Source organism: Ixodes scapularis, unplaced genomic scaffold (genome assembly GCF_016920785.2).
Source record: "Ixodes scapularis isolate PalLabHiFi unplaced genomic scaffold, ASM1692078v2 PGA_scaffold8__174_contigs__length_109621045, whole genome shotgun sequence".
NCBI lineage: Eukaryota > Metazoa > Arthropoda > Arachnida > Ixodida > Ixodidae > Ixodes > Ixodes scapularis.
In genome coordinates, this window is record NW_024609883.1 from 96,846,112 (window position 1) to 96,964,428 (window position 118,317).

General features: G+C 45.5%; 1 protein-coding gene, 1 long non-coding RNA gene and 2 other non-coding genes across 4 annotated transcripts; all 4 read left to right on the plus strand.

Moving 5' to 3' along the window:
* Positions 1-539: 539 nt before the first annotated feature.
* Positions 540-68,381, plus strand: LOC120841451 (ATP-binding cassette sub-family C member 2). Its single transcript, XM_042286713.1, has 23 exons — positions 540-660; positions 3,437-3,507; positions 4,844-4,954; positions 11,783-11,911; positions 24,515-24,677; positions 25,172-25,429; positions 26,687-26,890; positions 27,759-27,905; positions 31,918-32,014; positions 33,407-33,609; positions 35,781-35,957; positions 37,161-37,328; positions 39,174-39,358; positions 40,414-40,489; positions 40,575-40,782; positions 42,358-42,668; positions 45,539-45,874; positions 49,343-49,444; positions 51,484-51,657; positions 62,604-62,762; positions 64,705-64,871; positions 66,266-66,460; positions 67,977-68,381. The coding sequence occupies exons 1-23, from the start codon at positions 592-594 to the stop codon at positions 68,101-68,103; spliced, it is 3,837 nt and encodes a 1,278-aa protein (XP_042142647.1). The 5' UTR covers positions 540-591; the 3' UTR covers positions 68,104-68,381.
* Positions 37,658-37,730, plus strand: Trnas-gga. The gene has a single exon. It is a non-coding gene; the product is annotated as a tRNA-Ser (tRNA).
* Positions 43,327-43,408, plus strand: Trnac-aca. Its single transcript has one exon. It is a non-coding gene; the product is annotated as a tRNA-Cys (tRNA).
* Positions 68,382-88,982: 20,601 nt separating the features above from the next.
* On the plus strand, positions 88,983-89,607 carry LOC120841452. The gene is made up of 3 exons (XR_005715754.3): positions 88,983-89,123; positions 89,222-89,476; positions 89,574-89,607. It is a non-coding gene; the product is annotated as an uncharacterized LOC120841452 (long non-coding RNA).
* The last annotated feature ends 28,710 nt before the right edge of the window (positions 89,608-118,317 follow it).

Sequence of the window (118,317 nt, forward strand, 5' to 3'; positions counted from 1 at the left end):
TGTGGCCAACGTGACCGTAAATCTCTCTGGCAATTGGTGCGCGTGACATGTCACGTGTGAGATGGATGGTTGATTGTAGAAGGATTCCTTGCAGGCTTGCGCGCGCTCCGTCCGGTATGTTTTACCAGACCGAAGGCTAGACGAAGGCTAGCTACGGTCACGTGATGTGGTCACGTTGGCCTGATAAGTGAGGAGAGTAAGGAGGAAAATGAGAAAGAGGCGAGGCGTCAAGGGAGCATGGCTTGTGGAGGCTACGCGGCTGGCGTCATGCATTCTCCTACCCTTCTATCCTCCCTAGGTTTGTAGCCCCAAATCTAGGGTGCGGCCGTGAAAGCAGGTAGAGAGTGACGTGGAAACCTGCTGAAAATATCCAACATCGTCAACAGTCTGGGATGGGAGTAGGGGGGGGGGGGATAAGTATGTACCCCCATGGAAAAAGTTCTGCGGACGCCCATGCGCACAGGCCTTCTCTTCCGGGTGGTATCGAGCTAACCCGGTCATTCTTCTCACGTATACTTTCAGGATGCCATTGTATGGTCCACGCCGCTCGAGGACTCGCAGGTCGTCGTAATCACGGCCGTGGCTGTCCTGATGTGCGGATGTTTCCTGGGTGCCGGGCTCCAAGACACCGTCCTCAGGAGGTCGTCCAAGTCGCGCAAGGTGACGTACCCCCCCCCCCCTACACACACACAGTTAGCCGCGGTCACGCTATGCTATGGTAGGTACACATCACACAAAAGGCAGTCGGCCGACACCGTCTGGGGCTTGTTTCTTACGTGTATCCTGCCACACTGGTCATAGTAAAAAAACAACCTTCTGCAGACGTGTTTCAAGCACTGCAGACGTGTTTCAAGCATACTTATGTAAAAGCAAACACGCTTGGAACAGGCTTTAGGCGTGTCCGCTGAAAAGGCTGAACGCAAGTTCGTCTGCTTCTTTTGCAGAGGTTGTGGTGACGTCAGCAAGACGCCGAGCTTTGATTGGCTCTGATCGAAGGATAGTGGGTACACCTCAAAGCAAGCTGCCTTATACCCACTATCCTTCAATCAGAGCCACTCAGAGCTCGGAGTTCTGACGTCACCACAACCCATGCAAAAGTAGCAGACGAACTTGTGCTCTGCATTCTGTAATGATGAGTGCAGGGAACACCGTGTCTGCTGTATGATGCACGAGCAATGGGACTGCGGCTTAAAGGGCTACTGCAACGATTGTAATGTGGAAGGAATGATCACTTTGCGTGTTTTATATTGTTTATCTAAACACAATAAAAAAAGACGCTTCACTTGGCCGCGGGAAAATGCTATTCCGTTGCGTAATCGCGAAGGAAACAAATATTTATTTGCCGATCTGTAGCCGGGTGTGGCGGTTACGGCAGTTACGGTGACACGTCTTCTGGGGCTCATGCAGAAGTCAGCAAAACCTGTCCTCCTCCCCCCCTCGCGGCAAAAATCGCCGTCAGCCCTGTGGAGAACCGTCTTTTCTGTCGATCGCTCGCCGCGACATTCGACGCTGATAATTCTTGAAAAGTTGACAATCGCGGAGCAGGCGGCTGGGGTTTCCGAAGAGAGAACCCAACGAGAGCCGGAGTGGTTCCCCAAGGTGCGTCACTCGAAAGACGACGTGGGAATCGAAAGTCACTTTGACCTTCGAGTTTTTTTTTGTTTAAATTTTAATATAAAACTAGCGCGCGAGAGAAAGTACGGTATTCTGTTCTTCGTTTCGTACGTGACAAAACTTTCTTCCCGCAGTTAATTGAACGAAGACCGAAAATCGTTGCAGCGCTTCTTTAAGGTAGGATATACACTGCGTAGAGTAGAGTGCGGAACACAGTGGTGCTTGCAGTGTACCTTAGACGTAGGGTACACAGCGGGACGCCATTGCGCGAAACTAACATCGGCGTTTTTTGGCTTTTGAGTTCCAAAGCGGTATTGGCGGGCTCCAAAAGAGTTAACGCTCATGTCAGTACTTTCAATGAGTTCTATGAGAACGGCAGGGAGGGGTTTCAGTTGTCCCGCCTTCAGCGCGAGCTTTCTACCTTTGATAACGCCTCGGGGTCTCGTGATCCTCGATCGTGCAATAGCAAGCGCAACATTAAACGTAAAAAAAAAAAGTTTTAATGTTATTTTATTTTGTTTTATTTTTTCTTCTGTCATGTCAGATGACGAAGTAGGTACCTGAAAAAAATGCGTAAATTGGTACGATGCGTCCAAGTTGCTAGTCATATGATGAAAAAAAAAACACTTCCGGTTTACTGCTTAACTGAACTTAGATTAAAGATCGTGTTTGCGGGGACACTAACACCACCCCAAAGTTTTTTGTTATTTTTTGGCCAGGCGATTTAATCTGGTGTCAGGAGGATACCCAATCAATATTTTGCTACAGAGTCACGTATATTTGTAATAAATCCATCAAATTCAACTGCTCGAAACCGAAACCGACACACGAGCACGGAAGCTCATGGCCGGAAGTCGTGTTGCAACACCCGACCGCGTTTTTTCCCCCGCTTTTCTGGCGTGCGAAGCAGACGATGACGATGACAAAGGGGACTTTTAGCAAACCGAAACTGTGTTGCGCGTACCGCACTACCGGAACATTTGAAGCATGCTTTTAAGCGCGCGCCCGGGTGACGCCGTAACCGCGGGGCGCGCGCTTAAAAGCATGCTTCAAAGGCTCCGGTAGTCCGGTACGCGGAATACGGTAACGGTTCGCTTAAAGTCCCTCCTTTGCGTATACCGTTTGTCGTGCGACTATTTCGCATTTATATCCCTTCCGGTCAATGTTCTCCGTTTGAAGATCAATTGGCCGGTGCAACGAACGACAGTTCCGAAGTAGCGTCCCCACGTCCATCGCAACGTTGATCCGTCGTGCGCGGCCATCGCGTCGTCCAGCCCTCGGTGCGCCGCCATATTGGGAGTGACATGTGCATGTACTTCCTCTGATCTGTGCGACATCCTTTTTCCGACCAGCGTATTTGCAGCTTTTTGGAGGTCACAAAAATAAAGTTAATATTCTTTTCTATTTTTAATATTGAATGTGGGGCTTGATGACACACGGCTTTTAATATATGTGGCACACACAGTTTAAGTGCGACGTGACCATGGATAAAAGAGTGAGCGCGACTGAAAAAGCTCAATCCTCTACCAGCTGTTTTCGGGCGAAAGCAAAACGTATTTCGAGCCGCAAACTGTGTTTTGGGTAGCTGGACTCATATAGGTCACGTTCAGATAAATACCTCGGCGACTGCAAATACCCTGTCACTGTCTCTTTAATGATGTACGCAGCTGCTCCACTAAATTTATGTATGTATATAAACTCTGACTGGGGGAAAACTGAATTTTTTTCGCACAGAGAATGGAGGCATTTCTCGACGCCTGCATAGATTACAATCACCATGCACATTTCTTTTTTGCGTACTGTAGTGTGTTTCTTGTTGCAGGCCAAGTTTCTGGACCGCGATGAAGACAACATGTCGACCTTCGCTAGACTCTGCTGTGTGCTTCTCATACCGTAAGTACTTCGAAATTCCAATATACACAGTGGGACCTGCTGTTATAGCCAAATTTCCCGCTCCAAGGGACAGAACAGTTTAGGCAGGTTCGGAGCCTGCCTTATGTATGTCCGTTCACAACGGACGCTTTTGAAAATAGAGTGCCATCGAACTGCTGCGCCAATTCTCATAGTCCGTCATTGTTTGGGCACGTAATCGCAGGCTTCGTGCCAAAGAAATGGCGACCACCAATGTTGCTTGATAAACTTTTGAAAAGTACCTATTGCCATAAATAAATATTTTTTTTTAAACGGTGGCCATACCATAATTCTTTGCGCCACTTTTTAATTGCTGTTCATTAACGCGACCTTGCAAGCTAACTTCACGTCCCAGTTGTGGGAATTCGTCACCAGGTATGAATGATCAGGAAAGTGTAGACAGGTTGTGATGAGTGATTAGTGCTGAAGTGAAGGACGAGTCCGAGAACTCACGTAGGACTATACACAAGAGGCTGTCTTTGGAGACCATTTCAACTTCTCCGAGGAACTAAAGGAATTAAAAAAGAAAGTCAACAGCAAGGCACGAATTTGGCGAAGTTGTTTGTGGCGTGAACTTTGACGACAAACAGCGAGAAACACAAAAGGAGGACCAAATGTGAGGGCCAAGACATATACACAGCGTCGTGTGTCTCTCCCTACTTTAATAAATGCTTATATTTTTGGAGATGTTGGCTACTTTATTTGTGGGTGCCTCATTACTAATGTTGTCTTCCTGTCCTCTTGTTTTTTTTGTTTTTTTTTTTCAGTTTGTCGTCAAAGAAGTGATATACGGGCAAGCAATGACAAAACGGATGGGAAAACACAAAAATTAAGGATATGAAAAAAAAAGAAGACGAAAGTAGCGTTGATTGACAATTTTCGTTTGCCGACTGGTGAATTAAGCATGGTTTCTATATTTAGCCCCATTTTACGGAGAATTCAATTTTATGAAACTTTAAGGTCGCCCGGAGCCGCAGTTATTGGACTCGATCTCGAGTTCGAACGTCCGCCCGGGCGAACGTGTGCCCTACCAAACTCTATGGCTGCGCTCGTGTGCAATCGTTTGATGGGAAGACCTGCCCAAAGTTAACCTTTTTGACTACCAGTCGCGCTGATGAGCAGCCGTTAGAGACGTCCCCTTTTCAGTACTAGCCTGGGGCTATCTGTTCCTATTATTTTAAATCTCGAGCATCACATTCTCGGCGCTCTATATATTCCTCGCATGCGCCCTTGGCGATGCTTTCCTGCATGCGGTATAGTGTTAAGAATTTCCCATACTTCTCATCTACCAAATCGCTCTCTGTGGACACATTTTCAGGCTTTTTAAGGTCACCATAAAGGGAGGCAAACCGTCGGACGAATACCTGCCTCGACATCGTGGTACCCTGCGCTGCCGAGACATCGTAGACAGACTGCACTCGTTATTGAGGTAAAAAAACACATAAAACTCTTTCATATTCATACGCATGCAAGCAAGAAGTTTTCCAGTCGTACTAAACCGGAGTCACGTTGGTCCTACACGGTACAAAAGAACAAATAGAAAGAAAACGCGGTGTTTGTTGCTGACAGGATGACGAACATATCTGCTGAAGTGCATGGAGCACGTTCTAAGCATGTTTGCTTTATGCATGATTCGAGCATGGCTTCAGACAGTTTTTGTACCACCAATGTTACGGGACCATCGTACAAAAATACACGCCTTAAATAGTGTCTTGTATACTGTGTTTTCTAGGAGGTATTAGCGGTGTGACCACGGTCCTGGGGAGTTTTGGGATAAGAAGCACCCAAGCGCTTTGCGTGTACCCACTGGGCAGTCATGTTTGCTTCGACCCGTGATACATGCCATCTTATGCAGAATTTCCGCAACCGTGAAACGTCCTGCCGTCCGCGATCATTGAATCCGATCACGAGCTCGAGTCTCCGAGTGCCCTAATGCACTCTGACGCGGAGCTCGTGCCCAATATCGTTCGGTATAATTCGACGGCCTTCCCAAAGTTACCTTTTTCGCCCTCAGCCGCGCTTACGAGCAGCCGACCGAGTTGCCTCCTCTTCGCTGCCTTAAAGGAGCGATGCAACAATTTTTGTACTTTGCGCAAATACCGCTTAAAACGGATCCCTAACGTTAATGACCTATGAAACACGCGTTCGTTCTTCACCCCACGCAATAGAAGTCTCAGAAAAACATTTAAGAAAATCGAGCAGCGTTCACCCCCTCAACTCACAGCCAGAACAAGCGGCCACGGGATCTGGAGCTGATTATATGCCGCCAGTGTTGATCATAGCCACGCGCTGGGGTTGGCAAAGCGCAGGACACGCGCTGAGTTCCACACATTGTTATGGCTCGGCTATTGTCGTCGTTGCAGCGATTGGACACGGGTCACTACCCGAATGCTTCTCGAGCTAGCAATTATCACGAGCCCAAGTCGAGTGCCCACGCAATGCTTGGGTCCAATCTATGAACCGCATTCAAATATCGTCACTTGGGTGTATACTGCGATCCCCACGTTACGTCATCAAATTTTGCAAAGGACAGATTGAATGAAAATGATCGCTTTTGTCCTTGTAATTACACCGCAACAAAGGAGTTTCTTCGCCAGTGGCGTTGCGTGTGGGTATCCTTGAGTCCCAGGTGTGCCAGTAAGCTCGTGTAGAGAGAAAAACATTCCAATTGAATATCGTTGCCAAGGTCCTTTAAGTCTATATATCTATATATAAAAAATAGCGTCATCAGCACTGCGCAAGCGCCGAACCCAAACTGCTTTTTTTTTTTTGTTTTTTCGTTTTGAGAGCGCATTCGCGTGTTTATTCGGAAATATCGTGGGCACTTTCAAACTTGACCCGAAACGCTTGCCGTTGTTCTCACGAGGCGCTAAAAGTTGTGAGAGGGCCGAAGCCAAGACAAGCCGCGTTCTAATCCGGTGCCATGTGTGGAATACAGAGCGAAAATGAAGGTGAAAAGGAGATTTCCTATATCGCTCTCTACTCATTGTCTTTCTATGAGCGCGCCGTGACGTCAGAGCTGACGTCACAATTGATACTATGGAGCGCGCCGTGACGTCAGTGCTGATAGCTCTGACGTCACGGCACGCTCTGGCATCCTCCTTTCCTTCAGCTTCCCTCTGTAAAGCCGGCTCCACACTCTAAGAAATGCCTGCGCGTCTACTTACCGGCAAAACATTCGAAGAGCCAATTTTTGCGATCTACAAAATGAGCTCAGCGATTGATGAGACGGAACATCCGTTGAGACCTCAAAACTAAGTCTGCGCTGTGGCATTACGCAATGCAAAGCGTCATGCTTGCATTGCGTAAAGCCACAGAGCAGACCTCATTTTTAGGTCTAAACGGATGTTCCGGCTCATCATTCGCTGAGATCATTTTGTAGATCACAGAGATTGTCTCTTTGAGTGTTTTGCCGCTAAGTAGACGCGCAGGCATTTCTTTGAGTGCCAGAAGCGCGGCCGCCGTGACCGCGACGTCCATGGCGGCGTCCTCGCAACTGGGATGTTAGATGCAAGACAACATTGCACTCCTATGGGACGTCCGCGCTACACGCTATTTTGAACATCCAGCAAGGTCGACAGTGATCCTCAGCAACCTGTTGCAAAATCTTCTCGGCACGAGACCTCTGTTACCGAGACCAAAGTTAATCACACAGAAGAAACGACAACTGTGAACCTTCTTAACGCTGAACCCGGTAGCAGAAAAATCTCCATTGCATCTGGAATCCCAATTTATCCAAACTATGTAAAGCCCCGGGCTCAAGTCTCCCGAATTCAGAAAAAAACGTGAAAAAAAAAAATTCTATATTTATTAACGCTCTAAGACCATTCCAATATTTACAACTCCTCAGCCCACTCACTTGGCCACTTTCTGAGGCGACAAGCATGCGCGTGCTGGTCGGAGGAGATCGCACGTTGGGCTGAGGGGTTGTAAGTATGGAAATGATGCACAGACAAAACAAAAATGGCGGGGAGGTTATCTTTTTGGTGTCGGGGTGATTGATGAGTTAACATTCCTGTTCTTCGACTCCTGTCTTTTGTTCACGGAAGCATTGCTCCTCTTGGCAGGGGACTTAGAATCAAACCCCGGTCCCATGTCTAAGGCTGAAACTGAACAGTTGGGAAAAATTGAAAGCATACTCTTAGAATTGCAGTCTGGACAAGCAACTGTTTTGGCAAAGCTAACAGGCATAGAAAAAAGGCAAGCTGATCTTGAGATTAAGATTGATGGCGTAATTTCAAAGACAAAGGTACTAGAAAGACGCGTGGCACATGTTGAAGAAAGTGAGTTTAAAGTTGAAGCCAAATTAGACGACCTTGAAAATAGAAGTCGACGATCAAACTTGGTATTTTTTGGTGTTCCCGACAACTCCAGAAAAGAGACATGAGAAGAATCTGAGAAACTAATAAGGGACATCTGTAAAGAAACGTTATCTATCGACAATGTTGAGATCGAAAGAGCCCACCGCGTGGGAGCATTTAAAGATGAAAAAAATCGGCCTATCGTTGCGCATTTGCTGGCTGGAAAGCCAGAGAAAATGTGAGGCGAAATGCATTTAGGTTTAAAAATACCCCAATTAGCGTCTCGGAAGACTTCAGTCCCCTAGTTCAAGAAAAACGGCGGCAACTCTGGAACTACGCAAAAGAGAAAAAGCAAAATAAAGAAAACCGGGTCTATTTGAACTATGATAAGTTAGTAATAAATGGGCAGACGTTTATCTGGGACAGCGACACGTGTCAACCAGTCCTGCGTCGTCCGACTAATTCCGAGATCGTAGCAGAATGATGACACCTACCTCCTATCAACAGACCAAGCAAAGATGACATTGTTGATATGCCAGAGAAACCTACGGTTCCGGTTGTGAACTGCCGTAGCATCATGAATAAAGTTGATGAGCTTGCATCTTTAATAATGACTTTGAATCCACAGATTGTTATGGGGACCGAATCTTGGTTGGCCGATACGGTCTCTGACACTGAGGCTTTTCCGCCGGGATTTACGGTATATCGTAAAGACAGACATCGACACGGAGGAGGAGTCTTTTTGCTGGTTTCGTCTTGGTGGAGTAGCTGTGCAGTTACATTTGAGAATGACTCTGAGTCGGTGTGGTGTCGCGTTCGTTTTCCCAAAGGGAACACTGTGGTGTTTGGAACTATCTACCGTCCGCCAGACGGAAATGAAACAAGCATTTCTTTAATCTCAGATATGTTATCAGTGATACCAGACACCGTCTTTCTGGGAGGCGATTTTAATTTGCCAGACTTTTCGTGGTTAACTGGGACGACGGCAGGAAACAAATCGCGTGTTTATTCTATGTTCACAGAATTGATAGATACATTTGGTCTGATTCAATATGTCATGGAGCCGACTCGACTGACGGTAGTTTTAGATCTCGTCTTATGCAATGACACAGATATCGTTTCTGGCGCCCAGGTGTACCCTGGAATAAGTGATCACGATGTTGTTACTGAGTTGAATGTATCAGGCGTATCTGAACAGAAACAAGAGCCACGCAGAGTACTCATCTAATTTTGACGCCATCAATAATGCATTACAGACATATTTTTAACTTTTTCATGTTTATCTGAGTCTTGTACAACAGAGGAGATTTGGAGTTTGTTTCGCAATAAAATATTGGAGTTAGTTGGGGCTTTTGTACCTTCAAGAACTTTGCGGCAAAGGCGTAAACAAAAACCTTGGTTTAATGCCGAAATACGGAAACTACTGGGGAAAGCAAGGCGGGCTACAAAAAACGTTGTAAAGATAACTCTGTCCTTAATTTGCAAGGATTAAAATATATTAATAATCAATTAAAAGTAACAATGAAGTTAGCTAAGCAGACATTTTTTACCAGGCTAAACTGCGATCTCAAACGTAACCCAAAGGTATTCTGGAAATATGTGAAGACATGCAGGAAAGACGATATTTCTATCCCAGTTCTTAATGTTGACGGCCAAATGTTAAAAGAAAATGTGGAGAAGGCAGAATGCTTCAATTTCTACTTTAAATCGGTATTTTCTCCGGGACTCTCTGGGTATGTGGTGGAGTCACCGAATAGTTGTTTTACTGGCATGATGGCGGATATTGATATTGATGTTCATGGTATTGCCTCCCTTCCCTAGTAAAAAAAATCATTTGTATGAGAAATTTCTTGTGTTCAATAAACACATATGAATCATACAAGAGATATAAGAACATATAAGAACCATATAAGAATTACATGAGAACTATATCAGAATTATATAAGACATATAAGAACCCCAGAAGAAACTTATAAGAAACTTCCCAACACTTTCGTATATGGTGCTTGTATGTTCTCATATATCTTATATAGTTCTTATATAGCTCTTATATGGTTCTTACAAGGTTCTTATATGTTCTTATATATCTTGTATGATTCATATGTGTTTATTGGACACAGAACTTTCTCATACAAATGAGAATTTTCAATAGGGTTTTGCGCGGCCTAGATCAGTCAAAGGCTGCTGGCCCAGGTGGTATATCACCTGTTATTCTCATTAAGTGTTCCGAGATTGTATGACAGTACTTGTCAATTATATTTAAAACGATACTTGAGACAGGGTTGGTCCCAATAGATTGGAAAACGGCGAATGTGATTCCTGTTTTTAAATCCGTAGATAAGAAACTTGTAGAAAATTATAGGCCTATATCACGAACGTCAGTTTGCTCTAAGCTTTTTGAGCATATTTTATATAGTGCAATGTTCAAATATCTTGATAGCTTTAACTTTTTTACTCCATCCCAGCATGGCTTTCGGAGTGGATTTTCATGCAACACGCAGTTAGCAGAGTTTCAGCATTAACTATTAAAAGCAAATGACAAAAATACGCAAGTAGACACAGTCTTTCTAGATTTCAGCAAAGCTATCGACACGGTACCACACAACCTTCTACTGGTAAAACTAGCCTCTTTAAATATTAATAGTAAGGTACTAAATTGCATACGAAATTACTTAAGTGACCGTGAGCAATGTGTTGTCTTACTGGAAGTAAATCCTTAGTCGTTTCCGTGACTTCAGGGGTCCCCCAGGGTAGTGTTCTTGGACCGTTACTGTTTTTAATTTACGTTAACGACATTGTACAAAATATTCAGTCGACAATAAAACTTTTTGCTGATGATTCCGTTATTTACAGGGAAATAAATTCGACGAGAGACATCGAGATCCTACAGAGCGATCTAGATAAGGTAGCTTACTGGTGTATCCAATGGAACATGAGCCTAAATATTGGAAAATGTAACCTTGTTAATTTTGCTAGAAACGTCTCTAAATTTCTTACAAGTTATACTATCAAAAACCTGACAATCGGTAATGTCTCTGAATGTAAATATCTTGGCGTTTATTTTCACCAATCACTTAAATGGAATAAACATATTGACTACACAATTAATAAGGCCAGTAAAATGTTGTCTTTTATCCGTAGAAATTTCAAACACGCGTCCCGAGACGTAAAAGAAACTCTTTACTTCTTGCACGTAAAATCAATGCTTGATTATGCATGCGTTATATGGGACCCCTACCAGCAGTATCTGATCGATAGATTAGAGAAACTTCAAAATCAAGCAGCGCGATTTGTTAGTAACAACTACGATCCATACGCTAGTAGGACAGAGGTTAAAACCATGCTGGGATGGGAGCCCTTGAGCATTCGAAGGCAAAAATTAAGATTGAAGTTTTTCCATCGCATTTATTATAATAATACTGGTATTAATAAGAATGAGTATCTTTTGGGGCCAACGTATGTTTCAGCTAGGTGTGATAACTCTAGAAAAGTTCTTGAATATTCCTATAAAACAAACAGCTTCTGCAATTCTTTTTTTGTAAAGACAATTAGAGAGTGGAACTTGCTGCCTGATGATGTGGTGAGCACCTTGGACAACAGTGTATTTTTTTCTCGGCTGTATATATAATCTGCGTGGACAAGTGATCACTTTGTGTTTTTATGTATGGGTGTTATTTCCTGCCCCTCCTACAATAATGCCCTCGAGGCGATGTAGGTACTCTGTAAATAAAATAAAAAAAATAGTCCCGCCTGTAGCGCGAGCGTTCTACCATTGAAAACATTTCAGTGTCACGAGCGTGCACGCGCAATCAAATCACCTGGACAGGCAACGAGCGCGTGACAGAGGCCGGACATCCGAGAGACATTCCCCGCCTTTCTCATTCTGCCAGTGACCATAGATTTCCTGCCTTTTAACGAACCCGTTTGAGACCAAAACCAACCTGAATTTCGTGCAGCAAGAACGTCCGGCGCCGGCTCGACTTCACGGTGGCCCTGCTGCGTGTCTTGTGGATGGACGCCTTCCGGGTCATCCTCTGCACCCTGGCCTACTTCGCCTGCCTGTTCGTCAAGGTGCCGCTGCTGGAGTGAGTCCCGTTTGAAATGTGCCAGTATGGCTTTAATTCAACTGCGAAATTCTGGTTGGCACACCGAAACGCGTTTTGCGCTTTCCACCTCTGCCCGCCTCCTTCTTTACTATATCCTCTCCACTGTTCCGCATGCCCCAACGTGACTCCCGTCGGAGATTAGGGGTAGGGGACACTAAGAGGACTATTCTCACCTGCTGAAAGCAAATGCTGTACTTGGTCCTTTAAATGGATTATGAAATTAGTTTTGGGCTGGAATAAATGATTTTTATTGGAATTTTACTAGTCGCTTATTGCTTGGTGGAATAAAAGAGAAGTTGTACACAAGGATAGAGATAGAGAGCCAAAGGTCTGCCTATCGGAACGAAATTTCGAAAATGTGGCGGACTAATATGTAGCGGACAAGATGGCTGGGTGGACCGCCGCAGTAGATCAACATTTTCGACGATTCCATCGAACGTAATTGTCCGACGTAATCATCAACTTTCCAGTAAATCTTGGAAAGTTCGAGCCGGTCTTATAAAATTCTGGCAGAACCGAAAAAAAACCAGACTTAGAGCTGTCCTTAAATATATAAAAAAATCTTTCATGAAATAAATATTTATCAATTTATGTTGACAGATAGCGCAGCCCACACTGATCTGTCCGCTAGACTGCTACTCGGAAACCACAACCCTGGTCTGCTTTTACCGTGTCGTCTTCCACTAAGTATTTGTGTCACGCACATATTTCATGAAGGTTAGAATATCCCACGACCGTGTCCTCTTACCTTCAACATAGGCCGCGATAGACGCGGATTTTTTGTCCGACACTGAAATAGACACCGAGAGACACCGAATTTCCAAGGGGAAAATCCCCCCCCCCCCTCTCAAAACTCGCCCCCCTCCGTAACTTGAAGAAAATTAAACTCCGAAAATACGGAACTCTGTATATAGCATAGTGCGCATTGGTTTAGCTTGGAACCCTTTTTTAAGGTATAGGCAAGTCTGGCACACAACCCTCGACTTTCAGTTTTACCATATAGGGGCTGATTGCATTTCAATGTGTCCAACGAGATGAAATGTTTCGCCGGTGAAAATATCTAATAGCGGACGCATTGTCTCGATTCATATACTATTCTCTCGGTTTTGAGCTGGACGGACATTTTGACTCGATGGACCTTTTGTATCGTGGGATGTCTTGACCTGGTGGAACATTTTGACTTGACGGACATTTTGTCTTTTTGTGCAATTTGTCTTGATAGACGTTTTGTCATTCTTGGGCATTTTGTGTTGATGGGCATTATGACACGCGTAATGTATTGTGTGGCATGTTGGGCGTTCTGACTTGACGAACATTTTGTCTGAACATTTTCTCTCGATCGAAGGGTTGACTCAATTTATATTTTGTCTCTTTGGACATTTCGTACAGTAGGACGCTTTGACCCAGTGAACGTAGGTATCTACCAAATTATTACCACATATCTTATCATTCGCTCATTTATTCTACCGCCGTCCGCTTTTTGTAGTCTTTTCTTCTGTTTTATTTGTCGTCTTTTTTTTTTACATCTCAAGTCACTTCACTTCTCTGAACTTGAGAAGTTACCCCTTCTTGGACTGAAAAACGTTTCCAATTGAAGCTGTCTCCATCGTCTCGTTGGGGCCCAGATACAAAATCTTCTCCACTATACCCTACGGCCCACAGAAATTCGCACAAGACTCAGGGTTCCTTTTCGCACAAGAACAAGCTCGTAAGGTTTTGTATTGAGCTGTTATGGGGTCTTCTATTAAAATTTTGCTTTATGGTATTTCGGTACCTTTGTTTTTCAGCGTCTGTTTTTGGTGCTTCCTTGAGTAGTAATTGCTCTGTTAAACTCAGCTTGAGATCGACCGGTGGAAAGGAAACCTATCCTGCGGCCACAAAAGTCGGGCTACATCCCATGACTTTGTTTATTATCTATTATGGTGAAACGCAGCCGTTTCAAGGCAGCACTTCCAGCCTCGATAAAAACATAGGGATATACTGACGTATTGCTTGATCTCTCGAATCGCTCGCTGGGCCAAACCGTTGGCTGCTGGATGATACGGGGCAAGGACTTGAGCGAGATACCTTGTTGTCGTGCCCACTGCTCGAGCTTCTTGATTCGGAAGGCTGGTTCATTCTCAGAATTTGTATCCTTAACTTCAACATTTCGCGGTGTGGAAGAGATATTACGTTGTTCGCGTCTACTCTCCCTATTCTGGCGGCCACCATTCTAGTGCCTTAATCGATGCAGAGAAGAAAGGCTTACGTCTTTCTGACTTCCTCACACTTTTTTTTCAACTCTGCGAAATCCAACTAAGCCATTTCAAAAGGCTCTTCAAGTGTCACTCCGTCTTTGGCTTGCTTGAACGTAGCCCTGTGAAATTGACATTTGTGACAAGACTGACTGTATTGATTTGAATCCTGCTTCATTTTTGGCCAATTGAACCTCTTGATGAGCTTTTTGTAGGTTTGCCAGAAGCGATCATGTCCCCCTGATTTTGGGCTGTCATGGTTTTTTTGTACAATGGTAAGAATCATTGAAGGAAGGACTTGGAACATGTCAGCGGTAAATGACAAATGTTCAGTGCCTTTTATAGCTTTGCTTGGTTTACTTTTTTATGGTAGTCGACCTTAAGGGGAACAAGATGTTTTGATAGATGGTCTGCGTCCCCTATTGAAAATTCCATCAAGCTACGTAATTTGGGACACTGACTGCCAGTCAGCAGCCTTGGTGGAACGTGATGGACCATCAGACGTCATCTGATGGTCCATCAGATGACGTCTCACTGCCACTGCCAGGGGAATTTCATCAACAAGGGCAGCATTTATATAAGAGTAAAGCTATACGCACTCATAAATATCGCCAAATGCCTCGATAAAACAAAAAGTTCGAGAAAAAAAAAAAAAAAGCAGCACCACCGCGCATCGAACCCGCGACCACATGCGTACGAATCGGACACCCTAACCGCTATGCTACGCCCCTTTTTTTTTTTTTTCAAAGCAGTTGTTTATTTACATGTTAAAACATAAGTAGCAAGAATGAAGGAAATGAGGTATATACATATGTTAGAGCAGAAAAAGAACGTTACATATGTTAGACATTGCATTAAATGACCCAGGTGCAAAGTAAATCAGTTAAAGGCTACAACATTGTTAAAGAGTATAGTAAACTCGCCTCTGAATGTAGATTACACTCAAAGATGTTAAAAGTGTATTAGAGTGAGGCATATGCGAAGGCGACGGATAGTCTTCCTGAGGCATGAAAATTTAGTGCTACCTTCTGACCTTTCACCAGAGTGTCTCTCAGATCTTTTTCTATTTCTACTGGTTCTAAAATTCTAATAGTCCACTCCAATTTGCTAGCAAAGTGTCGCCACGCAGGTTTAGGGTTGAGTGTGCACTCTGTCATGTCTATTCTTGACCGCCATAGCGAATGTAGGCCTAAAACCATGATTATCTCAGTCAGGTCAGTCAGCGTCCTTTGGTCGTGCCGCCGTAGGAATTTCAAGGTACACCAACTAATTTGCAAGTCCAGATCAAAGAAAGACTGTAGTTCGGCCCAAAATATTTCTGCATTGGAACAAAAAATAAACACATGCTCGAGTGTTTCTTCTTTACCACATAAATCACAATTGTGTGACCATGGCACGAAGAAACCCTTGGCCTGCTGCCACACTTTGACGGGAAGCACTTCCGTGTGGAACTTGAAAAAGAAGTCTTTCGATGATGTGGCGACGGGCAAACGTTTTAGACGATTAAATACGTCATTGTCGGTTGGCTGGTTTTTCAAGGGTCTGTAAAGCGGAGGAGTTGCTTACGGTTGCTTTTCAGAAGAAAGTCCCACGAAAAAGTGTTTTGCAGCAGGCGGATTGACTGGGCGATTTCTTTGTAAAAGAAAAGCACTCGAGAAAAGGGTGTAGGGGTAGCAGTGGTGACTTGCCATGCCATAAGTTGCGACGCACCGAGGTGGTGAAATGCAGACAGTATGAAGGGGTCTTGCTGATCTCGGAAGAAGAGGAAACGATGAATGACGAGCTTTAGGCCGACATTGATGAGACCTAAGCCTCCTTTTGCAAGACTTAGAAAGAGGTTTTGACGTCGCATTCGTTCCATGGACGATTTCCATATAAAAACAGCCCAGGAACGCTGAACTTTGTCTGCCGTGGCAGTGGAGAAGGGCATCACTTGCGCAGAATAGAGGATGGCTGGATATGATATGGCGTTGCACAGGTAGCTTCTTGTAAAAAAAGAAATGTGCCGGGATTTCCATGGAAATAGCTTCGCTCCTTGTGCTCCGATGCGTTTCTTCCATAAGGACGCCGCACCTCCACGAAGGTCTAAGTTGGTCCCCAAGTAGGTCGTCACTGATTCTGACCACTGAATACCCATAAACTTAGAAGGTCTGGTTCCCCAGTCTCCGAGCCAGGCACCGCAAGACTTTTTTCGATTCAAAGAAGAACCGGAGTATTTGCTATAGCTCTCTACAAGCTCAAGAGCAATCTGCACTTCTTTCTTAGATGAGCATACAAAGGTAATGTCATCGGCATATGCCAGAAACTTCAGGACGTGTTCGGAAAATTGGAATCCAGCGATCGAAGTATTGTGAAGTACAGTGCGGCAGAGTGGTTCTAAATATAACGAAAACAGAAGGGGCGAAAGCGGGCAGCCCTGCCGTACTGATCTGCGCACAAAAATAGAGGTTCCTACATTCCTATTGATGACGAGTTTCATTGTGATGTCCGTGTAAATTATCGAAATCCATTTCTCAATGTAATCTCCCAGTTCACAGTGTCGTATAAGGGAAAATAGAAACTTCCGGTCGACTCTGTCGAATGCTTTACTTAGGTCTAGCTGAAGCGCAGCTAGGTGTGCATAACCTTGTTCAGCAGCTTCGCACATGATGCGCATCCGGTGAAGGTTGTGTGTGATGGAACGACCTTTGAAGCCGTAGCTCTGGTGGTCTCCAACGATATGACGAAGTCCTATCTCGAGTCGTCGTGCCAGTATTCTTGTAAGAATTTTATAATCCGTACAAAGTAAGCTGATGGGACGAAAATCGGATACTTCTGGTGCTCCCTCATTAGGGGGTTTTTTGGGTATTAATACTACGTGACTTTTCCTCATTGACGGTGGCAGGAGCTCTCGTTTTCTGATGTCTTCAAATACGTGCACGAGAGAAGCGCCAACAATATCCGCAAATGTTTTATAAAATTCAGCACCAATGCCATCAGGACCAGGACTCTTGTTTGTAGGGAGCTCTTTTATCACTCGCTGTATCTCTCTCGGTGTTATGGGAGAGTTTATAATTTCTCTCGCTTCTTCTGGAACCTTAGGGAGTAAGGAGAGCACCTTCTCTGGAATATCCGACAAGGTTTCCGTCCTTGCAAATAGGTCTCCATAAAAGCTTTCAAACGCAGCGCATATATCTGATTGTGTAGATGCTATTGAGTCTTTATGATGAACCGCGGTGATAACATTACGCTTGCGTCGTAGTCTTTCGAATGTGTGAAAAACTTTAGATGGCTGTTCCTCGTGTTCTAGTGTCAGCTCTCGACTTCGAATGAGCGCTCCCCAGTGTCGCTGTTCAATAAGCTGTTGCAATTGTTTTTTTATGTTCTTAATATCTTCGATAAATACGCCTGGGCGTCGTTCTTCTTCAGTGACGAGGGATCGTAAAGCATTTACGAGAGCTAGTTCTTTGGCCTTTTTTCGTGCACTCTCTACAGAGCTTCGGATGACCGCTTGCACTTTCACATAAGATTTGAACGCTTCCCATTTGCAAGCGTCGATTGGCTCACTTTCGGCTAGAACGGTTAGCTCTTTACGAATTTGTTCGCGAAATACCTCATCTTCCAAAATTGTGTTGTTCATCTTCCAAGATTCAATTCCTGAACTACGTGTGGAGCGATCCGTCTGTCTTTTAAACGAGATGGACACTAGCGCATGGTCTGAGAGGTGAGTGGGATTCGCAGTATATTGAATCTTGTCACTGGGGATTTCACCTGAGATGTAAATTCTATCAAGCCGCGCATGAGAAGCACCTTGCCAATGGGTGAATTTGGGATCAAAACATTTTACGTCTTCTGTCGCGTCCTTGAGGTCGAAGTCATGAAGAATGTTTTTCAACTCCACTATGCTTCCATCACTTTTCCATCCAGAAATTGTGCAATCGTTCCGCGACAGTACGCAATTAAAGTCCCCCGCTAAGATAACTTTACTTGGGGTGTCTAAAGTTAAACGTAAGCTTTTGAAAAACGTTAAACGATCCGAAGAGTTGTTTGGTGCGTAGATGGAAACTATTCTGACTAATTCTTCGCCAACCAAAACGTCTATGGCAGCTGTGCGACCATCTGCTGCTAGCTCACAGTCAACGAAACTGCAGTGGCGTGAGGCTTTTCGCAGAAAGATAGCGGTCCCAGCACTTAGGCCAGAGGATGGAGCGTGATAACAATAATATGTATCCTGGAAGTAGGTGACAAGATCAATTTCTTGCTCTCTAGTTGAGATTTTGGTTTCCTGTAGACATATTATATCAATTTTGTGTTGATAAAGAATCTCTTTTAGCCATACCTTACGGCGTTGACTTATAAGGCTGGCTACGTTAAAAGTCCCGATTGTAAAAGCACCATAAGGATCGTCATTCATTGAACGTATTAGGTGATGGAGCAAAGTGAAGCGTCTCTTACTGACTCTTCGGGTCCTCGTGGCCGGACAGGATGGAATCCTGATCGGTGATGGGAGATTTGGGAGATAGAGATTTTGTTCTCCTCTTCCTTCTCCTCTTTGACTCTGCCCGCTCCCATTGAGATGTTGAGGCAGGATCTGTGGTGCACAGAATTTCGTCTCCCTTTCTTTTCCCGAGCATTTCTTTGTCGCTGGTTTCGTCCATTTCGGATGCCTCTTCCTCTGGTTGCATTGACTCTTCAGCTTGGTCTTCAGGAACGAGAGCACTGAAAGAGTTGGTGATGACAATATTGCTCACTGTCTCCTTCGTTGCAGAGCATGACGACGCCGACCTGTCTACGCACTTCTCAGTCCGTGAGGCTGCCTCGACGTAGGCTGTCCTCTTCCTTCTCCTCTTTGACTCTGCCCGCTCCCATTGAGATGTTGAGGCAGGATCTGTGGTGCACAGAATTTCGTCTCCCTTTCTTTTCCCGAGCATTTCTTTGTCGCTGGTTTCGTCCATTTCGGATGCCTCTTCCTCTGGTTGCATTGACTCTTCAGCTTGGTCTTCAGGAACGAGAGCACTGAAAGAGTTGGTGATGACAATATTGCTCACTGTCTCCTTCGTTGCAGAGCATGACGACGCCGACCTGTCTACGCACTTCTCAGTCCGTGAGGCTGCCTCGACGTAGGCTGTCCTGTGAGCGGTGCTGACTTCTGCCGAAACCTCTGTTTGTGCTGTTTCTTCTGCGTCCATCAAGTAGTCTGCAGGAATCTGGAGAGATGCAGTCGTTCGGTTGGCGTACGTTGGGACACAGTCTTCGAGATCATGGCCGAATTTTCGACATGCGCTACACCAGGGAGCACGGCACTGGCCTCGGACGTGTCCGACTTGCCTGCATCGCAGACATTGCGGTGCTCTGCCAGGCACGGAGACAAGGACGGTTGTTCCTAAAATCCTGAGCTGATGCGGCAAGCTGTCCGCAGTCACACCTTCGTTCAATTCAATTGATAGTATTCTTGTGGTCGTTTCCACATCCTCGAAGCCGGAGTAGTGCCACTTGTCTCGAACGATGCTTTTTATTTTTCCAAACGTAGAGAACGCGCTGGCCACGTTTGCATCTGGGACGGTAGTTGGAACCCAGTGCACCTTCATGGACAGCGCAGTCTTGCTCCCGTCTATTATCAAACATGTTTTGTTCTTTACATGGATCTCTCGGAGCTGCAGCAGTCTTTCTTTTTCCTTGGCAGAACGCACTGTGAGCAGCCACACATGATTGTACTGGTAGGCCCCAAGCGAAGCTAGCTCATTTGGGTTGATGATTTTCTTCAAAGCAGGACCGAAATCGTCGATGCGGTATGGCCGGGCTGATGGGTCCCCATGAAGAATCAGTGAATTTTCGAGCAGCTTACCGTTGGGAAGGGGTGGCAGTAAAATCTTGTATTCCGTTGTACTTGGTGCAGAGGGGGCAGAAGCAGAAATAGTTTCAGAATATTCCCGGCTAGGCTTAGCCGTTGAGATTTCCTTTACGGAGCCCATTTCCAACGCGGCCATTCAGCTCGTCGTCTTCTTCGAACTCCCCCGCTATGCTACGCCCCGTTGGAGAAACTTGATTTGACTATTCGTTTTATACAAAATGCTTTGGCTGCAAATGCAGTTAAGCCGTCAGCATGTTATGCAAAGCACTCGTACATCACTCGCCGTACTTCAGTTCTACTCACCTGCCATGTAGAGTACTTTCGCGTCGTAGAACGATCCTTTTGTTCGCGCATCACCGGCCCAGTAGACCTGGTACACCCTGTCGTCTTCAACTACACCGCTCAAGTCCCTTACATCGTCGGAACTCACAACAGGCTGGGTCTTGTCGAGTAGAAATTCTACTAAAACATAAGACATTGTAGAGCCCGGGCAGGATCGACAGGTTAAAGCAAGCGGGCAAACAAACCGAGTCGGGAGCGATCGTTCATGAAAGCTCGGCGAAGCCTCTGTGGGCGAAGCGAAGTCGGCGAAGTGCGAAGTGTCGTGTTCGGCGCTTCCGCGGCCTTCTGATCAAGGTTGTCGGTCGGTTGCGTGTCATATCGTATTCATAGATTTGACGAAATAGTGGTATCCTAACGAACTTTACGTCCTTTGACCGTACGTCTGTCTGCAAGTCAAAGCTTTCTGACGTACAGTCAGAGACAATCGATGTACAGTCAGAATCACCACCAAGACATCCTGATGGCATTTCGCGGCGGCCGACTGCCACCAGGAAACCATCAGAAAGCCGACAAGCGGGGTCTGACTGGAGTTTGACTGTCGGTCAGAGTAACTTGTTGGCCAATCAGACATGCTTGACGTACAGTCAGGCACAGTCAGCGGTCCACTAGAAAACATTGACTGCCAAGCAGGGTTACATTGATGGATTTTTCCTTCGGGTCGGTCAACGAGGTATCAAGAAGATTTAAAATGTCGAACTAAATCTGCTGAAGCTCGTTGATCACCTCTCGAGCCGGCTTTTGGGTTGCATCAAGTAAAGAAGGCATGTCCGAGCTTGGTGGTTTGTGAGCGGCTTGCAAGAACGTCTTCCAAATATGAGCGAAATAGCCCGACAGCCTTCAAATTTACCAGTGATTTTTCAGTTGCCGTGTAATCTAATTCGGACTTGCTGAGCGTATATAGCTGAAGTAGCCCACCACACGAAGTTGTGCATGAGAGCGGTCTTTCGAATTGAGCTGGAAGAGCAGTTCTCCTGTTGAATGATGTGAGGATCAGCGTTAGCTCGTACGGGAGCGTGTCTGGCAAATTGAGGATTGGGTCTGATGAAATGGCCGGCTTGAACCATGTCACGGGATGCTTGCTCATACTCCTCCGTCCAGTCAAAATTCGCGCCCTTCTGTGTGATTCTTGATACATTTTTCTTCAAAGCGGAGTCATTCAATAAACGTTCGAAAGTGTCCGGCAAGACTATAAGGAGCACACGGAAAGAATGTACGTCATTTGGCTTAACCACTTGTGAAATGCGTGTCACAGACTCTTCCTTTGTACTCTTTGTAGTGACTGCAAATATGCGGCCGAGAAATAGCTCCTGGGGCAGAATGAACTCGCTCTTCTCAAAATTAATTTTTAGTTTTGTGGAGCTAAATGTTGTCAAGGCTTGTAATATATCCTGTTGGGGTTCCATCTCTGTTTCGGAATAAACGATGATGTCGTGTGGACGTTTCTCAAAACTCCAAGGTACAGACTTAAGACCTGCTTCATCATAGTCTGAAACCACGCGGGAGAGGTCTTCCAGCTGAAGAGGAGGCGGTTGTACTTATACAGCTCCAAAGGGGATGTAAACGCTGTGTATATTTTGGTTACTTCTTGGAGAGAAACCTGTCAATATCCCTTGAAGAAATTAATCCATGAAAAGTGACGGCACCCTCCTGTTTTATCCATGACGGTTTAGATTCGTGGCATGAAGAACCGAGTTAGAACCGTCTGCTTGTTTAAAGCACGGTAGTCCGGTGCAGTTTCTGAAGGCTTCATCTTTGGGTGCAATGGTGGTAGGTGACGTAAACATAGACACAGAAGGTCGGATGATGTCCACATAAAGCATGTTTTGACGCTCCTGTTTCAGCCAAGCCTTCTTTCTGGTCGTGTTGCAGGGATATTTCGCATTACTGTCTTGTCACTGATATTAAAGGGCACCGTGAGTTCTGTAGAAGCTGGAGGGTAGGGGCCAACGCCGGACAATCCGCCTTTTTTCAAATATGTGCTGCCATTAAGACACGTAACTGGTTTCGAGGCTGTTCGACACCCAAAACGTCCGCTACAACCTGTTTGCCCATTGAGCCGCTCTAACCTAGAAACGGCTCCCCAAACTTCGCATCTGTCCTCATCGTAGGTTGTCTTCGGTCCCGAAGTTGATACAAAGAAACCATCTTCTCTTTCTGCTCGGCCCGAAGGAAGAGAGAGAGAGGGTACCGAATTCATTTACTCTTAAGCCGATGTTTTCCAAAAGGTCCATTCAGGATGCAACTTAGGAATATCATCAGCGGAAGTAATAAGCTCTAACGGAGCGCCTATGTGCTTGTCGGCAGCAGATCTGTGATCGGCCGTTTTCTCGACTGTGACTTGATTGTCCCAGGAGATGTTCATTTTCAACCGTTTTATGACTTGCTGGGATAGTAGAAACAGTCTACTCCACTAATAACCATACCCACAATTTCAATACTTGGACCCTCGAACGTTAACTGTTGTTCATTCTTCATATAATTTTTTTTGCCGTCATAACTCTGACTTTGAATTTGCTTGTCCATATAGTTTCTCGACAGTATAGTTTCTCAGAGTGTTTGTTTGGCCCTTTTTAATTATTGATAATGAAGCGCCGCTATCGACTAGGGCACGCGCCTCACGTCCATTAATATCAATGGTGATCTGTAAGAGGCTTGAAGACAAGTACACAGTCTTATTTTGTATCTTTGGGTGAAAATAAAAACCCTCTTTTATTCGTTTTATTTTTTTTATTTTTGTTTTTCGGAACCTTGCTGTTGCTTCTCGACATCCGTAAAGTATGCCGCCTGGTTCCGGTTGAGGTTATAGTCTGGCGTAAAGTTCCATGACTGTTCCTGCGGAAGCCATTCTTGACGCTGTCGCTCAATGTCGTATGCTGTGTTACTTCGCGGGGTTGAATATTTAAACACCGCCTACACTGCACCGCCTATGAGGCTGGAGTTAGCCTCATAGGCGTTGCAGCTCGAGGGAGGAAGTTTCTCTCCACGCTGTTGCTGGAGATGTCTTGGAGGTTCTGAATCAAGTGTTACACCGATGTGAGATTGCAAGCTTGCACTTGCTTCTGAATTTCGCGTGGAAGTCCATGAAATATCAGGGATACCGCCGCCGACTCCGGTACTTTGGGTACGGGAAGTTGAAGCAGGCTTCGCTGCTCACAAAATACTCAAGGAGCAAGCCAGTTTTGAACTTGTAAAAGATGGCTCGATCCCATCGGTTTTGTTGAGTTGCTCTCGAAGTGGGCGAGGAAACTTGCCTTCCAATCACTTCAGCTTGCGTTCAGCTGATCCAGAAGGCGAATTTCGTATCACCTCTTTGCGATGTCGGTCAAGAAGATATGCGCATGTTCTCGGTGCTGTCTTGTTTGAACTTTTAGACTTTTTTTTTATAGGAGGCGTATTCATAAAAGCCAATCCATCCTTCTGGAATTGACGAATGACCATCAAGCAGGTCTGAGTTTACCATCTCAAAGCAACAATGGCTCGCATCAGCTCATTTCGCTGTATTATTTTGCTCTTTTTTTTATTATTTGCAGGGCTCATCGCGTGTTTGAGGTCTCATCGGATACTCTCCGGCATGGCCATAGCACCATATCTCCAATAATTGAATGTTGTTTACCTTCACGAATCTTGAGTTAAGAAGTTCCACGGTCGACTTCTTCGCCTTATGTTTGACCAGCTGGACCAAGTGTGTCGTGCTGACGAGTCGCGAAAAATCCGTCATGATATCGTCATCAGCATTGTAGCTCGAAAACACTAGTTCTTCGTGAGAACTGGGATCTATGTGAAAAGTTACCCATATTTTATTGATCCTGTCGGCTGCGCAAAATCTGTTGAAGTCTACAAATTATTACAAAATATCTTAATTATTCACTCGATTATTCTACTTCCTTTTTCGTTATCGTGGTCTTTTTCTTTCTTTTGGTTTCTTGGTCGTGTTTGTCCGTTCGAGTCACTTCAGCCTTATCGAACATTTTGTTTCGGTGGACATTTTGCCACGCGTATCGCGTGACCTATTGAACATTTTGTCTCTTCGGAAAGTTTCACTCGATGCGCATTTTGACATTTTATCTCTTTGGACATTTTGTCTCCCTGGAAGCTTTGATTCGGCGGACATTTAGTTTTTTTGCAAATTTTGACAACAAGCGCAAGCCTATACGTGAGTGCCCCGCGCTTTTCCAGGCAGGTGATTGACAGCTGCGACGACACAGAGCGGATCGTGTCGGCCTTCTTATTCCTGGTGGCAAGCGGCGCGGAATGCCTGCTCAGCGCTTACCAGAACGAGCTGTCCGCCATCTGCGGCTGCCGTTTGCGCGCTGTTCTGCAGGGATCCATATTTAAGAAGGTGAGGCCCGAAGGGTGACCAGCTGGTGTATACACGCGAGGGCATACTCTAAGACCTCTGGAGCGTCTGCTTTCCCGCAAGGCCTTTGGGGCGCTAAATTCCGTCTCAACGTAAACCCGCGGTCATACAGCTAATTTATGATACAAAATACAGCCTGTGGACACTGTCTGAGACATATTACTTTCTTGCACGAGGTCCAGTTAAATTAATAATGATAAAAAAAAAAATGTCTTCGGAGATGTTCGAAACGTGCATATCTATGAAGAAATCATGCATAAAACATGTTTACGGCGCTTAAAACATGCTTGAGGCAAAACGTGCTCGAGGCAGGTAACGATGTCCTCGTGGGTCTGCAAAGAACACCCTGTCTCGTGTATGATGTACGAGCACAGCTTAACTGCGGCCCTATAGAGTGACGGCGAGCCAGACACGTCTCGCAGTCGTTGACCTCTCTCGGGCAACATGGTGTTTGACGTCCTCTTTCAACTTTGCAGATGACGCTGCTGTCCCCCTCTGCGAGAGCGGCCATCTCGACGGGTCAGGTGCTGTCCATACTCGGTGTGGACTGCTACCAGCTCGCCATGAGCATCTTCAATTTCCCGTACCCGGTCTGCGGCCTTCTGTGCATGCCAATCATGCTCTACCTGTTGGCGTGCAGAGTGGGCGCCGCAACACCCCTCTGCTGTGCCGGCTACCTGCTCTTCGTGTTTCTTCTTCCCATCCCGATATCGAGGATGCAGAATTTCCTCTGGGTAAGTGAACAAGGCTCGCCTACAGCGCCACATCTCTACTTTTTCTTTTATTAGTTTTGCGAAGCGATTGATTATGGGAAGTGGTCACTAGGGTTGTGCGAATAGTGCTTCGAACCGAATAGCGCTGCGTCATTCATAGCCTTGATAGTGTAAGGGAAAACTAAGACGACCGGTTCATCCAACGAGGCAGAAGCTAGGGATGACGCTGTGATATTCGATTCGAACCACTATTTACACAACTCAGTGAGTATGTTCCGTTTTACTTTGAGGTCGACCTCAGCCGACGAGCCAGTCAGGCAGCGCCAAAAGTGCGTCGCTACGACGCTCGTTGTTTTTTTTGGGGTGTGAAATATCATCGGCTGAACCAATCGCGCAATTAAGGAAGCGCAGTGTCATGGTTAATTCACTGTGCATGATTGGTTTGGTCGGTGAGTGCAAACACACAAAGACAATGAGGCCCGTGACGTTGTCTTTTGGCGCCGCTTGATTGGCTCTGTCGGGTTGTGGCGTCAGCTGCGGTAGGACCTGAAGTTAAGCGAAGTATAACGCCGAATCGTATGGTACCCCGAATCATCACCTCGCATTACGATAGCCAGCCGGCACCAGCCAGGCAGCGCCAGCAAAATGAGAGCCCACGGTTATACCATGTCTCGTTGTAACTTGGCAAAGGGTGGACGATAAGCCCAAATTGCGTGCCGACGGCTTCGATATGCGCTACGAATACGAGCGCAACGCGCACATATTGAAACATGACGCAGCGAAAAGTCTGATACTTCTTCGCAGTAAAAACGCACTCCGGTGTTACGCAGTCACGCTCCGATTGGCCGACCACGGCCTTAGCTTCCGCCGTACTGGCATGTTATGCGATCACAGCTTCCTGGCCCACCCAGTATTTCTCAAACTCCCCACAAGATCCGCTTCTCGTCGTTCGACGGGCCACTGTTTTTTTGGGGGGACGGCGGCTGTGGTTACTAGAGTTACACAGGTTCTGAAGAACTGCGTACCATTTTTAACACAATCAGTTTTGCCACCCATGCCTATGGGAATAGCTTAACGGAGTCCCGTCACGAAGACGCGTATGAATACCCGTCACAGAGAACCGTCCCTAAGAACTGTAACGTCACATGACACCGTGACGTCGGCATGGCACCATTATGACGTTGTCATGACGGTACGATGGTGTAGTATTATCACGTGGCGTCACAGTCGTTTGTGACGGTTTCTCGATTTCAGCACTCCATTTCCTTTTACTAATAGTTCCGCCAGATGAGAGCGCGCGACGAGCGCCTCAAGCAGACCTCGGACCTGCTGTCTTCCGTGCGCCTGGTCAAGATGTACGCCTGGGAAGACGCCTACAAGGACAAGCTGCTCCGTGCCAGAGACGTGGAGATGAAGCCGCTTTTCTGGGTCAACGTGCTAGATGGGCTGATAGACTCCATCTACAGCGCTTCCAGCTCTGTGGTACGTAACGCTCGTTCGACACGTCTATTAATGACCAGGCAATAGCAGACCTGTGCGTAACGCGTCAACCCATTTACTTTTTTCAGTAACGAAACAACGACCTAGTTACTTTTCAAAAGAAGTAACGAGTAACGAATAACGATATTTAGTTACTTCTGGAGAGGAACGTGTATGATACAAGTACCTAACCTAGTTCTCGCCCCGGCTCATGCATGTAATCGGCACAAGAAAAACCCTAGATAAACCATAAAAAGATGTGCACAAGCTTGGTCAGTATAGACCAGGGCTGTACAAATGACGGCTTCTGAGCCTCCTGCGGTTCTCCAAGAGCCCACGTAGAGCTTTCAAATTCCTGGTAAACTTACCCCTGCAGGATCAAAACAAAAGAGGTAAAAAAAGCAGCTTCCGTTTTGTCAACTTTGTGCCATCAGACGTACATCGGACAAGGTCACGGATCAAACAAACTCCCTAAAAGTGTGATTAGCTCGGATTCATCAACCATTTCAACGACGCGCCTCATAAGCACTTATTAACAATATGTTGCCTGCCTTTCATTGTTATGTTTTGTTTTGTGTCTTTTCTGGTTTATGTTTGCCTGCCTTACCCTTTATACGTGAACCCTGTCTGTATAGACAAATAGTTAAATAAACGCGCTTGAAGTCACGCTCTTCCTAGAGAATTCTATTCGTCGAATTAAAACACGCGCGCATACGCGAAGAAGTGAGGTACACGTGCCGTCCTCCTTGCCCTTTCACGCGCATGCGCAATGAAGAAGAATGCCATGCAAGGAACCGGGAAGTTGGCTTGAGTCCATCTGTGGAGTGTACGCTGCGATGAAGTTAATTAAATGCGATTTTGACATTCGCAGCTGATCATCATATTCTTCGGAACCTTGGCCATCTTCAACCCTGGAGTAATGCTCCCGTCTTCCGTCGTGTTCAGTTGCGTCTACATGATTTTTATAACGGATGTCCCCATGACGCAAACGTCCATGGCCTTGCGAGTGAGGAGTCAGGTAAGGGTTTAGCTTAATTGCGTCACAATCTTAAAGTAAAGAAAGCAAATATCTTAATCGTTGCGTAAATAAAAAAATATCTGGAACGAAGTTCTGGATCTCATTAGCGCTTAGATATTTCGCCATCGCCCTCGCATGGTTTCCACCCGTCACGTCACGGCCAGGATCTGCCTCGCTGTGATGTCGCGAGTTGTCATCCTGGCTACTTCCATTTTTTTCCACGACAAGTTTGATAGTGTGTGTAAAAAGCACGGCATAAACTAGGGGGCGTCGCGTTCTCAGACTAACACCTTCGAACTTGGCGATCAATCAATTCTCTTATGGCCATCGTTTGACCAATCGCGAAAAGCGGAACAAATATATCGGCGGTTTTTAGTCTCGCACATTGCTAATAGAGAGATTCCTCACGTTGTGGTGGCATTGCCGCCACACTATATGTAGTAAGCCGTAAATCAGTTATTGCCGTCACTGATAGATTGAGAACTATAGGGAAATTCTTCCGTTATCTGCCACTTTCTGGTGGATCGAGGGTCCACCAATGATGACGTCATGTGCAGGCCTTGCTTTCTATACTCGTTTTCATCTCAAGCACCATAGTAAAAAAAAAGTCCGGCTCGTCGCGGAGCCTTACGAATTTCCCCCTTTATGCGGAGAATTAAAATATATATCCAGGAGCATTTTAAATTAGATACATGATATCTTATCAAGACGTACACGCTTCAAACGCCGAAAAGCATCGTTTCTTCCACCGACAACCAACTCTTGTAGGAACTACTTCGCGCCGCGTATGAGCGATGCGCAAAACGTCCTTTTTTTGTTTTGTTTGGGGTGAAAACTAGTGTAAGGTTGTATTGGCTGGAGGTCGGATATACGAAAGATACGTCCCGCCGTACTTATCCTCCCAATGACTAGAGTTACAAAAAAAATTATATAAATGGACAATAAAACCCTTTTCAAAAGTCCGCGCCATCACCTGTCTGCCATTGCTTGACCGCGTGCTCTGAGCATGCACTGGACACTAGGGTTGCGACAGCGTTCGGCGTGGACTCAGATCCAGCAACGTTACTAAAACACTCAGTTGGGAAACTCGCCGTCGAAACCTGGGCCGCTGGCGTCCACCGAGACCGAGCTGAATGCGACAACAGCGCCACTCTTTTTCCTTTGTCTGTACTATGGTCACCTCGAGCTTTTTGCAAGCCTGTTTTTTGCGTAAAAACAAACGGAAAATACTCTTTTTGTATGAAATTTATTGGAGTTTAGTACCAAATGATGGGCGCGTGATGTTTTATCATCTTTAGTTCGCAAGGTTTTGCGGAACAATTAATATTGTTTTTATAAAACCATGCCTCAGCGGGCCTTTCAGATAGCGCGTCCCGACCTAGGTGCATTTTAACTTCAGTAGTTCAACGCGGCGCGTCCGCCGGGGAGACGGGGATTCACCCCTGTCAAAGCCAAAAATAGAAGTCACGTACAGTTTCTCGAGTGGCCGCTGCGGGAGAAATGGTGGCGTTGTGTTCGTCATTAGCTCGGTGCTCGGAGACAGATTGGGGCCATATTTTTAGGGCTGTCTCTATGGGAGTTTCCCAACTGAGTGTTTTAGTAACGTTGGATCCAGTCACACGCCACGTGTCCAAGCAATGGCGGCCGCCAATGTTGCTCGATGTACTTTTGAAAAAGAGCGTAGGTACACGACAGCTTGTCATCTAGTACTTACCAGGATCGCCCTGTTCGAAGCTAAATTCGTCAGAAAAGTAGCGTGTTGGCACCGAAGCGTCCAGTGTGTTAGTTAGAGGAATCAGCGGAAGCATCGTAGTCTTTAGTTTCTCTAACCTAAGTTCAGCACACAAAAAAAAGTGTTTTTCTAAACGTGTTAAACAGAAAGCTATATCATTTTTTTCTTATATTATGCACCATAGTTATTGTTGGAGAACGCGTCTCGGGTTCTTAAAAATATTGGCAGTGACCTTTATCTCCAATGTCAGATAATTCATAAAATGCAGTATTTAAGGTGCTAGCGTTTAAAAATGTTTAGTAAACATTGAACCGTCGTTTTGGGGTGTGAAGGAAACATTTTTTTTTTTTTTTTTTTCAATTGTTCCGGAACATTGAGCGGGAAAACTGGTTTCATAGGCCTCGTGGCTTCGATTTCCCCTTTTACTTTAGCGAGGAAACTGAATTGATGTTAGGTCTCTTGACGTCAGGTCAGGCGATATCAATTTCCCCGCCGACTTTGGCGGGAAAACTTATTTTGTGTATAGATAACGTGACGTCACGTCACGTGACATCAATTGATGTCATGTGTCCTAAACACCCATAATTCTTTTTCCGGGAAATTTGTTTTGCGAGAAAGGCACGTAAAAACGGACAAAATTGAGATATTCCGTTAAAAAAAGACTTCATGCTTTAAAGTAACGAAACGCACTGGCCTTTGTAAATCGGTCACAGCTGAAAAAAAAAAAAAAAAACAACGTATAGTATTATCTAACAAATATCTGCAGTAAAGGCAAAGGCCCGGGCGCGTGAACCTAGCTCAGCAGTGTGCTTTTGTTTGTACGAGAGCTGGTGCATCAGAGGCACTTTCAAGAGCCACGCGCTCGTGCACATGTCTTTGTCTCAACTGCGGATGTTTGCGAGAGGGGTGTATGTACCCACTGGCTGCATTTACATGGATGCGACAGTAGCGCGTCCAATCGAGATTTGACTGTTTTGATTCGTAGCAGTTCGGTAGAAGAGGAATAAGTGAAGAGTCAGACTGCGTGCGAATGGTCCCTGCTCGATTTGATGCGCCACGGTCGCCTCCAGGTAAAGGCAGCCGCTGACAGCATTAGAAACGCGGGGCGTATCGAGTTTCGAGCTTCTTATTAGCGCTCAGCGGCCAATGAAATTGTGGCAGAAACCGATAGTAAGCCAGAAGAACGAATCACAAAGCAAGACGCGTGAGCGCAATAAGTCATGAATGCTCAGTCTCTCCAGTGACTATGTGGAGCGCAAGATCGTCTGCATTTTGCGCGGGGGTTGCTGTTACATCGGAACGCTTTGATCGGCTCCGTATGGAAGGACAGTGGGTAGACCTCGAGGCAGCTGTAGTATTAAGATCTACCCACTATCCTTCCCATCACAGCCAATAAGAGATCGACGTTCTGACGTCACCGCAATCCGTACGCAAGTAGCAGACGAACTTGCCCGCCGTATAGCCATTGGCAACAATTCAGAAACGGAAATGAACTTGCGCCACTTGTTAGGCTAGAGGGCGCAAGCTGCCGCCCGTTACAAAGGGTATAGCCATTGCCACGCATCCATCCAACGAAAAAAAAAAAACGCAAACGTAATAGTCACGCCTTGCCTTTTGCTAAGCAGTCGCCGACTACACTCCTGCGTCGAACTAAGGCTCCCGTGAACTTTGTTTTTGCTCATATTGGGCATTAGTGTCGGTTGTCCGTTACCCCGTTTCACAAGCCGGACTGCGGCCAACGCTACGATTCGAAGCAGCCAATCAGGCATGCGTCAAAACTGCATCGTCAAAAGCGCTCTTTGTCTTTGTGAATGCGAACGCGGCGCGACTCCGCGCTTTGTTTATGCGTGAAATTGGTTTGGCCGTGGAGAGGGCAAACACCTAAAGACGACAGGCGCCGTGACGACGCTGCACTTTTGGTGCTGCTTTCTGACTGGCTCCGTCGGATCGGGCCTAATGCGAAGCGGAGTATAGATTTATTGTTTTCATGCTTATGCGGACAGCAAGTCGTCTGCTTCTTGCGCAAGGGTTACGGTGACGTCAGAACGATGCCGATCTCTGATTGGCTTCGATTGAAAGGATATAGTGGGTATACCTCAATGCTAGATGCCTTGAGGTCTACCCACTGCATATTTCCCTTCAATTAGCCATTAAGAGCTCGGAGTTCTGACATCATCGCAACCCGTGTGCAAGAAGCAGACGAACGAGAGCTCCGCGAATCCTTACCTGCTTCATAGTAAGAGGAACTGTACTGATTCTGTCGTGTCGTTCGTTTTGAAGACGTCTTTGTCGCTGAGGAGGATTGTGAAATTCTGCACCGAGGAAGAGAAAGAAGAGGACCAGGTCAGGTCAGAGGACATGATGCTAAAGCACAAAGGTATATTACGGTCGAGAGGCCGCTTTTGAAGCTCTTGGAGTTAGTGGCATCACATAATAATGCGCAAGGAAAGTTTATGTGTAAGCATCACCTACGTTAGATATTCCTAAGGTATCGAAGAAATAGTTTTCTGATTAAGAGGGGATTATGCGATTTCTCTCCAAGTGGGACATGCCAGTTAATCATGCCTAGAGCTGCAGCATGTACCATTTGCAACTCTAAAGTCGAACTAAAATTACTTTCTTCTTACCTGTAAGTTACGAATGTCTTCATTACTTTCATTGAATTTTTTGCAGAGTTAACTTAAGTTTTTTTCTTCATTTTTTTTTAATATGTAGAATTAAGACTATGAGATATTTCTAAGCACAGTTGGCAAAAGTCACCTATATTTTTGTGTCAAGGGACAATTTGATAATATGATGATGACAATGATGATGATGATGATGTTGATGATCAAGAATCAGTTTTATTTGGTATCCAAAAACGTCCATCCGGCCATTGGTGCTGACACACCCATAAGCTATAAAATATAAAAAAACGCACTACACCCAATACAACATAATGATTAAAACCAAATTATAGTAAAATAAAAACTCAAAAGGCGCATCTAGAAAAACAGGATGTGCATAATAAAAAGGCGTCAGTCGAACAGACACGCCCGGAGAGAAGTGAACCTACATCGACAATCAGCACAAAACTTAAGCTAAAATGAAGGTATGTATAAAAAGACGACTGTCGTAGTGTGGGCACACCTAGAGATTGTAAAACTCCCCTCCGAGAGCAAGCTAGGAGAGTCAATCAAGCCGTGCAGGGTCCCAGCCAAAAAACTGCAGATCCGTTTTCGCTCGATGCTAGTGCGGCATCTCGACGTCTCCATGAGTCCTGAATCAACCTCACCCTTTGGGCAGCCTACACCTTTATGTGCAAAAAGATGCCTGAAGAGTGTCTTATCACGTTCACGCTTTCTTGCGTCGCGCTTCGTGATTATCGCTCCGAACCCATAGATACGAGCTAATCAGGCAACAAGAACGCCGAAAGTGTAATCAGGAAGCAAGACGGGTGACACTGCTCGCACGTCACACTGAAGACGCGTGTTTGATGCAGACATGATGCGACAATCATCTGCAGACGAGGCTCAAGCCTGTTCGAACTATGAATTCCCTCTATACATATTTATGCTTTGAACACATCTGCAGACAAAGCGTATATGGCCAATGGTAGAGGACCGTTCTACAAGGAAGAAACATGGCTCAGACAGTGCCTGCACGCTGTCCCTTGTACGACGCATACCTTGCTATCGCACATTCATTGCATTTGACGAAACGTCCAAGTAAGGCAATTCTTTTTACCGATGTCCTGACCCACCACATGTTTTTATTTTCTTCAAAAAAGGAGAGGTGCTTCTTTCCAACTGTGATTTCACCTGGACCAAGCCCACGGCTGACAAAGGTGGCGTGGGGCTCGACGACGTGAGCCTCCACGTGAAGCCCGGGTCACTGGTCGGCGTGGTCGGGTTCGTGGGCAGCGGGAAGTCCTCCCTCCTCGCCGGCATCCTCGGGGACATGCACGTCACGAAGGGCAGCGTCACGTGCGCTGTAAGGGGACACATTCCTGTAGCGGATGACTTCCGGGAATTGCGCGCGCCTTGTGGAAAAAGCCGACATCGTGAAAACTACGACTCGGGGACTAACACCCCCGTGAAGATGGCAAACTAGATGTCCTTTCTACCGAATTACCTTACTTGATTGGCCAGTCGGCTCGCCATCTTGATCCCGAACGTCGTACGTGCACCAATCTCGGACGAGGGTGGCACGCGCTAGTTGTTCACTTAATGTCATTCGATGGAAATGGCTGTAATTTTCCTCCGTGGTAGGAGTTTGATGTATTCTAGCGGACCGTAGTATCATATAGACGATTGCAAACAGGACATTTGATGGCCACCATGCCTCTGCTCGCGCGGGCAAGTACATGTAATTGCAAGCTTGCCAAAGGTGTGCTTACGCGCATTCTGCATATGCTTGCACGCATGGGGTGCCAGTCGGTTGTCATGGTTGCAATTGTTTATAGACAATTGCAAGCAAGGCCACTGGTCGCCACCATGTCTCTGCTCGTACATACAAGCTCATGCAGTTTCAAGCTTGCCAAAGCCATGTTCACGCCCAAGCTACTCGCGCTCGCGCTCAATGGGGTACCAGCCGGGCGCCATGCTTGCAGTTGTCTATGCGCGTTTCCACTGTCTACGAAAATCACAGTCCATGCGTGCTAAATCACAGTCCAGCCAGGGCCCGTTTGCAATTACGGCGAGCCAGGAAGTCCGCGTGCGTAACGCACAAGCAAAGCAACGATCGCGCCCTCACACACGTTTATCGAAAGGTGCATACTCGGAAACAACTTTTTGTGGCATTTCGTAAGAAGTGAAAAGTGCGCGTGCATAGCTTTGGCGGGCGCTCAAATTGCAGAAGCGCACGTGCGCCCATTCCTTTGACTCATAGACATAGAAACTGGCCCGAAAGTGTATACCTTTTCCATGAGGTCGCACCCATCTTTAATGTCGTCACTTCTGGTATGCGGTAAAACTCTTTTTTATTTATCTCTCCACGCCGCTGGAAGGTGTTTACGAAAAATGCATGATTGTCACACAGTCTTGTTTTGCCTCACCTTGTCTCCTCAAGAACTACCAGAAAAAATACTTTTAGTACGAGTACATAGTAGGAAAATGCGCATCAAGTAAAGTACAAGTTACTTAAAGTACTTCCTAACAATTTCGTATACAATATATGCTATATAAAACTGCCTGCCGTCACTGATATAGATGAAAACGGTGCGACGTCTCTCTTCGATGCTCGGCCTCAGCGTAAGCGTTCGCGGCCTCCCGCCATGCCATATAGCCTCCTTTATACTCCCAAAGCCTGGCAGTTCAACGACGGAGCCATAGAGTGCCCGGTCGCAGATATGGAGCGCGAGGATCTGGTAGCACAGAGCATCAAAGAGCCATTTCTCGAGGAACCTGGACGTCAGCGCGCAGCTTTTGCAGCGGCGAGGACCCGAAACACACTTGTTCGCTCGGGAAAACTGTGTTTCGGCGCCTCGCCGCAGCGGGGCGCTAGTCACGTGGCTCTCTTCTCACCCGTTGTCTGCCGCGCCACCTTTTCATTTCGGCGGCCGCTTCTCGGTCCTGGCAATCTGCGAGGCTTTGTCAGTGTATAGGAGGCTATGGCCGTGCATTGACTGCGCGTGCTCGCTCGATGCTCGCGTGACGGCATAGTCACCGACAGGTCGAGAATGGCAGTGAGAAGCGTCAGTCGCACCGCCTCCAGCGCGAGCTTTTTTTTACCTTTCATAACGCTTCAGGGGGTCTCGTGAGCTTCGGGGGTGCAAGCGCGGCTAAAGCCCAATGAGAGGCAATTAGCGCGTGCTGGAGGCTTCCAAAAGTCACGCCCTGCCCCGCTCATCTAGTCAGTGACTATAGGCTGTTCTTTGTTTGGGGGGTGAGAGGAGGAGCAGAGGAAAGGAGGAACCAGGAGTGATATCCTGCCAGCTCCATGCTCACCGTGTAATGCATGTAACTACGACCACGAGATGTCGTCTGCACGTTCTAGATTGCTTCCGGATCCCCTTCCCTGATTATAATAGACAACTTAACAAGCGCAGAGCGTTCTCACTCCGCAGCCAACGTAACCGCGGCATTGGACACGTTTCTTAAGCTGTCAGTTATTCCGTAGCGCTGCTGGATACTTATTGACAAGAAACGTATGTTGCATTTCAGGGCCGTATAGCCTACGTGCCACAGATCGCCAACGTGCATAACATGAGCGTGCAGTGCAACATCCTCTACGGAAAGCGCATGCACCCCAAGAACTACAGCCGAGTGCTTGGCGCCTGTCAGCTTCACCAGGACGTGAACACATTTCCAGCGGGGGATCTCACCGAAGTGGGAGAAAAGGTTTGTACACTGAAAATACTGCTCGTGATGTTTTCTCGTTTGAGTCGATACCACCTGCCGTAACTGATTTACGCAGAGTTCAAGTTCGAAACGACATCCCAGGAGGAAGGAAAGACCTCTGTTGCCCTCTCGCATTTTTGAGCCTAGCCAAGTATAGTTCGAAAGTCACTTACTGTTGTGTTCTCGATTGATTTTTTTTTCTTGTTCTGCCTAATGTGCTACATGACCGAGTGCCTGCTTGATCCACATTTGTCTCAATTACTTTTTTTTTTTTTTTTTTTGGCTGTAGAATTTCGTCGACATGGAATTATTTAGAGCGTGTCCTATTTGATGTATTTTCTTTATTTACATCGAGCAGTCATTCGTTCGCTTTTGTTTGTTTGCATCGAGCATGCATTCGTTGTATTTACTTTCTTTACATCCAGCATGCATGTACATGTAGTTTTGCTGGTTGCCTGGCCCTATACACGCAAACAGGACGCGGCTTTTGTTGGCCAGCATTGTTGACTTTGTCATTTGTTACTTGATTAAAGTATTATTATTATTTCTCTTAAAAGCACAGGGCATGGTGCGTTTTGATTATCTTAATATCGCACTTCAGCCAATCAGATTGCTCACGCCTTGCGTTTCTTAAAGCACAAGAAACTGCACTTTTTTTTTGTCGAAAAAGGTAGTGCAAAAAAAAAAAAAAATAAACAATAAGTTTCGGTTAAACTATATCATTCAAAATTACTGTCTGCAGAAAGTGTCTGAGTCGTGTTACTTTTTAAAAAACCATTAAGGATGGCTCAGAGGCTCATGTGCTGAGCGGACACACGGTGGGCAGTTCGAGCCTGAACATCGTTGCAGTCGGTGCTTTTTCTTTTTTTTTGGAGCCAGTTGTCTAGAATTAAAAGACGACCACCGACTGCGACAATGTTCAGGCTGGATCTGTTTCCCGCGCCTCGACCATTTTCGAAGTAAACCTGCTTCGATCATGCTTGAGCGGTGTGACTTGCGGTTTTAATGATCGTCCTGACTCATAGAACGAGCTGTTGCATCCGGGAAGCGTTGTTCGAGCTTTTCTGGGACAACTAAAGTACCAAGTGGTTCGAATCGCCATGACGTGTTTGTAGAATTCAAGTGGGTACGCAAAGAGCGGAGTGACTGGTGTGCGCTCATAAAAGACTCGAGCGCGATTTTAGTACCCCGTCTCTGATGCAGGGTGAGACGTTGAGCGGCGGTCAGAAGCAGAGGATCAGCCTGGCGCGGGCGGCCTACAACCAGGCGGACGTCTACCTTCTTGACGACCCTTTGAGTGCTCTGGACGCGGTGGTTTCGAGGAAGGTGTTCAAGGAGGTGATCGGCAAGAACGGCATCCTCAGAAATAAGGTCCCATCACGTCCGTTTGTTTGTTTTGTCCACTATATATACATATTTGAGTTGAGGCCGAAAAAAAAGAAAAAGAAAAGATAGCGAAATAATCCTTAGAGAATGGGAACAAGAGGGACAAAGGACAAACACAAATCTCTGAACACAGCTAGGTGACTGGTGCGCGACCACCGAAAAAAATCCGCCTGGTTCAGGTATCGAACCTGGGAGCTCTCCCGGGTTCAAAACTCGATAAATTATAATCGTAACCTTAAAATGCCAACTTTCGCCCTTGTTGGTGTTAAACTGGTGGCAGCTGACAAAACCTGTCTCCTCTACTGACGTCTAACCCCTGGTTGGCTCAGTTGGTAGAGTGCTCCACTGGAAATGGAGAGGTCCCGGGTTCGATACCCGGACCAGGCGGATTTGTTTTTGGTCGAGCACCAGTCTCCTAGCTGGGTTTAAAGATTTGTGTTTGTCCATTGTTCCTCTTTTTCCCCTTCTCCAGAAATTATTTTCGACATTCTTGTCCAGCTTGCTTGCACCTTTGCATTTCATTGCATTATAATTTTAACCCCAAAAATAATATGCATCGGTCTGCTCTGGCTTTCGCATTGCAGACTTAAGCAAATTAAAAATAAATGAATAGGTTAGTCGACCAAAAAGAATAATCATTATTCTTTTTGGTCGACTAACCTATTCATTTATTTTTAATTTGCTTAAGTCTGCAATGCCAAAGCCAGAGCAGACCGATGCATATTATTTTTGGGGTTATGATTATATGAGTTTTGTGAAGGACAAAGGAAAAAAAAAAACAGACAGAAAAAAAAAAGAAAGAAACAGTGAAAAGTGCCATAAAGACTCAGAAACATTCAAAAAGATAATTCCGTAAAATCCTTATTGAACGCCCTCTCACGGTGGAGAGATGAAAGGGGAAAAGATGAGGTAGATTATCTTTTGGAGGGCGGCGTTTTTTTTAGGGTGGGTATTTTTTCGGGATTTTACGGTATTCTATACGGGACACGGTTTATCAACAAATAAAAAATACAGACTTTACTTTATTGGGTTACCACATTACATTTAGGCCGGGGTCACACTGCTCATACATCATACAAAAGACAGTTTGCGAACACAAGTCACCGCAATGTTCGTACTTCGAATGCCGCGTTCCCAAGTTTCCTCCTTGAACTCATTGCCAAGCGGCATTCGAAGCACGGATCTCGCGGCGACTCGCGTTCGAACTTGCATGCAGACTGCCTTTTGTAGGATGTATAGGCGGTGTGACCCCGGCGTTACGATGGCTTCACTAGGTTACAGATTTCTTGCGACTTGTCTAGTTTTAAGTGCGAGGTACGTGTGCCATCGCTGCGGCATCTGAAACGCGGTGCACTTGCCGACAGCAAGGCGACCCTGTTTCCGCGCCCTGCCTGTCGACACAGACGTTCTCTTGCCGTCTTCGACAGAAGCCCTACGGCCAACCGTCAAGATCGCGACATCCTACAGCATGACATGCCTATCCCTTCCGCTTGTTGCCACTTCGGGGTCATTTTTAATGTCAGTCGGAGACGCGTTCCGGGCATCGTACTTCCAACCTTTGGCAGCACTCCTATCTATGAATGGAGAGATGCAGGCTCACGGTTGAACCGTTGAAATTGGGCGGCAACTTGCGCCATCTTGCCAGTGTCTTTTTGGCGTCAGTTAACCTCTTCCTAGCGAGATAATATGCTAACGTGACACGTACGCATCCGCACGTTAGCACACATCAGCACACATTCGCACGCTAAGTGTGGACGTTCCCAGTTTCCAACAAAATATAAAAATCAGTACTTGAAACAAAGCGTTTCTGCTATATCTTTTTTTCTTCAGACGCGCATTATGGCGTGCAACCAGGGATCATTCTTGGATCAGATGGACAAGCTCGTGCTTGTTCACAACAGACGCGTCATTGTTTACGACACTCTGGCGGATCTGCTGAACGATCCCAGGGCTCCCGAAACACTTCGCCAGGGGGCTGTGACGAATGCCGCAGAGAAGAGCAAAAAGGAGTTTCCGTGAGTAGCTAGCGTAGCCCATCGTACGCTCACGCTTCTTGCTTTACGGATCGTCTCTCGATGTCCTTGTTGTCTGATGCCGTTGGCAGTAATTCACGCCAAAGCGGTGGCGCTGCTGTCGGCACTGCGCATACGCAGGTGCCTTAGGCGAATCTGGTTTCTGCTCACGCCCAGCGCCCCCACCAGGTGCGGCTGCAAACGCGGGCCCGTTTATAAACAGTGTTTTGTTTTATTTCGTGATGCACCGTGACCACGGAGGCGCAATAAAACTGGCTGCTCAGATCGGTCTCTTACAATGCGACAAGCGTGAATATCTTAAACCTAAAAATGTAAAAACACACAAAAAAAGCACTAAAAATTCGGAGGAAAGCTTTTTTTTCTTTCCCCTTCATAAATAAAAAAAATGTATAAAAACAAATATCCCCCTTAACATTTTCAAACGCACTTCAACACTCAAGAAAGAATGCAGGAATGAACTTGATGCATATATATGCGTCTCGTGAACTTGAAGTGTGCTCGCGCTGCCGAAGGCGGGACGAAGGCAAAGGGTTCGTGCTGGAGGCTGGCCATTCGAGAGAGACCACCCTGCTCGTCTTGTCCAGTCATACATTATTTACATTGTTATTCTAACGTATTTATTGACTGGAATCGATACATCGCAATCTTTTTGACAGGCACGATCTAATCGCGATGGGTGTTGGCGGAATCTCTCTGAGTCCCACTGTTCCCCCTCAGAGCGACAAAGAGAAACAACCGACGCCGAGGAGTCTAAAACAGGTGCAGCGTGCCGATGCCTTTGGCAGGCTTACGCTTTCTCGGTACTCGTATGATGAGCACGAGTAATTGCGAGGCTGCCAAGGTACCTTTGAGTGCATGCTGCACATTTTTGAGACTTAATTGTCGACGTGTCGATTGCTTTTCTCTTGCATTCTAATGGAACTCTGGCATAATCATTTGCCACGACGGAGCGAAATTAATCTGGGGAGCACTTTCTGAGAGAAAGTGCTTACCTGCTTTTGTTTGACGAATTGAAAAGCGATACTCTAATTTTCCAGTGGCCGCGACATGGAAAACAGCGGAGAGGGCGCGAATGGACGGACGACTGTCGACGAAGTGGCCGAATCTAAGAAGGTACTGTTACGCGAAACGACTCGTTAAATAGCGTGTGCAAAATGTACAAAGTTCTATGTTTCATTTTTTTTTTATGTAAGCGCAGAGTGCCTGGCAGCTCATACGTGCCTTGGCGAGAATGTCCGGACCTTGTATCGCCATCGGCTTGCTCGCTTTCCTGGCGAGCGCGGTGGCTCTCGCGTGGCAGCTCAACTTGATCAGAGCGTGGACCAGGGCTACGAGCAGCAGTGGGTCCACCGAAGCGCTGGGGCCGACTTGGATCTGGGTTCTCGCCGCAGTCTGCGTCACCGACGGTGTGACCTCTTTCGTGTTGGGCACGCGTGCTCGCCATAGATTTGTTCGTTGGTCTCACTCCCATTTTAGTCAGTGAATGGACAACCAAGATTATGGTCAGTGCACGGCTTCAAGGGCCTGGCCTTTCGTGTTCGCTCTTCTCATTGGTTCTTCCGCGTTGTTATCGGTTATTGCCGCTATCTGATTGGCTGTGGAGCGAGCAGAAAAACCTCGGGACTCTCCACACCCTCTTAAGTCGTAAATGACTATAGCACGCATGCGGAGATTGTATCCTAAATACTTGCTGGAGTTAAGGCAACTTATGTTTAGCAACCAACTTTACAAACTCCAGTGTGTCTACTTTTCCGCAAAGAAGTTGAGAGAGCCAATCGCTCCAATCTACGGAAGGAGCTCGGCCATTGACGAGGCTGGCCATACAGTTGGAGTTTAGAAATAAAAGCAGTCTATGCTCTGACAGTGAAGATTACTTAAACACGTGTTTCAGACTTACTCAATGTCAAGCGCAGGATGTTTTTATTTTCTTTGTGTTTTTTTTAAGCTTAGGCGTGCTTTAGCCTAGGCCCTAGGGGTTGGGAGGAGGTGTAGCTGACCTTATCTCTCTTTGTACATTTGTAGTTGCGTTTAATATTTAGACAGCAAATGTTTGTCACCCTTAATGGGTGTCTGGTGTCTTAGCCAGTGGGGTACTACGACTGCTAGCCTTGGGTCTTTAACGCGCATCAGGTTGTAGTGATTGCACGAATGCAGGCCGGCACGGTGCTCATCCTGATGGAAACGGGCAGGGATGAGGATCGATCCCGGGTGTGACCTGGGTTCGATCCCCACTGGGGCTGAATCACAGATCTGCTTCTGGGTGCGACCGACTGCATCGGAACCGCTTGTGACTGCTTAACAAGCGAGAGAACATACTTGCAATCTACCAGGGACCCCTGAACCACATCCGCCCCGCTAATAACTAGCTCGACTGAAGGTTTTACAGGCATGATTTATGGGAAATGGCCGCTTGTAACACCGTCACAAACATCTCAGGCATCGCATCGTAAGTGTGCAGGGTCCATGGTGAAAGAACGATGCGTCAAAAGGTACGCAGGTCGAAAGTGCTCCAAGCCTACCCAATAGATGGCGCCAGTGTGTATTATCGTCGTTAGTATGTCACAAGCGGTTCCAATGCAGTCGGTCGGATTGGGAACGTACATTTATGAACCAGCCTTCTTGATGGCGCAATGAGCAAGCCTTGTCATCTTCGTGGTTCTCAGTGAACGCCTCTGGTCTAGGGGATATGGGTGGCTGAGTGCGTTAACGTTCCGCAGTTCGGTGCACGTGGAGCAGAGGCTTGCTTGGCAGAACCCAGGGATCTTGTGATCAAACTCCACCCTTGCCCGTTTTGATATGGGTGAGCAACGTACCGGCGTGCGGTCGTGTACCCCTACTGCTTGGCGCACGTTGAAGACCCCAGGCAAGCGGTTGTATAATGCACTGGTTCTCATCTACAGCAGAGACACCAGACGCCCATTGAGGCTGACTACCTTCTTCCGGTCTAGACGTACACATCACACAATCTGCCTCTGTTCCAGTCATGTGCAGGGTCCTCGGAAGCATCCTCATGGCTGTGGCGATGCGGCGGCTCTCGGCCTCTCTGCACCGCGACATGCTGAGTCACGTCCTGTCGAGTCCCGTGCCTTTCTTTGGGTCCACGCCGAGGGGCCGCATAGTGAACCGGTTCTCGGTGGATCTGGACCACATAGACTCGCGGATGTACTTGAGCGGCAAGCAGTTCATCCAGAACTGTTTCCTCGCTGTCGCCAGGGTCATCGTCATCGGCACCCAGTCACCGTTCGTCTTGGCTGTCGCCGTCGTCTGCATTGTCGGCCTCGTCGCCCTCATCGTAAGTTTCACCAGCTCTGGTCCAACTTGACCTTGAGCCCGACTGAACTCAGACTGGCAATGTTTCTAATCAGCTGGATCCTCAACTGGTCTCGGTTGATTCTCACCTGTTCTCCAACTAAGAATAATCAGACCAGTTGATTCCAAGCAGGGGATGGTTACTCTCAGTGACTCTCAAATGGCCCCAGACGACCTCTCATTTGGTCTCAGTCTATATTTTTTTTATTTATTGCATACTACAGGCCAAATAAATGGTCCAGGCAGGAATGCCAGAAAGAAAAAAAAATACAACTTGTCCCCTAGGCTGGTCCGAGATGAACCGCTTATGTTCCCTATTGATTTGAGTGATCATTTCTACGTTGTACGTCAGACTACGCCATTCTAGTATAATCTTCAAAGAAGGCTTCGCACATACTCCGTCAGTAGAACCTTATTGTGCGTAGTAAGATTGGTGGCCTAAAAACGAAACATCTCCACGTGGTGAATGATGTTGATTGGGGCGAAGCTCTGGTTTTGCTGATGATACTGACTTTGTTCATAGGTAGCGCTGATGGTGCTGATTATTTTTTATTGCTCATAGGTAGTGCTGAGTTCCGGGTTGCGTTTGGTAACCCCAGCCCTTGAGTTAATACCACATCTCAGAGCCCCCTGCTCGTCCTGCAGTCGTGGCCGAGTGGTTAAGGCAATGAACTACAAATCCATTGGGGCCTCCCCGCACAGGTTCGAATCCTGTCGACTGCGCAAGCATGTTTTCTTTTTTTAAGAAGACATATAGGATGGCAATCGATGTAAGCACGGACGCCAGACAAGGCTAGACCCTAAGGAGCTACGCCCCTAAAAGAGTTTACTGCAGGTCCGTTGCATCAAGGCTGAGTCATAATTCTCTGGCAAAACGACCGCCGCTAGTCTGAGTTTTGGTCAAAGGCCTTCTCCTCAATGCGATAGAGTTTCACCCTTCCCCCCCTTTCTTTTTCTGGTTGTCCCGGTTTCCTCTTTTTTAAAGTATAGAGTGTGTCCTAACGGAAGCCTCTATATACACCAAGAATTTGTCTGCCCGTGCGGCTGCGCATACCAAAGGCGTGTCAACACGATGGTGACGTCACGTGACCACTTCGCCTGACGTCAGGTCATCCTGTTTAGGAGTCATATGCTGTAAAGGGGGCCAGGACCTGCGTCAAGCTGCTGTAGCAGCTTTTTGTCTTGGCCCTCAGTTTCAGTGATGAAACAAAATAAAGATTTATTATTATTATTATTATTATTATACGCCAATTAATAAGTATTACGTTCTTCTAAAACCTCAATCTCAACAAATGAAAGGGTATGGCTTTCTGAATGCCCCATTCCATTCATTAGAGGTAGGACTCTGTGTTTTTGGAGTTTATTTCTTGTAGAATTCGGAGAGTGTTTCTCCGAGTATATTTTTCGTTAAATATTCGGGGTTTATCGAAATCTGCCGTATTTGCCCGACTATAGTCTCCACCCGTTGTATAGACCGCAGAAACCGATTTCAGATGAAAAAAAGAAAAAAAGAAAAGATTTCCCCTAGACCCTTAGATTTCCTGCATAGGGAGCCTATATATGCAGGAACTTTACACAGCACGTTTTGACAAATGCGTGCTGTATTAGCTCACTAAAGAGCCTGTATTAGCATAAGTCAATTAATATACTCTGTTATTTATAAAAAAAAGTTTCACGCTTTGAAACAGAAAACGATCTAGAAAAATACAAAACCTTGTAAAGACTGCAGATATACATATTCTGCACGGGTACAAGTTCAACCGCTAAACATGCATAATCCCTGGACTGTTCACTAAAAAATACGGTATTTTTAATAATATTCGAATTCCCTGAAATTGAGTTTATTTTAGAGTGTTTTCAATTTTTACATTTAAAGAAAAATAAATCCGCGTACCATGAACCCTTTTCCTGAAGGAAGCTTGCCGAGCTAAAAGGCAAACCCCTTTTTGTCATTAATTAAAAATTAAAACAAAGAAAAACAAGTGGCATTTTTTTTTGGAGGCCACTAACCCTGTACTTTCATTAAGTTTATTTGTAAAAGACCGTTTTTTTTTTTTGTCGTTCTGACCTCGTCATTTTTAGTTCTTCGGATAAATCCGAAGTGAAAAAACATTTTCCGGCGATTGCTTTTCGCAGTTTTTCAGATGTGTTCGAAGTCACCGAACAATACTTAATATTAAAAAATGAAAATCGCTGCCATTATTTTTTTTGTAACGTGATAGGGTTATTAGAGCGCAGCTCTTAGGCGCCCGCTTCCGGCTTGAGCGGCGTCGGCGCCGTCGCCGTCGGCGTAACCAAGGTCACCCCAAGGTCACGTGACCCCCAGGACACGTGACCCCCAAGGTCACGTGACCCCTCTCAAGGTCACCCCAAGGTCACGCGACACCCAAGGTCACGTGACCCCTCCCAAGGTCACCCCAAGGCCACGTGACCCCAAAGTCACGTGATCCCTCCCAATGTCACGTGACCCCCAAGGTCTCGTGATCCCCGAGGTCACGTTACCCTTCGAGATCACGTGGCCCCCCTCCCCGAGGTCACGTGACCCCTCTCCCCCCGAGGTCAGGTGACCCCCCCGGACCATATTAAAGAATGAGGGGAGGAGGAGGAGAAGGAGGAGGAGAAGAAGGAGGAGGAGGAAGGGTCTACCCTCCCCTCAGTACCCTTCCCTCCTCTTCCTCAAGAGCTGCGCTCCAATTCGGCGTTACAGGGAGTTGTAAACGGCTTTCACTTTTTACACAATTCACATGATCTAACCATTCAGATGTTTGCCCAATATCCTCTTTGGATAAGTGTCAAAAAAAAACTCCGAAAACAACAATACAAACTTCTTTTTCTTTTTTTTTTTTTTCGTAGCGGCTGTCCCTGAAAGCGTCGCACGCCCCGAAGTTCCTCGAGGCCATCCACACGTCCAGGTTGCTGTCCCACGTCACGGAGACCATGGACGCGCTGAGCAGCATCCGGGCCTACGGGGTCCTGGACCGCTTCTGCGCCCACTTCTGCCGCCTGGTGGACGCCAACATGCGCGCTTACTGGGTCTTCTGCATGTTCTACCGCTTCGTGCGTCTGGGCACGTCCCTGTTCGGCGTCATCGTCGTCCTGTCCACGATGCTGTTCGCGGTTCTGCTCCAGCCGCCGGGCGTGGTACCGGACCCAAGCACAGTGGGACTCACCCTGAGCGCCGCGTCTTCGGTGAGACACGCGCGAGGGCGTAGACAGGGGCCTTTAAGCCGCGGCCATGTACGGCTCCCACATCGTGCAAAGGACACGCTGTCTTCGCGGCAGACACGATGAAAGAAGTATATCTGCTGGAACGCCTTAAAGGCCGACGACCAGTTCGCGCTTTCCAATTTTCTCTCGCTTCCTCCTCTCTCACCTTCTACCCTGTCCACCGTTGCCTGTATCCTCTTCCCCATGGTGAGGAGGAACTTCTACCTTGCACAAATTTTAGAGTCTGGTTGTCGCCCTTCAAGAAAGCTCGAAGCACGCGTTTGCTTTATTCTGTTTCGCAAATGTCTGAAGACAGTGAGGAGGATCTTCTGCCTTGCAGAATGTCGAGTCTGGTCGTCGGCTTAAGAAAGCTCGAAGCACACGTTTGCTTCATCATGCTTCGCACATGTCTGAAGACAGTTTCTTTTTATGACCGACGTGACAGGGCCGTCGAGGAACACGCTACTGACAGTGTCTGCAGACTGTCTTTTGCATGACGTATTAGCAGTGCGACCGGGACTTTAATGACCCGTAACAAAAATGGGCGATGTCTATTGAGTCTTACAAACGAAACACTTGCAAACAAAATTTGTTTCTTCGATTTCTGAGATGTTTTGCAAGGTGCGTAGCAGACCACAAATCAATCGTTTATAAAGCTTGGTTTACTTGACAGATACGCGGTTTCTACGTGACGTCATCGTACCATGCTGCTAGTCATTCTGTTTTTTGTTTTTTTTCATTTGTGCTTACCTAGAAAATTAGAATCAATGGTCCAAGACGTATGGTGCAGCAGGTGTACGCGCGCTCAGCAGTAGGGCCACTACAATGGCCTCTGAGGTCGCGTCAGTGCAAGCCATGCATAGACCTACACGCCGTTTACAAACAAGCCCGCGTTTGCCCACGCCAGGTGTAAGCACTGCGCGTGCGCAGAAACCAAATTCACGTGAAGTGAAGCGTCTGCGCATGCGCTAGGTTGTCGACAGCGCCACCGCAGCTGTGTGACGTCAGGGCCGCGTGTTGGTCTATAGGGGGTGTGGGGTATTCACGGGACGCCCATATTGTTGGACATTGTTCACATCGTATTCTCAGAACTAGCCCCCATTTACCGTCTTTCGAAGACAATCGTACTGATTGTGTGCGAGGGTCTTTGAACGAGTATCTTAGTGCGTTCCTCGCAGGCGGTAATGCCAAAGCAAGTATACCCGTGCGCTCGCGGGCCCTGAGCACCGATCAAAGCTGTGCACGCGCGGTGTTCGCTTATTGTGAAATGCCAGGAAAAGTTACCCCCGAGCATCGTTCTGAGCATGCGCTGCGAACAACGTCCAACGAAATGGCGTCCCGCGAACACGTGCTATAGGATGTGGGTAGCATTGCTTCTCTTCTGGTGGTTACTATCTGCCCTGTCCTCACTGTCAGGAGAGAAATAGCAGTGAGGTCTTTCAGCTGTCCCGCCTCTTGAGCATGCTTTTTACCTTCTGTGGCACTTCGACTCCTTTTGGGCTTTCTGCGCGCACGCGCATCCAAAACACGACGGTGGGCAACGACCCCGTTCCGGAGGCATTCGAAATAGACATCCTTGCAATTCTTGTTCTGTCTTGGACAGACAGACATGAGGTGAGAAAAAAAAAAGAATGGAACATAATGTGCCTCAGTCTGCTCCAGTGTTAGCAATGCAGACTTAATCCAATTGAAAATAAAAATATTCACAAGGTCTTTTATGTTATCCCTAAGACGACTTGAAGGCGAAAGCCCAACCTTAGTAAAAAAAATCATTTTTATGAGAAATTTCTCGTGTCCAATAAACAGATATGAATCATACAAGATATATAAGAACATATAAGAACACATAAGAATCATATAAGAATTATATGAGAACTATATAAGAATTATATAAGATATATAAGAACCCCATAAGAAACATATAAGAAACTTCCCACTAGTTTCTTTATGGTGTTTGTATGTTCTCATATATCTTATATAGTTCTTATACAGTTCTTATATGGTTCTTATACGGTTCTTATATATTCTTATATATCTTGTATGATTCATATGTGTTTATTGGACACCGAAATTTCTCATACAAAGGAGAATTTTCAATAGGGAAGTGCCGATCCTGGTGATAGCGAACCTCCGAAGACAGCGCTCTCTCTGAACACGCTCTTTTTGCGCCGTTAATCTCATGGCATGTCGCAGGCCCCCTCTTCACCGCTGCCCGAGTGAGAGTGTCCTTCTCTCACTCTGGGTTGCCGCCGCGCGCGCGCCTCCGCCGATTCTGTCACAAGTAACGCCATCTCGTGGTCCAGTAGCGAACCCTGGGTTTTTGTACCTTTCATGTCGCCGACGTGTTACCTTTCGTGCCGCCAATGTGTTTTCATACTTTTCGTGTCGTCGACGTGTTTTCGCTCAAGGACTTTGAAGGTCGACTGAACAATGAGGCATACTATATAAGGCTTTCGCCTTAATATGTATATAGCGAAACCGCCACCACTGGACCGGGCCCAGCCCGCTTATTGGCTTTTATTTGGTGCTAATTAAGTCCCACCTCCCTCTTCTCTCTGTCATATTTCGTGACTTACAGTGTGATTTGATATAGCTTGTGTTAAAGATTGATGGGATATTGTTGGTTTTCTTTATTTCTTTTCTTACCTTTTCTGACGTTAGAGAGGCTGCTGGTTGATTTTCCTTTTTTCGCTCGGTTTATTGTAAAAAATTTAGAAACAATTAGGTACCCCCCTCCCTTCCCTCTGGGAGAGTTGGCCTTCCACTTTCTCCTCCCTTTTCTTTATCATCCCTCTCTCCCAAGAAAAAAGGGAATATGGTTGTTTGGTTGCTCGAAATGTCGAAATAACAGTAGGATTCACTCCTACTGTTATTTCGACATTTCAAAAGGAACAACTTTTTCTTTCTCTTTTTTTCCCTCTCTTTTTCTCTTTTTTTTTCTGTTTTGCACGAACCGAAGTGAAAGCCAGTGGGGTCCCTGATAGTTGGTAGGGTTATTTTTTTTCTTACTTTTTGAGGTGGTTTATTTAGGAATCTATGATTACTTGATGTTAGACGATATCTGATTTATTGATTATAGCCGCTTTGAAATTCTCTCTATCTGGGACAGTAGGAACTATACATCTTTGTTCTATTTTAACGGCTGAATGGTACGCGGAACTAAGTATCAACAAGCAAAAACAACTCGCCTGGCCGTAATATGTATAGTTATTGATTGGACTCTTACGTGCCGTAAGAGCGATTCACGCATTTGCCTCGAGTCTGACCGTGTGCGGGGTTGCTATGGAAACAGCTCTGTTGGCTCCACAAAATGGGGTAAAAACCGGCTTTGGTTAAAGCCGACGCAGCTGTTGCCATAGCAACCGCGCACCCGATCGGACTCGACGAAAGTCTGCAAATCGGAGCTTTCCATGGTGCTCTTAATATTTTTTTGTGTCTTTTTTTCCTCAGATTCTTCAAGCAATGGCTATCATGTGCATAATGATGTTCACATCTCTCCAGACTGTGGTATCATTCGAGCGTTGCATCGAGTTCACCGAACTTCCTCAAGAAGTAAGCAGATATCCGCCTGAGCACTGAAAACAAAGTATTCTTAGATGCTTGAACTGTCACGCAACATAATGTTCGCTTTTTTCTTGTTACAAGCGTCGACAATGGGAAGTGACCGTCGTAGTGACTCATGTTAGTCAGTTCGTAAAATAAATAATTATGAATTCACATTTTCAAGCTCTAAGTTAGTAACCAAACGAGATTTGTTACTAATTACTAAACTGCTAATTTACAAGCCTGTCTCGATGGTGTAACTATTTGCACGCATTCATGCGTACTTATGAAAGACTGCAGTTTGCGCAACACTGTGTGATATTCTTTCTCGGAAACAGTTTTAAAAAATATATTTTTTTATTTCCCAGTTTTCTTGTACGTGTCGCCCTAACAAAAAAGAGAGATCGGTTGTTTTCCCTCTTGTTAGCTTAGCAAAAAAAAATTTTTTTTTCTTGGAAACTGTCTTAACAGTCATGTTCGTCCAAAAGGCACGGTTGAGACACCTTTCGTTTGGTGCATAAACCCCAACATAATGCTACACTGCACGGTTCCCACCCGCTACAAAGAGTCTATAAGTACACTTTTCTGCAGAGCACTGACGCGGCCACTCACGATGAAGAATGAAATGATCACAGCCAATAAACAAACTCAGAATACAATTTGAAAAAAAAAAAAGCGGTGTGCGCAGGGGCATTTAGCGTAAAGCTTCATTTGCTCAATAGGGAGTTTTAGGGAACCGTGTTAGCACATCCGATAAGGTATGATGGGCCCTCCGGTACGAACTGCGCATGCGCTACCACAGGAGGCTCGCATATGCGCAGTTCCGTATCGGAGGGCACACCGTACCGTATCGGATACACCAAAACGGTTCCCTAAGACTCCTTAATAGGGAGTTTTCGTAGGTCGTTTTCGCCGTCCCGCAAGGCCCTCCGCAACACGCTACGATAGCGGGAACTCCACAGTCAAGGCTATCGGCGCGCCGGCGCAGCAGCAACTTCTTCGTTGCGGAACGCTTAGCGGGGGGGGAGCGCGGTCTACGAAAACTCCCTAATGTCCCTGCTAGACATGTGCGGTACTCATTTTACAAGTAATCCATTATTCTTTTTAGTAATTTTGTAATCATTTAATTACAATTACTAGGAACGAATCGCAAGATTAATTTGATTAATTTTGGGGGTAAGTTTGTAATCTATCAACTACGTATGTTAGGAATTAATCGCGAGAGTAATTTGATTAATTTCGGAAGTACTAAAATCACTCGGAACAGTTACAATGTGTTTTTTTTTACTCTTTTTAATTACGCTTTTTTGTTTCTACAAGTCTCCTTCGAAAAAATGTTTTAACCTATTCTGCGTCAGGAGGATAGGGTTTATAAAAGTTTATATATTGAAAAGGTAAAAAGTTTCTAATTCGGTGGTTCTGATCCAATAATGGACAGTTCGGAAGACCCGTTTTCGAACCGGTAGAAAAATCGGTTGTTTTGAAAACCCGAAGTAACCGGAAAAATAACGGTTTCATTCTCAAGTAACGGTCAGTTACTTTTCTACTGAAATGATCGAGCAATAAATCTGACCTCTTCTTAACAGCGAGTAATTGAAAATTGGAATTAATTACCTTTTTTTTTTTTAACTTATACAAGACGAGTCCCTTCCCTATAATACTTCTAGGTCTAATGGGATTCTGAGCTGTGTCATTGGTCGGGATTCAGTTGTTTGGCGTGATCACCTGTCTCGTCATTCTACGGAAAAGTTACCTCGCAGACTAAAGTGCAAGCACTTTTGTATTTTTTTTTTTTTTTTGTCCTTGTATAGAATTTTCTTTTCGCTGCTTAGGGGGTTTTATGTTTGATCTGTCATGATCAGGTAGTTTTAGTACTCTGAGATTTTCATTTTGCCTGGCATGCTGGATGGTCCGGCTATGGAGTGTGTTGGGAGGGGGGGGGGGGGGAGTGTGTTGCCTTGTGAGGCATGCCAATGTCTTGTGGCGGCCCCCAGACAACTGTATTCCACGTGGTTGTCTGAAAAAAACTTTGATTTGATTTGAATCAGAGTGAAGTGGAACCCGGAGCGGAGAAGTACGACTTTAACCCGGACCTCCCGAAGGCAGCGGAGTGGCCACAAGAAGGCAAGGTGGAGTTTGTCTCGTACGCGACGTCGTACAAACCCGGAATTCTCCCGGACGTGCTCAAGGGCATCACCTTTACCGTGAACCCTAGTGAAAAGGTGAGAACCTGGGATTCAGAACATTATTCCCGTTTACACACTTGAATCGAGTTCTTGTGATGTCTAACGACGATAAAGCACACTGTCTCCCTGACCGTGAAACTGCATTTCACCCGAACAAAAGTTTTTGCCGGGAGGGGGGGGGGGGGGGGCGGGGGGGGGGGAAAGGAAGGGAAGAAGAAGAAGAAGGAGGGATGGGCATTGCGTCACTTTTTTAATGCCCAGTCACGTGCGAGTTTAATGGTTAACCCTCCGTGGCTTTTGAGGTATCTGCGAGATCAAATATACGTACTACTTGTGAGAAATTGTCGTCTATAAGTCATTGTCATTGTCTATTGTCCAAAGTCATTGTCTATTGTCAAAAGTGATTTCGAGCCATAAAAACAAAGAATGATGTGCGAAAAACATAGAATTTATACGAAATCGCGAAGTGTCTCAATGATGCTTGATAGATGGCGCCGGTATGTCCTTTCGTCGTTAAAAAGGTTGAGAGGTTTTAAGGCACACGATCGTAAGCACTCATAAGTATATCAACCAGCCTTAGCTCATGCAGGTTAAGTGTACCGCACTGGAGCCGCGAGCATCCACGAGAGTGCCGGATCGGGCAACACCCGAGCATGTCATTATCGCTTAACAGCCAATGGGAACGTGGCATTGGCAAATAAGAACAGCGAAAAACGCACCGCAAAGCAACAAGCGTTAACATAATAAATCACACGTTTATTAAATTATCGGCGACCATAGTTGGTTCAAAGGTGCGTCTTTTAAAATTTTTTATCCAAGGACAAGTGCTGGGGGTATTCCATAACCTTTTAAGTGCTCGGGATCTGGATTTGGTGTCCTTTGGAACAAAGTAACGATCATCCCATCTCCCTCTCACCTCTTCTCCTCTTTCTCCCCCTCACCTCTCTTTTGCACCTGCATCGAGATCGGCAGATAGCCCGCCTCTCAGGAACACCGCAGGGTAGATGGATCCTGGAGCAGGCAGCCCAGTTAAAAATAACCATTGGGTCCAATTAGTTATTGACAATTAGAACCAATGGGGAATCCTATCTGTGATTTCGGACTCCTAGTTAGAAAAAGTCAATTGGTTCCAATTAGTTGTCGACAATTAGAACTAATTGGGAATCCTATCTGTGATTTCGGACTCCTAGTTAGGAAAAGTCAATTGGTTCTAATTAGTTATCGACAATTAGAACCAATCGGGAATCCTATCTGTGATTTCGGACTCCTAGTTCGAAAAAGTCCATTGGTTCCAATTGTCAAAATCTAATTGAACATCACCAATTCGAACCAGTTCGGCATTGTCAATAGGATGCAACCAATTGGAAAAACCTTTTTCTGCTTTCGGACTCCCAATAGGAAAAAAGCAATTGGTCCAACTGTTCAAATCATATTGACAGATACGAATTGGGACAACTATTAGTGTTTGGATATCCCAAACTAGAAAAAGTTGCAACTTGATCTAAAGGTAGATAAATCACAACAGTCTTTATTTAACTTATTAGAAATAATTTCTTGCTTCTAGGCATCGTCGTTTCCTTCCAGGATAGCAGCTGCAGCTTCCCTAAAATAAAGGATAAATATGCATTAAATGACCTTATGGGACTATAAGTGTTTAAATCAAGCTTAGAAACATACTAAACATTTTTTTTTCGCTGCTAACAAATTAGTTGCAGTGGTATAAACCTGCAGGCCTTGCATTAAAAGGCAAACATCCCTGGGTGACTGAAACACATTGGTCAAAATTAGGAGATGAAGCTTTTGCCGAGACTGGGCTAAATTTGCATCTGGGATGGTTTAAGACTACTAAGTTTCCTATAAGCCTGTGAGACATATTCTCTGCTATAAGGAGAAAAAACAGTCAATTCAAAGGATCTCTGTAAAGCTGGCCAGTGCACCTGAAAAATGCTTTAAGTGTGCATGGGTGAAAGAATAAGTGTCTTTCGTATCTCGAAAAGAAATCATGCATTGGAGGCTGTGTTCCAAATCTTACTCGAATGAATCAGAGGCAACGCTGGATGCGGGTAGGTTTTTGAACTTACCCTGACTGAGACAGAGTAAATTTTGAAACATAGCTGCAAATAGTCCGCCGGATGAGATGCAAAATTTTCGGCAACTACTGTTATTTTATTAAGAAGTCATCAACTTCCGGAGGTAATGACCCGACATCACCGACCGACCGACCCCCCCACCCCACTTCCCACTCATCGAAAATTCCCCCAAAATTGCTTAATTTTGAATCCCAAAGCTTCAATTTTTGAAACTGTGCCCAGTCAGTGTTTTCAGCAATTCATAGTTTAGTTTTGAGATGCTTAAAACGCACTTAACTTTCCTCGCGGATACCCAACAACTTCCGAACTGATAGCTGCCCGGAAAATTTTCTTCTCTAAAGCTATACATTCACGCTCGTACCGTTCACTGAAGATCAAGCAACGAATGTCTAAGCAGATCTAACAATCCGAAATGAGTAAAGCTATACGCACTCCGGAGTGCGCTTCGCGCGGAAATGGCTATACGCACTCCTCCGAGAGATCATGCCGCTCGGGCCACCCTTTTCGAACGGCGCGTGAATCACTGGGGCGCTCGTTAACACAGCCCCCCGCCTGCGTTTACGCCGCTTCGCGGCGACAGTATCGGCTGCTAATTACTAAGCGTAACCAGTACACGCCGCTTCGCGGCGTCCAGCCGGCAATCCAAGCCCCGCTGTCCCCGATCGCACCTCCGGAAAGGGAGTCCGATACCATTTAGTTCTGCAAAGTTTCTCGACAACATTCGATTTTTTTTTTTTTTTTTTTATTTACTGTTCATTGCAAAAAAGGAAATGTCGTAAATATCGCCAAATGCCTCAACAAAACAAAATGTTTGAGAAAAAAAAAGAAAAAAAACGTAGGCCCACCGCAGATCGAACCCGCGTCCACTTGCGTATGAAGCGGACACCCCAACCACTACGCCATGGCACCGCTTAGGAAACTCGTTGTGTCAACTCTTTTTATACGAGAAAAGCGGAGTGCGTATAGCCATTTCCGTCCGAAGCGCACTCCGGAGTGCGTATAGCTTTACTCATCCGAAATCCCCAAACTGCAGCGCAGCAAGGACAAAGAAAATTTCTTACCTTGCTCCCATAAACGTTTGTTGCCAATCCTTCGCGCTGTAACAAGCTGGCAGGTCAAATGAAGTGATTATCACCGCACTATTGAGCACTCTGCAGCAGTAAAACACAAAATAACTTTCTTGAATCATTGCCATAACCATGCTACGAATGCCGTGCACGCCATCGGCGCCATGTGCTTCATGCTTCCACCGTCCTCGCGGCGCCATCTTTGCCGCTTAGTGTACACCGACGCTGCCGGCAATAGACTACTTCCATAAAGCCCTGCATGCAACACGGCGCGCGTTGCACTCTGGGAACTAGTTGGCCAGGGAGGAGAATGGCATGGTTTCGGTTTCGATCGACACGTCGACAAGAGATTGTTTTCTGGTCCCGAGAGCGTCATTTGTGGTCTCTAAACTAACCTAAATGGTCATACCTCGACGCTTTAGCACAATCCCGAGACGTATAGCTTGTCTTAACATATGCTTGTTGTATTTTTGTACTTGAGCTTTCCTGTTAGCGTTTCAATCGAGGTATGTGGACGAGCCAGTGCTGGGAGTCTCGACGCTGCGAAGCTCGGGTGCTCGGGGATCTTGCTTGTGTACGAATCAACAAGCTGTAGCAAACAATAAGTATGCATACATCGAGCTCGCGCCTTTACATTAGTGTTGTTGATTAGGAAGTTTGCTTCGTGCGTCCATAGACGAAATATTACTTTTTGTAATTACTGTTTTTCTTAATGTGCCTGAGTACGCGAGGTAAAACTCGGAGGTGCCATTGAAAACCTCAATTTTAACACACTTATCTCTTATCTGTACTGACCCGCAGCACTGCACGAAGTGAAGTCCCCACCCACTTCCATTCCACTAATATTCAAAATCGCGTATGCGCATAAAGTTATCCTGCAATCATATAAGCAAATTCGCGCATACAGGCCGTTTTAAGAATGCAAAAGTCGAGCACTTGTGTGAAGAATGTCGCACCGTTCGCCGGTAGTGCGTCAGACGGGCATGAACCCCTATGCGCACCGCATTGGGGTTATTGCATGCCCGTCCGGCGCACGGTGCGACATTCTTCAGACAAGTGCTCGAACGAATTCAAAGCGCATTTGACGGCTGCTAATGGCCATAATATTTGTTATGTGTTTGTTTTCTTCCTGTCTGAGTATGCCGAGATAATTTCAGACACACCATTCCCGGCACAGATCTCGGGCGTCAGTAAAAGCTCGTTCAAAAAGGCTTAGCGAGGAGTAGGGGACGCTTGTTAGGGCCTCCGTCGTAGCTAGCCGATCTCAGCGTTTGCGAAAAGTTAATCTTCTATCAGCATAAAATTCTAGTGGGAGAGATATGATGACACGAGGAAGGCATCATACTAACTTTTGTGCAGTAGTGAGGTCGAATTTATTGCGTTTCCTTAAACGTTCATGCGTAAACGCTGGCCTCAACTTTGATACCCTGTGAGGATGCGGACTGCTTTTCGCCCAATGAAGGAACGAGAAGCGGACGTTTGGCAAACAAAATGCGTGTAAGGCTCCAGACGAACAAATTTCGGTTGTAGTTCACTGGTACTTGACGGGATTACTGACATTGGGCTCAAAGACGCACTCGTGGGATGAGGTGACTAAGCCACGACTTCCTACGTTCGCATACGCACGCACAATATCCGGTGTTTCGGGAACCAAGGAAAGTGCCCCGGTCTTCGTTTTGTATCGCTCGAGAATGAGTGTATTGTACGTTCGTGAAAAGTCAGATAATCGAAAACGCAAGCAGCACGTTCGGTCGCGGCGTGATAGCATGAGATGAAGCTGCTCAGTCGAAACCGAAACTGAGTGGCCAACTAGTTCCCAGAGTGCACTGCGTGGTATTTCGCCGCGATGGGGCGCGTCGGTTTTGGAAGAAGTCCATTCCGACTAATTCTAGCAACAGATAATTTTTTTCTTCTTTTTTTTTCATTTTTATTTTATTTATTTTTTATTAAATAGCGTACAAATTTTTTTCCCCTTTTCAAATTGCGATGTTGAAAAAAATTTTTGCAACGCAATACTGAAAAAACAAAAATTGCGATCTTTGGAAACTTGAAAATTGGAAACATTGAAAACATAAAGTTGGAAACATAGAATCCAATTAGAGTGACCAATTAGGTGACCCAGTGCCAACTGAATTTTATTGATCCTAATTGGGATAACCAGTTGGAAACATTGAATCCAATTGAGTGACCAATTAGGTGGCCCAGTGTCAACTGAATTTTATTGATCCCAATTGGGATAACCAGTTGGAAACATTGAATCCAATTAGAGTGACCAATTAGGTGACCCAGTGCCAACTGAATTTTGTTGGTCCTAATTGGGGTAACCAGTTGGAAACATTGAATCCAATTAGAGTGACCAATTAGGTGGCCCAGTGCCAATTGAATTTTGTTGGTCCTAATTGGTGTGACCAATTGGGAACATTGAAACTAATTAGAATGACCAGTTGGATGACCCAGAACCAATTGAATTCCATTGACTCCAATTGTTTCCAATTGAATATCCTAATTGGAGTCAATGGTTATTTTTAACTGGGAGGACTTTCCCCCATAGACCTTCCCTTACATATACCTACCCCAGCCCTACCGTTAAATCTGCGCTTCTACCCTGTGCCTCGCCGCATGTCCCCGGGCCTCAACGACGGTCGCAGGAGGGCACAAGCTATCCATCACAATCCCCCCTTTCAGACACACACCATAGCATATTCTGATGCATCCAACTCCAACACAGGAGATACAGGAGCTGGGGCATATGCAATCTATACACCACAATCCCCAACCGCCACAGTTCACACCTGCGGTCCATATAGCAACCCTCCAAATATCATCACACTAGAAATAGTTCCCATTATACATGCTATCCAAACCTTCTCCCAACTACCTCTTACATCAGCTTATACAATCTATACGGACTCCCAGGAAGCCATACGCGCTCTGCAGCAACGCAAAATCCCACCAGATCTCAGATCGGTCCTCGATGAAGCTCTACGCGCACTAAACTCATCCTCTGTCACCGTTCGGTGGGTCCCTGATCACAGCGGGATCAGAGGTAATGAGTTGGTTCATCAACTCGCTCGCGAAATGCAAATCCGAGCGCCTTTGATCCCGTGGCCTAGCCCCCCGACCAGTGACGATGCCTTAATCTACAAACGCTCAATCAATTTCTATTACAAGCAGCTCCGTAACTCTCAGCAACGACTACCTCGACCCAACCCGAACCTCAATGTGGCACAAACTCACGTCCTCCGAAAAATCCAAACGAACACCGTTCTTACTCCCGCTAGGCTTTTTCTTCTTCGACGTCGTTCTGATCCTTCATGCCCTAACTGCCCCTCCCCATACGCCAACCTGGAACATTGTCTCCTACAGTGCCCTATTGCAGTATCCACCAGAGTGTCGAACCGATATTTTTATCGGTTCGGTTCGGGTTCGGGTTCACGGCTTTCGGTTCAGTTCCGGTTCAGCTCCGGGGCGCAAAAAATAACGGTTCAAACCGGTTCGAACCGGTTCGAACCGGTTTGAACCGCTAAATTGAGAATATATTTTCCACGTTGTTCTGTCAATAGGCACTATTTAGGCCGTGAAACTAACTGCTGTAAACGATCTGATTTTTGCGAGGACCTATTCTTGAGAATTTCGCGAATCGCCTGCAATTCGCGAAAAATGGGTCCCGCGAACAATTTCGGTAAAATGTAAACACATTGAAATTTATATTGAGATTCCACCGCGGTCGAGAAAATTACAACCCGCGAATTATTCCAAAACTTAAGCTTTGACCTAAATCGCGAAATATTGAGCCCACGAAAAATAAGTCGTTTACAGTATATAGTTTTATTTTTTTTATCGTTTGTTCAATCCAGTTTTATTTTCAGGTACCAAAATTATAAAATTCTGTTATTTATTCCTACACAACAAGAAAAGAAAATCTACATTAACATACAAAACGTCGAGTTTATACGACTCAACATCCCTTCGTTTACCAGATTCACGTACACATTACCTGAATCGAAATGTTTTCGCGAAGTGAAGTAGGTTGCCTAAAATACCCGCGATTGGTACAACTTTGTATCGCAGTATCAGATGTTGAATCATGGTTTTGCCCTTGAACTAAGGAATTAATTACAGTGAATAAAATCATGAAATGGGCCCCTCGTTGCCATATATACCATAAAATGTGTTTTACGGAATACGTTTCACAATATATATATATGAAGACGAGACGACTAAGCTTAAGGCAATATAATTTTCAAAATGTCACGAAAGTCACGGGACAAGTCCTTCCAGTCTATATTTTATAGAAACACTAAGCGACAATCGCAATGCTTGTTTTTCGAACTAGCATTGTTTGCTCTCAGCACCATGATGCGAGCGACGAATCATGCGAAAAGGAGTGGCTGAAATTGTTCACTCTAATCTATGAGCACCTTCGTACTGAGATCGAATCTGACCTAAAACAGTGCTTACCCATGTGTACATTTTCTTATATTGAATAAACTGGCATAGCCTGGATGTTGAGGTTTGCTCTTGACAAAATGCCGGTCAATTTAATTTGCAAATGAGCATCACCCTCGCTAATTGATGATTTTTGTTAAATAGAACACAGCGGTATTTCGTGCTCTACTCAATTCGGAAGCTACTTAATCGGACACTTTCTGAGAGTTTAAGTGTGCAATCGTAATAGTTCCACCATTCGGTCCAGTAAAAAGCGCGATAATAAAAACACATAAAAAAGGCGATAATAAACTTCTATATATTTGAGAAGTTATATATGCGTGAGGAACATATAGTTATTTAAATTAGCTTCAAAATAAAAAAAAAATATTTAAAGCTTTTCCAAATCACCTATAACGTGTCTATAGAGGATGAAAGCGCCGAAAAAGATTTGCAGAACATCTTTCAGATAATTTAAAGGTACATTTACTTATACATCTTTGAGGTGAGGATCTTCTATTTATGCTGCCAAATATTCAGACAGGAATTAAGTATATTTTTATTATCATCGGTAAATTTGACTTTACGAAGTTCACATAACCGCCTGAGACCGACACGGATGGACGATACTCGAAAATACGCCAGCTGTTGAGTCTTCGGCAACGTGCTTTTGTTAGCTGTTTTGCAGTGTAAAATACTGGGTTGCAGGGTATGCCAAAAAACACTGTGGTCACATGATTTATCGGAAGGCAAATGCACGAAATGGGCAGAAATAAGGAGATGACACGCAATTTTTTCTAAATAATCCCTTACACAACGCTTTACTGCAAAAAGAAATGCATAGAAATGCATAAAATGATATTCCTAATTAAACATAGATTCCGCGCAGGGCAAACGAAGATTTCATAAATCCTAATATAAATCACTTTTGGGCATCAGCTTGCCTCAGCTCGAAACGTCGCGAAATACCACCTCGGGAGGCTAATGTTATCTTAGGTTTTACGTGCATTTGTTTTGGGACCTTACTTCACGACTCTGTTCTTTATCAGTCATGTGCTCCAACATCTCAGTAGGCTGCCGTATATCATCGCGAGACTGCTATAAATACTACACAACTTTACACCTTGGACGTCTACTGCTGGTGTTGCGAACATCGCTCTTCACCAGAAAGCTGAACTATTTAACATGGTTTGCACGTGACGTAATCGCACTAGATAGTGGTTGTCATTGCGAGTTGTTCTTGCTGAGAATATCAAATCCGGTGGGGCAAAATGCACGCTGCAAAAGTTTCGCGCTCAGTGCAAGCTGTGTATTTGAGAGGCACACATTTTTCTTGTTGGTGCATCGTCGTTAGGCACGGCGCGAGTAACTTGCACGACGAAAACGTGCTTTCTGGCAAGAGTGTTTTTACAAATAAAAGTTTTACCAACTACCCATCTGTCACTACCGTTTCCAGGCCACGCTTTGTAGTCTGCGCCGAAAATGCGGGGCAGAGGAATCTTTACGACACAGTATGCTATAAAACTACCCCCCTCCCCACTCCCTTTTTTTTTTTAGTTGCTCCTCAAGATACTTTTTGTTCCTCAGGGATTGCCCGCTCCGTATTGAGTGGTGTTCACTCGACAATTATATTTGTGTCACTTGCTAACAGTAATCCTTCCTTGCTTTTACTTTGCACCACACTGTGAAGTTTAAACAAAATACAGGGCGGTCGAAACTTGGAGAACTTGAGAACGACACTTCTGTGAGACTTAGAGCGGCTGCTATCCCCCTGAGGCCACTAGGATCTTTCTTTTCAGGTATCCCTCCCGTAAAACACTAATATTTCCATGTAACGTCGGACTAATACGTCACATTTAGACCCTTTAACACTTCTATTCTCGGGAGAACTTTTTGAGGCAGTTCAGCAATAACAAAAACATGTTTGGGAGCCTGAAGGGTGTGCATACATGTAAAATGGGTCGTGCAGCATTTTTTTTTTTTTTACCTTAAGTTCAATAAATACCGCTAAGATGTAATCCCTGACGTTGATAACTTACAAAAGCATCCATTAGTTTGCCCCTCCGCGAAATGGCAGACAGTCGAAAGAAAGAAACGAAATTGCTTTCCCCTCCTCAACTCGCAATTAGAACTATCAGCCACGTGACCTGACCCTAATATAGACACCGTCAGTGTTTATCATAGTCATACGCAGGGTTGGCAAAGCAGAGAGCATGGGCTGATCTTCAGATATAGTTTTAGTTGGGCTACAATGCCCGAGCCCCACTAAAGCGACAAACAGAAACAAACGACAGCGGCTAGCCTTAAACCAGAGTATTTCGCGATTTGACAGGCTTCGTAGAATAAAGAAGGCTCTGCTCAAACGCGAGTATCATGCACACGATGGTACCATTTGCAGGCTTGTAAACGCTCGTGCTAACTTCGCGAGCCCCGAACAACTCAAAGCCGTATAAAAATACCATCGCGAACATGCTGCATGTGTCTGAGGCTTGTCGCTGTCGTTTGTTTCTGTTTCTAGTTCTAGTGGGACTCGGGCCCATCATAATCTTTGAGTTGAACACGAGCCGCCACCCGAATGTTTGGCGATGCTGGTTGTCATGAACCAGAGCATTCAACTCGGGATCATGACAATCGGGTACATCATGGTGTCACGTGACTCTCAGTGCGAAGTTGTGATGTCATGTGACGTCACGGCATCAACAACGTTAATGGATCTAGCGACGTCCTTAATTTGAATCTGCGCGGTGAGTTACGTGACGTGACGGGGTCACGTGATGTGACATTACTTGACAGCATGTCTTGACATCATGACGTCACGTGACGATGTGACACATGGCTAATCACAGTGCAAATAAGAAAGCGCCGCAGAAAACCAGGATTTATTATACCTTGCAATTCTGTATATCACGATTTGATCAATATAGAAATACAGCTGCCACTTTTTTTATTCCCAAATAATAAATTTGTAATACTAACAAAAAAAAATACCGCGAACCGTTTTGAACCGGTTACCGTTATATTTTTTTCCGGTTCAGTTCCGGTTTAGTTCCAAGATGGCGGCGAAGATTTCGGTTCGGTTCAGTTCCGGTTCGGCTAAAAATAACGGTTCTGTTCCGGTTTTCGGTTCGGTTCGGTTCCGGTTCGACACCCTGGTATCCACACCGTTCCTCCCTAACCCCCCTCCCCTTTCCTGGAGTGCTTGGCTGGCGTCAGACGAACCGGATGACCAAATGGCCTTGGTGTTACAAGCCATGGATGTTTTGAACACTTAATTTGTGCTCAATATTAACGTGCATTCTCTCTCTCTCTCTCCCACTTACTGAAATCCTTGCTTGGTACTAATCATTTTGCAATCTTGCGTTCATCTGTTCAACACTCTCTAACAATTGCGGTGCAGGTAGGCGTTGTGGGCCGCACGGGAGCTGGAAAATCTTCTCTGGTTATGGCTCTCCTCCGAGTCTTGAAGAGCTCTCAAGGCTGCATCCGAATCGACGGCCTGGACATTGCCGGCGTTCCTCTGCGGAAACTCCGCTCGGGCGTCACCATCATACCTCAGGCAGGTCGTTCTTCGTGCCGCTCTGATTGGCTCACAAAAATCGCGCCGAATACACACCTCTATAGAACCACAGGATAAGCTACGCTTCGAAGTAATAGCCCTTTAGCTATCGCGCTGCTTAAAAGCGGATACTATAGGATAGGGCCAGCTTGAACTTACCCTAGTACCAGTGAGCATGCTAGCTCAACTCAAGCCTGTTGCTTAAAATTGTCGTTGGATAATTGTCAAACCGCAGGAAATGCTTTTCCGTCCTCCGGAAATGCTAAAACAGTCCACGACAGAGCAAACCGATATCACCTGAGCTTTATGACCTTGTATCTGACGTTATTGAACTCGCATTTCCGAGTCGTCAGAAAGGCCAATTGTGCCCGCGTTGCACTAGGCAACAAAATGGCGGCGCCCCGCAAGACAGTTGGAGAATGCAAGGTCCATTTTCTGAACAGCAGTTTACAGAGAGGCTCTGCTTGCCTGAAGCTGAAGAAAAAGAGAAACCTAAGAAAATATATAAAAGCTAGTTGATATGGTATTGTATGTTCCCCCTATCTTTTTTTTTCCTTGCACGCACGACAATATGGGCAATAGGATGTAGAGGGGTAAAATATGCGTTACTCTTTTCTGACTACTAATAGATGCATTGAAATAATATTCAAAGAAACCACGAAGGTAGTATGTGCCGATAAGAGAACTCAATTAGGAACCATTCGGACGTATATATGAGCGGTAGTTGATGCTACCAAACAATTACAATCCTCTTAATAAAATGTAGGCTTCTAGTCTTCGAGGAGCTCTCGAGAAAACAAACAGCTCCACTACCAAAAAAAAAAAAAAAAAAACATATATATATTTTTTTAATTTGAGTACTTATATTTATTTGATTTAAATTAAATTGATATAATTTAAATCACATTATTTTGATTTAAATCACCATAGCCAGAAAATAGTGGCCTTTTATTACTACATGCATTTTTAAACATTGCAGATTGATAACAATGCAGAAGAAAAAATATATTTGTTAATTTAAAGTAGGGTTTAATTATCTACCCTACTAGCACAAAAAGAGCTTGTATATTTTTAGTTATCTTTTTTCACCCTCTGATCTGCTCGCACTAAGACATTAGTGATCTCTAGTTTTGTTTCTTTCTCTCGCGTTTCCATTTGCTCGTAACAGGACGCGTTACGTAACTAAAGAAGGAAGTGGAAGATAGAAAGAAATATCAATGATCCGATTTGTTCAAGAGATCAATGCTTTTTGTTCGTGCTCAGACCCTGATAAATCTTGCTTGCTCCTAGGATTTTTCTTATTTCAGTACAAAACAAACGAACAGACAAAGCACCAAATGATAGGCAAAAGTTAAATGAAAACGTTTTTAATTTATTTTCGAGGTGGAAGGTTTTATAGAAATAGTCACGATAAAATTAGTCTGATTTAAATCATGATTTATACCATATTGATCTTTATTCTCAACCCTGGCTAATATCCTGAAGCAACTTCTACGGAATCAGTGTTGTATAAACCAAACGTAAAATTCGTAAAAAAAAAAATGTTGCTTTTGTGTCTAGTAACTTTGAGCTGCAAGATGGGATAGATATTTAATGTAAACGGCCAGGGTGTCTTTCGTCACTTGCCCTTCCAAACTACTGCCATCCCTGAGTAAATCAGCTCAGCTATATGTACATAGTTAGACTAAAATAGGATCTACAAAGACGCAAAGATTTTGAACAAAAACCAAATATAGACATGCTCCATGATTTCGTGCTTTTTTTCTTTCTATGCGTGATCAGTTTAGCCGGTTTAGTGCTGTGACAATTCACTTTTGGCTCCAAGACTATTAAAATATATTGAAATAGAAAAAAAAAATGATTCTTCTTGTTTGATCTACTTCACTCCTTATCGCCCCTTTCCTTCTAAAAAAAACAAAAAAACAACAACAAAAAACAACAGGACCCAAGCCTGGTGCGAGGCAGTCTGCGTGAAAACCTGGACCCGACGGAGTCTCACACGGACCAGGAGATCTGGGCGGCCCTGAAGCAGGCTCACCTCAAAGACGTCGTGGCGAGGGACCCTAAGGGGTTGCTCCTCGACACCGGAGATGGCGGATCCAGCTTCAGGTGCGAAGAACAGTCGAGGAACTGACCCGGTGTGGGGAGGCGCTGCCATCGAAATAACTTGGACGGAAGCTTGAGAGCAAAGAACGAGTAGTTGGGTGTATTGGACGTGAAAATGTTAGAACTTTACCGAAGCGTCGAAAGCGGTACTAATTCATTAAGAAAAAAAAAGCACACACGTTTGTTAAATAAGCGCTCACTCACAACTGGACGTTTATTTTCAGCGAGACACCGCAACGAACTGGGGGCTTCCGCTCCTCGCTCTGAGATTATAGGAGAATCGGCTTGCCCATTAGCGGAATCGCTTGTGGTCTTTGCATAAGACGTAGAACGTGACTATTGAATTGGACTACAGGACCATTACAATAATAGCTTTCTGCGTGCGCTAACATTTTTTTTCTACTGGGTTGCGGAACTATGCTCTGAGCATGGGCAGTTCCGAGGAATATCAGACGCGACTCACATGTCCTCAGCGCTATTTCTCTGGGAGATAAGCTCTTGCAAGTCACACAACCCACCATTTGCGCAGGCGAGTTGGTGGATGTTGATCATGATGTAGAAAACCCGAGACTCTGGTAAAAGCAGGGAAACTTGGTCGTAGAAGAAAGACAGGGGAAGAGAACGTCTCAAACTCAGCTACTGCGTTTATTTCCTCAAAGTCTTATATACCCACAACGTCGGTGGTCGGTGGTTAGGCTGGGGGTACAACGTGGTTGCCGGTATGTAAGACTTTGAGGAAATAAACGCAGTAGCTGAGTTTGAGACATTCTTTTCCCACGTCTTTCTTCTTCGACTCCGTTTTCCTGCTTTTACCACAGTCTCAAGTTTTCTACATCATGATCAAAGTCAGTTGTGTCACTATCACGCTAATTGACCGGCCCTGTTACCCACCTTTTTTTTATATATTTTAATAATCTTGTCAATTTTAGTGCGTTATATATATATATCCTATTACATACTAAATAAGCCATTTCGTTCTCTTCTTGTGTTTGTGTCTGTGCCGCTCTGCCCCGCGTTTCAGAGGGCAGGAGCCAATACCACATAGAAAGCAAGGCCTTTCCCCACCCACATACGTAATCCCTAGTCGATCCATGCAGCGCCTCTCAGCTCACGTTAGCGTCGTTCTCAGCGTGTCTTGCAGGGTCTCACAATGAGAGCGACACTATAGCACGCGGTGACGCCAAGACGAACGCATCTGTCGCTTTGGCGCGTCTCTCACTAACTTCAGCGTCTTCACCGCTTGGGCGTGGCGGAGATCCACTGACGACAATGTAATGGGCGGGTCTTCTGTGTGCAGGAGCGCGTCAAGCTGGAAACTAGTGTTTTTTTTTTCTTTAGCCCTTGGTATACGTGTGCTCAATATAGCAAAATAAACTTTTTTTTTTTTATCTCTGCAGCGTGGGTCAGCGTCAGCTGGTGTGCCTGGCCCGAGCCCTGCTGCGCAAGCCCCGGCTCCTGGTGTTGGACGAGGCCACGTCGCAGATGGACGGCGACACGGACCAGTTGATCCAGGCCACGCTCCGAGAAGCGTTCGCCCACTGCACCCAGCTCACCATAGCGCACCGTATACACACCGTGCTGGACTACGACAAGTGAGCGCCTGGGCAGAGAAAAAACATCCGTTGGTGGATCCTTAAGCCGGAGTCACACTGCCCATACATCCTACAAAAGACAGTCTGGAACAGGGTGTAAGATAGACAGGTGGGGAAACGAGAGCCAAATGAGCGACCGGATTGTGTCCCTCTCGGGTTTCTCTTTTTCTATGGCGCCATCTATGTGGAGCACCGCGAACTCTCACTCCGGGTGGGCGACCGGTGGCGACCGGCAAAACTGACGGAAATGATTTCTCGTGGATTTCAATGGAGGACTGTCGTGCTCTAGGTTTATTTTGCGGACTCTCCCATAAAGTTCCATGCAAATCCGATTCCAATTTTTTTCCTCTCGCCGCAGCGCCATCTGTCGCAAATCGCGGGTACCCGCAAGCAGACGAGTACACAATCCGGTCACGGCGCTGCGGTAGGCTTCTATGGGCCGTTTCCCCACCTGTCTATCTTACACCCTGGTCTGGAAACACGAGTCACCGCAATATCGGTGGTTCGAATGCCGCCTGCCAAGTTTTTTCCTTCAACTCGCTGCCATTCGGCATTTGAAACACGAATCTCACGGTGATTGACGTTCGAATCTGTATGCAGACTGCCTCTGTAGGCTGTATAAGCCGTTTAACCCTGGTTTTAGAAAATTCATTAGCATGGCCCTTGGAAAACGCCGCACACAACTTTCTTTAGAAAACGCTAACGCTGATTCCTTTACTTCTCTCTTTTTGCTTTCTATTTTTCTTCCTCCGTTTTTTTTCTGCCTCTCTTTGGCTTCGTTACAGGGTCAGTGTTAGCGTTTCTTGAAGGGGGACGTGTGCGGCGTTCCCCAAGGGTCATGCTAGCGCATTCCCTAAGAGTATACCAATGAATCTTCTTTTAATTTTTTGCCGCCTACTTGGACCAGGATTAGTACTTGGGTGACACTCCGTTTTGAAGCACAAACCAAGGAATACGCGCTCCCCACACCTGCAAGTTCAGACTCGCCCCAGCATCCGCACGCACACTGGCTTCGGCCTCATGACGTCGCCTCCCTCTCCCCTCGCCGTGCCGCGCGCTCATTGGCTTCCACCCCGTGACGTGGCCTCCCTCTCGCCTTTGTCCTCCTCTCCTCCTCTCTACGAGGAGCGCTTCTCTTTCCACTGTTCTGTCCACAGACGGACGCCGACAGCTTTTCGCTGCCATGCGGGTACTAATGCTAAGACATCAATAAAAAGAAACTGTAGTACGTTAGACGTAAGGAAGAGCAGGACACGCTCCTTCCACAAAGTCCTTCACTCTTTCCACATTAGCAGGTCGAACGCCGGAGCGGAAGCGTGTGCTTGGCTCCTCTCTAGCCTTCGCTCTGATAGAGTGGAAAGAGTGGAGGACTTCAGGAGATTGTCTGGCTTTTCTTAACCTGCGATAGAGTGCAGTGCGAAAAATATGCTCCACATTGTGTGTCTCGACTTTATTTGTGGAACTAAAATACATCTAACTTATGTGTTTTCTTTTTTTTTTTTTTTTTTTTTTACAGGATTCTTGTGATGAGCGACGGCCGAATTCTGGAGTACGGGACGGTTTCAGAGCTCCTTTCCAATCCATCGTCGGTGTTTAGAGACATGGCCAGAGACGCTCTTATTCAGACGGACTCGGGGAAGTAGACAATGTCTTGAGGCCCATCCCGACCGTCGGAAGACGACTGCCAGTTAGTGTGCCATAAAAACACCAACTCAAACCGAAAAAGAAAAAAAAAAAAATATATATATATATATTTACGGGTCGGTCACGGTTATGGTAACCATAACTGACTGCAAACCTTTTTCGTTTACCCTCCTCCCCAGCCACGTTGTTGTCAAATCCAAAATGAATAAAAAAAAACACAAAAAACGATCAACAATTAAACAGTTAGGAACAAGTAAAAAAAATGAAAGCTGCTTACAATTCCCTGTATCGAATTAGAGCGCAGCTCTTGAGGAGGAGTGGGGAGGGGTACTGAGGGGGGGGGGGGGGGGGGGGAGTCATTTTGATTTCGGGGAGGGGGGTCACGTGACCCCCCAGAGAAAGTTTTCCGCTAGACGTAGCGGGAAAATATTTTCGCTACATCTAGCGGGGAAATGTTCCCGCTAAATCTAGCGCCGAAGGCGACGCCGAGGGCGACGCCGACGCCGACGCCGTTTCCGCTCGAGGGACCATTTTTTGGGACGCGGTGAACACACCAGTCGGAGACGCGTTTCAGGCGCAGTACTACCGAATAGACCACATGCAAAAAGAAGCGCAACCTACCGTTGTCAGATCAATTATCGAATTTCCTCCATATTGGAGGGTTCCCGTAGCGATGGTTTCGCCCGAGAGAGATTAGGGACGTTTAGCGAACCGTTACCGTGTTCCGCGTACCACACTACCGGAGCCTTTGAAGCATGCTTTTAAGCAAGCGCCCCACGGTGACGGTATCACTCGGGCGCGCGCTAAAAAGCATGCCTCAAAGGCTCCGGTAGTACGGTACGTGGAACACGGTAACGGTTTGCTGAAAGTCCCCAATGCATGGTCGCGGAAAAGTGAGAGTCGTGGGACTAAAATATGATTTGCTGCAAGTCCAATACGAACGTTTCACGGAACGTATTCGATAAAAACTGTTCACTGACCTGCAGACCTATGTTGCGCTTTTTGGACTCCCACGGCGACTAGGAAGGAAGAAGTGACGTCAACAACGCAGCAAACGCAGCTTGGATGTTGATTAGTGAGAGTCGATGATGACGAATTTCCGCAGAAGAAACATCCAATCTGCCTTTTTTTTCGTTGTTGACGTCACTTGCTTCTCCCTAGTCGCCGTGGGAGTTCGAAAAGCGCAACATATAGGTCTCAATGGATGGCCCAGTTCACTGCATGCGTGACGACGAGTCTTGCGACCTCATTGCTGACAATTCCGTTTCCAGAATTTCTCGTTCAACTTTCTTTTCTTCTTTGAACCCAAACTAAACAGCAACCCGTTGGGTGCACAAATAAATTGTCCTTATATCATGAAACCCGAGTTAAATGCAGAGGCGTCTCGTCCACAACTGGAAGATGCGAAAAAAGCAATATGATGGCTTCTCATGACATGATAATGATAGTTATCAAGACTTTTGCATATGGTCTTTAAGTTTCGATTGTGGCAACCATTACAATACAAATCCTTCATTAATTTGCATCTTTTGGGTGAATTACGGCATCATACTTTACAAGATCGATGTTTTGTGGAATATTTAAGAATATGATCGATCCAGTTGTCCAACGCAAAACATTGTTCGGAAATCAAACTAAGACCTTCCGAATGCCATCGTCCACACAGTCTCAAAGCAAGCGTGTGAACCTACTGCAGACCGCAAGTTCGTCTGCTTCTTAAGCAGGGGTTGCGGTGACGTCAGAACGCCGGGTTCTAATTGACTCCGATTGGAAGGCAGCTGCCAGTGGCAATGTAAGTTGTAGTTGGGCCCAATATATGAACAACTGCAATCCTAGTGCAGTCACCACACTGTCTACAGATTCTGCTTGACCTTTTGCCCAATATATGAAACAATATCGGGTTGGAATGTTCGTGATTTTACAAGGGCGTACTGATCTATAGTCTGGCCCAAGTCTAGACCTTTTGCAAAGATCGCACTGTGCGCGCTGCCATCTTTGTCTGCCGGGATGCTGAATGCCTTGTGAGCGTGCGCTGTTGCTCTGATATGCGCTAGATCAGACTCTGCGCATGCGTTCACAGCTCAGTGACTCAGCATTTTTCATTCGGTGATAAGAAATGCTCGCGCAGACCGCCACTGATTCAGAAGATTCTTTCAGTCGTGCCTTCGGATAGCTTGATGACGTAATTGTGGGACCGAAACCACCCGCCTGATGACAGTGGTGTGCGGCTGGTGGATTAAAATTAACTGTTGGGCTAGTTGGGTAAACATCTTAATTACAAAAGCTCGAAAGGACACGGACAGAACGAAGGTATGATCGGGACAAGCGCTCGTGGACTGGACTCTAAACTTGCGTGAGTACTCGACTTGGGCTCGTAACAATCGACGCCTCGGCGGACATTCGTGTAAGCGGCTCGTGTCCAACCACTGCGGTGATGAGCATAGCCGAACTCTAACAATCCTTGGGGCTCTGCACGCATTTTCTACTTTGCCAACCCAAGCGCGTCTGTGATTTACGTTGGCGGCATAGGATAGGTAACATAACACTTGACCACTTGTTCTGGCTCCGAGTTGAGGGGATGACCGATGCTCACATATCTCGAATATCTTTGGCGACTACCACTGCCTAGAAAGGAAAGCCAAGGCCAGTTTATTCATATATGAACGTTAGGAAATGATTCTAAGTACTATTTCGGGAAATGTAGAAAAATCGTTTCATGGCCTTTTTAATATAAAATGCTTCGCCACTGATTCGGCTGCCTTGACCTGCTCCGTTTTCAGGCTCCACTCGCTGCTCTTGCAAATGGCTTTCATAAAAAGATATAGCGCAGCATAACTCCGCCGCTTTTACAGCAGGGGGAGTTATGGCAGGGTACGCCACTTCGTAGCGAAGCGGTGCACTTCAATGCGGAGCCAAGTTCGTCTGCTTCTGTTCAAGGGGTTGTGATGACGTCAGAACGCCGAGCCCTGATTGGTTTTGAATAAAGAATAGTGGGCAGACCTCAAGGCAGCCATATTCGAGGTCTACCCACTATTCTTCAAGCCAGAGCTTATCAGAGCGCGGCGCCGCAACAACAACCGCTCCTGCAAAAGGAGCAGACGAACTTGCGTACCGCATAGCGAGTTTTTTTTTGTTTTTTTTCATCTCTCTTCTAGTAAAAACAAAATATCGATGTGCCATTGAATGACCCTTCCTTTTTCGAACATTTTCATTGTCTGCATCTATATCTTCCGAGCACCACTTCAAAATAAACTTGCCATTTGATCTCAACCTCTTGGAGTTTATATTTTTGTTTGGTTTGTCATTAGTTGTATATAGTTCTGAAACGCACTAATAAATCGGTTGCAAGTTCGTGTTCTTTCTAGACTCGGTTTTAGTTTCAAATAAATTACCCAATATAATGTCGACTTCGTTTTAAGGCCCGTTCACACTCTTGCGACCGAGTACGACTGAGAGAGACGAGATCTCTTACAACTTCTTAAATGTTTCTAGAATGAGGGAACACACTGACATTGTGGCGCCATCTATGCGGTGACCCTAGAACTGCATTTCTCAAAAGCTAAGGTTTTGCGGGATTTCCGAGGTCAAATGTGCGTAATACCCATAGAAAGGCTCGTTTATAACATTGACAAAAGCCTTTCGAGCCAAAAAAGAAAGGATATTGCGCGAGAAATAAAAAAAAATATGCCGGACCGCCGAGTTTACACTGCTTCCCAATAGATGGCGTTAGTGTGTTCTCTGGTTTAAGAAGTTTTAAGGAACCCAGGTTTAAGAGGTCGCAAGCAGTCGCAAGAGTGTGAACGGGCCTTTAAGATACGGTTAGCAACAAAATACTGGATCCTGTCGGTTTTTGGTTTCGGCTGCTGTTCAGTTTTCAGCTCCTGACTCTAGGAGATTTCAAGCAGCAATGCCTTCCAAGCGTAATTACGCTTGGAAGGCATTGCTGCTTGACATGTTCTTCAGAACAGGGGCTGTTCGTCATTTAAACGTCAAAACTCTCCTGGCCCTCCTTGCAAACGCCCGATCGATGTGGTTTGGTATTTCAAAACCCTACACTCGCAGAGGTCCTTGAATGTATAGATCACGGTGCGGCTTTGGAGTGACCAATCGACCGTCTTCTGTCCTGCCAATGAGAATTGGATTATGCCCAACCAATGGCTGCGCGGTCTTGGCGAAAAATATGCTGGAGTCTTTTTTTTTTTTTTAACAATAATATTATCGCGTATAGACGCGATATTATTCGCCATTCTCAGTAGGGAGTTCTTTTAGACCTTTCTCGCCTCTCCGCTACGCTATCCCTGGGGAGGGTGCAAGCACGCCGGTAAGGGCGCTGTGGGGCAGAGCGTGGCAGAGCCGTTCATACTTAGATAGTTTGGCCCTGTTAAGAAGATATTGACAGCCTGGCAACCACCGCAGCGTAGTCTGACAACCGGGGGATGGCTACTTCCGTCCGACATTTTGGGGCTCTGACTCATAGGAACTCTATGCGATTTCTCAGCAATAAAGAAGACAAAGAAGTAACGCCATTTTGTGCTATCGCGAAATGCGCTGGTTCTAGCTGGCAACAAGCTCCGCCCATTGGCCGAACTCTCTCAGTATAAACGGCTCTGGAACGCGGCCATCCGACGGTTGGCAGAGGCCTGACGGTCGCAGCAAAGATGCTTTATTCGACTTCAAAATGATCGTACTCTTCGTTTGCTTTTGTCTGCTGGGTTGTTTGAAAAAATAAGTTCAATCCCATCTCAGACCCCAATAAAAAATTGTGGCTTGGGCAAACGGCAGAAGCTTATATTCAAAGCGCAAATGCCGTTTGGTAGCGGTCAGTGACTTAGACTCGCCTCTTTAAATGTTTTGCTTCGTTTTGCAGTTACAAAAAAAAAAAAAAAAAAATGTCTTTTCACTTTACGCATTAGCATTAATAAAGCGAAGTTTGAGTATGATCTGATATGCGATGCTTCTCTCTTTATTTTAATTTGAAAGCTCTTTTAAGTATTTTTCAGCAGCTGTACGTTTTTTAAACATCTAAGTGCCTAGTTTTTGTTCCAATTTAAATATATATTTTTATTTTGCATAAATTAAAAAAAAACTAAGCTTTTCTTGACTATTTACAGTCAAACATTGTAGACCAGAAAATGTCCCAACTAATTTGATTTAGTTAGCCTGCACTGTATGAAAATAAACACCAAGACTGGGAAGAAAAATGGAGCAATTTCAACTGCTGCACGACATTGTGAAAAACCGCGCAAACAAGACGCGAAACAAAGTAAGACGGACACAGGACATACGTTGTCCGTCCGCCTTCTACTATGCGTCCCGTCTTTTTTTTTTTCACTGTTTTTCGTTGTCGTTCAACCAACCAGACCAGCAAGCTACCCTGTTTCAACTGCTGTCTTTATTGAAGAGCAATCCCCCTCGGAGAATTTTGTTTTTGCTTACAAGTCGCACAGGTTACACGTTCTTCTCAGACTTACCTTTTTTTCTCTGCATCAGATTTAGTTTTTCTGTTCAGAAAGAAATCCAATTGCAGCAGGAGCGAAGTATCTTTCAGGAGGTACAACCAACTAGAAACCAAAGCTATCGACATGTACTGCGTACACACTATAAAGACGAAGCTTACGCTCTCTGGCATTATTCCCTTTGGCAGCTCGAACCTGTCAGCACCTGCCACCACCTCAGCAATTACACCAGCGACATCATCGTCCTTTGCATTGCAGGTTCCCAACAATGAATGTCTCCAGCGGTATTTAGTCGTGCCGCACCCGATCAAGGACGCCTCATTGCCTGCTCCATCGTGGTTCAGCGAAACTGTCGTACAGAAGTCGAAATTATAGCCGACTTTCAACTGGCAAACGCCGACAGGGCACCCGCTTTACTCGCCCTACAAGAGGTCAGTCGTCCTTTAGTTCCACTCCCGGGCTATGGCGGGTATGCACCACATTCAGATCCGGCAGAACCCAGCAAGACAACTCTCTACGTTCCAAGTAGCACTCCCACGTATAGCCAGGCACTAAACCTTGGTGCAGCAGCACCACTAGAGATACTGGACGCAGGGTGGATTTCAGCCCACGCCGCACCGTATTGATATGATCGATAAACGTCGCGCCAGAAAACACCCGCCACAAGAAAGTCGGGTCGAGGTGGATCTTAGCTTCGTAGAACACTTAAAAAATATACACCCCGAAGACCAAATCCTACTTTGTGGGTATTTCAAATCCAGGCATTCCGCCTGGAATTACACTACATGCACTTCATGGGGCAAAGGAATCATGGAGGGCTCAACTGCTTACGGCCTGCAGCTCCTAAACACACCACAATCACATACTCACTTTGGTCAGATCTCCCCGACAAGCGAATGGGACTCTTGACCTAATATGGGCAACCAGTACCCGAATATGCCAATCTATGGTACTAGACGAGCGCCCTGGCAGCGACCATTCTCCCATAAGCATCACAATTCGGAAAAGTTGGAATGCCACCAGCCGCAAGGACCGTAATGCGCGACCAGCCTACGTTTCGCACTAAGACAGATACCGGGGCATTCTCAGCATTACGCCCCCAAACGCAGACATGATAACCTCATTCAACAACTTCATGCGGCTAAACAGACAGTCACTAAAATTCTACACGTGCCACCAGACCATCTAGAGCCGGAAAGGCACTTGCTCACACTGTGGAACCGCATCCTTCAAACTCTTTCTGGATACAAGAAAAAAGGCAGACCGCGACAACTCGAGGTACGACCCCGCGAGACACAAACCGAGATTGAACAATACCACGGAGCTAGCGTCTGAACGGTGGGCGCAGATTTGTGAAGCCGCCAACGGGCATATGCACCAATGCTGCGGAATTCCATTCCGGGGAATTAAACTTTCCGACAATTCGATTCCTTTCGACTCCTTGGAATGGAGACACTGAGCCCATTCCCACCCCTGGAATGGCTGAACTTCACAATTCCATTCATCTCATTCCTAAACGTGAAAAAAGAGCCAGGGACAACCACAATGTGTTACTGAAAAAAAGCAAACTAAAGCCGCTGACATCAAACGCGGGGACGTCTGAAAATGTATAAAAAAGCTTCCTCAATGCCCTCATTCTACTACGCCGAAGGGCGGTCGCGTAAAGCGCTTCGTGGAACTCGGTGTAACTGCTGATATCGATCGCGCGATCGAGCGTAAAAAGTTCGCGAGTCGTAACAAACGCTAAAAATGAAAACCATGCACCGATTTTCTTCGCAAGCAGACCTTATACCCCCCCCCCCCCCCTTCCCCCCCCCCCCCCCCCCCCCCCCCCCGGATACATGGTTAGCGTGTTGTCTGCTTGATAAGGCCCTAAAAAGGTCTGGTTTGTGCATGGCGCAAGAAGCTAGCTTGCTTTCTGCTTCGAGTACTTGCGCAACAGCACCGCAAGTACGCTGTTAGGAGCGACACCGCGTATACCTGCCCCCAATGACTGCGGTTACAACAGAAAACCGCTGACAAAGTGCAATTGGTACACGGCGCCTGCACAAGCGACTGTACACCATATTATGGAACCTGCCCTAGAACGTAAACTCTTACGTTTGCTGAGCGATTCTTGTGATTTCTTAACATATTCATTTCAATTCTTTATTTTTGTTCCACGCAAACAGTAGAAGATCGGCTGGGCTCCAACTTAAAAGAAGGGAGTCAAACCGGTCAGTATTCTGGTTCGGTTCGGGTTCTAATTCAGTAGCTTTGCATTTTGTTCAGGTTCGGTTCTGCAGGTTCAGTAATCCTTTTGAAATAACGTTTCGGTTACCGGTTCCTCCAAGCGCGAACCAGTTCAAACCGGTTCTTAAAAAAATATCCACACCTCCCAGTCGTTAACAAGAAAAGCGAGGACGGCAAAACAAATATGGGCCTAATTTCTTTTTCTGGTCTTGACTTCTTAACGCTAAGACCGTTTTATGAAAATTATGCGGTTATGCAGGTGCTTGGAAGCTACGAAAGTACAGCACTCGCATGTTACGTCAATCAGCCAGTACGCACGGTGAGAGTTGTTACCCAGGGTAGATGAAAAATTCAGCCAGTATAGTAAAATTGCTAGCCCGGGGTCTTTACGGCCTCACGCACTACTGATACACGACCACGCCAGTACGATGCTCCTTCAGATCGAAATGGCAAACTACCCACGCCGCACGCCCGAACTACTTGCTCAAAAGATTGAATTGAAGAGGAAAAAGCCAGGGAAGGCCAATCAAAAGACGATTAATAAAAAAAAGACGACAAAAAATACAAAGGGCGATTTGCTGTTTTTAGGAAACGAACACACAAAAAGGAATTTCTTCAAACAGCGTCCAAGGCACTTGGCAACTGGCGACCGGCGCCTTATTAGTGTCGCACCCTTCGCGGCTTCGCCCCTGTGCGCCTCCGCATCTCGTCACACCACAACAAAAGCGCCGACAGCCGTCAATTTCTTGTTTTTATTTTGATGTTTAGGTTCGCGTTCTCTTTCCTTAAGGAATATTGATTAGTAGCAAGAAAAAAATTAAAGGCGTTTACAATTTTCTGTAACACCGAATTAGAACGCAGTTTTTGAGTAGCAGGAGGTGATGGTACGAAGGGGAGAATATGCCTCTCTTCCTTCCTGGCTAAATATGGCGGGAAAAAGTTTTCGCTAAACTTAGCGGGAAAATTTTACCCTCGTGACGTCACACGTGACGTCACTAAGATAAATTTAGTGGGAATTTTTTTTCTGCCAAATTTTGCGTAAAAATTTCCCCGGTAAATGTAGCGGGAATATTGGTGCGGCTTCAAAAGCTGAGAACGCCGGTTCGCTACGAGCCACGCACGTGCGTGAAAAGCCCTCTATAAAAAAAAAAAAATAAAGAAAGAAAGGTTTCGACGAAAAGAAAAAAAAAAGTAACAAACAAACCCCCGACAGTCTAAAGCCGCGGTTTGTAAAGTTTCAAAATCTCGTCGAACCAGTAAGGAATAAAAATTATACAAAAAGGGAGACGAGGATCGGAAGAGGGAAGAGCAGTGTAGCAACAACGGTTGAAAGTAAGGCGGCGGGAGTCGGGTTAACAAGATCTGCTGCTTCTTCGCCTCGATGTTAGAGTAGCACAACTTACTGTTAGTGGCACCAACATACGGGCTAGAGAAGAAGGACGTGAAATATTCATAAAGATAAGAGAATAATTTCATGGACAATAAAAATCCCCAACCTTGACTAAAATATGTAAGCGAATGTGCTAGTGGCAAGGAGGGACCCGAAAGGAAAACCTCAAACCTCGACAGACTCCTAACCAGCTCTGCTTCAACCCCCGATGCCCCCGGATGGGAATGAGAAATAAGAAAGACCCCTAGAAACACGAGCAACAGGAAGCGAACGAGACGACGAGCCAGATTCAACTACGACAGGAACAAAAACGGACGCAAATATAGCCCTCATCTATCAAATTATTTCTCAAAGTTTTCATGAAATCGTTTTACAGTCTACAAAACCGTTAATCCCGTTCAATCCCAGCGCCTCTTCCCTATTTCTCCTTTTCCTCCTTTTGAGCAGGTTGGAATACACTCTCTCCCCTGTCGCTTTGGCTGTACTGTTGTCCCCGTGGTAGAGGGGGGGAGGGGGGGGGGGGGAGAAAAGCGCCTGCGACGCAAAATCTTGCAAAAGTAATTGTAATTGTGCCTGAAATTTTGCAATTACTGACGCTAGAAAGTAATCATATTGCAATTATATTTCCTTTTAGCTGAAAGTAATTAATTACTATTACAAATTACCAGGAAAGTAGTTAAATTACAGTAATTTAATTACTACCCAAGTGGGACCTGCGGGACTCAGAGCTAGAGCGTTGTGCGATGGTTGTACGCGACCACCATAGCTTTCGTCATCTAACCTAAATTTGTACATCCGGCTGTGTTAAACTCATATTTATTTTTTTTTAATTACCAAAAGCCCAGTTGTCAAGACCGCGTATATTTTCCCGAATAAGTTTTATTTTAGCTTATTTCTAACAAGAGGAAACAAAACCTGAAAGTCAGTTATGGCGGCGTTTATGCACAGCTGCTGCAATGCATCTATAGGTACCTTTTCCTTGTACTCTCGTCGCCAGTCACCTGAATTGAATTGAATTTATTTCTGCCACATTGGTGCCGAGGGCACCGGACAAAAAAGCCTCCATCAGGAGACTTGACAGGGTAAGGTGCCCTTGTAGGTACATGACATCGTTTATAAATGAAAGCAAAGGTACACAAGAATATGTATTTAAACGAAGCAGACTTGTATACATTACTGAAAAAAGTAACCGATTACAATTGCAATTACTCCACTGTAAAAAAGTAACCGATTACAATTAAAATTACAGCCTCAAAAAGTAATCAAAAAATTACTCTAAAGCAATCGATTACTTCCCACGTTACTTTTCCTTCAACTTTTTTTTATTACGGTAGCATAATCCTGGGGGTCTCGCGCTCAGTTGTTCCGAAAAAAAAAAATGAAAGCAAACCTTCACCGTTTTTACTTAGAGCTGAGAGAGTGACGCTGACACACCCAATCCTTCTCGTAAAAAAAGATAAAATAAAAAAGAGCGCTGTTTAAATACATTACTCACAAGAGGCTGGATAAGGTCTTTTTTCACACCCAGACGTAGTCTCCGGTGTACCAAAAAAGGCATACAGGAAACGAAGCATAGTGAAGCTGCCTACTAATCTCTAGGTCCCGTGTTTAGAGGTTTTGAAAAAAAAAAAAAAAAAAAAAAAAAGATTCACCGTTGTTTAGAGTTGAGTGACTCCAGCACATTTAACCTCTCCCCCCTCCGTCCCCCCTCCAAAAAAAAACAAAACAATATTGAGAAAAATTGTATTGGGTAGTTGTGTAATTGATTACAGCAAGAAAGTAATTAAATTACAAGGATAGTTACTCCTTCAAGGAAGTATTGAAGCGTTACAAAATTACAGTAAAATGTAAACGTCTACAAGTAATCCATTACTTGTAACGCGTTACGTAAAAGTCTGAAACAAAGGAAGCATACAGGGATTTGTTTTGTTACACAATGAATATCAACACCATCTGTAATGAATTTGTTTAGAGGTTTAGGCAGGTTATGAACAAGGGATTGTAATGTATAATTGGTGCGAAAATAAAAAAAAATTCAGAACTCTTTCTGACGGACCTTAATGACGGATTCGCGTTTGGTTAGATTTGATAGAACGGATAAAAAAGAAAAGCAATAATAGGCATATCCGGTATGGGCGATGAAGTAGTAGTAAAAAAATAGAGGGGAGGCAAAACGAGTATGTGTGACGGTTACGCTTGTATTCTAAATGCCTTCTATTGGCGTGGCGACGGTAAATCGATGTTTTCGGCCATACTGGAAGTGACGACCATTCAAGAAGCCGGCGCCCTTCTGAAATTGGTCTATACGCCGTTCATCCCTTCAGCTGTCAGAACTGTGGAGGCCTCGTGCTCGTTGGACCGGTCAGACGTCTATAGACGCTTTGCAGCAGCTGTGCATGAGCGCCGCCATAACTGACCTTCAGTTTATGTTTCCCCTTATTACGTTTACTTCACTTCATTATTACCATAACAGGCTAGGTCATTGCCATCCTAGATTTTATTCTGTCTTTCTCCCCAGCATTGGCCTTTGTGGAGGCTCGCCCGCACCCATTTCAGTGGCTCGGTTTCTCGGTAAAACAAGAGAAGGTCAGCAATGGCGGCTGTATTCTGGCGCGTGTGTAAAGCGTCTATAACTCGCCACGTGCTCAAGCTTTCGCCTATACACATACGCGGAGGGCGGGGCCAGACGGTGAAAGGAAGGTGCTTGATTGGTCCGGCGAACACGTGGCTCCCACTGCACTGTCAGCTTGAAGGGGCACGGAAACGAAATTTCGGCGCCCATTTCTTTGCGTAGACGTTTAAGACAGCAGCTCCCAGACACCCGTCTTGCGTTTGTACACTCAAGAAAAGCAAATTTTAAACGAATAAAACGATTTTCCGATGCCACCTGGTGGTTGGGGGGCCGAAGTTCCTTAGAATGTCTCACGCCACGGGCCCATCAGGAGTGGCGCCACGGCGCGGCGTGTCCGTTGGAGGCGTCCGTGAGCGAGCGGCGCTCGGCACACCCCTCAGTTTTAGTACACCATACCTCCGGTACTCACACTTGGCGGGATTGTAACGTGTTGACGACAATGCTGGCGCCACCTAGTGACGACGATCGTAATTACGGTACCCTTGGTCTTGTATGGGCCCGTTGCGAGTGTGACGTCACGGATCAATAACCCAACAAGCGTCGCGCCACCTTGATGTCTGATTTTGAAGGGCTCGCCAGAATCACCGGTTGGAACGAAAAATATAGCCAACCGCTCATAATACTAGCGTGCGATTATCATTCACTGATATCATGGATCATATTTCACCCATTGCAAAGTGTTCCGGGGATATTTCAAGTTTCGATTTTGTACCCTCCCCCCCCCCCCACCCCCCATATTCCAGGTCTGACAGGATGACGTCAAGGTCACGTGACCTTGACGTCATTACGGACAAATCCGTACGTCCGCGGCAAGTTCGCGGACCTGACTCTAGACCTCATGGTTACCCCAGGCAGCACACAGTATTGCGCCAATATTGGCGTCGGATCGGAGAAATCTGGCCAATATCATTCTGATATTGCCGATATTGGCACTGGATCGTAAGGATTGGGCCAGTGTTGCCGTGATGCGGCCGATATCGGCGGAACATCACTTGGGTCGGCCAACACCACGCTGATATACAGAATCCAGCGCCGTTTTCCGGTAATTTGTTGGGTCTGAACCGGCTATATCGGCCGGTATTAGGAATTCTTGAGCGTTTCTAAAACGATACTGAATCGCGGTCAGTCACCCCGGCCAATCGCGGCGGCCACCGCTGTTGCCACGGGCCGTGCCGAGGGCGCGCCGTGCTATCAACGTCTGGAACTGGGTTTTTCCATACCAACAAACGAAAAAAACTCTTTTTGTAGTAACTTTTATTGGAGATTAGTACAAAACAGGGGGCGCGTGATGTTTTCTAAAATCTTTAGTTTACACGGTTTGCGGCACAATTAATATTGTTTTTCTACGACCACGTCTCAGCGGTGATTTCAGGTAGCGCGTCCCGACCTATAGGCATATCCCGACTTCGGCATGTGGCGCGTCCCCTTGGGAGTCAGGGGTGGCACCCTTGAAGCCCCTTCCACCATATCTGTTTCGGAGCCAGAATGGCCGATTAAATACAAAATAGAAGTCACGTGCACTTCCTCGAGTGGCCGGTGCGGGAGAAATGGCGGCGTTGCGATCGCTATTAGCTCGGTTCTCAAGTACGGGTTGGTGCCACTTTTTCAGAGCTGGCTCTATGGCAGTTTCCCAACTGATCGGTTAGTATTCACTGGACGCCATATTTAAGGGCGATGTTTAGAGCGCATGCTCAGAACGAGCTCACATCAATAGCCTGCTAAGACCGGCAATCTTGATGGTGCTAAATACACGCTCCAAAGAGACTGCGGAAGCTCGCCGTCAGCACGCGCTCAGCAGCAGCGCACACGGATATGGCCGCCAGTGAATACTCCCTATTGGCGACGTGAGCGATCAAAAGCGTCGCTGTGGTCGGCCCACCGCAATTGGCCGAATGCTGACTATGACGTCAGCAAAGGATTATCATCGACTGAAATAAGAGCGATATAAAAACTTCAATTTCGACGGTGTTGGCAGTGTTGCTTTGAGAGCGCTATGATTTCAGGCTTCCACCATGCCCATCACAAAGACCATCGAACATGTTGTTCACAAGGTAATGACGTCACGAAAGGTAACCAAACGAGGGCGCCACCGAAACATCTCGCCGCTAATAGTAATGTTGGTTTGGCTCAAGTCCGCTGACCACTGGCACCGCAGCGGCCGCAGCCATGTTAACCGATATTCGCCCATCTCTGCCCAGAACTCAAATGATATCGGCGATTCTGGTCCAGTTTTAGAACAATAGTTAATCGATATTGGCCCGATACTTGGCCATGGTGTAGAGCACGAAACTGGGCCAATATTGTGCTTCATATTCCGCCGACGCTGGCCCAGTGTCGGCGTGCTGCCTGGGACCACGTACCGAAATGAGGACTGCGAGTACGAGCTCGCTTCGGTTGCTGCTTTCCGCTGCACGTGCTTCCAAACAAGTAACCAGGGCGGATAATTGAAATCAAGATTTAGATTATGATTTAAGTCATGATTTTGATCACCGTGTTCTTGCTGTTTTGATTTAAATCAGGCCCGTATAACATAATCTCATATACATATATATATATACGTCTGATATTTTTCTTTAATTATTATTTGTGCATACACTGTAGTAAACCTTCATCAAATAATTAAGAATAAAGTTCTGTGATGATTAGAAGTCAGATGGCGGGGGCACTAAAAATCCAGTTTTATGCCAATTAAATGGTGTAAACAACTATGTTAGGCCCATTTAAGCGCAATTAGTTCTCAGTAACAAGCCCTTGGACAACACGTTTTGTCTCTGTAAGCGATAAGGGTGCTGAATGAAGCCGTAGTACACTATATGTAACATAATATACTGTAAGTACACAATGTTACGGCTTTACAGTCAGCCCTTCAATTGCTTACACTGATGCAAAATGGCATCAAAGACACTCTTGTCTATAAGAAATGATTGGGCCTTAATTAGCCAATTACAGAGTTCTGTACCGTTTTTAGATGCACTAAAACTGGAATTTTAAGCGCCTAAACGTCCAGCCCACTGATCTTTATTGTAGTAGGCTGGATCGCGGACCGCGGCCTCGGCAGCTGTGGCTGAGTGTCGCCAGCGGTGGCCATTGATTGACACCAGCCAATGCATGGCACTCTATGGGAAGAACGAGGAAAAGTTCCGTTTTCCCCGTTTCTAAGCTGTTGTCGGCATTGAAACTCTTTGTATGCTTTTCGATAAGCGCGTCAAATAGCTTGCGTACAAATGTTAAAACTGACAGCCCCTCACCGTTCTTATAAATATGTATTTTGTGGTCGAGAATGACTGCGCTGTAGTGCAGCTCAATGAGGCGAGAACATAAGAACGAAGGGCGAGGGTAAGACGTGCCGGGGTGGAGGAAGCAGACGGAATGCTGGAGAAGAGAGGGGGAAACCTCCTTCGCTCTTTAGCGTTCCGTCTGCTTCCTCCTCCCCGGCCAGTCTTGCCCTCGCCCTTCAATCTTAGGTTGCGAGTCGGTGGCGGTTTCGTTGAGTTGGGTTTAGCAGACGATAAGCTCGAAGACTTTGCTACGTGGAATTCGCTCTCTCCCGGAAAGCCGCCGTCGAGATGGAACTTCTTTGTTATTCATCAATTTTTGGGCTTCCCCGAGGACGGTGACATTGACGGCAAGTTCCTTTGGTTACTCCACTACGAGAGCTAGGTTGCCAGCTCAGCCGTAGGTGCTCCGTTAGGTTTGCTTTTTTTAATCGGCGTTCGAACGTTTGACAAATAGCGATTTGGTCTCCAAACACCCGACATAAGGATCGCAGGACGCTATAAAATACTCGCCTCCGAGTACAGCGTACACGCTTCAATATTCTTACTTTTGTGCGTTTCTCCCATAGACTTGCGTGTATTGCCTGGTGTCAAGCAATGGCCGCCGGTGGTGACACCGACGAGCTCCCGGTCCGCGATCCAGCCTTCTAAAATAGAGATCAGTGGTCCAGCCTATAAGAAAAAGTAGCAAAGTTTTCCTGTAAAAAAAAAAATCAAAACAAATACAAGGGTCGCGCTTTCTTCTTATCAGTTCGTTGGGGAGTCAAAAGGGAGTTCGATTGGAAGACAAGGAAAACGCGAAAGGAAGCCACGAACAAACCGAGCAACGAAAACAAGAATATGTGTGTCTACACACGCACTCGCGCGCGCACGCAGATACACACGGACACGTGCCTAAGCACCCACGCGCAAATACAAACACACACATGCGCGCGCGCCCGCGCGCGCACGCACACACCGCTGTATACCGTGGTACTCATAGCGGTAAGCAAAAACAAAAAGGAATTCTTGACGGCTAACCCGCAAATAAGCTCAAGTTCAATGACTCCCATTTTCTCTTGTTGCTTCGCACTTTCGGAGTAAAGGCAATATTTACGCCCCCCCCCCCCCCCCCCCCCCCCTTCTCCCCCTCCTCCTACTCTTCATTTGCTTGAAACTGACGGAAAACAGCTCTGAGTGAGGTGTTGGTCATTGACCTGTTGGGGGTCGCGTAAACAGGATGTAGGGGAATCCGAGGACGCCAACATCTGTGAACGTAACCGCATCCCACTCATTTAATGCGAACAACATCATCAAGGAGCACTTCACCACGATCGAGAAGACCGCCAGCGGGCGCTGGTGCTGGCTGGCCGACAACGAGGCCGCCCATGTTATAGACGCTTTGCAGCAGCTGTGCATGGACGCCGCCATAACTGACCTTCAGTTTTTGCTTCCTCTTATTTCGTCTATTTCACTTCATCTTTAGTATAGCAGGCCAGGTTAATGCCACATTAGATTCAACTGTGTCCTTTTCAAAAGCATCGGCCTTTGTAGAGGATCGCCAAGTACCGTTTCGGTTGCTCGGCATCTCGGTAAGACAAGAGAAGGTCAGCTATGGCGGCTGTAATTTGGCGCGTGTGTAAAGCGTCTATTGACGGCCGTGCCTGCCCCAAACGCCTGCACCCAGCAATAACTTTACCACCAGAACTGGCTAACGTCAGACTTAGCGACGGCGAAATATAACCACCACATTAAACTCTATATCCTCACAAGCAAAAAGAAGACTCAAACGGTTCCTTTACGTCCACATAGAAACCATCGAATTCCAGCGCGACGACAGACCATTCTGAAGACGATGGGCGGCCATCGCCCAACCAGAGGGTCTCACCGACCGCACCCCACCGGCGAGTCGTGGCCAAGGAAGCACGTCTGCCCTGGCCATCCCAGCATTACTTGCAGAGGCCACGGCTCCCAACGAAACCCTATTGTCGACGCAGGCTGTGCAGTGAATGGACACACGGCATCACTATGCCCCCTGGCAACAACTCCACAATCATGGCGTCTGCTCTGGGAGGTGACCAACGAAAGCCACCTGAAAAAGTAAAAAGTAAAGTAACTCCGGCCCCCCCAGAGGGGGAATGGTGTGGCGATTTATCGAAAGGAAGAGAATAAAGATGGCTTGTGAGGGGGTGTAACTAGCGCGCGCTCAGGACGACCACGGGTTAGAACGGGTGTGGACACGAGCGAAACGGTCGCTAGTTCTTGAGTCTCCACAGGCTTAAGTAAAGTTGCAGTAAACACACTTCCGCACTGTTTTCAGTTATCAAAGCACGCCAAAAGATGAGTCTGCTATGATATATATAAGGTAAAAAAAAAGTGATAGTTTTGATTAAAAAATGTTCGATATAAATAAAAAAAATCATTAAAAAAAGATTTCATTTTAATATTAAAAAATTATGATTTTTTAATATTAAAAAAATCATACTTCACTGGCATATTGGTCAGCGTCTGGCCAATCTGCTAGTGAAGGAGACGAAGACGAAGGGCCCTATGGACGAAATGGCGTTCTTTCTAATTTTACTCGTGAAAAACTCCTACAACTCCAGTGCCTCCAGTATACGATCAGTACCGAAACAACTATATAAAATGCCACCTCTGGCGTCAGCTAAGAAATGCAAAATAATTGAGGGGTGTTTATGTTTATGCAGCTTAGACCTTAGTCAGCCATCCTCGCGCAGTTTGTCTCCTAGCTGTAGATGAGAAATTGAGCCAGTGCAGTGCAAGCCGCTTGCCTGGGGTATCCAGTAGTGATACACGACCACACGCCTGTACGATGCTCATCCAGATCGAAACGGGCAGGGGTGGAGATTGAACCTGGGATGGCTAAGAAATGCCGTGGCGCTTCTGCCGGTATAGGCCTTACATGGCAGGCATTGAACGATGACTGATTCCCGCCCTCCAGTTCGAAGGGCGCAACAAGCCACTGCTTCCTGGTATGCACATAAATGTACCGAGAAGATGACGATCCTTATGCCGTGAGTAACCTAAAGGCAATTTGCTGACTCGTTGTTTTGCGTCGACGAGTGTTCACGCTTCCTTTCAAATGATGGAATCCATTGACTCATGTGCGAAACAATGCTGCCGATGGCTAACAACGTCACGTCACGGCCGCTGGCGTTGCATCTGGCCCTGACGACGCTCCGCATATATTCGGCATTTGTTTGCTCGGGTGGATCATGTTTTACCGAAATGCGAAGTAGACGCCGAGTGCAGCCGCGAATGTTAGTAATTGTCAGCCACGTCTTTCACCGGAGTCACGCTCCATCAAGGCGTCAAAGTTGGGAAGAGCATACACACTCATAAACGTTGTCTCGGTGGAATATATAACCATAAAGACCAGCCGGACACGCGCTTAGCAGCTGGTTTGGTGAAATAACTAACCCATGACAGTTAGGAAACGCGGCAATAATTCAGGAATTTCTCTTTAATTCGCAGCTATTCCGGAAAGCAGAGTTGGCATTTATTGTGGCTGATACGACAGCATCCTGCATTGACACGCCTTCAGCAAACGCACCGTGTGGAGGAAAGGGTCCGAGTGTGGAATACCATCAGGCTCGCCTGGGAAGTCCTTGAAATAAAAAAAAAGGAGACAAATACTCAGTCTCGTAATGGAAATCGCGCACAGACACGTTAAAAAAAAAATTAGTGAAAGCTTTGCGACCCAAATTTTTTATAATGTGGTCGGTAATTTTGGAAGAATATAGTGACAGACCACACCTGAAAACTAAACGAAAGGCATTTTATTGGGTGTGACAAATAACATGTGTAGAACTAATTGAAAATCCCCTAGGCCGACCAAGAGTATATGTGAAAAAACGGTTAAAGTGCAGGCGAGATGGTGGATATTTACCATGATGGAACTTAACCCGAGACCGGGGTAGAAACAGAAACTTAAAAGTAGAAGGGACAGAGACAAGTGAAGAAGAGAACGTCTCAAACGCAGTTAAAAGATTTATCTAGTCCCACATCCTTATATACTCACAACCACAAGGTAGCCCAAACGGGCTACGGGCCGTTCGTCGAAAGGCAATTCGTAACAGGGCAACTCGTAGCAGGGCAATTCGTCACGTAGGGCAGTTCGTCATAGGACTATTAGTCGCTAGGGCAACTTGTCGAAAACCGGCGTGTGTGTGTGTGTGCGTGCGTGGGAAAAGGGGGGGGGGGTCGAGTCATAGAAGTTTGTGCAGAAGATAAGGCTTCGATGTTTCTTTTTCTTTTTCTCCAAACGTCAAGCAGACGTCTGGAGACTTCTTTAATGCCTATTATCTTTACCACCTTTCTTCCTTATCGTTCGGTCCCTGTCATCTTTACCGCTTAAGTTCAGAACAAACTTTTCAAGGCTTACCGCTTACCGGGGGTTTGGGGACGTGGAACATGTATACATAAATGGTAAAGTTCAGAAGCATTCCAAGAAAAGTTCGACCACCACCTTGTTGTCCGCGTACTTTTGGAGTTTCAGAAAAGTCGGAGGCTTTTCTTCTCTAGTCGTATCCTGTTTGGAGAGTTCACAATCCTTTGCCCGGTTTCTATGACCTAAAAGCAGAAGTTTGGAGACTTCTTTGGTGCCTATTATCTTTACCACCTTTCTTCCTCCTGTTCGGTCCCTGTCATCTTTAGCGCTTTTCCCTGGCGTTTCGTTCTGGTGATGATGCGACTGTCTAGACCCACTGCTGACTTAAGTGCCTTTGTTATTTCAATTTCGCTTATCTTTTTCGGAAAGTTCGGAACTAACTTTTCAGGGCTTACAAGATAAAGTTTTGAAGACCTCTTTGTCAGCCACATCCTTTTAGGTCCAAGCGCATGTTCGTACATCTGCCGAATGCTATAAAATATTTTGTCTAAGCGTGTATCTTCGCAGTCGCCATGGAAGTCATCGGGACTGCAAGAGGTGGAGAGATGCTGGTTTGCGAGGGATTTTTATATACTGCTAACCGAAGGACTGAGCAAACCATCTACTGGGTATGTCGAAGAAGAGAGACCTGCAAAGCAAAGATCACGACTGATGTCTCTAAGCTTCGCGTTGTTAAGGTCACAAATGACCACAATCATGCTCCGGACCCAACTGAGGTTAACTGTCTGAAAATTCGTTCAGAAATGAAGGAGAGCGCAGGTGAGAATACATGAGTATTTTTTAGTGTGTTTTGTCGTGGGGATAAATTGTATTCGAGAGTAATCTTCTACTTCCCTTTTAGTTGGAGGACGGACGCCAGTGCAGCAGATTCTTCTGGACGCGGCTGCCAAGATCACGGACAGCACTGCATCACAGCTGCCATCTACGTCAACGCTTCGACGTACAGTTTGAAGAAAGAGGCAACGTGCAACCTTTGTTTATGATATTCCTCCCAGCAGAGAAGATATCCATCTCCCACCTGAATTCAAGGTAAGTTTACTAAAAATACTAAAGAAAATGGTTCATAATCATGGAGTTTTATTATGCAGGTGAATTTCAAGCAGGAAGCGTTCCTACTACACGACAGTGGCGAGGGTGACGTCAACCGCATCATCTTGTTTGCTACGAAGCGGAACTTGGAGTGCTTAGGGAGTGCAGCTGCCTGGTTTTGTGATGGGACGTTTAAGGTAGTGCCCTCACTATTCTACCAGTTGTACACACTTCATGCCCTGAAGAACGGGATCGTCGTGCCCATGGTGTACGGTCTACTGCCCAACAAAACCGAGAAAACATATAGGAGGTACACCACTAATAATTGTAACCTTGTTAGCTATTGTAACGTGAAGTGATTGGTTGTGCAAAATCGTGTTCATTGCGTGTTACCTTACCAGGTTCTTCTCTGTTGTCATCGACAACGTCGAGCCCTGCGCTGTTCGTGTGCTGTACACGGACTTCGAGATTGCTGCTATTAACGCTGCTCGTGACGTCATTTCGGACATCCGGATTCAAGGGTGTTTTTTTCACCTGGCCCAGTCGGTTCATCGTAAGCTGTGCGCGCTGGGGTTTCAAGCACGTTACGGCACGGACGAGGCATTTGCAGTCAAGGTTTGTTATTGTGCATAGATAAATAATGTTCGGTGTCTCTTATGATAGAGCCTCGCTCTTAGGTGGTGTACCCTATGTAATAACTGTTTTAATTCCAGATGAAAATGCTCCCAGCCTTGGCGTTTCTTCCTGTTGAGGCTATCCCAGAGGCGTTTCAAGACTTGTTGGAAGTATTCCCACAGGAGGCGATCGGACTGGCTGACTACTTTGAGGACGTTTACGTCGGTCGACCACGTCGAAACGGCGTCAGCTCGGCTCAATTTCCTCCGAAACTCTGGTCAGTGTACGAGGCGGCACTTGATGGAATGCCGCGGACAAACAACAGTGTGGAGGCGTGGCACTATGGGCTACAGGTAATTGCTCATAATTTTATTTCTACTTAATTTGTCTCGCATACGCAATTTACAGTTTTTATATCGTATTTCTTATGCTAATATTCTCGTTTTTCAGAGCAACGTGAGATGCACTTCACCGAACATCTGGGCGTTTCTCGACTCTTTGAAAAAGGAGCAGGCCCTAAGCGAAATGAAGCTCAGTCAAGCGGCAAGCGGGGTCACTGCCACAAGGGTGTCGCGGAAGCAGGAGGCATTCAACAAGCGCCTCCAAAGAATTCTCGGACGCTACGATGGAACAGACAGCATGGATATCCTCGAGGCTTGCGCTAGAAGTATAACATTGTAAGCGGAGGGGTATTTGCAGAGTTACAGATGCGAATAAAACTCCTTCGGTGAACTGACATCTGTGTGGTTGTCCTCTAAAAATTAGTAGGGCACAGTTATAACTCACTGTGGTGCACCCACAGAAGTAGTTAGTATCCATTTCGAAAGTAGAGTATTTAGGCCAACTTTTAAACATATACTGCAAAGGAAAGTGCCAAACAAGCGAGGAGCTCCGTTCGTGAATATTCATTTCGAAGCACTATACTTGATAAACTGGGAAAATTAAACACATAAGAAGCTTTTTCAATAGGGTGACGAATTGTCATCATGACGAATTGCCCTATGACGAAGTGCCCTATGACGAATTGCCCTATGCGACGAATTGCCCTGCTACGAGTTGCCCTGCTACGAATTGTCTTTCGACGAACGGTCCTACAGCCCACCCAAACACTCAACACGCCCCTTTCAAAAGCACAACACACCAGAAAAAAAAAATTCAAAGACAACTATGCAAAGGGACGCCCCCTCAATCAATACTACGAACAGGGGCAAACCATCCACTTGTCCGGAAAGAAAAACTTTTCATTTTTTCTTTCCTTCTCTTTTGCCTCTGTGTGTCACTGACACTACACCCACGAACCAACAAGACCCAAAACTTGAGTACAAAGACCAACGATGTCCTCGAACACAAAGAGAACTGGGAAGAATATCTCCAAACCGGAACGACCACCACAACAGACATATACAGAAGGACTCACTCTAAAAAGCGCAAAACCACTTCACCCTTAAAAAAAAAAAAGAAACTTGTTTACAGTCCTAAAAATGCTTTAGCATTGTTTCCCAACTGCAATGAAGCCTGACTTATACAATTACCGATTGATTTAATCCGAATGGTTTCCCTTACCAGTCTCTTACTGTCATTCACTTCTTTATGTATTATTTCCGTCTCTGACCACAAAGCAGTGCAATTGTTACATTTATTTATGTGCTTAGCTATTTCAGAATTAGTAGCGTTAATCCTTACATTTCTCTTATGTTCTGTTAGTCTGTCATTAACACACCTCGAAGTTTGCCCTACATAAGCAAAGCGACACGCCATCGGAATCTCATACACTACACTGTTTCTGCACGAGATCGATTTTTCACGGTGACCTTTCCTGCACTCTTGCATTTCAGTTTCAAACGGAGTTAATCTATCTAACCTGAAATCAGAACTAAAAACTGTTTCAACTCCAAACTGCTTAGCACACGCCTTCAGGTAATGTGAAATTCCATGAAAATACGGGATCACAGCCATCCGTCTTTTCGACGTGTCTTCTCTTTCCTTTTTCTCCTTGGTGTGTACATCTAAATTCCTTCTGATGAACTCTTCTTCATACCATGCCCCTCTTAGTCTCTTCCATTGACCTTCCACTGAATTTGTGATAAAATGTATGCATGATCGGTCTAGAGCATTTCTTATCAAAGACTTTACCACTCCCGCTTTCACCGTTTTCGAATGGCAGCTAATTTTTGACAGAACAGGTTTCGGGTTTTCTTTGCCGTACTCCCAGCAGAGACCTTTATCAGTGTGAATCCGCAGATCCAGGAATTGTAATATTCCATTCTCCGGTTTCTCTACGGTGAAGCGTAGTTCAGGGGCTGCTGATCTTATCAAATGCTCGAGACCGTTCAACAGGTCATCCCGGAAGGTGCACACAAAAATATCATCCACATAACGCCTCACAAAACACATGTCCTCTCCAAAACCTTGAATTCGATCAAACAAAACAGAGTCCAACGAGTTCAGATACACCTCCGATAAAGCCGGTGCAACCGAGGACCCAATGCACACGCCTTCCTTCTGTACAAACTTTATTCCTTCATACTCCACAACCGTAGACTGAAGATAATAATCAAGAATGACAAGAAAACTGTCTAGCGAAATGCCTGTTTGGGATTGAAACTGAACGAGATTCGATTCTAGCGCATCCTTCACCCTTGTCATCAATCTATTTTTCTCCAGAGAATAATAGAGGTCCTTAATGTCCATCGATATGAACATTCTCTCCCGTGGTTGACCTCCAATATACTGATTAACTCGTTCGAATCCCTGAGGGACAATGACTTCTCTACATGAGTAAACTTTAGACCGTTCTGTAGAAACTTTGAAACTGATTTCTGCCACGTGCCACATTCGTTAATCACCGCCCGAAGAGGCATTTCCGGTTTATGATCCTTTAAGAAAAATTTTACACTTACCGTTGACCGCATTGGACCTAACAGACTCTTTGCCACACCTTCCAAATCGTCCTCCTTAAGAACCGAACCGATCTTTGCCCTCAGCTTAGCAAGGTTTCCATTCCATTCATAGAAAAGTGAATTCATCGTTTCGTCCGTTTTCATTCGAAAGACAGACCCGGGAAGGATGGCGAATTTCCCAGATTTGTCCGTTTGCAGTAACTTCACTGACCTCGCTTTTAAGTCTTTTTTGACCCCACTGATTTCACGAAAATTTCTCTTGTCATTTCGATACCCGTTTCCCATCACTTTCTCCATTTTACTAACAGCACCATCTATAAACGCTACTCGCTCATCAGGGTTAACCTTCCTGGCAATAGTCTGCATGCACGAAAAAACATCCAGCTTTGATGGCTTTATGTTTAGACAACATTTCGGTCCTCTCCCCAAAATTTCTTCCGATTTTGACGAAATAAGTTCACTGTACGGGTTAACAAACGACGTCTGAGGCATACAACCACCATTATTGTAGACCCAAGACTTCCCGCTCTCCTCGCGCCTAGAACCACACTTTACACTGTCCAAAACAATCCTACGTTTCACATACCAAAGACGGTCGAAACAGGCCTTCTTCATTCTGTTCCAGTGCTGGTGTCCGGGTGGTGCTTGAACTCACTTCCAACCAGGAGGGACCACAGTCTTTCACACGCGCTGCGGATTTCCTGGATCCTTTGAGATGCACCATCTCTGTAAGCCTTGATTATCTTCTTCTTGAACCTCCACGGTATCCCCGATGTCGATAGATGCTTGAAGAGTTTTGGATCAATGTAGTTCTTCCGCAAAGAGATGCCAAAAAACGCAACGTCGGCTTCCAATTCCGCAAGACGGCGACCCAGTTTGTCCAGCACGTTGAAAGCTTCATGAATAACGGCAATCGGCGTCGGTGTGAACGTTTGAGTATTCGAAAAGGGGGGGACTAAGCCTGCTTCTGGTACAATTTGTGAAAAAACGGTTAAAGTGCAGGCGAGCTGGTGGATATTTACCATGATGGAACTTAACCCGAGACTGGGGTAGAAACAGAAACTTAAAAGTAGAAGGGACAGAGACAAGTGAAGAAGAGAACGTCTCAAACGCAGCTAAAAGATTTATTTAGTCCCACATCCTTATACACTCACAACCACAAGGTCACCCAAACACTCAACACGCCCCTTTCAAAAACACAACACACCAGAAAAAAAAAAGTCCGAAGACAACTATGCAAAGGGACACCCCCTCAATCAATACTACGAACAGTAGTAGATTGTTCGTAGATTCATGACAAGGGTGAAGGATGCGCTAGAATCGAATCTCGTTCAGTTTCAATCCCAAACAGGCATTTCGCTAGACAGTTTTCTTGTCATTCTTGATTATTATCTTCAGTCTACGGTTGTGGAGTATGAAGGAAAAAAGTTTGTACAGAAGGAAGGCGTGTGCATTGGGTCCTCGGTTGCACCGGCTTTATCGGAGGTGTATCTGAACTCGTTGGACTCTGTTTTGTTTGATCGAATTCAAGGTTTTGGAGAGGACATGTGTTTTGTGAGGCGTTATGTGGATGATATTTTTGTGTGCACCTTCCGGGATGACCTGTTGAACGGTCTCGAGCATTTGATAAGATCAGCAGCCCCTGAACTACGCTTCACCGTAGAGAAACCGGAGAATGGAATATTACAATTCCTGGATCTGCGGATTCACACTGATAAAGGTCTCTGCTGGGAGTACGGCAAAGAAAACCCGAAACCTGTTCTGTCAAAAATTAGCTGCCATTCGAAAACGGTGAAAGCGGGAGTGGTAAAGTCTTTGATAAGAAATGCTCTAGACCGATCATGCATACATTTTATCACAAATTCAGTGGAAGGTCAATGGAAGAGACTAAGAGGGGCAGGGTATGAAGAAGAGTTCATCAGAAGGAATTTAGATGTACACACCAAGGAGAAAAAGGAAAGAGAAGACACGTCGAAAAGACGGATGGCTGTGATCCCGTATTTTCATGGAATTTCACATTACCTGAAGGCGTGTGCTAAGCAGTTTGGAGTTGAAACAGTTTTTAGTTCTGATTTCAGGTTAGATAGATTAACTCCGTTTGAAACTGAAATGCAAGAGTGCAGGAAAGGTCACCGTGAAAAATCGATCTCGTGCAGAAACAGTGTAGTGTATGAGATTCCGATGGCGTGTCGCTTTGCTTATGTAGGGCAAACTTCGAGGTGTGTTAATGACAGACTAACAGAACATAAGAGAAATGTAAGGATTAACGCTACTAATTCTGAAATAGCTAAGCACATAAATAAATGTAACAATTGCACTGCTTTGTGGTCAGAGACGGAAATAATACATAAAGAAGTGAATGACAGTAAGAGACTGGTAAGAGAAACCATTCGGATTAAATCAATCGGTAATTGTATAAGTCAGGCTTCATTGCAGTTGGGAAACAATGCTAAAGCATTTTTAGGACTGTAAACAAGTTTCTTTTTTTTTTTTAAGGGTGAAGTGGTTTTGCGCTTTTTAGAGTGAGTCCTTCTGTATATGTCTGTTGTGGTGGTCGTTCCGGTTTGGAGATGTTCTTCCCAGTTCTCTTTGTGTTCGCGGACATCGTTGGTCTTTGTACTCAAGTTTTGGGTCTTGTTGGTTCGTGGGTGTAGTGTCGGTGACACACAGAGGCAAAAGAGAAGGAAAGGAAAAATGAAAAGTTTTTCTTTCCGGACAAGTGGATGGTTTGCCCCTGTTCGTAGTATTGATTGAGGGGGCGTCCCTTTGCATAGTTGTCTTTGGATTTTTTTTTTTCTGGTGTGTTGTGCTTTTGAAAGGGGCGTGTTGAGTGTTTGGGTGACCTTGTGGTTGTGAGTATATAAGGATGTGGGACTAGATAAATCTTTTAGCTGCGTTTGAGACGTTCTCTTCTTCACTTGTCTCTGTCCCTTCTACTTTTAAGTTTCTGTTTCTATCCCAGTCTCGGGTTAAGTTCCATCATGGCAAGAGTATATATCCTATTTCGCCTAAATCCTAATGATACTGGGTTGGTTACTGACCGTCAGGAATGGGCAAAATACATGCAAATATGTATCGAAATACAAATACAAAATACTTCGTCAAAAATGTATTTAATTACAAATCTAATTACATTTCCTAAAAAGCATTTAAATACAAGATACAAATACAACCAAATGTATTTGGTCTACTCCAAATACTTTTCCAAATACGTTCCTCAAAATTTGCGTCAGCGACTTCAGGGCACCTGCAACGAGTTTCTGGGTATCTCATTTTAATTTTGTATTACACACTCGGGAGTTAGTATGCGAGGCTCTAGTAACGTAATAGAAATATAATGACAAAAAAATGTAATCGGCTTGGACGTAATAGGTGAAAAAAGTACAGAGCTTTAAGCAGCTTTTTTTGTCGATTACATTTTGGTATAGGCCAACAAAGAACCGAGACGACCAAGACGCGCAGCACTAGCTAGAGAATTTTTTATTGTTGCAACTCGCACCAGTTACGAAAATCTGGACGACCCGCGCACTTAGAATGTTCCAGGCAAAAATATGGATGGAAATCAGGCTGGAAAGCATCACAAGTTGTCACAGGCACTTATTTAGCCAGTCTGCCTGTGAACGTCGATTTCGTCACTATTCTTGACCTGGACTAGCACCGTTATCTCAAAGTCACTAAACGCTTCTGCTTGATTGAGAGACACTGCACTTGGTACCGAACGTAGTTTTCTTCCTGCTCTGGACAGTGACAATAAATTTGAGGGATGTATTTGAGCCCAAAAATTTGTATTTAATTACAATTGTATTTGAAATACCAACGTTTTAGTATTTAGATACACACGTCAAATACATTACCCAATTTGTAATTAAATGCAAATGCAAAATACACAAAGTATTTGAAATACGTATTTCAAATACTGCCAATCCCTGCTGACCGTTACTAGCTTCTTGACCTAGTAAACGTTACTAGCTCGTTTGTTACTATGTACGGTTACTAGGTAGCCATGGAAATAGACAATCTGTGCTTCGTAATGTTCGTAGAAATCACGTGTTACATTATTTTTTTGGTTTGTTTTATTTTTTCTTTAGTCCCCAGCCACCTGGATAATATATCCCGTATAAACGACGAAACGAAAAAATAAAACTTTTTAACCTACAAATAGCAAAAAAAATACCGGCGAGGCAAAACGAGAATTGTTGACAATTCTGAATGTCTTCTATGGGCATAGCGATGGCTCAACATTGTTCTCGCCCATACTGAAGTGACGTCATTCAAGATGGCGGCGCCCTTGTGGAAAAGGTGCATAGGCCAGATTCCCGCCCTCTAAGTACGTGTAAAACTTTGTTGTCCCGAGAGCTTTCGACAGGTGTTTAGAGCCATCTGCTTTCGTGCGTGCAGTTGATGTCGTTCTTGGTGTGCGCTTCAGGACCCGACGGCTGCGATGGAGAACATATTTACGGTGAGCTGTTTCAGAAAACGTGTGCCTCTTTTGCCTCACTGATCGACTATACTATTTCTTATGCTAAGTTCGAACTTTGTATCAATCTTTGTATTACGTCACCCTCATGTAATGCCCGAAAGGGCCTTTAAGGTAAAAATATATAAATAAAAAAAATCTTAAAAAATTCAAATCTCTAGAGCTTTCTTTTTTCTTTCACTTTAAACCACGAGAAAGCCAACGGGCACGTTAAGTCGGCGCTCCTTTACTGCTACTCCGACGCTCCGAGTTTCATACTCCGAGCGCAGCAACTAAACGACGCATAGCGTACAGGAGCGCGAATCACCGAGGTTGCGTTCCAAACTTACTCGAACGAATCCGAGTTACCCTGGCGGATTATGTCACGTGACAACAAAAACAGAGAAATGCTGGACGCGGGTAGGTTTTCGATAACAACCTTTACCCCAGAGTTAGATCGAGTAAGTTTTGGAACACGGCCAGAAACTATCGACGGGCCACACGAACACCTTCCGACCGTGGATACGGGTGCCAGAAGCCGAAAATATTTCGAAGATAAATAATTAGGCCCGTGTGGAGCGGCAGAGCCTAACGCAAAAAAGACGGCGACGTTATGAAGTTTCTACGAACTTTTTAATATTCCTGAAAGGTTTGAAGACTCGCTTCGTGCACATATTTAGAAGGTTACTTTGGCCGATCTATTTATTTGCCATGCATGCTGTTCCGATTTAAATCAAAGACAACATTCTTGAGCCGGCTCGTCGACGTAGGAAATTCTCAAATTTGTAAGAGACTCCCTGGTTCCGTCTCGCAGCGAGTTGGAAGCTACGCCGATACCGGCACACCGTCGTTCGATAGCACGTCAATTCGTTTTTAGGCGGTATGCATGAACAAACCTTTCCCGCGATGCTAACTGCTGTTTCGGCTTTCAGATCTAAGTATCTTTATTCGCTGCGGTTGTGCTAAGCATTCTAAGCAGGGCAGAGGTCTGACTGTCTTTTTATTACAACTTTTCTGTCGCCGAGCTATCGGCACGCTCGTTCGACAGATCAATTCGTTTTCAGGCAATAAGGACGAAGAAACCAAATTTGAAGTAACCTGTTCTTCAACGCTCACCGATGTTTCGGCTTTCAAATCAAAGTATCTTTAATCACTGGGCTAAGCATTATAAAAGGGACAGGGCGCTCCGAATGTCTCCTCATCTCGACAACTTTTCTGTCGCTGTGCTATCGGCACGCTACCGTTTGATAGATGAACTTCATTTTCAGGCGAGATGCACGAACAAACCTTTTTCGGAACGCCAAATGCTGTCTTGGCTTTCAAATGAAATTGTTTTCACCTGCTGGATTAAGCACTAATCAACTGAAGAGGGACTGCGGTCCGGCTACGCCTTTCGTCTCGACGGTTTCAACAGCAGCGCAGCCATCTTGTCTGTTTATGTGACGTCACGGAGCGCGAAGAAGTCACTCGCGCTCCAAGAAATTAGGGAGTTTTAGTAGACCGTGTTTTCCCCTCCGCTAACCCTCCGCTACAGAGAAACCGCCACTGCGCCTGCGCGCCGATGGCCTTGGCTGTAGAGTTCCGGGTAGCGGAGGGGCTTAGCGGAGCGGAAAACACGGTATACTAAAACTCGCTATTTTCGGTGCACGAAGAGCGCGCTCGAGGGTCAGTCTCCGGTGGCACTCCTGTTCGTTTAGTGGAAGGAGCGCCAAACTCTCGCGCTCCGGAGCACAGACTTAACGCGCTAAATCCCGGCTATGAGAAGAAGCATCCCACCGAATGTCGAAGCTTGGAATACGGTTAGTTTAGAAACTGTGATCTTCGTACAGAGAATGAACGTAACGTTTCGCTTGCTAATGTCCCCGGTCAGATTGAATTTTTTTTTGTTTTCCAGATTGAGTTTTGAGCTTTGTTATTCGCTGCAGAGGCTCCTGTTAAGCGCCGTCAAAAAATCAAGCAATAACGAAAATAAAAAATCGGTGACCGAGTGGGCTAGCGCTCACCAGCTCGGAGCACGTGGAACGAAAGCTCGCACTGCAGCACCCAGGGATCCTGGGTTCAATCCCCACCCACCCTGCTCGTTTCGATCCGGACGAGCATTGTACCGGCGTGCACACGGTCGTGTATCATTACTGCGTGGTGCACGTTAAAGACCCCAGGCTAGCGGTTGTACCGCACTGGCTATATTGCTCATCTATATACAGCTGAGACACCAGACGCCCACTGAGGCGAACTAACTTCCGACTGTATAAATATACATACAACAATTTGCTTTTGCTGTATCCGTGTTCCACAAAATAGTGCACTTAAATACCTTTTTTTTCCTTACAGCGCGGCGCCAAAAGATGTATGGTCACGGACAGTTTAAAAGAAACTCGGGGCGCGTCTTGATATGTTCACGCCTCTTGTCACGTGACCCTTTCCTCGGTTTCCTCATCGCCAGATCCCGCAGTCCCATTGGCCGTTATCGTCCAATCTCGCACTTCCATTGGCCGTTATCGGCCAATCCCGCACTCCCATTGGCCCTTAACGTCCAATCCCGCACTCCCATTGGCCGTTACCGGCCAATCCCGTACTCCCATTGGCCGTTATCGCCCTATCCCGCACTCCCATTGGCCGTTATCGGCCAATCCCGCACTCCCATTGGCCCTTAAAGGGAAACTGAAGCGGTTCTGTATTTGAGAAAAAACACTTCAATGGCCTTCATTCTACCTCCAGGATCAGGAATATTAAGATTATTTTTCAATTTGGTGCACGGAGGCTTCAGGAATTATTTTTTAAAGTACTGCCGAAGCCCCTCCTTCCCGGGGCGTGACGTCACACTAGGAGTTTTCGGAATGTCTGCTCTCGCGCATCTTCAGCGCCTGTCAAAGCTATGCACGCGCACTCTTGCTATTTTCAAAAAGGTCAGAAAGAGACTGTCGTAATTGCGGCAAGATATACCTGACGAGCTTGCCATTGCACGCGCTGCCCACACGAGCGACACTCGCTTGGCGGCCCAAAGATCCTAGTATGACGTCACGACTGGTCGGAGGTTTTCCGCGTTTTCTCGCTTTTAGTTGCGTCTTCAGGAAAAACGAATGGGATATTCAGATTCACGGGACAAAAATACGCCAGAATTCACCTCTAACTCGTTTTTTTCAAGAAGTGTTTCAGCTTCCCTTTAACGTCCAATCCCGCACTCCCATTGGCCGTTACCGGCCAATCCCGTACTCCCATTGGCCGTTATCGCCCAATCCCGCACTCCCATTGGCCGATATCGGCCAATCCCGTACTCCCATTGGCCGTTATCGCCCAATCCCGCATTCCCATTGGCCGTTATCGGCCAATCCCGCACACCCCATAGGCCTTTAACAGCCAATCCCGCTCTTCCATTGGCCGTTATCGTTTAATCCCGCACTCCCATTGGCCGTTAACGGCCAGACCCGCTCTCCGATTGGCCGTTTCCGCCCTACCCCGCCCTCCCGTTGGCCGCGGAGCGATAATGACATGCATGGGACCCGTCACGCCCTACGATCATTTCGGTTACTATACGGACAGAAACTGAGGGCGGGGAGGGGACGAGAGCGCGCGGAGACGTCAGAACGCCGAGCACTGGTTGGTGGGATTAGAAGGTAGACGCAAAGCTAGCTGCCTTCGCCTCCACCGATGTCCCCGCGCGCTCTCGTCTCCTTTTTGTATTGTCCCGAAAAACAGACCGACAGTGGATAACCTAGCCACCGTGCGGGACGTGCATCTTTTATTCTACCTCAACTTCTGCTTCCTCTTCTCAAACCCCAGCAGACTTATTCCTCACTTCTCTTCCTCAGCCAACACGACATACTCCTCCACAAGGTAAAATTATTTGTTACGAAGAATAACGATATGGTGGCCGCTTATTTGTCTTGGGCCTAGACCGGATGGATGCTTTAGCTTCTGGTATAATTGTTGTTGCGGCGAGAACTGTTGGTTCAGCAGCTCTTGTTAACTTAGCAGCGTTGCAGCAGTTTCCATCCTCTGTTAGAGAGGTTGCAGGTCCGAGGGACTTTTTGATCTTCACCGCAGAACTGAACGATGAACCACCGTTTGTTGCGCGTCCTGGAAGTCGGACACGCACGTAGTCTCCTCCTCTGAACTTTGGGTTCTTTACCGCTCGGCGTTGGTTAGCGTAGTTTTTGAAGTTATTCCGATACTTCTTCACCTTGTCCCGAAGGTAATTTATCGTTCTCCTAGCATCTTCTGAAATATATAGATGCGGGAGCCCCACGGTCTCCAATCTCGTTCGCATTGGTCGTCCATGGAACAACACGGAGGGCGTCAAAGTTGTATAGCTGCTTGTGGTGTACACCGATAAACTCCCAATAAGTCTAGCATGTAACCCTTTCTCCAACAAGATGCAAATATATGTAGTCTTTGAACACCCTTTTGAATCGCTCTACTTGTTCATTCGCCGGAGGTAGTAGAGAGACAATTTCGAGTGTATGACTCCTCTGTATTGCAGAGAGATTTTGAACTGCATGGGACATGAACTGTGAACCGTGGTCGGATACCGGTACTTCGGGGTTGCATTTCCTATTGAAGATTATTTGTAGAAGTTTATCACAGCATCTGTCATTGGGTGTGCACAGAATTCGACTTCCGGCCACTTGCTGAAGTAATCGACAGCGGTGATGGCGAATCGGCAGTTTCCTGGGAAACTTGTAAATGGCCCGACAAAGTCAATTCTTATCTGCTTGTATGCTGCATCTTAGCAGGTGCTGTTTTTATGGTCTTGACATGTTGCTGGCAGATCATGCAGCTAGTGATGTAGTCATTGACCTTAGCGTCCATTCTCTGCCACCAGTAGTGGTCTCGCAGTCTCTGTTTTGTTCGTACTAACCGAGGATGAGATTCGTAAGTGATGTCCATGATCCGACGACAAAGTGTGGTCGGAGGGATGTTCTTCCTACTACGGAAAACCAGGTCTTGTACCACAGAGAGTTTTTCCTTAAGTTTGAAGAAGGTCTGCAAGGTAGGTTGTGCCTGTAACTCAGAAGGGTTTGAAGAAGTGATGATATCACCCTCTTTTGTTAGTGTAACATCCTTCAAAGTCTCCTCCTGAAGCTCATGCAAGGTGACGCTTCGGAGGTGGGCTCAAACTGCGCATATTATTTCGGCGTCCTTTGCGTCGCTTGACTTGTCTTGTTTGGTGAAAACCAGAAATCTCGGAAGTGCATCCGCGATACTATTCTCTTCGCACAGCCGGTACTGCACTTCGTAGTTAAACTGTGGTAGCCTTGCAGACCAGCGGGCGATGCGCATGGGTTGCCGTCCCGATCCTTGTGTGGCAAGTAATGTTACAAGGGCCTGGTGATCTGTACGTAGTATGAAACGTCTTTTGAGAAGGAATGTCCCGTTTTCACAAGCCCACAGGCAAGCCAGAGCTTCTCGTTCCCTTACGGATATCGTCGTTCCGTCTCACAATGTCCTTGACGCGAACGCTACTATCCTGACGCCGTCTGGATAGAGCTGATGTAGTACAGCCCCCAGTCCGTAGCTGGAAGCGGATGTTGTCACCATCGTTTCAAGTGTAGGGTCGAAAATGGCTAGAGTAGCACAGTTCTTTATCAGGCTCTTCACCCCATCGAATGCACGTTCTTGTTCAGCCATCCACGAAAAAGTAACACCTCTGCGTAGCAAGGCACGGAGCGGATCAACCAATGTTGCGTAGTGTGGAATGAACTTCAAGTAACACGATGCAAGTCCGATGAGGGACTGTAAGGACTTGATATCTGTAGGGGATGGTGGCTTGCAGATAGCGTCGAGTGTTCCTTCGGCTGGCTTGATACCTTCTTTGGATATTTTGTGTCCAAAATACCCCAACTCCGTGACCGAAAAGGTGCAGTTTTGCCTGTTGAGCTTCAATACACTTTTCTTTAAGCGTGCTAGGACTCGCTTTAAGTTTTCATCGTGGTATACTTGTGGTGCCCCTGCGGCAAGGATGTCATCAAATTAGTGAACTCTGCCTTGCCATCTCTTCAGCACTGTTGACAGCATCTTTTGAAAGGCTGCAGCTTCCGATGCTAGGCCAAAGCAAACCCTCTTGTAGCGGTCAGGACCTTCATGCGTTATAAACGCTGTAATGCCTCCGCTGTCCTCTGCAAGCTCCATTTTATTATAAGCTTATAAGAGATAGCTTGGAGAAGATCGTCATACCTGTCAGGTCGTTAATTATTTCTTCCGGATGTTGAAGCGGATGGCCATCAATGACAATTGCTTCGTTTGGTCTGCGTAGATCTACGCATAGCCTGATTTCTCCTGGTTTCCTCCAAGCCACGACGATTGGGGAAACCCACTCTGATGCATTGATTCTCTCGATAACCCCTGCTCTCTCTAACTTTTGCAACTCCTCAGAGAGTTTGTCCTGTACTGTCACAGGGAGACGACGCAATTTTGTTGCACTGGGGCAACCGATCATTGCGTCTTGACTTTATGAACGAAATCTTTCACGTGTCCCCACCCCTGAGGATTCTGTATACCTCTGGCATAAAGCTGGTGACACGGATGTTTTTCAATATCCAGCCTTATTTGCAAGCCCTTAAGGATATCTAGTCGAACCAGAGGATTGCCGGATGTGACATGGAATGTTCCTGTAGTATGTCTGGTCCCAAAGAATGCCTCAGCTGTGACCATCCCGTATGCGTACCTCGATTAGCCCATTCAGTAATTTCTGAGCTCCAGGTCCGAATGTTCCAGCTTGATATGCTGAAAACAAGCATGGTAGAGTGCAGAAGATATATGGATACTAGTGAGCCAGTGTCCACCAGTAGTTTGAGAGCAACGCCGGCGATGATCATCTCACAGTACAGAATGTCTGGATTCCCTGAATGTTCATCACTTTTGTGGCGTTGGCGGAAGTCGTGGTCTTCACTGCTGTTGATTTTCTGCATACAGCTGCAAAATGAACACGTGTACCGCATTTTTTACTGGTCTTCGCGCGTGCCGGGTGTGATGTAGCATCAGCCAAGTGAGCAGAAGATCCACATCTGTAGCATTTGGCCCTGTTTTGAAGATTTCGTAGTAGATCTTGTGAAAGCCGCATCCCGAGGAGGGCTTGAGACGTTATTGTACTCGGTTAGCAGCTTAGATACGCTCGCTCAGAGCCTGTTCCGCTTGAGTGGCGATGACTAGTGCAGCATCAAGTGTTAGCTCTGATTCGAGTGATAGCCTCTCCCGTACTTCCTTGGTGTTGGTTTTCTCCACGAGCTGGTCGTAGATGAGATCTTCGGTCAGTGCTTCAAATTTGCACGTTTTGGCCAGAGTTGGCAACGCGGTAAAGTTTCCGCCTGGCAGCTGTGCCAGTCGTTTCGCCTGGCAGCTGTACCCCTTGCCGGAAGCGATAGCGTTCTAGGGTCTTGTTGATGACAGGCGTGAAAAAGTTACTCAGTGTACGTACTGCGGCGTCGAAGGCACGAGTATTGGGAGTTTTGGCCGCTGAAGAAGTTGGGATAGACTCCTCTTGGGATCTGGCAGCAAGACTTCCGGCCGCCGAGATATATGGCTGGGAATCCTCTCCGGTTGTGGGCAGGGAACGGAATACTCGCTCTCCGTCAACTCCAAGGCACTTTAGTAAGATGGCCTTGGAGTTGACGTGAATTACGCAATAATAATTAACAACTTAATTATACCGGACTTTAACAATTTTCATAAATAGGCCCCGGGTACAGGACCAAAACGACACAAGCCATTTTTTGTTGCGACGCGTTGTTTTCGCAATATCGAATTTGTCCACCTTTCGTGAAACATCCTGTATAAACTTCCGCGTGATTTGTAGGAGACGAACATCACGGAATAATTCTAAACGGTATTTACTAACCGTAAAAAAAAAAAAACTTTTTGCACGGCTGAATTAGCAAAAAAAAAGCTATTGATTTGTTTTCAAGCAGACAACATCGAGTGCAATCAAAAGATCTCGATGTTAAGACCTCTTTTATTGATCGGGACTTTTTTATACACGACCTGATGGGCTTTAGTACCAGTAGGGAACTCGCCCTGAATCATCGTTCTCAGTAGGTAGGCAGTCTGATAGTTTTCCCAGAACCTAAGGCTAAGATATAGACTATGATAAACATTTTGTAGTTCTTTTCAGAAACTTTGTATTCTGGTGATTCATGTATTTTTCGTATGCCGGGGTTTAGGCACTTTGTCGTGAAAAAAAGAATGGTGGTGGTGTGTCATTGCTAATAAATAAGGACTTTAACTTGTACAGGAATTCACTCAGATTAGGGATGAATTTGAATTATTATGTCTGCGTTCTGGCAGATATGTCTTTTCTGTGGCTTATCGTCCGCCAACCTGGATTGTGCAGGGCTTTATTGATTTCTGTGATGACTTTTTGAGTTTCGTACCAGAAAACAAGTATTTTTCCTTTTAGGGTAAATTTTAATAAAATCTTGTTTGAAATTCTGATGTCTAAAGAAGGCCTTCAGCCAGTCATTGTTGCAAATGAATTTAAAATTACGTTGACAGAAGCAACAAAGATGACATCAGCAACCTGCACATTGGTTGTTTTTTGTTAGTAACCATGATACATCCTCAGTAACCACTGACGTTATCGGCACTGACATCAGCGATCATCTGCCAATATTTGTGCTGGTTGATAAATTTCAAGAAAACAAATAAAGTGCGAAGAAGCGTACCTTGAGAATTAAAAGAATAACACGAGCTGCGCTAGAAAGTTTTCACACATCTTTAGGTTTAGTTGACTGGAATCCTATTTATCTGCAAGCAGACGCGACGCTGGCGTATGACAAATTTTTATAAGTATTTCAAAGACTTTATAATGTACATTTTGCACTTCACACAGTAGAGCAATGCAAACAGACACGTAAACCTTGGGTGACAGAAAACCTTCTTGATAAAATTGAGAGGTAAAATGGCTTGTGTCAGCATTTCTTGAAACCTAAAAAGCCGGACGATCTGAAGGCTTTTCAGAGTTATCGAAACAAAGTGTTTACTTCATTAAAGCGCGCAAAGCCTACATATTATATTAATCTTTTTTGAAAGTGAAGAAAGCAAACAGGCAAACACTACTTGTGGAATAAATAATAAGGCAGCACATCCAAACAGGCACCATCCCAGGAAATAAATTGCGATAGGAATATTCTTTCGGGTTGTTCATTGTCGAATGCTTTTAATCATTGCAACTTAGTTAGCATTGCAGACGACGCTGAGGGGCTGCAATCGGAGTGTTATTATTGTAGCTACATTAGACGGCAATTTATAGACTCCTTCTTTGTTACGCCCAACAGATGTACGTGAGACTCTTTCCGTGTTTATAAATTTCATAAATTGTAAAACTCGGGACATAAGTGGTTTTGATGTTATGGAAATAAAAAAAGTTTTTTCAAATAATTGCAGCTGCATTTAGTATGCATTCAATGCATCACTAATATTAAACAGCGCACAAAACGTCGGCGGAAGAGAAAAGGACAGTAGAACGAGAGAGCGCTGACTCCCAACTGATTTATTTAGAAAGAAGACTCGGAAAAGGACGAACAAGAAGCCACGAAATTTGAACCCCACGTGAAGTGAAGACAAGATAAAATAATAAAAGAAAAGAAAAGGAAGAAAATATATCCGCCAACGTTTTGTGCGCTGTTCAATATTAGTGATGTACCAACTAGCTCAAATTATCACTTTACTAGAGCTTTTCAATGCATCGCTTTTTTCTGGCGTCTTTCTGAGAGAGATGAAAATTGAGTTCTAATCATATATATACGCGGGGCGTTCGTAAAGTTCGTATCATTGTCACGAAGGAATAGAGATTTACCAATCAAACTCAAGTAGGAGTTCGGTCTTTCTCTATAGATGTTCGCAAGCAAAAGGTACTTACTTTTTTTCAGCGATGGACAACATGCTGGAGTCCATTGTTATAGAACTCCTCGTTTTGATTGTTCAGGAATCGCTTCACTTCAGCAATCACTTCACTCTAAAAAAAATGTTCGTGCGTCTGCTTTCCGACACAACACTCGGAGAGCCGATCAGCGCAACTTACGGAGGCAGCTCAGCGAACGACGATGCCGAAACATAAGTTTAAAGCAAAACACGCAGTCTGAGTTGTGACATTAAGCAATGCAAAACGTCACGCTTGCATTGCTTAATGTCACAACTCAGACTGCGTTTTTTGGTCTAAACATATGTTTCGACATCGCCATTCGCTGAGCTGCCTCTGTAAGTTGCGCTGATTGGCTCTCCGAGTGTTGTGCGGGAAAGCAGACGCACGGGCTTTTTTTTAGACTGTTGGTCGTCGTTCCTAAATGCTTTCCTCTTGCTTGGACGCACTGGAAGCGTCTGCGTCATTTAACCACATGTCATAAAGTGGGGCTTGGATCAATAACATTGGCATTGCTCCCCTTCAAAAAAAAAACAAAAAAAAACGGATCATTGCGTGTGCTTGGCACCGACGGGCGGTGCCATTTTTGTTTCAACTCCCTAGTGGCGTTCCGCGCTACTATAACACGCGATGTTTATTCTGTGCGGAAACTAGAGGGACGCGCGCTCATGTTGATGCCTGTTTTGTTCCCTTTTTTTCTTATTTTTCGTGCCGAGAATACGAACTTTATAAACTTGTAAGGGCGGCGATTCAAATCTGATTCAAATGTATAGACCAATTTCCTTGTTGTCAACCTTTTCGAAGGGGCTATTACAACTAAGACTTCTTTTTCTTACCTGGAAAAACACCTGATACTGTCCGACTTTCAGCATGGTTTTAGAAAACCGAAATCATCGGAAACAGTACTCCTAGTACAAAGAGAAGTTATCTTAAGATCTTTCGAGAATAAAAGGCTTATGATGGGTGTATAGGTCGATTTTTCGAAGACTTTTGACCTCATAAACAATGCTATACTGTTAAAAAAAAGTTAGAGTACTATGAAGTTCGTGCACAGTAGTTAAACTTTTCCAATGATATTCGCTATATCCCTCACAATTTGTTAGCATAAATGATTGTAATTCATCCTCAAGTAAAATCTGGACTGGAGTACCACAGAGAAGCTTGCTTGGACTGCTCTTTATAATATTTATAAATTATATTGAGCAACGTACAACAAAAACCAAGATTTTTTTGCTTTGTTTTACACGGACAATGTTTTTCTTTTTTTTAAAAGGTCATGTATCCTTTGAGATTGAGTACAAGGCAAACGCTGCCCTTGCGCACCTTCATTTACCGTCTCAAATAAATAGTTGAAAAATAGAGATCAAACAAAGTATGTGTTCTTTAGACCTCGAAATCGTTAAATCATCGTGCCTTTGAATATCACACTTGAATCATCCTGATCGGAAATTGCAAAATATGTAAAGATACTCGGTGTAACTCTTTACTGATGCACTTTCCTGGAATCTACATGTGGAATTTGCCAGAAAGTCTGTACAGCTGGAGGAAGGATATGTAAAGGTCGTTATGAAGTTTTAGTGCGAGTAAAACTGCTTCTATATTATTCTCCGGTGTACACACATTATGTCCACTACCACCCGGTTTAGCGTCTAACAAGTAAACAAAATCTGACGCAACCGTTTTTCAGACAGAAGAAAGCACTTCGTATTGTAGGAAACCTTCGATTCTTGCATTCACCGGGATAACTTTTTGAATTGTATAAAGTTATGCGAATCTTTTTCTTGCACAATTATCGCTTGATATGTGTACATGTAATGGCACTGAAACAAAATAGCCACTTCTTTCTTTCTGTATCGTCAGGTATCATGAGAACAAGCTCAGCATATACACCTCGACATGACGAGAGTTGTGTTAGTACTCTGCGCACAAATTATGATTTAGTATCTTCCATACATACTTCGTCATCTTTTATAAATTAGCTTCAAAATAGAAATGTTGATGTTACTACATTATCGAGATCTATGTTACGCAACCTGATCCCGTTGTAAGGCGTTGACTTGTCTTCTGGTAATTTGCTTCGTCATCTTTTATCATTGCACTAATTGCTGGTATTATTTTTTAATAAGTATGCCCTATAAACAAGTATTAATTTTTTTGCGCTCTTAATACAGTATTTCCGCTGTTTTCTGCCATTGTGTGCTTTGTGCAGTATTTCCGCTCTTTTCTGCCAGTGTGTGCCTCCCTCACACAATGGCAGAAAACAGCGGAAGGGCCTCGTCAAGCTGCGAATAAAGCAGCTTTTTGCCTTGCCCTCCCCCGTTTGCACGTTACGCAAAAAAAAATTGCTATTATTAATAAATGCTTTGAAAGAACTGGGTCGTTGCTGCACAAAATGTGGTGCGCAGCTCTGCTAACATGGTGTGTCACGTTGGATCTAAATTAGTGTGTCAACGACGGTAGACGCTGGCGTATTTTCTAGTTCTCTGAAACCACATGTGGCGACCGGCACAAAAAGAAACAAAAACAAATTTTTTTTGTTTTTTTTTTTGTATAAAGTTATCTGAATTCCCCCAGCTTATAACTCACCTGCATAGACCGCATTAAAGTAGCTTTTTCGTCTCGTTGCAAAAATATATAAGTTAAGGTCAAGAAAAAAAATGAAAGACGTTTATAAATCTCTGTAATGTGAAACTACTTTCGCGGAATGGAACAAAGACACGTACCTTCGAAAGGAAGGTATTTGTATCGGCTCATGTCTAGCGCCAATTTTAAGTGACAGTTTTTTAGCGTATCATGACATAGTCCTTTCGGACAGCCTGAGCGATTTTAATGTAAGGAAGTGTTTTAGATTTGTTGATGATTTTTTAGTATTTCTTAGCTATGACTCGACACATTTCCACTCGGTGGTGGATAGTCTTTTAACTATGTTTAGTGATGGCCTTCATCCCCTGAAACTTACACATGAGGTGCCGGCAGATGGTGTCATTCGTTTCCTCGACATCAGGCTTACTTTCGTCGAGAATCATGTATGTTGGATGTATCAACCTAGAGCCAACAAGCCCCTGCTGCCTTTTAATTCGTCCCACTCAAAACTGGCTAAGAGAGGGATTGTTAACTTGTGCTTCAACAATGCCCTTCAAAAGTCATGTCACCATGTGACACATTTGAGTGTCCAGGAGCAGTCTGAACGTCTGTTGGTGGCTGGTTACCCGGAGGCTGTACTGGTGTCGGTAACGGAGGTGATCCTTAAGAGGCTTCGAGCAAAGGGCAGCACCCGTTCAGAAGAGGCCAGGAGCAAACAAAGGATTGCAGTCATGCCTTATATGCACAAGACGGCGCATAACCTAAAGAAAATAGCAAGCCGCACAAATACCAAGGTGGTCTTTTCTGCGCCAGAGAAGCTAGCCAGGCTGAGTCATTTGACGAACCCTTTCTGCAAAGCCTCGCTGGGTTCTGTGATTGGGCACAGAAATCCGTTTGTCGTTTGTGTTGGGGGCGTGGTGTATCAGATTCCGTTAACATGCGGGAAGAAATATGTAGGTCAGACTGGGAGATGCCTGAACGTTAGGCTCCGGGATTTTAGTCTAAACATCAAAAACTATCGGGATGGCCACCTTTCAATGCATTGCCATGACTGCGGGTGCAAACCTTTGTTCGACTCATGCTCAGTACTAGCTAAACATAAAAATAGAACTGTTAGGGAGATTATCGAAGCAGACGAGATAAAAAGGGCAGGGCTGGGGTGTGTCGGCGTTGCATCTATCGGCCTTTTCGATAAGGAGGTGCAGTTCATGCAAGTGGCGGCAAGGCCTGGGGTTGGCTGATTGATAGGATCGAAGCGTGTATATATGCCTCATTTCCATGTTGATTAAATAGTTGCAGTCAGAGCTCGTGTCTGTCTTGTCTTTCTTTCTTTTGTCCTCGTCCAAAAAAGCGCCACCATGCCTTTGGCAACCCAAGTGAAACTAGAGCGCAGCTCTTGAGGAGGAGGGGGGGAAGGTACGGAGCGAGGGCATGCTCCTTCTTCTTCTCCCCTCCTTCTCCTCTCCTCCTCTCCTCCGCTTCTCCTCCTTCCCTCCTTCTCCTTTCCTTCTCCTTTCCTCCTGCCGCTGAATTTGTTCATGGGTGACATGGCATGAAGTCGTGACGTCATTTTCCTTTCTAAATTTAGCGGGGAAACTGAATTGGTGTTGAGGTCAGGTGACGTCAGTTTCCCCGCTGAATATATGAGACAATGTTTCCGCTAACAGGAAATTTTCTTGCTTAAGTTAGCCGGGAAATTTTCCCGCTAAATTTTGCGGGGAAAGTTTTCCTCTAAACGTAGCGGGGAAATCCCCCCCCCCCCCTAAATTTAGCGAAAAATTTTCCCGCTAAATTTAGCGGGGAAACGTCCCATAAAGCAACACACGCGGTTACGCCGACGCCGACGGCGACGCCGCTCTCCCGGAAACGGGCCCTCAGAGCTGCGCTCTAAAGCAACGGTATTTCGATGTTCATAACATGTCAAGGTGCAAATGTTTCACCGCAATAGGCCCTTTTCTAAAGTATGTGCCAACCCGTATAGCTGCTCCCATGCCGTTTCACACATTCGTCCTCTACTTTGAGCATGCATTCGACGCGAGTGCGTCGAACTCGTGTGCAATCACCACGTGCTTCGCACAGGAAGCAATGCTCAAAACACCGCCGCTGGGTTCTAGTGTCCACTCGCGTCGATCAAGCTGCAGCGCCCAAATGTTACTCGGTGGACTTTTAAAACAGGGTCCATTACTAAAGCACGAAAAAGCCTTTTAACGCCTTGCCCCCTTCCCATATCAAAATAGTTTTTTTCGTTCGTGCATCCGCCTGTTCTTCCGTCCGGAAAAATTGATGTCACATAACCCGTGCATCAAGTCAGTTTTCCAGCTAAATTTAGCGGAGAAATTGACTTCACGTGACCTATACACAATTTAGTTTCCCACTGAATTTAGCGTGGATATCGACGTCATGTGTCTATGCACTATCTGTTTCCCCTAACACTTTAAGCGGGAAAAATGATTAAAACCTATAGGTTTTTGTACACCAGGAAACGACTGTCTCGTAAACACGTTTAAAAGATCGGTCTTTAAAGAATACATATCCTGCATCATTTAGAGCTGTGTACACATAGAGGTCACCGCCATTTTTTTTAAATTCCCTCGTCCATCTTTAAGGGACAACAAAAAAAGAATGCCGTGTGTAAATATAACTCTAATCAAACAAAATGAGTTCTAATGCATTTTTGCTTTTGCTCGTAGGCATCGTATTGGGACGAGACGCGCCTGGCGTCGCAGACCATCAAGTGGAGCGTCTTGGTGCTCTTGGTGGTTTTCGGTCGGACGCAGGTGGTTCGCCTCAAGGCCCGTCCCAGAGGAGGACCATGCTGGACGCTGTTGGACTTGGCTTACACGGTGAACCACACGGGCCACCAAACTAACTATATACACATGCTTCGAAGAATCATCTGGCGTGTTCTCAGATAACTCTTTAGTCATGTCTACAAGAAGCAGCGTGTCTTTTTGCACAATGATCGCGCACAGGCTTACAGCCTTTAATAGGCTGCTGTAAGGTCTCGTTCTCACGTTCGGCCTTTTTTTGTGTGTTATAAAATGTGTTGCGTTCCATCGGAATCGCTTACGAACGGATTGGCGCACTAACGCCGTCCATCGGAGGGTCCGGAAACACTTCTGATCTGCGTATAGTTAGGCTAAAGTTTCTTTTTTTTTTTTTTTTTTAGTAGTTGCGAAGTCAAATTGATATACACTATGACAAGGAAACTGCAGCAAGGCATTAGGTTAGTCTATACCCGTTTTCACATCAAGAACCGTAGGAAAAAAAAGAAAACAAAAGTCAGGCTCCTCGCGGAGAATTACTAATTCCCCTTTTATGTAGATAATTAGGATATATGTAGGTGCATTTTAGATCATATATACGTTATCTTATCAAGACGTACGCGTTCCAAACGCCAAAAGCATTGCATGTTCCTCCGACAAACAAGTTTCGTAAGAACTACTTTCCGCCGCGTATGAAAAATGCGCAGAACTTTTTTTGTTTCTCTTGAGGTGAGAACGGGTATAGTTGGGTCATATTATTAAACTGTTCAAAGAACGCTGGAAAAGCAAGGGACGCGAGCGAGAGCTGGACACACACAAGGCGCTGACTGCCAACTAAATGTTTATTTCCAAAAAAAAGAGACGTGGAAGGGAAGACAACAAAAGCCAAGAGTACCAAACAGATTAGAACGGGCAGAAAGCAGACAACCCGCATCAGAAAACATCGTCACATACATGTGCTACACTTCTTTATGAAATCCACCTTGTGACCTTATAGTATAGTCGAAGATACGGCACTAAGGTATATGTGTGTTATATAAAAGCTCCATTGGCCTCTTTTGGAATTTCGCGAAGTTGGTAAGCGAAGCAACTCCCCGCGTGTTTAATTTTTCTAAGTATACTCGCACATACCTTTAACTTTTGTTCGTATGTGCAGAGACGAAGGTGGCAGCTCCGCTTTTGCATATTTCCTTTTCAGATTCTCCTACTGGGATCGGCTCTGCTGACTGCCGTGAGCGAGTGTTACGAGTTGATTCCAATCGCATCTTCTACATTCGCCGAAGCCTCCGTTCTACGGAATATCGCGGCTAACATTGCTCTTGCCGTCTCTCTTGTGAGTAAGCTCCACACTTACTTTTCAGAGCCGCACCCGATTTATATCGTAGCGTCCACGGTTATACCAGGGGCTCACGAGAAATGAGAAGCGTGTTTTTCGGCCCGCGAAAACTTAATTATGCCAATGCATGTTTGGGGCGTTACTTGGATCGAAAGATAATGGGAGAAGACAAAATGTTTCTACGAGCCGAGCCGAAACAAGAAATGAGGTTGCGGGCACATGTTGAGTTTATATTTGTGAAAAAACCTTGTCAGTAACACAAAAAAAACAACAACAACAATATTCATCTCTTTATAGCTAGCACGATTTTTCCCCTTCACTACAAAAGATGTTACAGCCCTTCCCCCGCCCCCCCCCCCCCTTAATGTCATTTCTTGTTTCCAGGCTTAAGTGGACGTCAGTTCATGAGGAAATATTGCCTTTCCCAATTATATTTTAATTCAGGTAACGTCATCTTATCAAACATTCGCATTTTATCCCCACCACTCGCGTCCAATTTCGCAGTAGATTTTCAGCTTTCTGCGATACGTACAGTTTATTTATGCGGGTCATAAAACAGGATTTAATTAACTCGATCCAACCCAGTGCTTCCCTTTTGCAGCTCACCGTTGCAACGCTGTCCTGGTGCCGGCTCTTGCGTGTCTTGGGATCTTCCGGCTTTGCCTTCGCTCTTCTCGGGTTGCTCGCCGTGGCCACAGCGCTGGACGCCGTACTATTGGATCATCAAGTCTCAGCGCAGGCGGTACGCAGATAACAGTTTCACATCCGCGTTCTCCCATCGCCGTTCTTGCGCTTGTTGCACGAGTGGCAACCTAAAGGCCGACGACCAGAGACTAGATTCTGCAAGGCAGATTATCCTCCTCACTACGGGGAAGAGGAAACAGGCAATGGTGGACAGGGTAGAAGGGGGAGAGGAGGAGGCGAGGAACAAGTCGAAAGTGCGAACTGGTTGTCGGCTTTTAAGCGAATTCCCGCGGTTCCCACGGGGTACAAGGCGTGATCAAATTGACTGATTTAGTGGCTTTTCATGACACTCGGCAAGTTTCTACTTGAAACCATGTGTTCATTTTCATATCATAATTGAGATTAGTGAGAATTAGGTCATCATTTTGCTTATTAGTATGGTATTGCAATCCCTGACGTTCGCCGCGGCTGGCAGTTTGTTCCCGAAAAGAGTTTTCGGGAAATAAATACAATAAGGACGAGGAAAGCGGCAGAAGCGAGCACGACACACGGAGCTCTCCGTGTGTGTTTCTGCCTCTTAAAGCATGAAATGCTTTTTAACGCTGCCCCCCCCCCCCCCCTCCCCCAATCCCATGTCTGAGCGTGCGTCCGTTCATCTGTGTATTCCCCGCTAAATTTAGCGTGGAAATTGATATCACGAGTCGTGTACACGTTTTCCACAAGGCCGCAGCCATCTTGAATGTAGTCACTTCTAGTACGCGTTAAAACATCGTCTCTCCACGCCGCTGGAAGGTGTTCACAAAAAAAGTCCTTGATTGTCACACATTTTTCTTTTGGCTCATTTATATTTTTTCGCAAATTCTAGGTTTAAATGCTTGATTATTGTTTTCGTCCCGCATACCAGATACGGAACCAACGTGACTGATAACGATCAAAAGGAAACGAAAAATGTCTATACACGAATAACGAGAAAAGAGTCAAAGTACAGGCTAGCTGGTGGAAGTCAACCATTTCGTCGTTTACCCTGTCTGTTTTTTCTGTTACTTCTGCTCTTCAAAAAAAAAAAACCAGTCTCAGGGTAAACGACGAAATGGTCTATACACGAACTCAGTTCCCCCGCTAAATATAGCGGAAAAATTGACGTCACGTGACCGGTACACCTATTCAGTTTCTCCTCTAAATTTGGCGGGAAATTGGCGTCACGTGACGTCACGTGACGTCACATGACCTATACACGTTGGGGAAATTGACGGCACGGGACCTACACGTCAACCCAGTTTTCCCGCTAAATTTAGCGGGAAAATTCGCGTCTTGGGGCCAAAACGTCAATCCAATTTCCGCGCTAATTTTAGCGGAGGAAATCGACGTCACCTGACTTGAGGTCTCGTGACCCATGCAAGTATTCAGTTTCCCCGCTAAATTTAGCGGGAAAATATGTTTCACGTGACACACCAATTCCCTCACCCATCCCCATAATGTATTTTATACATTATGGAGGATGGGTTATACATTAAAGGTAAGGGTTGTTTTTCTAAACTCCAGCAATTTTGAGGTTTCCGCAGAAAGACACGGTATATTGTTTTCTTCACTTAGCCCTTGGCACTAAAATTAAAGTACTACTCTCAAACACTGTCCACTAATGATGGTGATAACCACTTTCTTTCGTACATGTATTTCAGCATAGCATCGTGATAGAAGCGGTGAGCAACTCCCGAATCATCGTGACCCTCGCTGTGGCCGTTCTGCTCTCCGGAGGCTTCCTCGCTGCCGGAATTCAAGACACGGTGCTCACACGGAAGTCCAGTTCACGCGATCAGGTAACTCGAAGTTGAATCACATCGACTGTGTGCAACGGCACCACAGAGTTCACAACCAAGTTTATGTACTTCCATGGTCAATAGAAGCACGGGGAAGAAAAAATGCAAGAGGATTCCATAGTCACTGACTGACTGCTTTTTTGCCTGTTGATTAATTCTTCGCTGTCCTTACCAAATAATGCCCTTTTTTTATTTGCTGCAAAGTGATATTATAAGCTGTCAGTGAGGCTAACTGACGAGCAAAGTATCGAACTGCGATGACCTCGTCGCTTAATATAAAACACTCTTTAATGAAGTATACAGTACCTAAGTGCCACAAAACGTCTAAAAAATTAAAAACAAAACTGAAAATTTATTTTCCTGAGGAAAAAAACTAGCCAGTTACTGCGATGACAGCTAATGGAAAAGTTCAAATTGCGATTAGACATTAAAAGAAATATATATTTATTTTCAGGGACAATGAGCGAGCGAGACGTAGCGATCATTGTCGCTGCTCATATGGAGTTCAAATCCAGTTATTACATTCTGAGCTTCGGCATTTCCTGGAATTCTTCTACACTCAAAAAAAGTCTGTGCGTCTACTTTCACGTACAATACTCGGAGAGCCAATCAGCGCAACTTACGGAGGCAGTTCAGCGAATGACGATGACTAAACATATGTTTAGACCAAAAAACGCAGTCTGAGTTGTGACATCAAGCAATGCAAAACGTCATGCTTGCATTGCTTGATGTCACAACTCAGTCTGCGTTTTTTGGTCTAAACAAATGTTTCGGCATCGTCATTCGCCGAGCTGCCTCCGTAAGTTGCTCTGATTGGTTCTCCGAGTGTTGTGCGTGAAAGTAGACGCACATACTTTTTTTAGAGTGATATCATTCGTCGCGAATCACTGGCTCCGTGTTTTCACAAAAAAGCGAACTCACAAACCTTTTCTGTTCTAGAGTGCAATAGATGGACGTCAGGTCACCTGACGACCATTGTTATTTGCGACGTTGAGTCATTGGTCAGTGCTTATAAAACACTGGCCTCACGCAGACATACTTTACTATGACAGTCGTAATAGTAAAGTAAAACGCTACTCCAGAGGCACATACGTCTTCACGCACACTGCACTCGCGAAAGACATACACATCGCGTCGATTCTTGATCGGTATCCAAGCTTGTGAAGTTACACTTGGGCGTGCCAAGGAGCTTTGATTACATCGCGAGATCGTCCAAACTTGCTTTCGACGAGTTGTGCCTTTTTCCTGCGGCTCTGCGCTTTCGTAAAAATTTTTCACGTGTTCTCAAAGGGAAGTCTCACAGTCTACACAAGGTTTTAAAAGAAAACTCCTTTGACGAATGACGACAAACGAGTAGAAACCGTGCCTTCAGCTCGCTGTCGCCAGCCTCTGCAACGCTCCAAAAAGGCGATTTTTCGACATGCAAGATGGCCGTCCGGTGGCCGCACTTGCAGCTGCAGCGACCAAGCGGGATGCGCGATCCAGCAAATTGTCATAGAGATCAGTGATCTATACAAACACCAGCCGCGAGATGGCCGGGGCTCTGAGGCCGTACTTACCAACGTTTATAGTGGGTCGTTTATGTCGTTGATCAGTATTTTCAAAATCATAGCAGGCGTTTGAAGTAGGAGATTGATAGCCTCGCCAACACTGTCTTATTTATTTTGTTTTTTGTTATCTTAAGGCAAAAGCGTGCTTCCATTTAGAGCAGACTTGATATCCTGATTACGAGAGAGAGAGAGATAAAACATACCAGTTAAATCAACTTCCATTTTATTCACGAATAGTGTATATCTAAAGTCCCATCTTTTTTAATAAATCCGGAAAAAAAACAGTCGGTAAATTTGCCGTCGGTTTAAATTTACTAAAAAAACTCAACATTTCAAGGTCACAACGAAAAAAGAAAAAAGCGGTATTTTATAATGAAACTTTAATATAGCACAGGGATCAATGTTCCTTAGGACATGCCCCTTCATTTACGTTTCAAATGTACTGACAACGGGGCTTCATTTGGGCTCGTCAAGGTTCCTTCAGGAAAACGTGTAAAGATATCCAAAATTTTGTTTCATCTTGTTTTATTTTAAAAGTATAACACCACAGCGAAATAAACTCAGATTTTAACAAAAATTATGGATCTAACAAAAAATAAACTTTGATTAACCTCGTATTTTCAGTGAAAAATAAATTCCGAAAAACACCTTCCGAATTTCGCGAGATATAAACTCCGAAAACATGGAATACTATGAATATACGATCATATAAAAATAGCGTGCAACTATCAGTTGCAGGCTATCCTTACCGAAGATACAGAAATACGAATATCGTACAACGGATGTATATGTGCTCGAACATTAGCGACTTTTTAGATTGTCGTACGCGAAGATTTTCGAGCGCGTCAATTGAAAAGTCGCTAATGTTCAGGTGTGCTACTCTTCCGTTGTGCGATACCCATATATGTTTTAATCCTCGATACGGACATACGACGTCGCCACGTGCAAATCGAAAACGCGTGGTTGGTGCGCATGCGCAGTGGTGACGACGCTATCTCTTCGCGAACGCAAAGAATTTGCGTAACTTGCTACTGGGACGACATGAGAATCGCGTGATCCATTCATCGCGAAGTCTCAGAGCCACGTAGCGACTCTAGAGAATACGTTACTGCTTTGCAGCCAATAAGATATCGACATTAGCCAATACAAACGCCGAAGGGGAACTGAAGTCACATGAGGGTAATGAGCCAAGCCTGTCGTTTCTCAAACCGTGACTATAGTTAATTTAAAGTATACAACGTGATCACATT

Excerpts from the sequence above, each read along its gene's own strand:
- LOC120841451 (XM_042286713.1), top strand. The coding sequence starts at position 592 with ATGTGCGGATGTTTCCTGGGTGCCGGGCTCCAAGACACCGTCCTCAGG. Across the intron at positions 4,955-11,782 it reads AGACTGCACTCGTTATTGAG|CAAGAACGTCCGGCGCCGGC; the intron begins GTAAAAAAACAC and ends AATTTCGTGCAG. Across the intron at positions 27,906-31,917 it reads CCTTGCGAGTGAGGAGTCAG|ACGTCTTTGTCGCTGAGGAG; the intron begins GTAAGGGTTTAG and ends TTCGTTTTGAAG.